The 143,753-nt window shown below is 45.8% G+C and overlaps 5 protein-coding genes and 1 long non-coding RNA gene across 7 annotated transcripts; 3 read left to right on the top strand and 3 right to left on the bottom strand.

Annotated features, from left to right (window-relative positions):
- The first annotated feature begins 28,003 nt into the window (after positions 1 to 28,003).
- Positions 28,004 to 39,637, top strand: CFAP144 (cilia and flagella associated protein 144). Its single transcript, XM_081223898.1, has 4 exons — positions 28,004 to 28,175; positions 31,130 to 31,189; positions 33,185 to 33,288; positions 35,902 to 39,637. Exons 1-4 carry the CDS (start codon positions 28,043 to 28,045, stop codon positions 36,001 to 36,003), a joined length of 399 nt encoding a protein of 132 aa, XP_081080024.1. The 5' UTR covers positions 28,004 to 28,042; the 3' UTR covers positions 36,004 to 39,637.
- EBNA1BP2 (EBNA1 binding protein 2) lies at positions 39,572 to 46,301 on the bottom strand. The gene is made up of 9 exons (XM_081223897.1): positions 46,109 to 46,301; positions 45,942 to 46,025; positions 45,569 to 45,738; positions 44,833 to 44,956; positions 43,667 to 43,756; positions 41,947 to 42,022; positions 41,635 to 41,728; positions 39,905 to 40,067; positions 39,572 to 39,758 (listed from the first exon to the last, which is right to left on the bottom strand). Exons 1-9 carry the CDS (start codon positions 46,172 to 46,174, stop codon positions 39,708 to 39,710), a joined length of 918 nt encoding a protein of 305 aa, XP_081080023.1. The 5' UTR covers positions 46,175 to 46,301; the 3' UTR covers positions 39,572 to 39,707.
- Positions 46,302 to 46,758: 457 nt separating this feature from the next.
- On the top strand, positions 46,759 to 123,649 carry CFAP57 (cilia and flagella associated protein 57; the record flags this gene model as incomplete). The annotated part of the gene is made up of 22 exons (XM_081225110.1): positions 46,759 to 46,915; positions 54,612 to 54,928; positions 56,318 to 56,604; positions 58,813 to 59,020; positions 62,029 to 62,181; positions 72,372 to 72,511; positions 73,300 to 73,465; positions 74,165 to 74,278; positions 81,477 to 81,689; positions 82,981 to 83,154; positions 85,648 to 85,809; positions 89,481 to 89,636; positions 91,128 to 91,221; positions 91,852 to 92,042; positions 95,657 to 95,830; positions 96,864 to 97,022; positions 100,606 to 100,749; positions 107,135 to 107,251; positions 108,766 to 108,900; positions 108,982 to 109,125; positions 116,713 to 116,845; positions 123,401 to 123,649. The coding sequence occupies 22 exons, from the start codon at positions 46,759 to 46,761 to the stop codon at positions 123,613 to 123,615; spliced, it is 3,753 nt and encodes a 1,250-aa protein (XP_081081236.1). The 3' UTR covers positions 123,616 to 123,649.
- LOC308612566 lies at positions 110,050 to 129,283 on the bottom strand. Its single transcript, XR_014015124.1, has 3 exons — positions 129,174 to 129,283; positions 115,206 to 115,332; positions 110,050 to 110,500 (listed from the first exon to the last, which is right to left on the bottom strand). It is a non-coding gene; the product is annotated as an uncharacterized lncRNA (long non-coding RNA).
- TMEM125 (transmembrane protein 125) lies at positions 128,826 to 132,091 on the top strand. Its single transcript, XM_081225111.1, has 3 exons — positions 128,826 to 128,942; positions 130,245 to 130,394; positions 130,636 to 132,091. The coding sequence occupies exon 3, from the start codon at positions 130,778 to 130,780 to the stop codon at positions 131,435 to 131,437; it is 660 nt and encodes a 219-aa protein (XP_081081237.1). The 5' UTR covers positions 128,826 to 128,942; positions 130,245 to 130,394; positions 130,636 to 130,777; the 3' UTR covers positions 131,438 to 132,091.
- A 7,548-nt stretch (positions 132,092 to 139,639) lies between these two features.
- LOC308606965 (type III endosome membrane protein TEMP) lies at positions 139,640 to 143,416 on the bottom strand. 2 transcript variants are annotated; one of them, XM_081218501.1, is made up of 4 exons: positions 143,009 to 143,416; positions 141,682 to 141,759; positions 140,654 to 140,770; positions 139,640 to 140,507 (listed from the first exon to the last, which is right to left on the bottom strand). In XM_081218501.1, the coding sequence occupies exons 3-4, from the start codon at positions 140,670 to 140,672 to the stop codon at positions 140,185 to 140,187; spliced, it is 342 nt and encodes a 113-aa protein (XP_081074627.1). In that variant the 5' UTR covers positions 140,673 to 140,770; positions 141,682 to 141,759; positions 143,009 to 143,416; the 3' UTR covers positions 139,640 to 140,184. The 2 variants fall into 2 exon arrangements, with proteins under 2 accessions (XP_081074627.1, XP_081074626.1); XM_081218500.1 differs by lacking the exon at positions 143,009 to 143,416 and adding an exon at positions 142,916 to 142,969.
- Positions 143,417 to 143,753: the final 337 nt, after the last annotated feature.

Here is a 143,753-nt window from a genome sequence, read left to right as displayed (position 1 = left end):
TATTTAGATATTCTTTAGCTATTTCAAAAATGTTTTGTAGTTTTCAGAGTATGATTTTTGTCCTTTTGTTTTTAAAGAATATTTTTCTTAATGAGGTGAAGTTCATATAACATAAAATTAACTATTTTAAAGTGTGCAGTTCAGTGGCACATTCACTATATATTCATAGTACATTCACAATGTTATGCAACCACCACTTTTATCAAGTTCCAAACATTTTAATCCCCACAAAAGAAAACCTTGTACCCAGTAAGCTGTCACTCTCCATCCCTCCCTCCCCGCATTTCCTGGCCACTATCAATCTTCTTTCTTTGTCTATGGATTTATCTGGATATTTCATATGAATGGAGTCATGCAATCTGTGATTTTCTGTGTTTGTCTTCTTCCACTTATCATAATGTTTTGGAGGTGCATCCACTTTGTAACATGTATTAGTATTTCATTCCTTTTAGTAGCTGAATAATATTCCATTGAATGTATATACCATATTTTGTTTATCCGTTCATCTATTGATGGACATTTAGGTTGTTTCCACCATTTGACTATTGTGAGTAGTGCTGCTACGCACATTTGTTTACAAGTATTTGAGTACTTGTTTTCAATTATTTTGGGTGTTCTGTTAGTTTCCTAGGGCTGTCATAACAAATTAGCACAACAATTGAAACTTATTCTCTCACAGTTATAGAAATTAGAAGGCCTAAATCACAGTGTTACCAGGGCCATGCTCTTTGCAAAGCCTCTAGGGGAGAATTCTTTCTTGCCTCTTCCAGGTTTTGGTGGCTCCAGGTGTTCCTATGTTTGGGGATACCTGATTCCAATCTTTACTTCTGTCTTTACATGGTCTTCCTCTTTTCTGTCTGAGTGTCTCAAATCTCCCTGTCTTCTCTTATAAGGACACCATTATATTTAAGTGCCACCCTAAAACAGGATGATCACATCTCAAGATATTTAATTTAATTGCATCTGAGCAGCCCATTTTCCCAAATAAGGTCACATTCACAAGTACCAAAGATTAAGACTTAAACATATCTTTGGAGGGGACCACTATTTAATCCACTGTAATCCACCCTCTGTCCCCCCCAAATTCATGTCTGTCTCATGTGCAAAACATATTAACCCCCAAGTTCCCCGAAGTCTTAACCCATTACAATGTCAGCTTAATCCAAGATCTCACCTAAGTATTATCAGCTCAAAAGTTTCAAATTTCTATCTAAATATCATCTAAATCAGGTATGGGGAAGACTCTGGGTATGATCCATCCTAGGGCAAAATTCTTCTACATCTGTGGACCTTTGAACCTAGAAAACAAGTTATATGCTTCCAAAATATAAAGGTGGGACAGGCATAGGATAGACATTTTCATTCAAAAATGGAGAAATTGGAAGAAATAAAAGGTTTCATAGGTTCCAAGCAAGTTTGAAATCCAGCAGGGCAAATTTCATTAGTTTTCAAGGCTTGAGAATAAAGCCCTATAGCTTGCTGCCCTGCCCTCTTGACTCACAGCTCTACCTTTTGGGTCCATGGCTCTGCCTTCTGGACCTGTGTCTCTAACCTCTGGGCCTGCAGCTCTGCCCTCTACTTCTGCTTCATCCTCTGCCTCTGCCCTTGGAGTCATTCTTTTCTTTTCCTGATGGGTAGCACATGTTTGAAACTAGGTTGCATTATCAGCCCATTTCCAATTTTAGAATTTGGAAGTCCAACAGCCTTCTCTCATTTTTTTCTGTCTCTGTTTCTTTCAGTCCATGCTGGCAGTGTTTCTGCTGATATAACCTTCTCCAAAACCTTGTAGATCTTGTGTATGTCTTTGTAGTGGGGGTGCAGTCCATGCCATATATACAAGGTCTCTCTGCAGAGCTTTCCTAGATAATCCCATATCTATTCCTGGTTCCTGTTGAGATGGTTGATGGATCCATGAGTTACATACCTACTCTTTTTAGCAAAATGTTGTCCAGCCATGTCCTTGGTCTTCTCTCCAGAGCATGCTTTCCCCAAAATGAGTTTCCTAATTTTAGTATCCTTTGCAATCAGGATTGCCTGAGAACATCCCAAATCATCAAGTACTGATTCCTTTTAGCTTAGCACTTGCTTCCTCAGTTTATCTCTTTCCTCTCACATTTTACTATAAGCAGCAGGAAATACCAGGCTGCGCTTTTGACACTTTGCTTGGAAATCTCCTCAGCTAAATATTAAGTTCATCACTCACAAGTTCTTCATCTAACAGGAGAACACAAGAAAAATGTAATGCCAATTTGTAACAAGGATTACCTTTCCTCCAGTTTCTAATAACATGCTCCTCATTTCTTTCTGAGACCTTTCAAGAACAAGCTTAACACCTGGATTTCTATCAAACATCTCTTCAAGGGAATCAAAGCATTTTCTATGAAGCACCTCAAAATTCTTCCAGCATCTACCCATTAGCCAATTCCAAGGCCACTTCCACTTTTTTAGGTGTTTGTTACAGGAGCACCATTTTCCTGTACTAAAATCTTTATTAGTTTCTTTGGGCTGTCAAAACAAATTGCCACAAACTGGGTGGCTTAAAAAAACATAAAAATTTCTCTCACAATTGTGGAGGTCAGAAGGCTAAAATCAAGGTGTCAGTTGGTATACACTCCCTCCAAAGGCTCTAAAATATTTTTTTGATTTCATCAGTGATCTCTTGGTTATTTAGCAGCGTATTGTTTAGCCTCCATATGTCTGTATTTTTTACAGTTCTTTTCCAGTAATTGATATCCAGTCTCATAGCATTGTGGTTGGAAAAGATACTTGATATGATTTCAATCTTCTTAAATTTACCAAGCCTTGATTTGTGACCCAAGATGTGATCTATCTTGGAGAATGTTCCATGAGCACTTGAGAAGAAAGTGTATTCTGTTGTTTTTGGATGGAATGTCCTATAAATATCAAGTCCACCTTGTCTAATGTGTCATTTAAAGCTTGTGTTTGCTATTTATTTTCATTTTGAATGATCTGTCCATTGGTGAAAGTGGGGTGTTAAAGTCCCCTACTATGATTTTTTTACTGTCAATTTCCCCTTTTATGGCTGTTAGCATTGGCCTTAGGTATTGAGGTGCTCCTATATTGGGTGCATAAATTTTTATAATGATTATGTCTTCTTATGGATTGATCCCTTGATCATTATGTGGTGACCTTCTTTGTCTCTTGGAATAGTTTTTATTTTAAAGTCTACTTTGTGTGATATGAGAATTGCTACTCCAGCTTTCTTTTGCTTTCCTTTTGCATGGAATATCTTTTTCCATCCCTTCACTTTCAGTCTGTATGTGTCTCTAGGTCTGAAGTGGGTCTCTTGTAGACAGCATATATATGGATCTTGTTCTTGTATCCATTCAGCCGGTCTATCTGTTTTGGTTGGAGCATTTAATCCATTTACTTAAGGTACTTATTGATATGTATGTTCCTATTACCATTTTCTTAATTGCTTTGGGTTTGTTTTTGTAGGTCTTTCCCTTCTCTTGTGTTTCCTGCCTAGAGAAGTTCCTTTAGCATTTTTTGTTAAACTGGTTTGGTGGTGCTGAATTCTCTTAAATTTTGCTTGTCTGTAAAGGCTTTAATCTCTCCATCGAATCTGAATAAGATCCTTGCTGGGTAGAGTAATCTTGGTTGTAGGTTTTTCCTTTTTATCACTTTAAAAATGTCTGGCCACTGCCTTGTGGCTTGCAGAGTTTTTGTTGAAAGATCAGCTGTTAACCTTATGGGGATTCCCTTGTATGTTAGTTGTTGCTTTTCCCATGTTGCTTTTAATATTTTTTCTTTGTATTTAATTTTTGATAGTTTGATTAATATGTGTCTTGTCATGTTTCTCCTTGGATTTATCCTGTATGGGACTCTCTGTGCTTCCTGGACTTGATTGACTACATCCTTTCCCATGTTAAGGAAATTTTCAACTATGATCTCTTCAAATATTTTCTCAGACTCTTTCTTTTTCTCTTCTTCCTCTGGGACCCTTGTCATTTGAATGTTGATGCATTTAATGTTGTCCCTGAGGTCTCCGTGACTGTTCTCAATTCTTTTCATTCTTTTTTCTTTTTTCTGCTCTGTTGCTGTTATTTCCACTGTTTTATCTTTCAGGACACTTATTCATTCTTCTGCCTCAGTTATTCTGCTATTGATTCCTTCTAGAGAATTGTAAATTTCATTTATTTTGTTGTTCATCATTGTTTGCTTGCTGTTTAGTACTTCTAGGTCGTTGTTAAACATTTCTTGTATTTTCTCCATTCTATTTCAAAGATTTTAGATTATCGTTACTATCTTTACTCTGAATTCTTTTTCAGGTAGACTGCCTATTTCCTCCTCATTTGTTCTGTCTGGTGGGTTTTTACCTTGGTCCTTCATCTGCTGTGTATTTCTCTGTCTTCTCACTTTGCTTAACTTACTGTTTTTGGGGTCTCCTTTTCACCAGCTGAAAGTTTGTAGTTCCTGTTGTTTTTGGTGCCTGCCCCCAGTGGGCAAGGGTGGTTCAGTGGCTTGTGCAGGCTGCCTGGTGGAGGGGACTGGTGCCTGTGTGCTGGTGGGTGGGGCTGGATCTTGTCTTTCTGTTGGGCAGGGCCCCATCCTGAGGTGTGTTTTGGGGTGTCCATGAACTTAGTTTGATTTTACACAGCCTCTCTGCTAGTGGGTGGGGTTGTGTTCCTGTCTTGCTCGTTGTTTGGCATGGGGCATCCAGCATTGGAGATTGCTGGCCGTTGGGTGGAACTGGGTCTTAATGCTGAGACGGAGATATCTGGGAGAGCTCTTGCCAGTTGATATTACGTGGGGCCAGGATATCTCTGGCAGTCCAATGTCCTGACCTCGACTCTCCCTCCTCAGATGCTCAGACCTGACACCAGGGTAGAGCACCAAGACCATGTTAGCCACACAGCTCAGAAGAAAAGGGAGAAAAAAAGAAAGCGAAAAAAGAATTTTTTTAACAATAAAATAAAATAATTCAAAGAAAAAAATTTTTTAATTATTAAAATAAAAAGTAATATAACAACAAAAAGAAGAGAGCAACCAGACCAATGAATGAATCCACCAATGGTAACAAGCACTAAAAACTACTAAGATAAACAAAAACCAGAAAGAACTCAGTCACGGACAGCAAACCCCAAATCTACAGTTGCTCCCAAAGTCCACCACCTCAATTTTGGATTGATTCATTGTCTATTCAGGTATTCCATAGGTGCAGGGTACCTCAAGTTGATTGTGGGGATTTAATCCACTGCTCTTGAGGCTGCATGGAGAAATTTCCCTTTCTCTTCTTTCTTCGCACATTTCCTCAGGTTCAGCTTTGGTTTTGGCCCCGCATCTGCGTGTAGGTCACCCTCAGGCATCTGTTCCACACCCAAATCAGAGGGGTTAAAGCAGCGGCTGATTAGGGAGCTCTGGCTCACTCAGGCCTGGGGGAGGGAGGGGTACGGTAGTCAAAATTGGAAAGTGGGGCGAGGCTGTGGTGGCAGAGGCTGGCATGACATTGCAACAGCCTGAGGTGCACTGTGTGTTCTCCCGGGTAAGTTGTCCCTGGATCACAGGACCCTGGCAGTGGTGGGATGCACAGGCTCCCAGGGGAGAGGCTGTGAATAGTGACCTGTGCTTGCACACAGGATTCTTCGTGGCAGTGGCAGCAGCCTTAGCCTTTCATGCCCGTCTCTGGGGTCTGCGCTGATAGACGTGACTCACGCCGGTCTCTGGAGCTCGTTTAGGCTGTGCTCTGCCTAATGTGGGCACATAGGAAAGGAATCCCCTCTCCTCGCACACCCCAAAACAATGGTCTCTTGCCTCTTCGGCAGTTCCAGACTTTTTCCAGGACTCCCTCCTGGCTAGCTGTGGTGCACTAGCCCCCTCCGGCTGTCTTCATGCAGCCAACCCCAGTCCTCTGCCTGGGATCTGACCTCTGAAGTCCAAGCCTCAGCTCTCAGCCCCCACCCACCCTGGCAGATGAGCAGACAAGCCTCTCAGGGTTGTGAGTGCTGGTTGACACTGATCCTCTGTGCAGGAGTCTCTCCGCTTTGCCATCTGCACCCCTGTTGCTGCCCTCTCCTCCATGGGTCTGAAGCTTCCTCCCTCACCCACCCCCCATCTCTGCCAGAGAAGGGGCTCCTTAGTGTGTGGAAATTTTTCCTCCTTCACACTTCCCTCCCTGGGGTGCAGGTCCCATCCCTATTCTTTTGTCTCTGTTTTTGCTTTTTTCTTTTGCCCTACCCAGGTACGTGGGGATTTTCTTGCCTTTTGGGAAGTCTGAGGTCTTCTGCCAGCATTCAGTAGGTGTTCTGTAGGAGTTGTTCCACATATAGACGTATTTTGATGTATTTGTGGGGAGGAAGTTGAGCTCCACGTCTTACTCCTCTGCCATCTTGAAGGTCCCCCCCTTAGTTGTATTCCTTTTGCTGCTACCAAGATTTTGTACTTGTACTTGATAGTTTTATTAGGATGTGTCTGTTTTTGGATCATTTTGTGTTATCCTGCTTGGAATTTGTTGTGCTTCCTAGATATATAGATTAGTGTTTTCATTAAGTTTGGGAAATTATCAGCCATTATTTCTTCAAATATATATTTTTTCTGCTTCTTTCTCCCTCTCCTCTCCTTATGGCATTTCTGTTATGTGTTTGCGGGTGTGCTTAATGGTGTCCCATTTTCTGTGAGACTGTTCATTATTCTTCATTTGTTTTTCTCTCTATTCTTTGGATTAAGTAATCTCTATCAGTCTATCTTCATGTTTGCTAACTCTCTTCTACTTGATAAATTCTGCTGTTGAAAACTTTTAGCGAAATTTTCATTTCAGTGATTGCATTTTTTACCTCCATTTCCATTTGGTTATTTTATTATAATTTCTATCTCTACAAAAAGATATTGATATTGTCTATAAATATATTTATAATGGCCACATTCAAGTAATTTTCTGTTAAATCTGACACCTGGTCACCCTCACAGGCAGTTTTTGTCTGTTTTGTACTATTTGAGTGTATGGTTCATACTTTCCTGTTTCCCTGCATGTTTCATATTTTCTTCTTGAAAACTGGACATTTTAGATAATATATTGTTGCAACTCTGGGTTCTCATCTCTACACTCCATGGCTTGTTATTGTCACTTACTTTTTTGTTTAGTAACTAGCTGGATTATTTTAGTGATTATTTTAATGAAGTCTCTCTGCCCCACCCCACCCCCCAGCAATTTAAACCTGTGATGTTAGTCCACAGAGAGGGACAGCTTTGGGTTTGCCCACAGTCAGTTTGAAATGACAGCGGTTTTGGCAGGGCTCTTTTCACCCCTTTCTCTGACCACATTCAGCTGTTAAACTCCACTTCTATTTTTTAAAATTAATTAATTTTATTATTTATTTTTGGCTGCATTGGGTCTTCGTTGCTGCATGTGGACTTTCTCTAGTTGTGGCAAGCAGGGGTTACTCTTTGTTGCAGTGCATGGGCTTCTCACTGCGGTGGCTTCTCTTGTTGCAGAGCACAGGCTCTAGGCACGTGGGCTTCAGTAGATGTGGCATGCGGGCTCAGTAGTTGTGGCTTGCGGCCTCTAGAGCACAGGCTCAGTGGTTGTGGCACATGGGCTTAATTTCTTCGTGGCATGTGGGATCTTCCTGAACCAGGGCTTGAACCTGTGTCTTCTGCATTGGCAGGCAGATTCTTAACCACTGTGCCACCAGGGAAGCCCTAAACTCCACTTCTTGCCAGCTAATTATTCTATTGTTTTAAGCAATACCCTGTGCATAAATGGCTCTATGGTCTAATTCAATCAAATCAGGGCTTCTTTGAAAGAAGTCTTTAACTTCTCCATACTCTGTTGCAAATGAAGTCAATTCCTTTGGGAAGACATTAGTAGCTATTAGCTTGCTTCCCTCTGCTCCCAGGCAAAATCTCTCAGTCAGTGCTCTGGAACTTGGAATGTCTCTGAATGACAGCTCCAATTTAGGAGCTGTGCATTCAGTGGAGGGAGGGGGCAATAGCTTGAGGTTCTCTCAGCTTGCCTCCTTGGTATGAAGCCACCATGTTATGAGCCAGGACAAGGGTGATTTGGGCCCTGGTTTTCTCAGTGGTACTGCACCCATGGTAGATTCTCATTTGCATGAATCAGGGCTGAATGGAAAAAGGGAGTCCCCACGTCTTGACTGCATTCACCCAGAACATAGCCTCAGCAGCAGATAGTTGGTAATATCCTGCCTCAGGATGAGAAGTGCTGACATCCTACCCCTCTCAGGACAAAAGCCCTCTGACTAGGAGCTGGGGGAAGGGGAAGCCTGTGTTCTTGGCTACACCAGACTAGAATGAAGTTTCTGTTTTGCTGCGCTATTAGAGGGAAGAGTGGGAATAGTCTTGGTTCAAATACCACAGACTTGCTTTTCTTACTGAGTTTTTGTAGATTTTCTTGAATAGGTGCTTCTTCATTTGCTGTATGCCTTTAGGACCATTTCAGAGGTTTTAAATGGTTGTTTTAAAAGTAATTTTTGTGGGGAGACCTTCAAGATGGCAGAGGAGTAAGATGTAGAGGTCACCTTCCTCCCAACAAATACATCAAAAATACATCTACATGTGGAACAACTCCTACAGAAAACATACTGAACAGTGGCAGAAGACCTCAGACTTCCCAAAAGGCAAGAAAATCCCCACGTACCTGGGTAGGGCAAAAGAATAAACAGAGACAAAGGAATAGGGATGGAACTTCACCTCAGGGAGGGAATTATGAAGGAGGAAAATTTTCCATGCACTTGGGAGCCCCTTGACTGGCAGCGATGGGGGGTGGGCAGGTGGGAAGCATCAGAGCCATGAAGGAAAGCACAGTAACAGGAGTACAGGGGGCAAAGTGGAGAGATTCCCCCACAGAGGATTGGTGCCGACCAGAAGTCACCAGCCTGAGAGGCTTGTCTGCTCACCCACCAGGGTGGATAGGGGCTGGGAGCTGAGACTCGGGCTTCAGAGGTGAGATTCCAGGGAGAGGACTGGGGTTGGCTGCATGAAGACAGCCTGAGGGGTCTAGTGCACCACAGCTAACCGGGAGGATGTCTGGGGAAATGTCTGGACCTGCCAACGAGGCAAGAGACCATTTTCTCAGGGTATGCGAGGAGAAGGGATTCCTTTCCCATGTGCCCACAGTAGGCAGAGCACCACCTAAGTGAGCTCCAGAGATGGGCGTGAGCCACAGCTGTCAGCTCAGACCCCAGAGATGGGCATGAAATGCTAAGGCTGCTGCCGCTGCCACCAAGAATCCTGTGTGCAAGCACAGGTCACTATCCACACTGCCCACCCTGGGGAGCCTGTACCCACACCCCCCGGGAACCTGTGCAGCCCGCCACTGCCAGGGTCCTGTGATCCAGAGACAACTTCCCTGGGAGAACACACAGCACACCTCAGACTGTTGCAATGTCATGCTGGCCTCTGCTGCCACAGGCTTGCCCCGCATTTCCATTATGACTACTGTACCCCTCCCTCCCCCAGGTCTGAGTGAGCCAGAGCCCCCTAATCAGCTGCTGCTTTAACACCCTCCTGTCTGGCATGGAACAGATGCCTGAGGGTAACCTACATGCAGAGCTGGGGTCAAAACCAAAGCTGAACCCGAGGAACTGTGCAAACAAAGAAGAGAAAGGGAAATTTCTCCATGCAACCTCAGGAGCAGCTGATTAAATCCCCACAATCAACTTGATGTATCCTGCATCTGTGGAATACCTGAACAGACAATGAATCGTCCCAAAATTCAGGCAGTGGACCTTGGGAGCAACTGTAGACTTGGGGTTTGCTGTCTGTGACTGATTAGTTTCTGATTTTTATGTTTACCTTAGTTTAGTTTTTACTGCTTGTTATCATTGGTGGATTTGTTTACTGGTTTTGTTGCTCTCTTTTTAAAATTATTATTTTTTTATTTTAATAATTTAAAAGCATTCTTTATTATTATTTTATTTTTTTCCCTTTCTTTTTTTCTCCCTTTGTTTCTGAGCCATGTGGCTGACATGGTCTTGGTGCTCTGGCCGGGTGTCAGGCCTGAGCCTCTGAGGTGGAAGGGCCGAGTTCAGGACACTGGACGACCAGAGACCTCCCGGCACCACATAATATCACTCTGCGAGAGCTCTCCCAGAGATCTCTGTCTCAATGCTAAGAGCCAGCTCCACCCAATGGCCAGGAATCTCCAGTGCTGGACGCCCCATGCCAAAAAACTAGGAAGACAGGAACACAAACCCATCCATTAGTAGAGAGGCTGCATAAAATCATACTAAATTCATGGACACCCCAAAAAACACCACAAGGTGGGGTCCTGCCCAACAGAAAGACAAGATCCAGCCCCACCCACCAGAACACAGACACCAGTCCCCTCCACCAGGAAGCCTGCACAAGTCACTGAACCAACCTCGCCCACTGTGGGTAGGCACCAAAAATAACAGGAACTACGAACATGCAGCCTGCAAAAAGGAGACCCCCAAAACAGTAAGTTAAGCAAAATGAGAAGTCAGAGAAATATATAGCAGATGAAGTAGCAAGGTAAAAACCCACCAGACCAAACAAATGAGGAGGAAATAGGCAGTCTACCTGAAAAAGAATTCAGAGTAATGATACTAAAGATGATCCAAAATCTGTGAAATAGAATGGAGAAAATACAAGAAACTTTTAACAAGGACCTAGAAGAACTAAAGAGCAAACAAACCATGATAAATAGCACAATAAATGAAATTAAAAATTCTCTAGAAGGAATCAATAGCAAAATAACTGAGGCAGAAGAAAGGATAAGTGTCCTGGAAGATAAAATAGTGGAAATAACTGCCACAGAGCAGAATAAAGAAAAAAGAATGAAAAGAATTGAGGACAGTTTCAGAGACATCTGGAACAACATTAAACGGACCAACATTCAAATGATAAGGGTCCCAGAGGAAAAAGAGAAAAAGAAAGAGTCTGAGAAAATATTTGAAGAGATCATACTTGAAAACATACCTAACATGGGAAAGGAAATTCAATCAAGTCCAGGAAACACAGAGAGTCCTATACAGGCTAAATGCAAGGAGAAACATGCCAAGGTATATACTAATTAAACTATCAAAAATTAAATACAAAGAAAAAATATTAAAAGCAGCAAGGGAAAAGCAACAACTAACATACAAGGGAATCCCCATAAGGTTAACAGCTGGTCTTTCAGCAAAAATTCTGCAAGCCAGAAGGGAGTGGCAGGAACTTTTTAAAGTGATGAAAGGGAAAAACCTACAACCAAGATTACTCTACCCAGCAAGGATCTCATTCAGATTCGATGGAGAGATTAAAATCTTTACAGAGAAGCAAAAGTTAAGAGAATTCAGCACCACCAAACCAGCTTTACAACAAATGCTAAAGGAAATTCTCTAGGCAGGAAACATAAGAGAAGGAAAAGACCGCAAAAACAAACCCAAAACAATTAAGAAAATGGTAATAGGAACATACATATCAATAAGTACCTTAAGTAAATGGATTAAATGCTTCAAACAAAACACATAGACTGGCTGAATGTATACAAGAACAAGACCCGTATATATGCTGTCTGCAAGAGACCCATTTCAGACCTAGGGATACATACAGACTGAAAGTGAAGGGATGGAAAAAGATATTCCATGCAACTGGAAAGCAAAAGGAAAAAGATATTCCATGCAACTGGAAAGCAAAAGAAAGCTGGAGCAACAATTCTCATATCACACAAAATAGACTTTAAAATAAAAACTATTCCAAGAGACAAAGAAGGTCACCACATAATGATCAAAGGATCAATCCAAAAAGAAGATATAACCATTATAAAAATTTATGCACCCAATATAGGAGCACCTCAATACCTAAGGCAAATGTTAACAGCCATAAAAGGGGAAATCGACAGTAACACAATCATAGTAGGGGACTTTAACACCCCACTTTCACCAATGGACAGATCATTCAAAATGAAAATAAATAACAAACACAAGCTTTAAATGACACATTAGACAAGGTGGACTTAATTGATATTTATAGCACATTCCATCCAAAAGCAATAGAATACACTTTCTTCTCAAGTGCTCATGGAACATTCTCCAGGATAGATCACTTCTTGAGTCACAAATCAAACCTTGGTAAATTTAAGAATACTGAAATGGTATCAAGTGTCTTTTCCAACCAGAACACTATGAGGCTAGATATCAATTACAGGAAAAAAAAACTGTACAAAATACAACGCATGGAAGCTAAACAATACGCTGCTAAATAACCAAGAATTCAAAGAGGAAATCAAAAAATACCTAGAAACAAATGACAATGAAAACACGACGACCCAAACTTTATGGGATGCAACAAAAACAATTCTAAGAGGGAAGTTTATAGCAATGCAATCCTACCTCAACAAGCAAGAAAAATCTCAAACAACCTAACCTTACACTTAAAGGAATTAGAGAAAGAAGAACAATAAAAAAAACCCAAAGTTAGTAGAAGGAAATAAATCATAAAGATCTGATCAGAAATAAATGAAAAAGAAATGAAGGAAACAATAGCAAAGGTCAATAAAACTAAAAGCTTGTTCTTTGAGAAGATAAACAAAATTGATAAATCATTAACCAGAGTCATCAAGAAAAAGGAGTAGACTCAAGTCAACAGAATTAGAAATGAAAAATGAGAAGTAACAACTGACCCTCCAGAAATACAAGGGATCATGAATGACTATAAGCAACTATATGCCAATAAAATGGACAACCTGGAAGAAATGTAGAAATTCTTAGAAAGCACAGCTTCCGAGATTAAACCAGGAAGAAATCGAAAATCTAAACAGACTAATCACAAGCACAGAAATTGAAGCTGTGATTTAAATTCTTCCAACAAATAAGCCCAGGACCAGATGGCTTCACAGGTGAATTCTATCAAACATTTACAGAAGAGCTAACACCTATCATTCTCAAACTCTTCCAAAATATACCAGAGGGAGGAACACTCCCAAACTCATTCTACGAGGCCACCATCACCCTGATACCAAAACCAGACAAAGATGTCACCAAAAAAGAAAACTACAGCCAATATCACTGATAATCATAGATGCAAAAATCCTGAACAAAATACTAGCAAACAGAATCCATGAGCACATTAAAAGGGTCATACAATATGATTGAGTGGGGTTTATCTCAGGAATGCAAGGATTTTTCAATATACACAAATCAATCAACATGATAAACCATATTAACAAACTGAAGGATAAAAACCATATGATAATCTCAATAGATGCAGGAGAAGCTTTTGACAAAATTCAACACCCATTTATAATAAAAACTCTCCAAAAAGTAGGCATAGAGGGAACCTACTTCAACATCATAAAAGCCATATATGACAAACTCACAGCCAACATCGTTCTCAATGGTGAAAACTGAAACCATTTCCTCTGCAATCAGTAACAGGACAAGGTTGCCCACTCTCACCACTATTATTCAACATAGTTTTCGAAGTTTTAGCTATGGCAATCAGAGAAGAAAAAGAAATAAAAGGAATCCAAATTGGAAAAGAAGAAGTAAAACTGTCACTGTTTGCAGGTGAAATGATACTATACATAGGGAATCCTAAAAATGCTACCAGAAAACTTCTAGAGCTAATCAGTGAATTTGGTAAAGTAGCAGGATAAAAAATTAATGCACAGAAATCTCGTGCATTCCTATATACTAATGATGAAAAATCTGAAAGATAAATTAAGCAAACACTCCCATTTACCATTGCAACAAAAACAATAAAATACCTAGGAATAAACCTACCTAAGGAGACAAAAGACCTGTATGCAGAAAACTATAAGACACTGATGAAAGAAATTAAAGACAATACAAACAGTTGGAGAGATATACCATGTTCTTGGATTGGAAGAATCAGCATTGTGAAAATGACTATACTACCCAAAGCAATCTACGGATTCAATGCAATCCCTATCAAATTACCAATGGCATTTTTCACAGAACTAGAACAAAAAATTTCACAATTTGTAAGGAAACTCAAAAGGCCCCGAATAGCCAAAGCAATCTTGAAAAAGAAAAACGGAGCTGGAAGAAACAGGCTCCCTGACTTCAGACTATACTACAAAGCTACAGTAATCAAGACAACATACTGCAAAAAAAAAAAAAAAAAAAAAAAGAAGACAACATGGTACTGGCAGAAAAACAGTAATATAGATCAATGGAACAGGATAGAAAGCCCAGAGATAAACACACACACCTATGGTCAACTAATCTATGACAAAGGAAGCAAGGATATACAATGGAGAAAAGACAGTCTCTTCAATAAGTGGTGCTGGGAAAACTGGACAGCTACATGTAAAAGAATGAAATTAGAACACTCCCTAACACCATACACAAAAGTAAACTCAAGATGGATTAAAGACCTAAATGTAAGACCAGACACTATAAAACTCTTAGAGGAAAACATAGGAAGAACACACTTTGACATAAGTCACAGCAAGATCTTTTTTGACCCAGCTCCTAAAGAAATGGAAATAAAAACAAAAATAAACAAATGGGACCTAATGAAACTTAAAAGCTTTTGCACAGCAAAGGAAAACATAAACAAGACTAAAAGACAGCTCTCAGAATGGGAGAAAATATTTGCAAATGAATCAACAGAGAAAGGATTAATCTCCAAAATATATAAACAGCTGATGCAACTCAATATTAAAAAAACAAACAACCGAATCAAAATATGGTCAGAAGACCTAAGTAGACATTTCTCCAAAGAAGACATACAGATGGCCAAGAAGCACTTGAAAAGCTGCTCAACATCCATCACTAATTCTTAGAGAAATGCAAGTCAGAACTACAATGAGGTATCACCTCATGCCAGTCAGAATGGCCATCATCAAAAAATCTACAAACAATAAATGCTGGAGAGGGTGTGGAGAAAAGGGAACCCTCTTGCACTGTTGGTGGGAATGTAAATTGATACAGCCACTGTGGAGAACAGTATGGAGGTTCCTTAAAAATCTAAAAATAGAATTACCATATGACCTAGCAGTCCCACTACTGGGCATATACCCAGAGAAAACCATAATTCGAAAAGACACATGCTCCCCAATGTTCATTGCAGCACTGTTTACAATAGCCAGGTCATGGAAGCAACCTAAATGCCCATCGACAGATGAATAAGTAAAGAAGATGTGGTACATATATACAATGTAATATTACTCAGCCATAAAAAGATACAAAATTGGGTCATTTGTAAATTCGTGAATGGACCTAGAGACTGTCATACAGAGTTAAGTAAGTCAGAAAAAGAAAAATATCATATATTAATGCATATATGTGGAATCTAGAAAAATGGTACAGATGAACCGGTTTGCAAGGCAGAAATAGAGACACAGATGTTGAGAACAGACATATGGACACCAAGCGGGGAAGTGGGGGGTGTGGTGGTCGGATGAATTGTGAGATTTGGATTGACATATATACACTAATATGTATAAAGTAGATAACTAATAAAAACATGAAAAAAAGAAACACATCCCATTTACAATAGCATCGCATAGAATAAATACATAAAAATACATAGGAAAAAACTTAACCAAGGAAATGAAAGATCTGTGGACTGAAAAGTATAACATTGATGAAGACCCAAATAAATGGAAAGATATCCCATGTTCATTGATTGGAAAAATTAATATTTTAAAATGTTCATACTACCTAAAGTGATCTACAGACTCAATGCAATCTTTTATCAGAATTCCAAGGGCGTTTTTCACAGAAAATAGAAAAAACAATCCATAAATTGTTGGAACCATAAAAGTCCTCAAATAACTAAAGCAATCTTAAGCAATAACAACAAAACTGGAGACGTCACACTTCCTGGTTTCAAACTATATTTTAAAGCTCTAGTAGTCAAAACAGTATGGTATTGGCATTAGAAAAAGAGATGCACAAGCCAATGACTAGTACAGGGAACCCATAAATAAACCTGCATGCATATGATCAACTAATCTTCCACAAAGTCACCATGGATACACAACAGGGAAAGTGTAGTCTCTTCAATAAATGGTGTTGGGAAAACCAGATATTCACATAAAAAAGAATGAAATTGGACCATTATCTTATACACCATACACAAAAATCAACTCAAAATGGATTAAAGACTTAAATATAAAACATAGAATTCTAAAACTTCTAGGAAAAAAAGCATAGGGGAAAAGCTCTTTGACATTGGTTTTGGCAATGATTTTTTGGATATGACATGAAAAGCAAAGGCAACGAAAGCAAAAATCAACAAGTAAGATGACATCAAACTAAAAGCAAAGAAAACAACAAAATGAAAGGACAACCTACAGATTGGAGAAATATTGAAAAGCCCGTAATTGACAAGGCGTTAATATGCAGAGTATATAAAAAACTCAGACAACTCAATAGAAATAATAAATAACCCAATCAAAAAATGTTTAACAACTCTGAATAAACATTTTTGCAAAGAAGATATACAAGTAGCCAAGAGGTATACAGAAAGTTGCTTAACATCACTAATCATCAGGGAAATTCAAATCAAAACCATGAGATATCACCTGATACCTCTTATGATGGCTATAATCAAGAAGTCAAAAGATAACAAGTGTTGATGGGGATGTGGAGAAAAAGGAACCCTTATACACTGTTGGTAGGAATGTAAATTGATACAACAATTATGGGAAAACATATGGAGGTTCCTCAAGAATTAAAAATAGAACTATTATCTGATTCAGCAATTCTACTTTTGGAGATAGATAGATAGATAGATAGTTATCTATCTATCTATATATCTCCAAAGGATATAAAATCATTATCTCAAGGAGATATCTGCACTCTAATGTTCATTGCAGCATTATTCACAATAGCTAAGATAATGGAAACAAACTAGGTGTTCAACAACAGATGAATGGATAAAGAAGATGTGAGATATATATAATATAAATATTATGTATACATATAATGGAATATTGTTTAGCCTTAAAAAAAAGAAAATCCTTCCATTTGCAACAATATGGATAAACCTGGAGGATATTATGCTAAGTGAAAAAGGCCAGACACAGTAAGACAAACACTGCATGATCTCACTTATATGCGGAATCTAAGAAAGTTGAACTCAAAAAGAGTAGAATTGTGGTTACCTGGGGCTGGGAATGAGAGAGGTGCGGAATGGGGTAAATATTGGTCAAACGGCACAAACTTTCAGTTATAAGATGAATAAGTTCTGAAGATCTAATGTACAGCATGGTGATCATGATTAGTAATTCTGTATTGTATGCTTAAATTTTGCTAAAAGAGTAAATTTCAAGTGTTCTCACCACACACAGAAAAAGGTAGCTATGTGAGATGATGGATATGTTAATTAGCTTGATTGTGATAATCATTTCACAATGCACGCATGTATCAAAATATCACATCGTATACTTTAAATATATACAATTTTTATTTGTCAATCATACTTCATAAGGCTGAGAGAAAAAAGTATTAACTTTCAGTAAATTATTTTTCTGCAACTACTCAGGTGGTCATACTTGTTTTCTTCTTCATTTTCTTTAATCTGTTTTTCAATTGATTTATTTAATTTACCTAAATTTTTGAAATTCTTAGAATAAAATTATTAACAATATATCTTGATTGTGTATTGTGATGTCTGCAGATTTGAGGTATATCCTCTTTTCTAGTCCTGATATTAATAATTTGTATTTTTTCCTCTTTTTCTTTGTCATTCTTACTAAGGGTTTAATAGTAATTTCAATGAAAAAGAAAAAAAATCAATCAAATGAATACTGACAAAGTGAAATAATTTTTAAATGTATAAATTAATAAAATAGAAAAAAACTATTAATAAACACTTTTTTGGAAATGATGACTATATACAAATATATAAACAATAGGCAACTTATAATACAAAAGACAGATAGTAAGGGTATTTTTTTAATTTTGAGAAAGTATTATATAAAATTTCATATCAGTAAATTGAAAATATAGATTCAATGAGTAGTTTTTTAGAACAATTTAACTGACCAGATCATCTCAAGAAGAAGTAAAATCTCTGAGTAGACCAAGAAAACAAGTTATTATGTTAGTCAAGTATCTATCCTTTTTTAAAAAGTCTTGGGGCCCAGATGTTCATTGTGAATGAATCTTACTAACCCTTTTACAGAATAGATTCTTCCCATGTTACACAAACTGTCCCAGAGTATAAGGAAAGGTGGCTGCTTCCTAGGTTACAGGACTGGTACTATAATTGGGCAAAGATAGAAAGATAATACAAAATGTGAAAGTTAAATGCCAATCCTTCCCTTGCAAATAATAGATATAAATATCCTTAATAATATAGTAAGTGAAATGTAGCAGTATATTAAAATAATAATACATCATAACCAACTAGGGTTTACCCATTAAATGCAAAAAGGATTCCAAATTAGAAAATATATTAAGGCAATGTCCTATGTTAATAGATTTAAGAAATAAAACTACATACAAAATGAACAAAGAAAACAAAGATAAAACACCTTCCAATTATTATCAACATAATGGAAAAAAGAATAACATTTGTAATTGCTACAAAATTATAATTTTTTTAAAAAAATCAGCTTATTAATAAACATTTAGGATCTATATGAAGAATGCTATAAAATTTTACTAATAAATACAGAATATATATGAATGGGAAACCTCAATATTGTAAATATGTCACTTCTGCAATTTATTAACTCAAAATCCAATCCAAGTCCCAAAAAATGTATTTAGGAAACTTGATTAGCTGATTCTAAAGTTCATTTTGAAGAGAAAATGCATAAAAATAGCCTAAAGAAAAAAAGATTAAAGAAAACTTGTCATGCCAGAGAGAAAAACATACTGATAGACAGATCAAGAAAAGAGTAGAATTCAAAATAGAGTCATAATTACCTGGAGCATTAGAATATAGTAATGATGGAGTTTTAAGTCAGTTGGGTAAAGAATATACTATTCAATAAATATTATTAGTACAACTGGCTCTCAATCTGGAAAAAATATTAGATCTCTATCTCACCCCATAACAAAAATAAATTCTTGATAAATTAAAGAGCTAAAAGAATACCTGAAAAATGTAAAATATTTTTTATAGTTTTAAGTGTAGATTACATTCCTAAGTATAGATAAGATCACGTACAAACAGTACACACAGCCATAAGGAAAATGACATTGATTTGATAACAACAACAAAATAAATACCAAAAAACTCAAAAGAAAAATGATAAAATGGGAGAAAATACTTGCAATATATATGATACAGAAAGGAGATATATATGAATAATATATAAAAGTATGTACAGTATACATAACATAAAAAGAATATATATTCAGAATATATACATTTAAAAACAAAACCAATGGAAAAAATGGATCAATTATATGATAGGTAATTCATAAAAAATAAAAATTAATATGGTCAATAATCAGTTTTAAATGTCCATCTCATTAGTATTATAATAGTGAGTGACATTCAGATTAAACAAGGTGTCAATTCACCACCCACCAAGTTGGTAAAAAAAATTTTTCAGTAATCGTTAAGGAAGACAAGGGTGCCCCTCTTACCACTCCTATTGAACACAGTACTGGAAGTCCTAGCCAGAGCAATCAGGCAAGAAAAAAGAAATAAAAGACATTGGAATTGAAAAGAAAGAAGTAAAACTGTATATATTTGTAGATGACATAATTTTATACATAGAAAATCCTAAAAATTCCATTAAAAAAACTGTTAGATCTAATCAGGGAATTCAGTAAAGCTGCAGGATACAAATTAACATACAAAGATCAGTAACATTTCTTTACACTAACAACTAATATTCTGGAAAAGAAATTATTCCATTTACAACAGCATCAAAAAGAATAAAATACTTAGGAGTAAATTTAATGAAGGAGATGAAAGATCTCTACTCTGAAAACCACAAGACATTGATGAAAGAAGTTGAAGAAGACACAAATAAATGAAAAATATCCTGAATTCATGGATTGGAAAAATTAATATTCTTAAAATGTCAATACTACCAAAAGGTACCTATATATATATATATATATATATATATATATATATTTTTTTTTTTTTTTTGCGGTATGCGGGCCTCTCACTGTTGTGGCCTCTCCTGCTGCAGAGCACAGGCTCTGGATGCACAGGTTCAGCGGCCATGGCTCACGGGCCCAGCTGCTCCGTGGCACGTGGGGTCCTCCTGGACCGGGGCACGAACCCACATCCCCTCCATTGGCAGGCAGACTCTCAACCACTGCGCCACCAGGGAAGCCCACCTATAGATATAATGCAATCTCTATCAAGATTCCAATGGCATTTTTTTACAGAAGTAGGAAAAAATCCTAAAATTTATGTGGAACCACAAAAGATCCAAATACCCAAAGCAATCCTGAGGACAAAGAATGGAGCATCACACTTCCTGATTTTAAGTTATATTAAAAAGCTATAGTAATCAAAACAGCATGTTACTGGCATAAAAGCAGACTCATAGACCAATGGAATGGCATTGAGAACCCAGAAATAAACTCATGCATATACAGTCATCTAATACTTGACAAGGGAGCCAAAAATACTCAATGGAGAAAAGACAATCTCTTTAATAAAAAGTGCCTGTAGAAGAATGAAATTAGACTCCTATTTTACATAACCCACAAAAATTAACTCAAAATGGATTAAAGACTTAAGTGTAAGACCTGAAACCATAAAATCCTAGAAGAAAATATAGAAAAAAAATCTCCTTGACATGGGTCTTGGCATGGATTTTTTGGATATGACCTAAAGCACAAGCAAAAATATCAAAAGTAAAAAGTGGGACTACATCAAAATAAAAATCTTCTCCAACAAAGGAAACCATCCACAAAACGTAAAGGTAACCTACAGAATGAGAGAAAATATTTGCAAATCACATATCTGATTAGGGGGTAATATTCAAAATATATAAAGAACTCATACAACTCAATAGCAAAAAAAGAAAAAAAAACAATCTGATTTAAAAATGGGCAGAGGAACCAAATAGACATTTTTCTAAAGAAAACATACAAATGGCCAACAGGTACATATATAGGAACTCAACATTACTAATCACCAGGAAAACACAAATCAAAACCACAGTGAGATATCACCTCACAACTGTTAGAATGGTTTTTCTTCAAAAAGACAAGCAATAGGGACTTCCCTGGTGGTCCAGTGGTTAAGACTCAGTGCTGCCAATGCAGGGAACCTGGGTTTGATCCCTGGTCAGGGAACTAGATCTCACGTGCACACTGCAACTAAGAGTTCACATGCCACAATTAAGAGTCCAAATGCCGCAACAAAGATCCCGCCAGTGGCAATGAAGATCCCACGTGCTGCAACTAAGACCCGGCACAGCCGAATAAATAAATAAATATTAAAAAAACAAACAAATAAACAAACACAAGCAATAACAAGTGTTGATAAGGATGTGGATAAAAGGGATCCCTGGTGCACTGTTGGTGGGAATGTAAATTGGTGCAGCCACTATGGAGAACAGTACCGAGGGTTCTCAAAAAATTTAAAAATAGAACTACCATATGATCCAGGAATCTCATTTCTGTGTATATATCCAAAGGAATTAAAAACAAGATATCAAAAGATATCTGTACTGCCATATTCACTGCAGCATTATTCACAATAGCCAAGATATAGAAACAACATAAATGTCCATCGACACTTGAATGGATAAAGAGGGTGTGTTATACATACATACATACATATATAATATATATAATTATATATAAATTATATATATTATATATATATATATATAATTCAGCCATGAAGAAAAAGGAAACCTTGCCATTTGCAACAATATAGATGGACCTTGAGGGCATCATGTTAAGTGAAATAAGACAAATACTGCATAGTATCACATATATGTTTCATTTAAAAAAAATCAAACTCATAGAAACAAGAGCAGAAAAGTTGTTGCCAGAAGCTGGGGGTGGGGGGAAATAGGGAGAGGTTGGTAAAAGGGTACTACAAACTTTCAGCTATAAGATGAATAAAGTCTGAGGATCTAATATAAATCATGATGACTATAGTTCTTTTTTCATGATGACTATAGTTGATAGCACAGTATATTATATAACTGAAATTTGCTAAGGGAGTAGAACTTAAATGTTTTCACACACACACAAAATAGATAAATACGTGAGGTAACAGATGGAGGAATCCCTTCACAATGTGTAAGTATATCCAATCACCATGATATACACTTTAAATATCTTACAATTTTACATGTCAATTAAACCTCAATAAAGCTGAAATAAATTAAGTATATGTATACTTTTTGACCTAGCAGTAAAAATAGTGTCATTTATATCATTATTATGTTATCAGTATGTCTCTCCACCTTAAAAAAAAGAACAAAATTATATTTCTATATGTTCATGTATGTGTAATGTTAAAGCATATTTTTTTAAAACCTGGACGCAGACTTAACCTCTGATGTGAAGACTAGTAAAGATCAAAGGGGACTCTTACTCACCTGTATTGTTTGAATGTTTACAATGAGTGTATTAATGTTTACTTGTATAATTAGAGACAAATTAAAAGAAATTACAAATAACAGCAATGAAAACACTGCAGTGGTGTCTGATGTAACCAGGCTATCACTGTCACCTTTAAAGGCTCCTAATAGCTCTGATCTTCAGTACCTGACTTGCATGGCAAGGTTATCTCAAGGTGGAGAAAACTTCTCAGGAAGCATATGATACCTGAATTTAGGGGCCTGCCTTAGATTTGTGATATGGCTTCCCAAGCAAAATCAAAGGCCTCAGACTTTGAGAATTCCCCACAAGCTCTGCATTAGCTTGACACTTCCCAGGAGGATGCAAGTTTTGTCAGTTACACAGAAAGCTACACTCTTCTAATCCCAATTAAGCTAGAAGTAATGTCTTGATCACTCTTTCTCTTTCCCCCTCCTGCTATGAGTCTCTAAGTAGTCTATTCCCCAGTTACTGCGAGCCACTCCTGGGTCCCTCTGCCCCAGAAGTGCTCCTTCCTGGCTGTGGCTTAATTAAGCCACAGCTGAGTTGCTCTGAAGTGACAAGTCCTGGGAGGCTTGTTAAATTCAGTGCTTAAGAATATGGGAGAAACATCATTAAGAACTTCAGCTTATTATACACCTGGGCCAACAGCAGCAGCTAAGCAGGAAAAGCAGAAATGATTGTGTCCCTCAGAGGCATCTCAAGAAACTTCTTTTAACTTTTACCTAAATTTATCCCAAGTGTGTACCCTAGCTACTAAGCACATACCCAAGGCACCTTAACTTTCACCACTACCATCACCCTGTTACTTTCATCACACATTACATCATCATTATAACCTCATCACCCCATTAGAATTCTCATCATCATTTTCACCTATCACTCCAAAACATCATTCTTTACTTATTGCATTATCATTCTCAATATTATTACTAACTCATCATCTCACCATCTTAATCATCATCAGTATTACATCATTCCCACTGCCACTCAAACACCATCATTCAGCTTCACTATTTCATCACCATCACTGTAATATATATCTGCAAATCATGAGAAGAGAGCAGTATCCTCAAAATTCAGAGAAAAAGTCTTTATTTGAAAAACAGATAAGAAAAATATTTTTAAATAGCTGTCTTGTGATTTCAACCAGGTACAAAAGAACAAAGCAGGCCATGATGAGAAGTAATAAACTGAGATAAGAGGAACGCATTAAGTACAGTAAGACATAATTTGACACAGAAGACAAAAGACAAACCTGAACTGAAGATAATAAATGGGACCATTGATCTTGCATAAAATTTTAAATATTCCCAGAATGCAGGGGAAAAGAAAGACAATTATGACAATTACAGAATAAAGGGTGAGTTGTGTCAGGGAGGCAGAAATTCTCTTCTACTCTTCTAGTCTCTTTTGGTCTAAGAATTAAATTGACATGAGACAGATTAACAGGAGAAAATCACACAAAAGTTTAATAACATGTATGCATAGGAGAGACCCTATGTATACATAGGAGAGACCCTATACATAGGAGAGAGACCCTATACATAGGAGACCCTATACATAGGAGAGACCCAGGAAAACTGAGTAACTCATCAAAATTCCTGAAACCCTCACCTTAAATACCTCACCTTAAATACCATCTTCAGCTCAGGACAAAAGAGGATACTGGGGCTAGTGGTTTGGGCCTTCAAAAGGGAGGAAGGCAATTCACAGGGAGATGAAAAAGCAAATGTTTAGTGAACAAATGTTCACTGGGCCATTTAAAAAAAATCACAGACACAGAGTGAGCTCTGATCTCTCAGAGTTTCCCCTACCACACCTAGTCCATATTCATTGCAGATGTCTCTGGTGATAGCTTTATTCCAGTAATAGGCCCTCTGCCTAATTTCTTCAGGCAGTTATGGGGAAGCTCTAAGTTTCTTCCTGGGCCTTTTGGGCCTTGATTGTTTTCAGCTTGAAATAATCCATGTGCCATAGAGGCATTTGGGGGTGGCAAATTTTGTTCCCCTACAGTTCCATAGATCCAACTTACAAGTATTAAAGAATTTCTAAAGAAGACAACAGTAAATGGATCAGAAGCATTATCCAAAGGTATACTATAAGAAAACTTTCTGAGTCTCAAAAGAAATACTATGAAGATCAAAATATTCCACTGTATTCCAGGGAAAATTAATGAAAGAAAGACTTCTTTAATTTAATATATACTAAAACTGAACCATAGGCAGTCCCTACAATCCAGTAATTCCACTTCTAAGTATATATCCAACAAAATGTTTATATGTGTGCACCAAGAGACATCTACTAAAATGTTCATACAGCATTATTTGTTATAGTTTGTATTGAAAAATCCAATGTTCAGCAGTATTAAAATGAATAAATAAATTGCAGTATAATCACAAAAGGGAGCACCACACAGAAATAAAAAGTAATGAAACCATAGCTATCTACATGCAACAGCAATGATGAATTTCACAAACATAATGTTGACCAAAAGAAGCCAGACACAAAGCATGCATACCATATGATTCCATTTATAGAAAGTGAAAAAACAGCCAAAGTAATCTATAGTGTTAGAAGTCAGGACAGTAGTTACCTTTGAGGAGAAAGAAGACAGTGTTTGGAAAGGGGCATGAGAGAGGCTTCTGGGGTGCTGTCAATATCTGTTTTTTGGCTTGTGTGATGGTGACAAATGATTTATCACTTTGTGATAAATCAGTGTGAGCTATACATTTTGGAGAAGAACACTTTTCTACATCTATGTGTGATATTTCACAAGAAAAAGGTTTTGGTTTATATTGTTTTTTAAATGTGAGTGCTTATCAAGAATTCCTAGCTTGGAAATCTGAGTTCTGACAATTTATGGTGCCAGGAGGGAAATGCAAGGATCTCTCATAACCCAGAAGCTCTCCACTTTTACTTTCCTCCCCATCTGCCAGCTGTATAGAGGGGATCATATGGCTTTTCTCTTTTATGTGTTAATATGGAGATGTTCAAAATATGGTGAGTATTTCCAAATATTGAACCAACTTTGCATCTCTGAAAAATCTCATTTGGTCATGATGTATTATTCTTTTTATGTGTTACTGGATATTATTTTCTAATACTTGGTTAAGAATTTTTGCATCTATATTCATAAGGTATATTTATCCTTAGCTGTCCTTTTTGTAATAACTTGTCTGGTTTTAGTATCAATGTAATGCTCACCTCATAAAATGAGTTGGGAATTGTTCCCTCAACCTGTTTTCTGAGAGAGTGTGTGTAGTATTGGTATTTTCTTCAATTTGTGTTTGACAGATTAATCAGAAAAACCATCTGGCCCTGGAAGGTATATTGCAGGAAGTTTTCAACTACAAATTCAATTTTTAAAATACATATAAAGTTATGCATATTCTCTCTCTCTCTTTCTCTCTCTCTTTTCTGTTCTGGAAATTTATATCTTCGCAAAAGTTATCCATTTCATGTAAGTTGTCAAATTTATTGGCAAAATTCTTTATGATATTTTCTTTCTCTCAATTAATGTCTGTAGGATGTGTAGTGATGTCCCACTTTTATTCATTATATAGATCATTTGTGTCTTCTTTTTTTCTCTTGATTAGTTTATCTGTATTGTTGAATTTTCTACAAACTAGCTTTTGATTTTATTGGTTTTATCTATTGAGTACTTGTTTTCCATATTATTCAATTCCACTCTTTATTATTTCTTTAATTCTACTTATTTTTTTATTAAAATTTGCTCTTCTTTTACCACCTTCCAACGTATAAGCCTAATCCATCAATATTGTACTTTGGTTCTTTCTTGGTACCAGCAATTAAAGCTATAAATTCCCATCTAAGCACTGGTTTATATATATTCTAAAAGTCTTAATAGTTGTGTGTTCATTGTTTATCAGTTCAAAATATTTTCTAATTTATCATGATTTTCTTTGATTCAAGACATTTAGGAATGTGTTGTGTAATTTACAAGTAATTTGAATTTTCTAACTGTCTTTTGGTAATTGACCTCTAAATTAAATTTGTTGTGGTCAGAGTATATATTTGTATGATTCATTCCTTTTAAATTTACTGAAACTTGTTTTCTGGCATAACATATGGTCTATATTGGTTAGTAGTCTACATGCAATTTAAAAGAATGCATAGCCTGATATCGATGGGTCAATGTGCTCTAATTGTCAATTAGTTCAAATGATTGGTAGTGTTTTCAAGTCTTCAATATACTCACAGATTTTCTATTTACTTGCTTTATCAATTACTAAGATAGAAACGTTGGCAGTTCTGCAGTTTTTGCTTTATGTGTTTGTTTGTTTTTGCTGCCTTGGGTCTTCGTTGCCGCATGCGGGCTTTCTCTAGTTGAGGCGAGCAGGGGCTATTCTTCATTGCAGTGCACAGACTTCTCATTGCGGTGGCTTCTCTTGTTGTGGAGCATGGGCTCTAGGCGCGTGGGCTTCAGTAGTTGTGGCACGTGGGCTCAGTAGTTGTGGCTTGCAAGCTCTAGAGCGCAGGCTCAGTAGTGATGGCTGCCAAGGGCTAGGGATAGGAGGCAATGGGGAGCTGTTTAATGCATATAAAAACTTTCTGGAGATCGGTTTCACACAATGTGACTATACACTACTGAACTACAATACTTAAAAATGGTTCAGGGCTTCCCTGGTGGCGCAGTGGTTGAGAGTCCGCCTGCCGATGCAGGGGACACGGGTTCGTGCCCCAGCCCGGGAAGATCCCACATGCCGCGGAGCGGCTGGGCCCGTGAGCCATGGCCGCTGAGCCTGTGCATCCAGAGCCTGTGCTCTGCAACGGGAGAGGCCACAACAGTGAGAGGCCTACGTACCGCAAAAAAGAAAAAGAAAAAAAATGGTTCAGATGGTAAATTTTATGTGTGTTTACCATAATTTAAAAAATTTAAATAAATAAACTGTAAAGCCCCTAAGGTACTTTTAGGGTTAGGAAAGGGTTATTCTGTCTATATTATCACATGGCTGATATGGGCCAGAATGTCTTCTCAGATAGGAAAGCTCCACTGTTTGTGAGACAGTCATAGAGGGTCTCAGTTCTGGGCACCTGCTTTAAAGTGGGAGAGGATGGGACTTCCCTGGCGGTCCAGTGGTTAAGACTCCAGCTTCCAATGCAGGGGGCACAGGTTCAATCCCTGGTTGGGCAACTAAGATCCCACATGCCACAGCACAGTCAAAACAAAAAAACAAAAACAGAAAACAAAAAAACACAAGTGGGAGAGGTTTCTGACTACTTCCAAAATCTTTTTTAGGAAATGACTGGCCAATCCTAAGCTCGTTACCTCTCGGGTCTATTGCTTCACGGCCAGTTGTTTTCTGGCGGTGTCCAGCTGCGATTCTGTAACCAGACTAGGTCCTGAGAAGCTGGGAAGGTGAGTTGAACGGCCAAAGGGACGGGCCATGCGTTATAAGATTTGGGGAGGAGGGGGGTGGACGGGCAGGAGTGAGATCCAAGGGAGGAGGGTGAGCTAGCATGTGTTGCCTGGAGACGGCTTGGGACTCTGTTGCCTGGAGACCTGGCAGCCGGTGAGCGTCCAAAGGGTGGTGAGAGGGGGGTAGGTACTGACCAGACACAGCAGAGCCAAGGCCATGGCTGGACACCAGAAGGAGAAGGCGATCGCAGATGAGGTCCACCAGAACCAGATCCTGCGAGAATTGTACCTCAAAGAGTTACGAACCCAGAAACTCCACACGCAGTATCATGTGAATCCACTCCGCAAGGGTGAGGGGAGCTGCGGGATGGAGGAAGGGAAAGGGGGCGCCCCCAGGAAGGAGCCGGCAAAGGTGCGGGCGGGGTGCTGGGTGGAGCACAGTAGGAGACGCCTCCTGTGACCTCTCATCCCTTCATAGCCTTCAGGAACTATGATTTTGGGGTTGGAGAGGGGTCTCACCCCCCATCACATCGAACGTATTAGATACATTAAAATGCACCCACGTCCTGATCAAATAGCATTTTATTGTAAAAAATTTGAAAGGCTTTTTATAAATTTGCTTTTGAAATATTTTGCAGGTTTTATGTTTTCTTTTGCATGTGTTTTGGTTTGTTGCTATCAAAGGATTTCTTTCCGTCTTCTAACATTCTCTTAAGACCTTCAGAAAGTTCAAGGGGAGCAGACTCAGGGTCCAACGTGCCCCCTGATAAAATGGCCGCACCCCCACTCCTCACTTTGCACATTCCTGGGCCGGTTTCATCTGGTCCTGTAACATCAGCTCCCCCTAAATGCCACCGAGTCTCAAATGGAGCCCCAGACCCACGTCCCCAGCCACCTCCCGGCTCCCTTCCCCGGGACATCCCTTAGGCACCTCAGACGCACCGGTTCAGAAAACCGGGCTCGTCCCGCACCCCTCCCCCACCTGCAGCGACTCCAGAATATTTGGTTTTAGCCAAGGACACCACAGCCCTTCTCTCTCCCAAGTTAGAAGCTTGGAAGTCATCCTCAGTCTCTCTCTCCCTCCCTCCACACAGCTGAGTAGGCACTGTCCTGTTTGTTCCTTATCCTTTCTCTCACATGATGGTTCCCATGTTCCCGCCTCAGTGGGAAACACCATCATGCGTGGCGAGGCCTCTCTGCCTCACCTCACTTATCTCCGCTCTCTCTCCATCCTCAGTCCCAGGCCCTCGTCAATCCTGCCTGCAGTGGTCTGATGGGCTCTTTTTCTTTTTTTTTTAACATCTTTATTGGAGTATAATTGCTTTACAATGGTGTGTTAGTTTCTGCTTTATAACAAAGTGAATCAGTTCTACATATACATATGTTCCCATATCTCTTCCCTCTTGCGTCTCCCTCCCTCCCTCCCACCCTCCCTATCCCACCCCTCTAGGTGGTCACAAAGCACTGAGCTGACCTCCCTGTGCTATGATGGGCTCTTAACTCTCTCTTTCCCTCCAGGCCCAGCTCTCCAACCCTCCCCTACACCACTGCTGGCGAAAGCTGTGCTAAAGGGGATTTGATCTTCCAGTCCCTCTGTAAAATCCTCAGTGGTCCCACAGACTCTGAGCTAAGGTTTAACCTGATCAGGACCTAAGGCCCCCATGGATCTAGCTCTGCTGCCCACCCAGCTTCATCCTGACTCCCCTCCCAACCCACACACTGTTCCTTTAATAAAAATTTTAGTGCCTGGTCTGCGCCAGCCACAGCTCTTTTCTATCCCACCATATTTAGATGCATGGATTTCCTAAATCATCTTCAGTTTCATAAATATTGTTCCTTCTTTCCGAACTTCTCCCCCAGTCCTGGGCCTGATTAACTGTAGTCCACTGCAGCCCAGCTTTGTAAAGAAAATGTAATGTCATTTTTAAAAATAGAATTTGCTTATAGTTAAGGTGTACCACGTGATGTTTAGATATACATATACACAGTGAAGTGATGACGACAGTCAGCTAAGGAGCATATCCACCTTCTCACATACTTACCTTTGCGGGGGGCAGGGTGAGAGTACAGAAAATGTACGTCTTCATTTAACCTATAACTAACCTGGTTTTCCTCTGGAGCCACCAACTACTAATTCCAAGAAAACCACTTAACGTCCAATTCTATTTAAACTTGGTCTATTTCAACAATTTACATGATCCCTTCAAGCGGCATCCAGGCTTCCTAGGAAAAGCGCTTGGGCTCCCAGCTCATGGTCCTTGGGCACATGATTAATATGATCCACTGGGATTAAGCGAGGAAATATTAGAATTTGTATCTATGTTTACACTTATGTATAAAGAAAGAAATGATGCTTTGTTAATATATGACAATAGTGCATAGAGACTATATAAATATTCATATGCGGAAGTTTTTTTACTGGTAGGAGTTTGAGATAGAACACTTGGAGATCACTGGTTCCTTCTGGCCTCTGCTCACTTACTACTACTCTCCTCCTAGCTCCTTCCACTAGAGTTACTCTGCCTCTCGATGTTTCTCTAACTCACCAACCTCACTCTTGGATCCTTCCCACATATCCTCCCACAGCAAATTTATTCAGCACTCTGCTCTAATGTATATCCTTAGAGACATATCACCCACACTACACCCCACCATCAACATGGATTTACCCATGTAACCTGCTTTATGTGGTTGTGCATCCCATTTATATTTGCTTGATATTATATATCTGTTTATTGAGCATCACCACAAATAGAGTGGAAGCCCAGGGAGTACGGGGACCTTCTCTTTCTTGTTTGCAGCCCTATCTCCAGTGCACCAGTAATTACGGGCTGAACAGATGTCCGTGGATCCTACACCTATGTTATCACATGGCCTGCTGGGTATATATCACTTTCTCTGGCTGCCTGGTATGTCTGCATCCCCATAGACCAGTCTGTCCCAGGGAACATTCTGTGATGATGAGAACATTCTCTATCTGTGCTGCCCTAAATGGCAGCCAGTAGCCACATGTGGCTGTTGATCATTTGAAATACAGCTGATGGGACTGAGGAATGAATTTTCAAGTGTATTAAATTTAAATTATTCAAATTCAAGTCACCGCATGTGGCTGGTGGCCACCATACAGGACAGTGCCTCTCAGATTGTGAGGTCCCCGAAGGTCTTATGCCCTAGTGCCCAGCACAATACCTGACACATGACAGACACTCAGAAAATGCTGACTGGGTGTCTGGCCTAGGGTGGGTCTTAGAGAGGCCAGGAAGATCGTTTTTTAACTTGAATCTGTGATGCTGTTTTTCTCTAGTTCACACAATCGCCAGAAAGCCCATGTCTTGGCATGATAACCTGGAGGAACCTGCAGATGGTAAGTCTGGGGTCCGAGAATACTGTTGAGATAGAGCATGGAGAGGCAGCCAGCTGGGAGTCTCTCAAGGCAGTTGTTCTTTGGGGCAGGCCTCAGTCCTCTGTTTGATCATCTGAAAACGGGGCTCATACTGACAAAGCTCACAAGAGACTGAGACATTCAAATAAACAGCCAGTTTATTAACTGTCAAGCCAAAAAGCATGTTCCTAATGGCCCTGACATTACGGTCATTCATCCATCCAACACTTAGCTGTTACAAGCACAGGTTCTGGAGTCCTACTAACTGAGTTTAAATCCTGGTTCTGCCACTCGTTAACTGTGTGACTTTGAGCAAGTTTTTTAACTCCTCTGAGCCTATCTGTTAGGGGCATTGTGAAGACTAAACAAAATAACCCAAGTGCTTAGAACAGTATCTGGTACACTGGCGATCAGGACATGTTATTATTTTCATTATTACCATGTGATAGTCACTAGGATGGGGCTGGGGATCTCATACCATAGTCAAGGAGACAGACTAGTAAATACACAGGTAAACAGAGAACAAGATTGGGATGGCAACAGCATAGAAAACAGGTGTCCACCTGAGGCAGTGGGGTTCTGGGAAGTCTTCTTGGAGGAGGGGAGAAGGGGGTGAGGTGGAGTATGTCAGGGTGAGAAGAGTGTGGAAGGACATTCCAGGTATGTGGAAAAGCACAGAAATGAGACAACAGCAGGGCCCACGGACTGTGAGTAGTTTGGCATGGCTGGGATGTACGGGTGAACGGGGGCCACGTTTGGGAATGCGGGAAGAGAGATACTTGATGGGAAGCCTAATCCTTCTGGCAAGCTCTCCTCCCTCCCCTCTACCTTCTTAGAGTGGAGTTTGATAGAGGAAAGATGTGCGATTTTTGTAGAAGGACAGGGTGGGAAGTGAGGGGTGGGAAGGAGGAGTGAGGATCTCATAGCATCACAGAGACAGACAAGTAAATGGACTAATAGCGAACAATCCAAGAAAGTAAGGTTGTTATCTGCAGTGGAGACATCAGCCTGGCTAGAATGAAGGATAGGAGCTGGGGACTTGCAGCAGTAAGGAAAATAACAGGTGGTGAGGGGCTCAAACACCGGACAGGAGTTCATTACTAGCTGCCTTGTATTCAGGATAAGCTCAGCCCGAGACCAGGTCCTGTATTCACAGTCCTTCATTTACTTCTCAGACATCTTGCTGAGGTAGATATTTTCCTCCCGTTTTGCAGATGAACAAAGTGAGGCCCAGAGAATTTAACCACCTGTCAAGCTAGTAGTGGAAGGGCCACCAATGCCCTACTACAAAGCTAGCTTCTTCCCCTTGTCAGACTGCCTCTCTCAAATTGAGACTGGATAGGGCAGATTGCAAATGAAATGTGTCTAAGTCCTTAAGCCGCGGAGTTACAGATATACCTGGTGTTGACAGCCATGCTGATTTCAATCCAGGAGGACCTGACCTCACCTGGTACAGCCCAGCTCCTCACTCTCTCTGCTGCAGCTACATCGCCCAAACTTGCTCATGCCCCAGGACATTTGTTCTTGCTGCCTGTGGCGTGCTTTTCCTCTGCCTCTCTCAGGGCTGGCTCCTGCGAGCCTTCCTACTGAGTAGCCAGCCCTGCCCCAACATGCCCCTTTGCCAACTCCCTTCTTCAGAGTTTGCATCACTGTCTGCCACCATTGGGTTTGTTTTTATAGGTGTATATTGTGTCCCCTGTCCCCTCACCTAGACTACATCTCCAGGAGACCAGGGACCATGTCTATCTCACTCTGCTCTACCTCCAGGGCTCAAACAGTGCCTGGCCCAGAGTTTGTGCTCAACAAATGTTTGTTGAGAGATGAGTGGAGGAACCAGATACCTGTGTCGCGAGGACTAGGCAAGCCTCTGAGGCTGATGCTCTGCCTCTAAGAAAGGATGTGCCAGAGTCAAGGGCACAGGATCTCTCATTTGGTCCCAAAGCCTGACACCTTCATAACTCATGCCTTGTCTCCCAGCCAGGTTTCTAAATCTTATCCACCATGCTGCCCAGGGACCAAGGATGAAATACCCCGAGACACAGACTGAAAGTCAAGAGATTGGATGGGACTCAGAGCCCTTGGTAAGTGTGTCTCCTTCACTTGGAAGGTCAGAGGTAATCCAGTGGTGGCTCAGAGAACAGAGTATGGAGCTGACTGCCTGGGCTTGACCTCTGGCTACCATGTACTAGCTGTGTGACCCTGGTAAGCGACTAAGCTCTTTTGTGACTAAGTTTCCTCCTAGTACAGTGGAGATATTACAGCACTTATCTCATAAGATTGTTCCGAGGCTTAAATGGGGTAGTGTTTGTAAGGTGCTTAGAACAGTGCATGCCATGTAGTGAATGCTGGTAAGTGTGGATTAAGCAAAGCTTGCTGATGACAGACGGCCTGAGTTTGCTCTCCCAGGTGTTAGTAGAGTGGTCTTGGGCATATCACCTACATCTCTAAATTCTGTCCCCTTCTCTGGAAAATGCAAATGCCCGTAACATATTTGCCTCATTGATTGGAGCAATCAACCCTAGGTGCAAGGAGCCTGGCAAACGCAGTCTTTAGCACATGATCTCCCTAAATGATATAGGGCTTCTGTTCCTGAGGAAGAAATGCAGGATTTTGAATAGACAACTTGAAGAGCTTCCTGCTACACTTGTCTTTCAACTCTGATTATGTCTTTCCTCATATAGAAGGTTTTAATTTTTAAGTAGTCAGATGTGCCAATTGTTTCCATTTTGACTTCTGGGTTTTGTACCTTACTTAGGAAAACCTTCAAAAACCAGAGTTACAAAACACCTAACTTTGCTCTGTATCTCCCCCTAAGTTGTTATTACTGTTGTAGTTGTTAAGATTTGGCTATGAGCCCATCTGTTTCTTTTGTGGAAGATGTGAGGCTGGAGACACTGTTCCTCAGCTGTGTCAGAATTTCCTTCATTACCTCAAAGGCACCAAGACCTGCACACCCTGTCTTTATATTTGCTGCCCTGCCGATACCTCCTGGCCCCCAGCCCTCACTCCTTGAGAAGTCCCACTCACCCTACATGAAATCCAGGAGTCACCTCTTCCCTAAAGCCCATTAAGACACTTCTGTCCCCCACTCCCCCTGGGCTTCTTGAGCACCATGTGCTCCTGCTGAGCTGCAGCTCAATATCAGTGCATCAATGTAACCTGGTGACCCTGGAGCCAGACAGCCTGCGTTCAAATCCCAGCTCCAATGTTCTCTAGCTTTGTGAACTTAACCTCTCTTAACTTCCATGCATCTGCCTTAACATGGGGATAATAGTATCAACACTGGAAGGTTTGTTGTGTGGATGAACTGAGACATATATAAACTGCTTAAAATGGTACCTAGAACACAGCATGTGCTCAGTAAATGTGGGCTACTGTGATGTTGAGGGGGAAGAATAGACAAGACGGCACGGGGCCCAACTGAGGACCAGCTTGGTGCTTCTCCTGGCCTGTGGGCTTAATCCCTGTTGTCTTTACCCGGTGAGTAATTTTCTAGTGTGCTCCCTTCCCAAGAACTCCCCACACCCTGGAGTCCTCATATTTCTACAGGCGCCTGTCTTTCTCACCCATTTATGTATTTTTTATTTTTTTAATTTTTTTGTGGTACGCGGGCCTCTCTCTCACTGTTGTGGCCTCTCCCGTTGCGGAGCACAGGCTCCGGACGCGCAGGCTCAGCGGCCATGGCTCATGGGCCCAGCCGCTCCGCAGCACGTGGGATCCTCCCAGACCGGGCACGAACCCGCTACCACTGCACCACCAGGGAAGCCCAGAAGTGTTGCATCTTTGACCAGCACATCTCAGGGCAGGCCCACCAGCCATGATAGGAAGGAGAAGTGAGACTGGCTTGGCCAGCCCTGCCCTGCGTGGGCCCCCAGATCACTAGTCACTGTGGGGTTTCAGAGGGTCTGGAAATACACCACACCTGTTCATTTTAAACCTGGGGACAATGCCATCAGATGGCACTGGCGGCAAAGTAAGAAAACGTACCCAGAAAAGTTAGATCCAGGGGTCGTGCAACCATGAAAGGTAATTAAGCTTTCAGAATGATGTGTTTGGGGGCAGAAGAGGTTTGATCAGCCCCAACTTAACACAGGGCTCCTGCCCCCAGCAGCACCTCGCCCCGCACAGGCAGAGAACTCCAACCCCAATACTGGGACTCTGGGGAAGCCACATTCAGTGAGTATCGCTCAGCCTCTGGTCTCCTGGTAACATTTGCTGAAAGTATAACCTTTTAGTTAATGGCACAGTGTAGCTTCTGTGAGATTTGTGTGTCCCGGGGCTCACTCTTACTCAGTTCTCTGTGTAACTACTCCAACAACATCCAATCTTTCATTCAGCAAATATGTCTTGAGTCCCCTGTGTGTGCTGGATACTGTTCCAGGTGCTGGGATACAGATGCAGCACCTCCCCTCATGGAGCTTCCATGCCAGTGGGGGGAAAGAGTCCACAGGCCTCCATTGTAAGCAGCGGGAAAGGGCAGTGCAGCAACTCTGCATAGTTGAGATTCTCATGCAACCCTGCAAGTCTTTTGGTGGAAATGTTGTCTTTATTTCACAAACAAGGTTTACCAAGGAAAAGCACCAGAGGCTCGCACATCAGGAGACTGAGGCCTGATTCAAGTCCAGGTCCCTACAAGCCCAGGTCTTCCTCCTTCCCCACTGGCTTCTTTCTGATGTCTGCATTCCCCTCTCTAGGTCAACCCACAACGTGACGACCACAGGCTGAACCACTTCAGGGTCTACAATGACATCACTCTATACAAGGCTAAAATGTGGAGCTTGAGAGATGATCACTAGTATTCCCGCAGTACTGTCAACCGCTGTCGTTAATGCCCAAAGTGTGTGCTTCCCAGGTGAAAAAAAAGACACTTTACAGCCTAGGTCTGACTTTTATTGTCCTCAGTCTCACATTTCCCCCTGGTTCCTATCCTTAATTTAATAAACTAGGGGGAGAATTCCAGTTAAAGATGGCAAACTAAAGGCCTACAGTATCTCCTCTGCCTTCCAGACCCCAGTAAAGGATAATAAATGGATTTTTTTAAAGGTACGAACCCACAACAGAGAAAATGAGAGAGAAACATTAGCAGCCAAGAAGACTGAAGCCATGTTTGAAAGATGGAAAGCTGATGGAAGAGGGTGGAGGAAACCACAAAATGCGAGCGGGACACCTCTGAGCCCAGAGCTCCGCCCCCCAGAACTCTGGAGGGAGGTCAGGACTCTGGACAGAGTGGGGTGTGTTGGAGGGAACTGAAATGGCCACTGGGAGGGGGTCTGCAGGGAGTCTCCTCCACACACCCCAGCACCAGGCGTGTAACAGCTCCCACGCTGGGGGTTTACTCTTGGAGAAATGGGTAAAGCCCAGGGCTCAGGGACACTAAGTAAGACGTGGGGTAGGAGTGAGGTGTAAGGCTGAAGACAATGACCATCTGTGAAAAGAAGGTTGAACCTCCCACTCGCACATGCTGCATTTTTACCCTGGGTTTGAAGCTAGAGGGCTCCTTTCTGAAAAAATGAAACAGCTCTAAAGAAAAGACCCCCCCCCCCCCCGCCATACGATACCATTTGAAGGTCCTGGGAAACAAGAACCGGGGAACGTCCAGGCAGGTGAACACACGGAGGTGCTGGGAGAGTCACTAGCCCAGGGAGGGCATGGACGCTCTGTGCACTGCCCCCCACCCTGCCCCCAAATCGTTTGCTCTCTGTATCTCTTCCACCTGGCTCTTCCTGACTTACGCCTTGAAGGGTGAAGTCATATATTGCTGTGGTCACTCCTGCTTTTGTATCCTGCCAAGATTGAATGGAAGCTCCAACGCTGAGTCGCCTCACCCTGACAGCCATTTTCATACAAGGCTGGACTAGACCAATTATTAATGACAACATGGGAATCTAGAAGGGGGCCAGTATCTCATAACTGTTACAAACTTTTTGCTCTAAGGAATCCATGGTCAATGACCAAAGGGTGATCTGTGATATCATAGAAAGAGATTTGGTCTTTTCCTGGTTCCTGACGCAGAGCTCCTAAATCCTTCGTAATTTCCTGAAGGATAGGGGTGGTAGGAGGGTCTTTTGTTCTAATGAGGTGACTCTTAGCAGCCTCTAGACAGCTTCAGCATGGGGGCTGCTCCCCAGGAAGACCAAGCCTTGGTGAGAAACTTGCAACTTTCAGCCCCACCACCCAACCTCTGGGGAGGGAGGAGGAGCTCAAGATTGAATTAATCACCAATGGCCCATGATTTCATCAGTGATGCCCACATAGTGAAACCTCCAAAGACCCCTAGACTGCAGGGTTTGGAGAGCTTCCAGGTGGGTGAACACATCAAGGTGCTGGGAGGGTGGAAGTGTTTTAACTATCAGGATCTGTGGCTTGAGTGTGCCTGGCATTTGGATGCACCTGGTCTTCCTTTAAGGTAGTGTAGATTATTGCTAGATTACGGGATTTTCTTGAGTGGTCATTAGCTTACAGCAGTCTCCTGAATGCCTTTAAAATTCTCTGTCTTCAATCCCCTAGTGGGATTTCTAAACGAATTATCCTACTCTATCCCTATCAGATTCACCTCCAACATTTGATCATTTGTACTTTCAATGCCACAAAATATCTCCAAGAGTCCCTTTAATGTGAAGTTTTCTGCCAGTGTCACTTCCTCTGGGACATCATCATCCTTTCCATCATTTTCCTCATTCTGTTAAGTTCACATTCACTGTTTCTCTGGCTGCATCTCTATGTAGTCTCTACAACAGCAGCCTTGTCTCCATTCCCTCATCGCCTATCTCTCCTATTAACTCCATTTGCATTCTATTCAATTTTACCTCCAACCTTACCACTTTTCATTTCTGTGCTGCACTTTCATCTGTTGGTCAATTCCCTCTTTCAATTACCTACTTTTGTAAAATGCCACGTGGGTTTATTGCTGGAGATGAGGAGACAACACAACTGCACTCTTGGCCACCTGTGCATGAACTAAATAACAGGTGTGCAGTGACCAATCACCCACATACTTCAAAAGAAGTGGTATTTGGCCACTATTCATTATGTATCTTTTATGCAGTGGTTTATGGACTGAAGAGTCAGCAGCAAAGTTTCTACTTTCTGCAATTACTTGGTTAACAATACTTTGGTAACTGAAACATGAACCGTCTTGTCGAGGAACACTGCTGCTACAACTGCACCTTGATAGCTGAAGTCCACGTATATTGGAACAAAGCAAAGCAAGAACAGCCTGGACTCGGTAATGGGAACTGCTAGCTCCTACTTACCTTTCAATGCACGGAATTGCATTTTAAAGCAGTATGAGGGCTAATGCTGAGTTCTATAAAGTATACCTCTGAAATTAAGGAAAGTGATTCCATTTGCTATAAAGAAAAAAAAAAAAAAAACAAAGGAAAGAAGGTACATTGTTTTCAAAACCTTGAGAAGTACTCAAATCAGTAATTTACTTTTGTCCCTACCAGTGTGAACTCTGGCAATCTGTGTTCACCTTTCTTAAAACTCTCAATATGGTCCACATATAATTCAAAGTCTCTGAGCTGAGGCTCCTTATTGGAATGACTATACATTACCCCATTCACTGCTATTGTACAGACTGTCAAAATAGGTCAGGGTTAAACATTGTGGTCTTCTGAGAACATGACTTGTTTGCTTAAAATTTTGTTCACTGAAATTAGTTTACAAAAACTAAATTCATTCTTTTTGTTCTAGAAACTCAGTATCATAGGAAACCAGAGAGATCCTTTTTTAAGTCCCAATGAGGCTACAAGGAAACAATGTGAAAATCAGTTGGTTTTTCTGCCTAAGCATATAGAGTTCTCAGATATCTGTAGCCTCCTTAAAGTATGGCTTCTAAACTGGAAGAGAGAGAGGAGGGCAGGGAAGCTGTCTTCCTTTCCCACCTTTCAAGATACAGGAAAGCCCAACACGTAACATGGCCTGCCCACCAAATCCAACCTGTGCACAGCTCCCAGCCAGCAGTGGAGAAGCTTCAAACATGCACCACCATGGCTCAGCAGACATTAGGGAGAGCCACCCCGCCCAGCAAAATAACCCTACGCAGGTATACACTCTCATACGGCAGGCAGTGTCCTAAGCATTTTACACATATTAACTCAATGCTGAAAGGAAACCTCTTTGGTAGATACTATTATCATGTCTACATGGAGATGACAAAGCACAGAAAAATTAACTTGCCCAAGGTCAAGCAGCAAGTATGCAGCAGAGCCAGGTATCAAACCGAGCAGTCTGGCCCCAGAATCCACGCTTTTAACTTCCACCGGGCTCATTTATTTATTATCAATAAATGGCAGTATTATTTAATATGTAAAAAGTAACTTCTAAATCTTTTAGTCCTGAGTTTTTAACCAAGAATATATATTTCTCTGAAAATTTTTCTTTAGTGTATTGAAAGAATTTTTACAAAAGGAAACCAACAGAAGGGATCCAACTGCATTGTGAAATCCCAAGTCTCCATCCCTTTTTCTTGGTCTTTGTATACAAAGATGCTGCTTATTTAGCGTGTTCTGCTCTTCATTTTCTCTCTTGTCCGTTTTCCGGGTCTCTTCTGTAGAAAAGGAAACACCACATGCATTCACACAGCAGTTGGCCTTCTGCCCCAGGGTCAGGATACAGGGAAAAAAAGGGAAGGGGAGGGGCGGGGTGGGAGAGGAAGCTGCTCTGGCCCCTCACCTGCGCCCCCGGCTCACTTACATTTGATCCCTTCTTTCCAGGCCTCTTGAGGCCTTTGCCATGAGCTGTCTTGGCCCGGAAGCTGGATACATCATCATAGCTCTCACGAGTGTTCCACTTGGAGCCTTTCTTCTTCCCACCATAACCAAACTTCTGGTTTTTATAGCGTCGCTTGGCACTGGGCCTGGAAAAAAGCGGTCTTACACGTTACCCTCAGCACTGCAAATCGTGATGAATGTAATGACCCAACAATACCCTCGGTTTCCTATCTGTACAGATACTACTGTACCTAGAATCTCATCCTTGGCCCCACATTTCTACTCTACAAACTACCCAGGCAAGCTCATCTATTTACAGTCTTAACCACCAAAGCAGGAAAACAAGGCAAGAATCAGGAAAAGACCCAGATATATCATGTGGCTTACCACTTATCTTCAGAAACCTTTCTTAAACTAAATCTTGCTAAGTCATCCTCAGTTGTTTCAATTCCTCTCAAGGATATTAAATGCAGTTAACATTCAGGTGTAATACATTTTAAAACTGGTCAGCCCACAGGAATCTCAATTCACCATATCCAAAGTCACACGTCACCTCTCTTCTAGACTGGTTTCGGCTCCTGTATCTATGTCCTAACTTGAGGCTGGTGGTCCTACCATCCACTCAGCCACCCACACTATGAACCTGGAGTGGGCCTTGATTCTTCCTTCTTTCGTTCTCTACACCCAGCTCAGTTACTGAGACCTGCTAATTTAACCTCTTGAATATTTCTTCAACCCATTTTCTCTTCTCTACCCCCGTTAACACTTCTATGTCATTATCCTTGTTCTCTGGACTTCTGTAACAGTCCCCGCCTCCCTCACTTACACAAGCAACATTGAAATATTTAAGACATGAACATGACCTGCTCGCTATTTTGAATAAAGCCCATCAGCGACTCCCCATTGACTGCTGGATACAGCCCAGGCTCCTCACAAGGACAACAAACACTGCCCTGTAGTCGGCCCAGGTCCCCCCAGCTACACCGCGCCACTCCTTGCCCACACTGTATCCCTGTGATACCAAGTGCTGGCTGCTCTCATCTCTATGCTTTTGCTCATTAGTGTTCTTCTTTCTTCCCGAAACCCCGTGTCTCTCCCGTTCTCCTGGTTAATTCCTTCCTACTCATGCTTCAGACTAAGCTCAGGTGGACCCTCCTCCAGGAAGTCATCACCTGACCCTGACCCCTGGACCATGTCACATATTTCTAAAATGTGCTTCCAGACTACTCTATCTAATGCCTCTGTCACAGCATGTACTATATTATACAGAAATGACCATTTCCCCCCGGACAGGTGTCCAGAAATGCATAAAGGTAAACGAAAAGAACCAATAATAATATCCAACATTATCCCTTTCAATCTTCCTAATATTAAGAGGCACTTACAATTTTCTCATTTTCATAGATAAGGAAATTAACATTTAGAAAGGTGAAGTAACCTGCTCAAAGCTACCCTCCTAATGAGTGGCAGAGTCCAGATGGGAACCTTAGGTCTGCATACTTAACCATCACACATGAGGAATCAACTTCTCCTGAGCGTTCACTCAAAATGTGCCAAATCCTGACATCGCCTCATTTTAAACTTCAAAGATTGATGTGGCTGAACGGGCCCATCACACGGCCTGTAGCTGTGGCCACACTCTCTGCACTGAGGTCACACTGTGAACTGTGGCCCTGCATGCACCACCACCAAAACAGAACCCGGCACCCATACCCCTTCTTCATCTGCTGGCCTTTGGCTCCTTCTTTCTTGCTCCGTGCGACAGGCTTCTGATCTCCCTCAAGGAAGTCCAGTTTATCAGAGAAGCCTGGGAGTGAAGAAGTACTTTGATCAGCGCCATCACATTTTAAGAAAAGATTAAGCTTCAAAAGAAGGATGTTACTTATGGAATTGGTATTAAGAGGCCCATCTTGCTCCCCACACCATTCCCAAACCTTAGGTCCAACAGTTCCAAATCAATCAAGCCTTTGTTAGAATTAGCAGGTACCCCTGCTCCCCTGCAGCCTTAGGAGAGAATATACTCACCTTTCTGATATTTCTTAATGGCACTCATCATGTGTGCTTTCTCCCGCTGCCGCTTCTGAAGAACTTCTGTTTGCACCTGGACGTGGACACAGGACTGTTAAACCCACTCCAAGCCGGCACTGCAAGTGTCTACATTCTCTCAGTAACCACGCTGTGACATTACCACCACCGCTGAACACTGACTACGTGCCACAATTACACTAAGGCTCTAAGTATATTCTCCATCTCTCGTTTCAACCACTCAGTGAAGTAGAAATTCTTATGACCCCGAAACTGAAGCACAGAGAGGTTACACAACTTGACTGAGTCACACACGAGAAAGTGCGGAGCTGAGATTCACACCCAGGCAGTCTGCACCCTTACCCCATGACACAACCTGCCTACAAAACTGCACAAATCATGTTTATGTCTACATCCAATTCTCCCACTAATTATATTTGGGCAGATTAAATATCTAACCTACTGTTGCTAGGCATGAAAGTACCAACAGAGAAAACAATCTCTCCGAAAAACAAAGAAAAAAAAGCTTTAAGGACAAAAAGAGATGATTAAACTCTATGGCAGCACTCCTCCATCTCAACACTATGAACAGCTGGGGCAGGATCACTGTGTGTGTGGGAGCACGGCCTGTCCTGGGCACCGTAGGGTGTTCAGCAGCCTCCCTGCCCTCTACCCACTAGCTGCCAACAGGACGCTCCCCACCAGGACGCAACGACCAAAAACATCTCCAGCATTGCTAAATGTTCCCTGGTGAGCAGAATTGTCCCCCACTGAGAAACACAGCCCTGAGGTTTCCTCACATTAGAAACAAGGGGCTAATGGACCAGACTAAGTTATTCTTTCCTTTGATAATTTAAGTTATGTTAAACCAATTGCCCAAGTCTTTGAGTTGATCTCAACCACCAACCACATCCATCCAATAGATCCACAGCTGCCCTTGTGCAGAGCCCAGGATGCTAATCTGCTCATACCCTGCTGAGGATCCATCAGTGAAATAACTGCAACTGTGGACAGCAGCTCAGCACCCAGATCACAAGTGTTTACGTCCAAAATGTTAAAGTCTTAACACCCATGCTGATCCTCTTCACAGTCATTTCTTCCCACAACCCTAAGTTTAGTTCCTGTCATCTTCCTTCTTAGGTAACCATGAAATAAATAAGGAAATCAAGAAAAGTTTCATGGTATGCCTTCTGGCTTGACATTAGAACTCAGTCACAGTTCAAACATACTGGTGCCATTTTTTCTGATTGGATAACAATCAATAATATGATTGATTCCTTCAAGGACTTTATAATCATCTAGGCCAGTGATTCTCAAACCAGGATGTGTATTGGAAACATCTGAGAAGCTTTAGGGGCAAGGGATGAAAACATACAGATTCCCAGAGTTCCCGAAGCCTAGAAATCTGTTTTGAAGTTTCCCCAGTTGACTGTGCTGTGAGGTCAGGTTTGGAAACCATTGATCTGGACCCAATTCTCTGCTGTACAGGTGTGCAAACTGCAGCCCAGAGAGGCGCATGACTTGCCGGTAGAGACCACACTACCTCTGGCTACACACAGGTGTCCAGGAGGGATTGTGCTCATGGACACTAGCACCCATGCCACTGTGAAACAGTAAACACACGATGGAACACACACGGGGCACGGAACCAACTCAGACCAAGCAATCTACTGACAAACACACTCGGCCCCATCCCATCCCTGCTCATTTTCCTTCCCACCTTCTTTCCGTATTTCCTAAGTGCTCGCAGCTGCTTAGCCTTTTCCGACTTCTCCATGGCGACCTGTTTAGCCTGCAGCTTCTGTCGAATCTAAAACACAAAATGTTATCAGCTTCTGTTATTTGAAAATGGGATGACTGCTGCTTAGGATGCACTGCAGCAGAGAGCCGTTATTTCCAGCTCTGCAAACTATGGGGCTCAAAGGAACCTTGTGAATCATCTACTTCAAGCCCTGCGTTCTACACACAAGGACAATAAGGCCCAAAGGCTGACCACTTTGTCCAAGACACCAAAAGTCTCAGCCTTGCAGCCAGAATATCAAAGCGACCTTCCTCCTCCCAGTGTGCTGTTTGATCCATTTTGCAAAATGGTACTGTACCAGGAGAGAAGACTAACTTCTCCATCCCTACTGTCGGCAGACTGTGTCTGCAGCTTCAGCCCCCTTCTCCAATACACCACATACACAATAAAAGCTCAAACAGATATCAGGTACCTAGCAGCTTGCATTAAACATACACATCTCAGTTAAAGGATGAGCAGTTGTTAGTTTGAATGTGCAGAGATGGGTCTGGGCTCGTCTCTAGATTAGCTTCCCTGAGTTCACTGAGACAAGAAAATCCAGCTTGAGACCCAAGGGAATTATTTAGGTACATCTTTGATTAGATGTTGGTAATTCTCTGCCTCCCAAAGTTGAATGAGGGCAAATTCTACCTAACTCTCAATTATATCAAGTCTGAGCCATATATTAATCCTTCATTTTACAGAAGAGGAAAACCGAGGCCCAGGGAAAGGTAACTGTCTACAAGTTACAGTGCTGTCCCCAGGCATTGGCAGAAAGGAACTATTGTCTTTTCCACACATCATGCCATGACCAAGCCAGTTAGGAAATGCATAAAAAATGCATCTTTACTTCAGGGACCACACTTCTTACAGTACTTTCCTCCCCTTAACTGTTTAAATTAGGAAAAAGTCATCCTTACATTTATCCAACTGGTGGTGATTGGCATGAATCTGATGTAGATAGCTGAGATAATAATTGTCCACTGACAACCCATTCCCTATCAGTGGCCTTATGCCTATGTTTAAATGTTAAAGGAGATAAGCCAGCTGAATACACTTAAGTACAACGCCTCAGCTATCCAGAGAAAACCATTTCTGTTTCTCACCTTCTGCATCTGCTGATCAGACTTGGCCATCTCTGCAAAATAATCCGTGGGCCGCTTGGTAGGGACTTTGAGCTGACGGAGGCGGGGCAATACTGCAAGCACTGCTGCCTGGGCCTGACAGTAGCTGAGGATGTAGGACAAAAGTGTAAAATAAGCTAAGGGAGAGAGGCCTTACATCCTTTTCACTGCTCTCATTAGGCACCCAAGGTCAGAAGGACTCTCAACATCTGACCTCCACCAGCAAGAACACACACACAAACAAAAACACTAATAAAACCTCATTAACTTAATGGGAGAAATTGAGATGTACACTCTTTTTAAAAGGAGTGGGGAGTATTGCTAAAAATAAATTAGTAGTTTAAGAGAATGACCACTTTAGAAGTGCCCATTAACTTACAAACAAATGCCAATTACACATTCTTATTTGGTCACTAAGAAAAGCCCATATAAGGACCTTCCATAAGCAAATTTTTGTTCTAATAATTAACTGCACACACACACACACACACAAACTTTAAAACTGAGTATTTGAAAATAAACTGGACTTTAAATTGTGATTGCTGGATAAAGGGGCTCTTCTCTCAACCAGGGAGAATCTCCTAGCTCTTCATTCCAAAGAAGCCTTCCTCCCTACGCCCCGGCTTACGACACCTCTGAGGAGTACAGGCCCACGGCTTCCCCCTCTCCAGCACAAGAACCCACAACCTCTGCTACATCTGGAAACAAACATACATACAAGCTCATCTCACGCTGAAAGTCATCTTCTGGATCAACAGCTTTCTGCTCCTTGTTCTGAGATGTTGCCTGAGGTCCACGGATTTCCGGTACCGGACCCAGGGTCACATCAAGCCTTTCAACCCATTCCAGATCCCGCTTGAATTCAGCCAAACACTGCTTCAGGCCATTCTAGGAAGTTCAGACACTAAGCTTACAAGACAGTAAGAGGCCAGTGGACGAAGACCTAACCCCCAAGACCCCGACAGGTAGTTGACCCTCTTGGCAATACGCAGGTTGTGTCTTTCCTGGGACTAGAACACAGCCTCTCGAGCACAACGGTGCCTCGCGCGCATCCCAAGTCCAGCACCCTCCAACCGGGAGCCCGAGCTCACCACGTCGTTCACGGCCTTCTTCGGCCCCTCTAGCACCACGTTGAGGCCTGGCTTCAGAAGCCCTCGGGAAAACGCCTCCTGCAACTACAGGGCACGATCGGCGGTCAGTACCGGGGAGTGAGGACCCCTCTCCTGCGCGCAGCCCCACGAGCTCGGCTGACACCTACCTCTCTGTCTGTGACAAGGGGGTCGTCAGAATCCGAGTCCGAACCTGAGAGCGGGGGAGTGTCCATCTCGCAGCACGCACGTCCACACCCGCCGGAGGAAGCGAAGGAGCCCAAGGCCCCCGCGCCTGTAAAAGGGCTCCCCTCGTCGCCGCCGCCGCCCGCTTTCAGCCCCCTGCCCTCCCGCCCGCAGCTCCACGTGGACTCGAACAGCACCAGCTCCCGACAGCCCCCAGATGCAGCTGAACTTTCTGATCGGAGTTCCGCTTCCGGCTGCTGACACACTTCCGGTTACCTGTTGCTATAGGAACCGCTCCGGCGTCTGTGAGTGCTGCGTTGCTTGGGATTCGTAGGCGTAGTACCCTGTATACACGTGTGCTCTGGTGATCCAGAGAGCAGAAGCGACAGGTGGGAAGGGTCCCTCGGGGTCGTCCGGAGGAGCAGGAAGCCACGAAGGCCAAAGGAAAGAGGAGACGCAGGAGCGGGGTCGGGGGCGCGCGAGAAGGTCGCAAGGGGTAGGGGGTGGAGGAGGAGTCCAGGGGAGGATCTAGGGGCGTGTCGAGGGGGGCGGGGACGGTAATGTGGGCGGGGTGACGCGCTTCTCCATGCTCACCAGCTGCTCTGCATCTTTAGCGAAACTCCTTACTGGGACCATGTCCACCGTGGTAGCTCAGTCGCTGCATGTTTTTGGTCTTCGATCCCACGTGTCCAACAATGTGTTCTTCTTCGATGAACAGATCATTATATTTCCTTCAGGAAATCACTGTGTGAAGTACAATGTGGATCAGAAGTGGCAAAAATTCATTCCAGGTAAAACCCTTCCCAACATGACACATACATAACCGTGTATGCCAAATATAACCCCATAATACCGACACGACGATTGAACGGAAACTTTTTTGGCCAACTTGAATATATATATAGTTCTATAAATGTAGAAGAAATGCATGTCTACTTGCCTTATTTAATGTATAGATTAATGAATCACACATACATAGTTAAAATCACATGTAAAATCATGTTATTTAAAAGTATTTTTTTTCACTGTGATTTAATGAAAAAAATTCTTTTAAAGAGTTTCATGCATCTTCAATATCATTGTTTTGTCGTCACCAGGGCCACTTTTTGAGTTTTCTAACAGTTTTCCAGAGTACACCACTTTCATGACAGCACATTTTGAACCCATGTATGGTGAAAGCACTGGAGATTTCAGCCCAAGTCACACATAACCGTCTGTATACTGTAACATTTGGTTTCGTTCGCATTGGTGCTGCTAATAATATACACGATTTCCACAGCTTAACCACCTACTCTCTTTTTCCACTCAACATGTTTCATTGTGACTTGCATACAAAAGACTGTACACTACATATGTGTAATATTTAAAGAACTATAATAAAATGAAGATCTGTGAACCCAGCAACAGGAGAGTAAATAGAACATTACCAGTTCCAGTGTTTCTCCCTGACTTCATTCTTCTCACACATGCAGACTCTCACTCCATCCTGGACTTTGTAATTATTCCCTTATTTCTCTACATAATTTTACCACATCTCTATCTGTGTGACCTTATGTAAGATATCCTTTTTGTTTGTGCTCTTCACCAGCTTTATATAAATGTAACCATAGTGTATGTATTCTGTGACTTGCTTCTTTTTTGCAACGACATACTTTTGAGATTCATGCATCTTGATACATATTAACTGAGTTCATTTTATTACTCATAGGACTCTAATTCTCAAGTATATTTATCCATTCTAGTGTTGATGGGCATTTGGGAATGAACTTTTTTTGCTATTTCAAATGATGCCACTATAAACATTCTTGCATGTGTGTACTCATCCACTTGTGCAGAGATTCTCCAGGACACACACCAGGACTAAAACTACTGGGTAATGTGGCAGTACCAATTCACACTGCCATTCCTCCACAACCTCACCCCCCTTTGCTATCTTTCTAGTTTCTACCTCCTAATTTTTACTCATCTGATGCTTGAGAAAGGGTATCTTATTGTGGTTTTAATGTGCATTTATCTAGTACAAATGAGGATGAATAACTTTTCACACGGTTAAGGGGCTACTCATTCTGTGAAATGTCTTAAGTCTTTTATCCATATTCTGTGTTTTTTGGGGGTAATTTTCTTACTGATTTATGGGCACACTTTATATTTTCTGTATGCTAATCCTTTGTCAGATTATATATATATATATATATATATATATATATATATATATATATATATATATATATATATCAAATAATTCTCCCAGTTTGGGGCTTGTGTCTTCTTCCTCCTTATGGTATCCTGATGGACAGAAATTCTTAGTTTTAATGAAGTCAAATGTGTCAACCTTTTCCTTTTTGTGTCTTGTTGAGGAATCATCCCTTACCCCAAGCTTATTCTCCTGTATTATCTCTTCGGGGCTCTACACATTTGCCTCTCACCTTTTAGGCTCTGGGTTAGAGGGTGCTGAGTGTGTTAGGGGAATAGCAAGGAGGCCAGTGTGGCTGGAGTGGAGTAAATGGAGGAGGGGTGAGAGGTGAGGCAGAGTAATGGGAGCAATGTCACATGGGCTTTGAGGTCAAGGGCTCCTACTCTGAGTGAAGTGAGAAGCCAGCGGGGGAGGGGGGCGGGGGGGAGAGGGATTCTGAGCAGAGTGACATGATCTGACTTATGTTCCAACAGGTTCCTTCTGGCTACTGTACAGAGAATAGATTTAAGGAGGGGCAAGGGAGGAAGCAGGAGACCAGCTGAGAGACTATTGCTATTAATGTAATCCAGCTGAGAGAACATGGTGGCTCACAGCAGGTGGCAGGCAATAGGGTGGTGAAAAGAGATCAAAGCCTGGCTGTATTTTGAAGGTGAAGGTGACAGATTTCCTCATAGACCTGATGTAGGTGGAAGAGAAAAGGAAAAAGCAAGGGTTTTGGCCTGAGCAACCAGAAGGATGGAGTTGCTGCTAACTGAAGCAGGAAGGACTTCAGAATGAGCAGGCTTTGTGGAGCGTATCAGGAGGTTAGTTTTTGACATGGGAAGACTGAGATGCCTGCTAAATATGCAAATGGGATCCTAAGCAAGCACTTTGATGTCAGGTCTGGGTGCAAGAGAGAGAGAGAGGTCCAGGCTGGTGATAGAAATTTGAGGGTCATCAGCATGGAGGTGAAATATTAGGTCCTTAGAATGGATTTGATCCCCCAGGGAGTGAATATGTTTATGAAAGAGAAGGTGAAAGATTGGACCCTGGGGCCCTCCTACGTATAGTGCCAGGGAAATGAGGAACAACCTGCAAAAGAGTCTTTGGAGGAGTAGCCAGAAAGATAAGAGGAAATCCATGCAAGAGGTGAACGTATTTCAAGGAGGAATCAGCCACTGACTGGGTTAAAACAATGCGAAAGCATTTACAGACTCTGCAGTCAGTCAGCGTATATTGGTGGCAGGCGCTGGTGATTGAAAGAATGAATAAGCAAGAAAACCAGACCAGGAGCTCTCAGTATTGTAGTGGGGACAGGTATGTATTCAAATGAGCGGGACTATGTAAATGAGCAGCACACCTGCTAGGCCAGGTACAGCCCTGGTACAAAAGCGCAGAGGAGGGAGTGAACTGTTGCCCTTTCCATCCTCCAGGCAATCTCATCTATGTGCACACTTTAAACTCCACACGGTGACTTTTTATTTTTTTTTCTAAAGGCCAAAAGTAAATATTTCTTTTATTGTTTTATACAGTGTTTGTTTGTATACCAAGTTTTTGTTAACTGTTCCTTCTTGTTTCTCCACCTTCCTTTCTCTTTTTCTTTTTTAAAATTTTTACTGGGGTATAATTGATTTACAATGTTGTGTTAGTTTCAGGTGTACAGCAAAGTGAATCTGTTGTACAAATACATATATACACTCTTGTTTAGATTCTTTTCCCATATAGGCCATTACAGAGTACTGAATGGAGTTCCCTGTGCTATACAGTAGTAGGTCCTTATTAGTTATCTATTTTATATATAGTGGTATGTATGTATCAGTCCCAGTCTTCCAAATGATCCCTCCCCCCGCCTTATCCCTCAGTAACCATAAGTTTATTTCCTATACCTGTAACTCTATTTCAGTTTTATAGATAAGTTCATTTGTAGCCTTTTTTTAGATTCCACATATAAGCGATACTATATGGTATTTATCTTGCTCTGTCTGACTTATTTCATTCAGTATGAGAATCTCTAGGTCCATCCATGTTGCAGCAAATGGCATGATTTTGTTCTTTTTTTATGGCTGAGTAATATTCCTTTGTATATATGTACCACATCTTCTTTATCCATTCCTCTATCTATGGACATTTAGGTTACTTCCATGTCTTGGCTATTGTGATAGTGCTACAGTGAACATTGAGGTGCATATATCTTTTCCAGTTATGGGTTTCTCCAGATATATGCCCAGGGTGGGATTGCTGGATCATATGGTAACTCTATTTTCATTTTTTTAAGGAAACTCCATACTGTTCTCCATACTGGCTGTACCAGTTTGCATTCCCACCAACAGTGTAGGAGGGTTCCCTTCTCTCCACACCCTCTCCAGCATGTATTGTTTGCAGATTTTTTTAAACATCTTTATTGGGGTATAATTGCTTTACAATGTTGTGTTAGTTTCTGCTGTATAACAAAGTGAATCAGCTATACGTATGCATATATCCCCATATCTCCTGCCTCTTGCAGTCTCCCTCCCACCCTCCCTATCCCACCCCTCTAGGTGGTCACAAAGCACCGAGCTGATCTCCCTGTGCTATGTGGCTGCTTCCCACTAGCTATCTATTTTACATTTGGTAGTGTATATATGTTCATGCCACTCTCTCACTTCGTCCCAGCTTACCCTTCCACCTCCCTGTGTCCTCAAGTCCTTTCTCTACATCTGCGTCTTTATTCTTGTCCTGCCCTTCCTCGGTTCTTCAGAACCATTTTTTCTTTTTCTAGATTCCATATATATGTGTTAGCATACGGTATTTGTTTTTCTCTTTCTGACTTACTTCACTTTGTATGACAGACTCTAGGTCCATCCACCTCACTACAAATAACTCAATTTCGTTTCTTTTTATGGCTGAGTAATATTCCATTGTATATATGCACCACATCTTCTTTATCCATTCATCTGTCGATGGACACTTAGGTTGCTTCCATGTCCTGGCTACTGTAAATAAAGCTGCAATGAACATTGTGGTACTTGACTCTTTTTGAATTATGGTTTTCTCAGGGTATATGCCCAGTAATGGGATTGCTGGGTCATATGGTAGTTCTATTTTTAGTTTTTTAAGGAACCTCCATACTGTTCTCCATAGTGGCTGTATCAATTTACATTCCCACCAACAGTGCAAGAGGGTTCCTTTTTCTCTACACCCTCTCCAGCATTTATTGTTTGCAGATTTTTTGATGATGGCCATTCTGACTGGTGTGAGGTGATACCTCACTGTAGTTTTGATTTGCATTCCTCTAATAATTAGTGATGTTGAGCAGCTTTTCATGTGCCTCTTGGCCATCTGTATGTCTTTGGAGAAATGTCTATTTAGATCTTCCACCCATTTTTTGATTGGGTTGTTTGTTTTTTTGATGTTGAGCTGCATGAGCTGTTTATATATTTTGGAGATTAATCCCTTGTTGGTTGTTTCATTTGCAAATATTTTCTCCCATTCTGAGGGTTTTCTTTTCTTTTTGTTTATGGTTTCCTTTGCTGTGCAAAAGCTTTTAAGTTTAATTAGGTCCCATTTGTTTATTTTTGGTTTTATTTTCATTACTCTAGGAGGTGGATTGAAAAAGATTTTGTTACAATTTATGTCAGAAGTTTTCTCCCTATGTTTTCCTCTAAAAGTTTTTTAGTATCCGGCCTAACATTTAGGTCTTTAATCAATTTTGAGTTTATCTTTGTGTATAGTGTTAGGGTGTGTTCTAATTTCATTCTTTTACATGTAACTGTCCCGTTTTCCCAGCACCACTTATTGAAGAGCCTGTCTTTTCTCCGTTGTATATTCTTGCCTCCATTGTCATAGATTAGGTGATCATAGTGCATGGGTTTATCTCTGGACTTTCTATCCTGTTCCACTGATCTATATTTCTGTTTTTGTGCCAGTACCATACTGTTTTGATGACTGTAGCTTTGTAGTATAGTCTGAAGTCAGGGAGCCTGATTCCTCCAGCTCTGTTTTTCTTTCTCAAGATTGCTTTGGCTATTTGTGTTCTTTTGTGTTTCCATACAAATTGTAAAAATTTTTGGTTCTAATTCTGTGAAAAATGCCATTGGTAATTTGATAGGCATTGCATTGAATCTGTAGATTCCTTTGGGTAGTATAGTCATTTTCACAATATCGATTCTTCCAGTCCAAGAACATAGTATGTCTCTCCATCTGTTTGTGTCATCTTTTATTTCTTTCATCGATACCTTATAGCCCCATGACTTTTATCTCAAATCTGTATTTCAGTCCAAACATCTCCCACAGCTTTCATCATATCCAGCTTCCTGCTAGACCTCTTTACCTGAAAGTTCTGCAGTATGTACCTCACACACAATATATCCAGAATGGAATTTATCATTTCCTTTTTTCTCCCTCTTTCCTTAAGAGCTACTTTGCCAGCTATCCAAACACATGATAAGGGTATGATTACAAAAATAAGCTAGTCCTAGTATAAATATCCCAGAACCCAGTAATACACACATAAATGAATACAATGGATAAATCAATTTAATACAACATAAAGGTGGCATTAGTAATTAGTGCTGGGATAACCAGTTAGGTATTGATGTTTGGAAAAGGGGAATCATCATGAACCTGAGATGGATTAAAGACTTCAGTGCAAAAAAAAAAAATGAAATCATAAAAAAATGGAAGCAACTAAGCATGATTAAATCAGAAATACTTGCATGGACTATTTTCAGTGAAAAACAGTGGACGTGACCCTCACCATGGCCCCTAGCTCCCTAAGCCTGTGTTCCATTCCAGTTGTCACCACCACTCCCATCACCAACCAGAAACCTAAATGTCATTCATTGCTCCTCTCTCTCCATCAGCCCCTCACCCCACCTTCACTGAGTCCTCCTGGTTTTACCCCTTAGCATTTCTCTAACCTCCTGTTCCCATCGCCCCTACTGCCTTCCTGTTGCTCATTGCTGCCATGTGTCCTGGTTTTTGAAATAACCTGCTGAAGTTTCCTTCCCTCCAGGATTGTCTTCCATACAGTTGCCAGAGGGATCTTTCTACAACACACATCAGACCTTCCTAAAATTTCCCAGGGCCTTCCCATTGGCCTCCCTGGTAAAGTCCAAACTCTCATGCAAGGCTCTCAGTGACCCAAACCCTGGGTTCTTCTCAGAGGTGCAGGTACTCTCTGCAGCCCTTCCAGAGAAGCCCGCGGGCTGGTCCAACTTGCTGCGGCTTGTGTGATGCAGTAGCATGGAGTCCATCGTGTCACTTTCTAGCACAGTTTCCCCTGCCTCTCTCACCCACCCCGCCCAGGGCTTGTATCAGGCCAAGTTACTGTGAGGCACAGCCTAGGGCCTGTGATGCTTTTAGGGACCCAAGAAAATATTTTAATTTTAATTTATTTTAAAGTCAGGAAAAAATGAATATAATACTAGTGAATCTAGCATGGATTATATTCTTCTTGAAACCAATGAGTCATAAAGTATAATTTTTACCATATTTTAATGGAGGAAGGGGCCCATGAAAGCAGAAGTGCCCAGGGCCCATGAAAATTATAATGCAGACCTGACTACATTACCCAAATAAAGCATTTGCAGTTTAATCTTTACATCAGGCTCTGCTCTCTAGAGGCCCATGGCCTTCATTCTCACGCTTGTTACCTCATGGACAAGAAGAGTGCTCGACCACCAGATATCGCCTCTTTATTCCTGAAAAATGGATAGAGTGCATCCCTCCTGGTTTCGAAGGAAGCACGGGCTTTACCATAAAGCCCATTCAGCAGACCTCTGTATCTGTCTCTCAGCCAGAATGTCACATAAATCACTTAACTGCAAGGGAGGCTGAGGAATCTAGTGGTTAGCATCCCAGCCTGGAAAGTGGAGGAAGAGTATTGAGTGCTGACTGCTCAGGGCATAAAGGCCTCTGATCTGACCCTACTGCACGCTCCAGACCCATCTTTGGTCACCCCTGGCTCACAGGGGATGCTCAGCCATCTCCCACCATGTGCAGTTCCCCCTCCATCTATACCCTTTCTCACATCCGCACCTTTGCCCTTCCTGACGTGCCCAACCCCGCCCCGCCCCCCCCCACCACCACACTTCATCTTCCTTCAGGAATCCTTCCCTGACTTCTCCTCCCACCACGGCCTCAGTGAGGTGCCCATCCTAGTTATTTTCATAGTAGCACAGACACAGTTGCCCCGAGGGACACAGGGATTGACAATTACCCGTTTCTGCACTTTTCTCCTGTTGCCTCGGCAGTGCCCACCACGGTGCCTGGTTCATGCTGAATCTTGGTGAATGCATGATCTCCCCTCACCAGCTCCTCTCCTTTGTTTGCAGGCTCAGACAAGAGTCAGGGCATGTTGGCCTTGTCCATCAGTCCCAATCGGCGATACCTCGCTATCTCCGAGACTGTGCAAGAAAAACCCGTCATCACCATTTATGAACTGTCAGCCGTTCCTTGCCGAAAGTGCAAAGTCCTTAATAATTTTGACTTCCCAGTTCAGAAGTTCATTTGCATGGCTTTTTCTCCAGACTCCGAATACCTCTTGACCCAGACCTCACCTCCAGAGTCAAACCTTGTCTATTGGCTGTGGAAAAAACAAAAAGTAATGGCCATCGTTAGAACTGATACTCAGAAAAATGCTGTCTACCAGGTACCACCCAGCATGACAAGTATGGTGCAAATTATTAAAACATAGTACAAGCTGTCCCTCATTGAATGCTTTCTGTGTGTCAGGAATAGTACTAATTTCTTAAAATGCATTTTAAAATTTGCCTCACAACACCATATAAGGTATGCATAATTATTGTCTCTGTTTTAAAGATGAAGGAACTGAGGCTCCAAGAACTTAGCAGGGCCAGGACTCCCTGACTCCAGGGGCTGTGTTCTTCACTTTGGCCCAGAACTGCTTTCTGGTCCCAGGTCAAGCCCAGAGGCAGGTTGATCAAATTTGCTGTCTCTCCCTGGTCCTGGCCTCTTCCGGGCAGCATTGCAGGACAGTGGGAAGACTTCAGGAAGGTGGTGTGAAGTGGTAGGTCTTTAGGAAGCTGTCCATGAAATCTCACTTATGTGGGGAGCAGAAGTTTCTATCGTGGTTTGAGGGCAAAATGAAGAGGATGTGTCGGGGGGCTGGTTGGGGCCTAAGGAGGCTTTTCTTGGAGCAGTCAACCTGGTCTAGGATCTAGTGCTCAGTTTTCCAAGTGCAAGCACTCAGTTCTGTTCACGTTCAGAGATATTGGCTAGTCAGCATCTCGGGCACAGACTCTGTTATTCTCACAAGAGTCTGGCTTGTGAACCAGCATGTCACAACCAGAAAACACAGCATTTATCCAGTGTATTTCCTCCCTGGTAACAGAGTCCTTGGGAGATGAAATTAGTAGTCAGAAGTTTGCTTGCTGATCATGGAATCAGAGCAAAGGCAGGTAGAGCCTGAAGATTATTTCACCCAGGTCACAGTAAGGCATGATATGGCATCCTAATCAGAGCAGGGAGCACCTCCTCTGAAACTGATCCAGGAAACATTCATTGGATGCCTGCTCTGAACCCGGCACTGGGGATACAGAGATGAAAAAGCCACAGCCCCACCAGGTGCTCACCATCCAGTGGAGGTGACAGGTTGACTGCCCATGACTGCGCATTGGGATGAGGGTAGAGATAAAGGAAGTTTAGTCCCTGACATGTGGTTCCTTCGCCCTGAACAAGGCACATAAACCTGCCAAACCCTCATTTTCTGCTTCCAGGTGAGGCTTCATTCCATTTTGCTGGCACAGAGTTTGGTGATTGTCAAGACCTGCTCATCTTGCTTTTTGGCCTTTGTCAGATGACTTTTGAAGGTTTCCTAGGTTAAAGACTCATGGGCTGTACAAATATAATGGATATAGATCTGTCCTCTTGTCAAATATGGTCTTAAAATTATATGATTTAGTGATGTTTAAAAGATCCTATGAGCTACCTGGGCTAACTCGTAATTAGTAAAATGGGAAATAATGCCATCAAGTTTAGTTTTATATATCTTTTTCTTTAATTCCTTCCCATTTTACAGGTGAGCTTCAATCCCCAGGATAACGCTCAGATTTGTGTCACTGGAAATGGGATGTTTAAGCTTCTCCGTTTTGCTCAGGGAACCCTGAAGCAAACTAATTTTCAGAGGGGAGAACCCCAAAACTATCTCGCCCACACCTGGGTGTCTGATGACAAGATTGTTGTTGGCACTGATACAGGCCGGCTCTTCCTCTTTGAGTCTGGAGATCAACGCTGGGAGACAAGTATCATGGTCAGGGAGCCCACCAGCGAGATGAAGAACCTGGGGGTGATCCAGGAATCCGAGAGGTAACGGCGCCCTCTGGGCAGGAGCTCTTGGAGAAATATACTCATCATGGTAATAGCATTACACCGAAAACAGCATTCTTTAAAAATCACTCCTATCCCCTCTACCTTAAAAATCAATGCTTTTCATTTTCCCTCTGCCTTTCAAGTGTTCTTCCATATTCAAGCACAAATTAGAAAGTTATGACCGTAACCTAGATACAATCCTTTTTACTTTTATAACTAACCTCATTTTAAAAACGTTTTAGTATGACTAGTCTTCAAAACAACAGATTTTCAAAAATATGTTTTCTATTGGCTGCCTAATTTACTGAATCAATTCAATAAATGTCCACCAAGCCCTTGCAGTGTGCAAGGCATCTTGCTAGGTGCTGGGGACACAGGTCCATAGGACCTTACAATTCAGTGGGAGGCACCAGACCAACAAGGAAGTGCAAGGAAATGTTGTCGGTCAATCTGACAAAGCATATGGGCTAAAGTAGGGGGTCAGGGTAGAGCTGTCTATTTTACCTCTACTGCAACCAATAACAGTCGTATCTCACCCATATTGGAAAGTACCATTGTGTGTTCTAGATACTGCCTTAAGCACTTTTTATATATCCTCATTTGAGTCTTACCCTAAAAAAGTATATATTATTATCATGCCCATTTTATAGATGAGGAAACTGAGGCTCAAAGAGGTTAAGTGCCTCACCCAGTATCACAGCACTGTTAAATGACAGGTCAGGATTCAAACCCAGACCTGTCTGACCCCAGAGCCTGAGCCCTCAACCACAATGGCACACTGTAGATGCCTCTTCCTCAGTGACTTTGGTTTCACCCATTTTCACCACCCTCCATGCCAATGACGTCTCCTTTTTTTTTTTTTTTTTTTTTCTGGTATGCGGGCCTTTCACTGATGTGGCCTCTCCCACTGTGGAGCACAGGCTCTGGACGCACAAGCTCAGCGGCCATGGCTCACGGGCCCAGCCTCTCCACGGCATGTGGGATCTTCCCGGACCGGGGCACAAACCTGTGTCCCCTGCACCAGCAGGCGGACTCTCAACCACTGCGCCACCAGGGAAGCCCGACGTCTCCTTTTTTATTGTGATTATGTTGAGAACTTCCTAATAAGACCATATGCCCTCCAGTTTTCTGGGTTCACCATTCTTCAGTGGGTCCAGGGCTCCAAGAATAAAGCTCAGACTCCTGAGCCTGGCCCACATGTCCCTGCTGCTCGGACCCTTCTTTACATCTGCAGCATCAGCTCTTGCCTCTGTCTACCGCACATGCCTCGTGTACTCTCCTGCTTCTGGGCTTGGTCTGCCCCCACCCCGACCCCACTCCCCTGGATATAGACACATGCCTGACACAGTCCTCTTTGTCCTTCACATCTCAGCTAGGAGCTCTCAGCCTCTGCTCATCTCAGATAGGTGGTCCTCCTCTGTAACTGTCCTCAGAAAACCCTTGTTAGCTGCTGACTGGATGCTCCTATCCTACTCAGCCGCCCTTAACAGTCCTTGTCACATGCCCCCTAGACCATCAGCTTCTCAGGGCAGGAACTGTGTCAACTTATTTACCATTGTTTCACAGAGCTGTTAACACAGCGTAACTCCAGTAAATGTTATATGAATGAATGAATGAATGAATGAAAACGTGTGAATGAATGAAAGAGAAACAATGGAAGGAAGGGAGGAAGGAGAAGGGAGGCAGGGAGGAAATGAAAACCTGGATTCAAATCTCAGCTCTTGGGACTTCCCTGGTGGTCTAGTGGTTAGGACTCGACGCTTCCACTGCAGGGAGCACAGGTTCAATCCCTGGTCGGGGAACTAAGATCCCACATGCCTTGCAACATGGCCAAAACAAAAAACAAAACAAAACAAAACAAACAACAAAGAAAAACAAGTCTCAGCTCTTCCCCTTACTAATTTTGTGATCTTGGAAACAACCCCTCTGAGCCACTTTTTTCCTTCCAAACAACAAAATGAATATGATAATAACAACGAAAACAGTGACCACACAGGTTTGTGAGACTTCCACATAAATGCATAACTTTCCATCTTCCATGGAGCTCGGGTAGCATTCCCAGCCAAAGGGGAGCATTTGGGCCGTGGGAAAGGGGCTCACGCTAGTTTCGCCCACACCCAAGGACAGCCCTTCTTTCTCATCCCTAGCAGGATTCATCTCCTTGGAATCGTCTCTGTTATCTTTACATGCTGTCTTCTTTTCCAGCCTGATCGAATTTCCAACAATCACCTCCCCAGTCCCTTCCTGCAAGCAGGTCGTGATGGCCAGCAGCCACCACCAGCTGTCCCTGCCCCAGGTGTCTGCCATTGCAGCCTATTCCAAGGGATTTGCCTGCTCTGCTGGGCCAGGGAGAGTTCTACTGTTTGAGAAGATGGGAGACAAGGAGTTTTACCGTGAGAGCAGGGAAATCCGGGTAAGGAGGGGAGGGAGAAGCAATACTGGGGTCCAACTGGCATTTGTTCTCTGGCAGCAGAGCACTGACAGGGCGTCTGGTGTGGGGAGAGGGGCTGAGGGCTAAACCATTTGTCCTGAGGGGAGTTTTAGGATGGGTTGCACAGAATTGGGGTATAGAATTAGGGAGATCCGGATCTGACTCCTGGGAGAGAGCTTTGGCAAATTCTCTTTTCTCTTTGAAGTTCAGTGTTCCCATAATGTATATTGATATTTAATGTCAAGAAAACTACCTGGTACACAGCAAGCATTCAGTAAATATTTGGGGAATAAGTGATACAAACGGTTGTGGAGAGAGAGCTTATCTGGTTGGGGAAGAACCAGGAAGGCTTCAAGGTGTTTGAGGATAATCTTTGAGGAAGGGTCGTAGAGGATGGATAACATTTGACAGGAAGAAACAGATCAGGAATTCCAGGTGAAAGGAACAAAATTAAGCAAAGGCATCACTGACAGGGAGCAGGTGGTGTGTTTGTGAGACATCTGTTGCCCAGTGGAGGGACCTGAAGTCACTTGAAGGGAAAAAGAGGAGCTAAGGCTGGTGAAAGATGGCAAAGCCAGCCTGAGGAGTGTGTATGTAAATCGGCAGGCATCCTGTTTTCAGTGAAGAAGCATTATGCTTCAGAAAAGTAACCTGCCTGTGATGCATGGTGCGGGTGATTTGGGGGCATTGGATGTGAAGTGGTTAAATACACAATGAATGAGTTAGACTTGACTCTGAGGTTTACTGGCTGAGTGACTTCACATGAGTTGCTGAATCTAGCAAACCTGTGTCTCTTCGGTAAGGAAATAGCCTATCCCTTGTGGTTATCAAAAGAATTAAACCACATCTCTGTAACCACTGATGCAGTGCCTGTGCTTAATAAATGATACTAGTTATTATTGCCACCGTTAGGAATCAGTTCTGAGGCTTTTTTGTTACTGAAGCGAAAAGGCAGTGGGGTCTAGGATCACAGCAGTGGGAAGCAGAAAGAGCCTTTGTGAAGGTTAAGTCTGTAGGACGTTCCCTGAGCAGATGCGGGAGGCCAGAGATAAGGAGCTCTCAGGGAAGATGCCCAGGCTCTGTGCTGGATGCTGGGAAAGGATGCCACGGCCCGAAAACTGGAGGTGAGAGCAAGGTGGGTGGGGACTCGGGGGGATCACTGTGAGTTTACTTTGCCTGTAAAGCAGGTCATTCTTTTGTGTGTTTATTCATTTAACAAATATTTATTGAGTGTTTACTATGTGCCAGGCTCTATGCTCGGGGCTGGGATACAGATGAGAAGTAACCACACTAAGACTTGCCCTTAGAGCTCAGTCAACAAGTAAACAAACAAATATGAACAGATTGTTGGATGAGATCAATTCTGTGAAGAAAATAAAGCCAGGAAAGGACAGGGTGCGAGAGGGGCTTCTGTTCTAGAGAGAGTGACCTGGGGAGGCCTCGCTGAGGGATGTTGACATTTGACCAGAGACAAGGATAAAGTGAAGCAGTTGGATATGTGGTTTAGACCTTGGGAGTGAAATCGATATATCCACCACACACACACACACCCACCCATAGTGCTTGGCTTGTATCTGGCACATAGTCAATGCTTTATTTTCACTATTTTAAGTATTTATTATTGTAATTACTTTACTACTATTGTTTTCACTGAACCCTTATATTAGGTAAAATCACTGAGAGAGAAAATATAAAGCCAAAAAGAGAACTGAGGACAAAACTTAGCATTTCCTAATTTCAAGACTGAGACAGGATGAGAATCCAGCAGGGCACTGAGAAGGTGTGGTCCTTCACTCATTCAGTCAACAAACGTCCGTCGTGCAGCTATCACGGGCCAGGCTCTGTGGTGTGGCCTGCGGTGGGTGAATCAGACATGGGCGCTTCCCTCGTGGACCTCACTGTCTGGAGGAGGACCGTGAGGCCACACCGCGCAGTCACTGAGCGCCTGCTATGTGTCACGCACTGCTCCACACACCAGGAGACAGGCGTGGGGACAGATGCGGTCCTCGGTCTGCGGGCTCCCACTCTACTTTACACAGTGTGATGCGTGTGACAGCAGAGGGAACCCTGGATGCTGTGGGCACATGGAGGGAACATCAGGGCCCACTCAGCCCAGGGTGGTCAGGGAGGGCTTCCCAGAGCCCTTGCTGTTCTGGCGAGGCAGGGAGTGTAGACTTCATGAGGACGGGTTAGGGGGTACATAGGAAGACAGGACTCCAGGCAGGGGCAGGGCAGCACAGGAGGCCAGGGCCTTCTAGGGAGAAGGTGCCAAGGTCACTGCTGCAGGCTCTAGAAAAGCCTAGAAGATGAGGGCTGAGCAGGGGCATCAGGCTTTGGTGATATTTATGAGAACAGTTTCAGTAAATGATGCGGTGGAAGCCACATTAGAAGGAATTAAGAACGGAGTGGGTGGTAGGGAAGTGGAGATGGTATGTGTAGACCAGCCTTTCAATAAGTTTGGTTGTTAGTGGAAGGAGCGAAATATCAGGGAAAAGGAAATCTAGTTTCATAATGTCCACGAGGAACTCCCGGCCCCCTGAGACCGCTGCAGAAGCTGTGTGACCCCTTCTCTTCTTTCTGCCCTGTCACCCACTCCACGTGGTAGAAGGGCTGCCACCTTCCCCTCTACTGCCCTGGAGCACACACTGTGTACCTGGTGCAGGTGGGCGCCCACACTGGGCTCCCAACAGCTGGGCGGGAGTCGGGGTTAGACTAACGCTGGTTGTGCGGGGGAGATCTCAAACTGAGATGTACAGATGGATCAGTTTCACCTGTGCTGCTGCCTTATTATTCAGCCACTAATCACTTAAAGGTGAGTAGGAAATCCACAGAAACGGAGGCCCCTCAAGCCCTCCCTTCTCCACATCTGAGGAGGATCCAGGAAGCATGGTCAGGAGTCTATGAGCTACAGTATCTGAGGCAATCTGAAAGCCCGAGGACACCCTGACAATGTGAGGGCATTGCTGACCGCTGTTCTGTGTCTTGGGCAGATTCCTGTGGACCCACAGAGCAATGACCCGAGTCAGTCAGACAAACAGGACGTGCTCTGCATGTGCTTCAGCCCCTCCCAGGAAACGCTGATCGCCAGCACCAGCAAGAACCAGCTCTACAGCTTCACCATGTCCCTGATGGAGATCAGCAAGGTGAGTCTCCCAGCAGCGCTTCCTTCCAACCCGGGGACTGGTCACCATGTGGGAAATTTTTAATCCAATTCCTGAGTTGCAGGCTCACTCACCACTTCATAACAGAGCAAAAGAAACTCAGATTTCAAGTTGTCCATGTAAGGAGCGCTCCGATACCCTGGGCGGCGGGGGGAGGGGTGCCCGGGAATGTGATTGCTGCAGCCTCTTTGGAGAACACCCTGGAGACGTCTCTCAGATTTAAATTGTACCTGTCTTTAACCCAGCAAGCAAGTGTACTTCAGGTATTTAATGTACGGCTAGACCTGCTTCTGTGCACAGAGATGTATATATGTAAAGGTTTATCATTGCTTTTTGTTTTTAAATAACAAAGGAAGCCAGTATGAATACACTGCAGACATTGCAACAAAACGGTATTAAAGATAAAAAGAATCACTTTGTACTTATAAAAGTTTCACTTCATCAAGCAGACATTAGTTTTAAATTTGTATGCACCTAATAGCATGGACTCAAAATATATCCAGCAAACTTTGGCAGAACAACAAGGAAAATAAACCACCTACAATCATAAGAGATTTTAATATATCTTTCTCAGTAGTGGTGGTTTTCTAAATAACAGCTGTATTGAGTTATAATTCATTATACAATTCACTTATTTAAAGTGTAAATACAATGGTTTTTAGTATATTCACAGAGTTGTGCAGCCATTACCTCCATCAATTTTAGAACACTTTCATCACTTAAAAAAAAAATGCCCTTTACCTATTATGCTCCCACCATCCCATCTGCCTCCCTCCCAGCTGTAGCCAACCACTACTGTCTTGTGTGTGTATAGATTTGCCTTTTCTGAACATTGCATACCAATATGTGGACTCTTGGGACTGGCTTCTTTCACTTAGCACAATGTTTTTAAGTTTCATCCATGTGGTAGCATGTATCAGTACTCCACTCCTTTTTTATTTTTGGCTGCGTTGGGTCATTGAGGCATGCAGGATCTTTCGTTGCGGTGCTTGGCATGCAGAATCTTTTGTTGCGGCGCTCGGGCTTTTCTCTAGTTGTGGCATGTGGGTTTTCCCTCTCTAATTCTGTCGTGCAGGCTCCAGGGCACGTGGGCGCTGAAGTTTGCGGCATGTAGACGCTCTCCTTGAGGTGCGTGAGCTCAGTAGTTGGGCTTAGTTGCCTCACAGCATGTGGGATCTTAGGTCCCCAATCAGGGGTTGAACCTGTGTCCCCTGCATTGGAAGGCAGATTCTTTACCACTGGACCACCAGGAAGTCCCTTGCACTCCATTCCTTTTCATGGCCAAATAATATTCCATTGCTTGGCTGTACCACTTTTGTTGGTCTAATCATCAGTTGATGAACATTTGGGCTGTTTCTACCTTTTAGATATTATAAATACTGCTGCTATAAACATCTATGTACAAGTTTTTCTGTAGACATATGTTTTTATCCTTCTGGGTGTATACCTAGGAGTGGAATTCCTGGGTCATGTAGTAACTCAATATTTAAGGAACTGCCAGATAGTTTTCCAAGGTGCTGCACCATTTATATTACTATCAGCTGTGTACGAGTGTTCTCATTTGCCTCTATTTTTGCCAACATTTGTTCTTATCTGATTTTTAAATTACACTCACTCCCTCCTGCAAGAGCACCGGAATCACAACTAACTGCTGAACAATCATCAACAGGAAGACACTGGAACTCACCAAAAAAGATACCCCACATCCAAAGACAAAGGAGAAGCCACAGTGAGATGGTAGGAGGGGTGCAATCACAATAAAATCAAATCCCATAACTGCTGGGTGGGTGACTCACAAACTAGAGAACACTTATACCACAGAAGTCCACCTATTGGAGTGAAGGTTCTGAGCCACACGTCAGGCTTCCCAACCTGAGGGTCCGACAATGGGAGGAGGAATTCGTAGAGAATCGGACTTCGAAGCCTAGCAGGATTTGATTGCAGGACTTCAACAGGACTGGGGGAAACAGAGACTCCACTCTTGGAGGGCACACACAAAGTAGTGTGTGCATCGGAACCCACGGGAAGGAGCAGTGACCCCACAGGAGACTGAATCAGACCTACCAGCTAGTGTTGGAGGGTCTCCTGCAGAAGTGGGGGGTGGCTCTGTCTCACCGTGAGGACAAGGACACTGGCAGCAGAAGTTCTGGGAAGTACTCCTTGGTGTGAGCCCTCCCAGAGTCCGCAATTAGCCCCACCAAAGAGCCTGGGTAGGCTCCAGTGTTGGGTCGCCTCAGGCTAAACAACCAACAGGGAGGGAACCCAGCCCCACCCATTAGCAGACAAGTGGATTAAAGTTTTACTGAGCTCTGCCCACCAGAGCAACAGCCAGCTCTACCCACCACCACTCCCTTCCAAGAGGAAACTTGCACAATCCTCTTAGATAGCCTCATCCACCAGAAGACAAATAGCAGAAGTAAGAAGAGCTACAATCCTGCAGCCTGTGGAACAAAAACCACATTCACAGAAAGATAGACAAGATGAAATGGCAGAGAGCTATGTACCAGATGAAGGAACAAGATAAAACCCCAGAAAAACAACTAAATGAAGTGGAGGTAGGCAACCTTCCAGAAAAAGAATTCAGAATAATGATAGTGAAGATGATCCAGGACCTCAGAAAAAGAATGGAGGCAAAGACCAAGAAGATGCAAGAAATGTTTAATAAAGACTTAGAAGAATTAAAGAACAAACAAACAGAGATGAACAATACAATAACTGAAATGAAAACTACACTAGAAGGAATCAATAGCAGAATAACTGAGGCAGAAGAACAGATAAGTGACCAGGAAGACAGAATGGTGGAATTCACTTCTGTGGAACAGACTAAAGAAAAAAGAATGAAAAGAAATGAAGACAGCCTAAGAGACCTCTGGGACATTAAAGGCAACACGTTCACATTATAGAGGTCCCAGAAGGAGAAGAGAGAGAGAAAGGACCCGAGAAAATACTTGAAGAGATTATAGTCGAAAACTTCCCTAACATGGGAAAGGAAATAGCCACCCAAGTCCAGGAAGTGCAGAGAGCCCCATACAGGATAAACCCAAGGAGAAACATGCCGAGACACATAGTAATCAAACTGGCAAAAATTAAAGAGAGAAGAATTATTGAAAGCAGCAAGGGAAAAATGACAAATAACATACAAGGGAACTCCCATAAGGTTAACAGCTGATTTCTCAGCAGAAACTCTACAAGCCAGAAGGGAGTGGCATGACATATTTAAAGTGATGAAAGGGAAGAACCTACAACCAAGACTACTCTACCAGGCAAGGATCTCATTCAGATTCGAGGGAGAAATCAAAAGCTTTACAGACAAGCAAAAGCTAAGAGGATTCAGCACCACCAAACCAGCTCTACAACAAATGCTAAAGGAACTTCTCCAAGTGGGAAACACAAGAGAAGAAAAGGACCTACAAAAACAAACCCAAAACAATTAACAAAATGGTCATAGGAACATACATATCGATAATTACCTTAAACGTGTATGGATTAAATGCTCCAACCAGAAGACACAGCCTCACTGAATGGATACAAAAACAAGACCCATATATATGCTGTTTACAAGAGATGCACTTCAGACCTAGGGACATATACAGACTGAAAGTGAGGGGACGGAAAAAGATATTCCATGCAAATGGAAATCAAAAGAAAGCTGGAGTAGCAATACTCATATAAGACAAAATGGACTTTCAAATAAAGAATGTTACAAGAGACAAGGAAGGACACTAGATAATGATCAAGGGATCAATCCAAGAAGAAGATATAACAATTATAAATATATATGCACCCAACGTAGGAGCACCTTAATACATAAGGCAACTGCTAACAACTATAAAAGAAGAAATTGACAGTAACACAATAATAGTGGGGGACTTTTAACACCTCACTTACCCCAATGGACAGATCATCCAAACAGAAAATTAATAAGGAAACCCAAGCTTTAAATGACACAACAGACCAGAGAGATTTAATTGATATTTATAGGACATTCCTTCCAAAAACAGCAGATTACACTTTCTTCTCAAGTGCAAATGGAACATTCTCCAGGGTAGATCATATCTTGGGTCATGAATCAAGCCTCAGTAAATTTAAGAAAATTGAAATCATATCAAGCATCTTTTCTGACCACAACGCTATGAGATTAGAAATCAATTACAGGGGAAAAAAACACAAACACATGGAGGTTAAACAGTATGTTAGTAAATAACCAAGAGATCACTGAAGAAATCAGAGGAAGTCAAAAAACACCTAGAGACAAATGACAATGAAAACACGACAATCCAAAACGTATGGGATGCAGCAAAAGCAGTTCTAAGAGGGAGGTTTATAGCAATACAGTCCTACCTCAGGATACAACAAACGTCTCAAATAAACAATCTAACATTACAGCTAAAGGAACTAGAGAAAAAAGAACAAACAAAACCCAAAGTTAGTAGAAGGAAAGAAATCATAAAGATCAGAGCACAAATAAATGAAAGAGAAACAAAGAAAACAATAGCAAAGATCAATAAAACTAAAAGTTGGTTTTCTGAGAAGATAAACAAAATTGATAAACCATTAGCCAGACTCATCCAAAAAAGAGGGAGAGGACTCAAATCAATAAAATTAGAAATGAAAAAGGAGAAGTTACAACAGACACTGCAGAAATACAAAGCATCCTAAGAGACTACTACAAGCAACTCTATGCCAATAAAATGGACAACCTGGAAGAAATGGACAAATTCTTAGAAAGGTATAACCTTCAAAGACTGAACCAGGAAGAAGTAGAAAATATGAACAGACCAATCACAAGTAATGAAATTGAAACTGTGATTAAAAATCTTCCAACAGGGCTTCCCTGGTGGCGCAGTGGTTGAGAGTCTGCCTGCCGATGCAGCGGACACGGGTTCGTGTCCCGGTCTGGGAAGATCCCACATGCCATGGAGCAGCTGGGCCTGTGAGCCATGACCGCTGAGCCTGCGTGACTGGAGCCTGTGCTCTGCAACAGGAGAGACCACAACAGTGAGAGGCCCACATACCGCAAAAAAAAACAAAAAATCTTCCAACAAACAAAATTTCAGGACCAGATGGCTTCACAGGTGAATTCTATCAAACATTTAGAGAAGAGCTAACACCCATCCTTCTCAAACTCTTCCAAAAGATTTCAGAGGAAGGAATACTCCCAAACTCAATCTATGAGGCCACAATCACCCTGATACCAAACCCAGACAAAGATACTACAAAAAATGAAAATTACAGACCAATATCACTGATAATATAGATGCAAAAATCCTCAACAAAATACTAGCAAACGGAATCCAACAACACATTAAAAGGATCACACACCATGATCAAGTGGGATTTATCCCAGGGATGCAAGGATTCTTCAATATATGCAAATCAATCAATGTGATACACCATATTAACAAACTGAAGAATAAAAACCGTATGATCATCTCAATAGATGCAGAAAAAGCTTTAGACAAAATTCAACACCCAGTTATAATAAAAACTCTCCAGAAAGTGGGCATAGAGGGAACCTACCTCAACATAATAAAGGCCATATACGACAAACCCACAGCAAACATCATTCTCAATGGCGAAAAACTGAAAGCATTTCCTCTAAGGTCAGGAACAAGACAAGTATGTCCACTCTCACCACTATTATTCAACATAGTTTTAGTAGTACTAGCCATGGCAATCAGAGAAGAAAAAGGAGTGAAAGGAATACAAATTGGAAAAGAAGTAAAACTGTCACTGTTTGCAGATGACATGATACTATACATAGATAATCCTAAAGATGCCACCAGAAAACTACTAGAGCTAATCAATGAATTTGGTAAAGTTGCAGGATACAAAATGAATGCACAGAAGTCTCTTGCATTCCTATACACTAATGATGAAAAATCTGAAAGAGAAATTAAGGAAACACTCCCATTTACCACTGCAACAAAAAGAATAAAATACCTAGGAATAAACCTACCTAGGGAGACAAAAGACCTGTATGCAGAAAACTATAAGACACTGATGAAAGAAATTAAAGATGATACCAACAGGTGGAGAGATATACCATGTTCTTGGATTGGAAGAATCAATATTGTGAAAATGACTATACTACCCAAAGCAATCTACAGATTCAATGCAATCCCTAACCAATTACCCATGGCATTTTTTCCAGAACTAGAACAAAAAATCTTAAAATATGTATGGAGACAAAAATGACCCCGAATAGCCAAAGCAGTCTTGAGGGAAAAAAAGCAGAGCTGGAGGAATCAGACTCCCTGACTTCAGACTATATTACAAAGCTACAGTAATCAAGACAATATGGTACTGGCACAAAAACAGAAATATAGATCAATGGAACAGGATAGAAAGCCCAGAGATAAACCCACACACCTATGGTCAACTAATCTATGACAAAGGAGGAGAGGATATACAATGGAGAAAAGACAGTGTGTTCAATAAATGGTGCTGGGAAAACTGGACAGCTACATGTAAAAGAATGAAATTAGAACACTCCCTAACACCATACACAAAAATAAACTCAAAATGGATTAGAGACCTAAATGTAAGACCGGACATATAAAACTTTTCAAAGGGGCTTCCCTGGTGGTGCAGTGGTTGAGAGTCTGCCTGCCAATACAGGGGACACGGGTTTGTGCCCCGGTCCGGGAAGATCCCACATGCCGCGGAGTGGCTGGGCCCGTGAGCCATGGCCGCTGAGCCTGCGCGTCCAGAGCCTGTGCTCCGCAACGGGAGAGGCCACAACAGTGAGAGGCCCACGTACCGCAAAAAAAAAAAAAAAAAAAACTTTTCGAGGAAAACATAGGAAGAACACTCTTTGACATAAATCACAGCAAGATCTTTTTTGATCCACCTCCTCAAGTAATGGAAGTAAAAACAAAAATAAACAAATGGGACCTAATGAAACTTAAAAGTTTTTGCACAGCAAAGGAAACTACAAAGAAGACGAAAAGACAGCCCTCAGAATGGGAGAAAATATTTGCCAACGAATCAATGGACAAAGGATTAATGTCCAAAATATATGAACAGCTCATGCAGCTCAATATTAAGAAAACAAACAACCCAATACAAAAATGGGCAGAAGACCTAAATAGACGTTTCTCCAAAGAAGACATACAGATGACCGAGAAGCTCATGAAAAGATGCTCAACATCACTAATTATTAGAGAAATGCAAATCAAAACTACAGTGGGGTATCACCTCACATCAGTTGGAATGGCCATCATCAGAAAATCTACCAACAACAAATGTTGGAGAGGATGTGGAGAACAGGGAACCCTCTTGCATTGTTGGTGGGAATGTAAATTGATACAGCCACTATGGAGAACAGTATGGAGGTTCCTTAAAAAACTAAAAATAGAATTACCATATGACCCAGCAATCCCACTACTAGGCATATACCCAGAGAAAACCATAATTCAGAAAGACACATGCACCCCAATGTTCACTGCAGCACTATTTACAATAGCCAGGACATGGAAGCAGCCTAAATGCCCATCGACAGACGAATGGATAAAGAAGATGTGGTACATATATACAATGCAATATTACTCAGTCATAAAAAGGAATGAAATTGGGTCATTTGTACAGACGTGGATGGATCTAGAGACTGTCATACAGAGTGAAGTAAATCAGAAAGAGAAAAACAAATATCGTATATTAACACATATATGTGGAACCTAGAAAAATGGTACAGATGAACTGGTTTGCAGGGCAGAAATTGAGACACAGATGTAGAGAACAAACATATGGACACCAAAGGAGGGAAAGTGGCAGGGGGTGGGGGGTGCTGGTGGGATGAATTGGGAGATTGGGATTGACATGTATACACCAATATGTATAAAATGGATAACTAATAAGAACCTGCTGTATAAAAAAATAAATTAAATTAAATTTAAAAAATTACATTCATAATGGATGTTGCTCTGTAGTTTTCTTGTGATGCCTTTATCTGCTTCTGGTATCCAGGTAATGCTGGCCTCATAGAATGAGGTGCAGAGACATGGCAGAAAAGAGAGAATTGCTTTTGTTTTAACATAACAGGGATTTGAGTGTACTTAAAAGCTTGTCGGCTAATATATAAGTCATTATGTTGTATACCCCAAACTAAGACATTTTTATCATTTCACCTGGGGAGACTTCATTCACAAGGACTTAGAAAGGACTAATTTGATGGCTGGATCTCCAGTCTGTCTACTTTCTCTGTGTGGAGGGGTGAGCTCATTGCATAGAGCTTTTCTCCCTCCTGGTGGGCAGGGCCTCTCAGAAGGAAGGCTGCATGGGGAGGAGAGAACTAGACCAGAGAGTGGGGCCTTCTGTGGAGGGGAGTGTTTCCACTCTCTCTCCCAGGCTGGAAAAGTTTCCTGCCTGTCTCTGCATGTACACTCTGCCCTCCAGCCCCTGAATTATATTCTGTTTGGCTGCCAGAGTGATCTTTTCAAATCCCAGACATGGTTATCACAAAATACACATCCTCCACCACCTCCACCGTCATCACAGCTGCAATCCTTCATTGGCTTCCTGGTGCTCTGAGAAGAACTGAACTCGGTGCATAGGGCTGGGCAATGTCTGGCCCAGGCTGCCCTCTGCAGCCCCATCCCATCATTCCACCTGATAGGACTGGCCTTTCTGATCACCATGAGTCTGCATGTTCCCTCTGCCAAAAGGCTTCAGTATGCGCCTACCTCTGCCTGGGGCACTCTTATACTGTCCCCTTCCCCACACTAGTTCTTGCTCATCCTTCAGGGGAAAAAAAAAAAAGCTAGTAGAAATGTACTAGTAGAGACAGCGAGATTGAAGATGTTGGAGAAAGAAGGGGAAGCAGATGGAGAAGAATGGGAATAATCTGTGCCTACCCCCACCCCAGCCCAGCACCTCTTTCTGACAGTAGAGAAGGGAAGCATCTGAATTTGAGGGGATTTCCAGCTCAGCCTTTGCCTTGGCTTGTGAACAAAGTATGTACACCTCATTAAACTCCCCAGTCATCACCCCTCATTCAGGTGTCCCACGTGTAATGTCTCTGATGACAGACACCTGGAATCTACACAAGTAGTGCAATAGGATAAATTTTAACTTAAAATCATTCACCCAACTCTCCTTGCTGCTGCTTGTGGAGTAACATAGTCTCTCTGCAGAGAAATTTGGGAGTTCTCATTAAGATCTTGAAAATCATTCACACCATTTTGCCCTGTATTCCACTTCTAGAAATACATCTGTTGTGTGGGTCCCAACCTATTGATGGTGATGCCATCAGCTAGGAATGCCGGAGGCACTCCCCGGGGGCTGTATTACTCCTAGCAAAGGCCCTACATACACTCCCCCAACCAGGGCCAATGCTGTGGCCTGACTGGCCCTTTGGTTCTTATTGTGATTGTAGGATGTACTTAATCAAAAACCATCAGGGAACTTTGAGGAACAAGATTTCTTACTCACAGGTCCTGGAGGGTACAGAGCAAGCCCAAGGGCCACACAGTGAGGCCATGGGTGAAGAGAGAGGTGGACCTGGGGCTCTGCACTTATTAAGGTTTGAAGGTGGGGTGTCTAGGGTTTTGCGAGTTCACTATTTATTTAATGGTCATTTAGCCATGAGAGTGAGAATTAGGGCACAGAAAGAGAAAAGTGGGGTCACTCAAGAAGTCAGTTATTTAAGTTATCCAGGACTTCCTGCAAAAGGGGTCTTCAAGGGTGAGGATGGCTTAATTCCTTGGCAGATTATTTGGCTGGTAGCTGTGTCATACAACTGGCAATATGTTTATTCAAGATGGATGTCCTTTGAAATAGATGCCTTGAGACTCAAAAGCTTAACGTCAGGCACTTACCCTACAGTATCTAAGGAAGTAATCAAAGAGGAACACAGACTTACATGTAAGAATATTTAGTCTAGTGTTACCCCTAACTAACAAAAATCAGAGACCACTTAAATATTCCTGTAGTAGAAGGATAGATAAATTAAATTCTGGTATATTCACAGAATAAAATACTTTATTGCCATTAAAATGATGTTTTAAAATAATAATGGTATAGGAAAATACGCATAATGTTAAAGCAGTTTGCCCACAGCCTGATTTCTATGCATCTGGGCTAATTAACATCCATAAGTAGTAACGAGAGCTGGAGTGCATTACCAGCCTTTTGCTTCCTCTGCCCGATCTCATTCTGTATGATTTCTCCAGGGGGAGCCTGCCCACTTTGAGTATCTGATGTACCCGTTACACTCAGCATCCATCACCGGTCTAGCTACTTGCATCCGCAAACCCCTCATTGCCACCTGCTCTGTGGATCGGTCTGTTCGCATCTGGAATTACGAATCAAAGTAAGGAATGAAAGGCTTTGCTACTGTGATATGCACGATTTCAGTTGTTAAATTTTCCATGCGAATTATTTTAATTAGAGGTTTGAAATTTTAATTACTTAGAAGCTTTCAGTTGGAAAAGTTTTTTTTTTAATCAAGTCAGTCAAACTACCTTATTCTCTTTACTTTTCACTCTTGCATGAGCTAGAAAATCACTTTATACTTTATTCAGTGCTTGCTACGTGCCAGACACCATGCTTGGCACATGGGACATAAAGAAACATCCCAATACCTCCCGTCCTTACACACCCTCCTGTGTCCTTCTAGCTTTCCTATCCCCTCACCCCCACTAGACCTGCTTTTTGTCCCACAGAGCTCCCCAGACCATTGATTCGCCCTTTGAATCCAGATCACTGCCCCAACCACCTTCAGCTCCCAGTGATTTTATCCTCCTGGCATAGCTTCCTTGAGAATCTCCAGCCTAGATTGGCCCCATAACGTAACTTCTTTGCTCTTGTATATAGCTGCTGGGGCTGCTGGAAAAAAAATTGTGCAATAATTCTGATTTGGAAATCTAAATGGAGCTGTGCCTTCAACATCTCTAGACAACCCCATATTCAGTCCCCCTACTTGCCATACTCATTGCTGGACACTATCCTCAAGTAACCAAAATCTAGAAAAAGAGGCACCAATAATTGCAAGTACTAAAGTATCTCAAATGCTAGGATAAAAATATGTACCAGATACAGTGGAGGACTTGAGGAACTCAGTGGGCTAGACTTATATTCAATAATTTATCTTTTTCACAGCACCCTGGAACTATTTAAGGAATACCAAGAAGAAGCTTATACAATCAGCCTTCACCCGTCTGGACACTACATTGTAGTAGGGTTTGCTGACAAACTACGCCTTATGAATCTACTCATTGATGATATACGTTCTTTCAAAGAATACTCTGTCAGAGGGTGCAAAGAGGTAAGAACTCCTGGAGATAAAGGCCCAGTTTCTTGGAAAGCCAGAGTTGAAATATCAAGAACTAGCACAACTGGGGAGGTAGGACCAGACTGTCTTAGAGAATTCTGGTGGCTTAAAAAGAAATCCAATTCTCCCACCAAACTTATTGAGTATGTTGGTTCTATCCTCTTTCTTTTATGCCCACCAAAATATATCACTGAAACAAACCATGTGAGATCTCACCTGTGATCAGTCCTCTCTGTGACTGTGGAGTAATTTTTTTTTAAAGCATTAAAAAGAAAGTTATCACAGAATCGGAGTCACAGCTAGGAATGTGAGTTTGGCGATTGGGAGGGGCCAGGGAAAATGAGCAACAGGGAGAGACAATAGCCCATCAGATTTCCCCCTGAGATGACTTGTGGAATCAAAACAGTGATTTGAGGAATTGCTCCCCTGTTCTGAAACTTCTTCTGCAGACAAAATGAGTGTTCTATTCTCTGATCCAAGCACCTTCATGATTCGTGCACATGGTAGTGTCAGCATCTTGGCCAATATGAGCTACAGGAATAGTGAAAGTGAAGATGTCAGCCACTTCTCAGTCCTATTTGCACCTTTCCCTGATTCCCAGTCCTACGCAGGGTTTCACCCTGAACTCAACTGTAACCTCCAGATAGACTACTCTGTCTTTCATTCTTGCTCTCTTCCTGTATTTCCTGGTAGTGTTGCTTTAGCAATGGAGGTCACCTGTTTGCTGCAGTCAATGGGAATGTGATTCACATTTTTTCCACCACCAGCCTGGAGAATGTCTCGAATCTGAAAGGACACACAGGGAAGGTAAGTGAGTGCACAGTGTCCAAGGAAACAAGGACACAGAGCCAAGCATCATGCTAGCCAATGGGGTATAAGTGAACAAAAGAGAAGTGATTCCTTTCCCTTGAAGGTCCCTGTCTAGTTGGGGGAAATGACAATAAAACAAATGCACAGACAGATTTAAGTACTAACTGTAGTAAACTCAGTGAAAGAAAAATATGGGTTGTTATGGGAGGAAGTGATGAGGAGTGGGCATGATGAGGGAAACTGGGACGTTCACAAAGGCTTGGTCCTAAGGAGTGGGTCGGAATTAATCAGACAGAGCTGGTGGGGAAAATCATTGCAGATAGAGATCCAAAGACCCTGGGCTTCCCTGGTGGCACAGTGGTTAAGAATCCGCCTGCCAATGCAGGGGACAAGGGTTCAAGCCCTGGTCCAGGAAGATCCCACATGCCGCAGAGCAACCAAGCCCGTGTGCCACAGCTACTGAGCCTGTGCTCTAGAGGCCGTGAGCCACAACTACTGAGCCCATGAGCCACAACTACTGAAGCCTGCACACCACAACTACTGAAGCCTGCACACCACAACTACTGAACCTGCGTGCCTAGAGCCCATGCTCCGCAGCAAGAGAAGCCACCACAATGAGAGCCCACGCACCGCAACCAAGAGTAGCCTCCTCTCACCGCAACCAGAGAAAAGCCAATGTGCAGCAACAAAGACTCAAAGCAGCCAAAATAAATAAATAAATAAACAAAGACCCTGAGATGGGAGATTTCTAAGGGTATAGGAGGAACCATCTGTGAGGCTGAAGCATAGGTATCAGGAATGAAAATGAGATTGGTGAGGTTAGCAGCAACCCAAGTTCATGGAACCTTGTTCATGGAACCTTGTAGGCCTTTTAAGGATTTTATACTTTATCCCTCCTGTTCCATGAAATCATTGAAGACTTTTAGGACAAGAAATGATGTGACCATATTTGCATTTTAAAAGAGTACTTTGGCTGCAGAATAAAGATTGTATTGAAAAGGACGAGGATGGAAATGGTAAGGAGATTGTCATCTACATGATAAATGATTAGTATTTTAGACCAGTATGGAGGTGGTACCAATAAGAAGAAGTGGATGGATTCAAAAGATATTTAGGAAGTAAAACCAGTAGTTCCTGAAGATAAAGTAGATATGAAGCATGCAGAAAAGGGAGAGACTAAAGATTGAAAGGGTAAGAAGTCAGCAGATGAATTTGGAGAGAACAAACAATGGGAAAAGAAAAGCATTCTAAGCAGCAGGGTGTGTTGTAGATGAAGGAATGGGAGTATAGAATAAGATGGTGGTTTGTGGTTTATAGGGCACATTTAAGGAGTGATAGAAGGAGGAGCTGGAGAAGTTTGCTGCACCATGGAGTGTGTATGCCATGCCAAGGAATTGAACATTAGTCTGTAGGTGATGAGAAACAATTGGAAGGATTTAAGAAAGGAAGTAATGGTATCAGAAAGATAATTCTCCAAACAGTATTGAGGATGGATTAGAGGGGAGGGAAGTTGGAGTGAAGGAGATCAGCTAGGAAATGAGGGTGAAAGAGGAGCTAGGAACTAAACCATGGCTTTAGTAGTAGGGACAGAGAGAAAAAAGATATTAAGCTCCATTTTGGACACGTTATGTTTGATGTGTCCTGGAGTGTGATATATGAGTGCAGAGGTCAGAAAGAAGTCAAGGCTAAAAATTCCAATTCAGGGGATTAGGTGGTAGTCAGTAGACGTCAGAGGCATAGATTAGATCACCAGGGGCTCATGCGGAATCTGAGATCTTGGGCAGGAGATGAGTGACCAACATTTAAGGGACTGGTAAAGAAGAGAGAGACTGCAGATGAAGTACAAAGAGAACCTGGAATCGAGGAATTGTTTCAAAGAAGCCAGGGAACTGGTTTCCAAAGGGATAAAGTAGTCAGTGGTATTAAATGTCAGAGAGTGGGATGTGAATACTAAAAAGTGACCACTGAGTTTAGCAATTAACAGGTCATAAGCAAAAGTGCTGTTAAACACAAGCAGTACTGAGAGTTGCTGTGTTTCCTCAGCTCCAACAGTGTGACTGTGGAGATGCAGAGGAAAGCACACCAGGTGAATGTGATGCTCTTTCCAGGACCATGCACACCCCCATAGGAGGCCCTACCTCACCAACCCAGGAGAGCAGCCATGTTTCATCACTTTACAAGAATTTATAACACTTGTCTCCAACCAGGGATATATGTTAGGCTTACATGTGTAATACTGCAAGAAAAAACAAAAGAAAATATAGATGGAGCATGCAGCTAAAGCCATGCATACAGAGAAATTTATAACATTAAATACATGTATTGGAAAAGTGAAAAAGATGAAAGTCAGTGATATAACCATCCAGCTCAATAAATTAGAAATAGAACAGCAAATTAATTCAAAGAAAACAAAAGAAAGGACATCATCAGGATAAGAGCAGGAGTTAATGAAACAGAGAACATTCATACAATAGAAGATCATCAAAGCCAAAACTTGATTTTTAAAAAATTTTTATCTTTTTAACATGTTTATTGGAGTATAATTGCTTTACAGTGGTGTGTTAGTTTCTGCTGTATAACAAAGTGAATCAGCTATACATATACATACATCCCCATATCCCCTCCCTCTTGCGTCTCCCCTCCCACCCTCCCTATCCCACCCCTTTAGGTGGTCAGAGAGCACTGAGCTGATCTCCCTGAGCACTGAGCTGCTTCCCACTAGCTATCTGTTTTACATTTGGTAGTGTATATATGTCCATGCCACTCTCACTTCTTCCCAGCTTACCCTTCCCCCTCCCCATGTCCTCAAGTCCATTCTCTATGTCTGAGTCTTTATTCCTGTACTGCCCCTATGTTCTTCAGAACCTTTTTTTTTAGATTCCATATATATGTGTTAGCATACGGTATTTGTTTTTCTCTTTCTGACTTACTTCACTCTGTATGACAGACTCTAGGTCCATCTACCTCACTACAAATAACTCAATTTTGTTTCTTTTTATGGCTGAGTAATATTCCATAGTATATATGTGCCACATCTTCTTTATGCATTCATCTGTCGAGTGACACTTAGGTTGCTTCCATGTCCTGACTATTGTAAATAGAGCTGCAATGAACATTGTGGTATATGACAAAACTTGATTTTTTGAAAACACAAAATGCACAAACCCTTAGCACAGCTGATTAAGGGGAAAAAAAGATAGAGAGAAGATATAAGTAACCAATGTGAGGAATGAAAAGGGGATATCAGTACAGGTCCTATAGACATTAAAAAAGATCATAAGAAGATATTATGAACAACTTATGCAAATAAATGTGAATACATAGACGAACTGACAAATTCCTAGAAAAATTGAATCTATAATTTAAAACCTTCTGACAAAGAAAACTATCACTGGAGAAGTATATCAAATTTAAGAAAAACATGACACTAATCTTGAAAAAACTCTTCTAGAGAATTAAAAAAAAAAAAAAGAACAAATACTTCCAACTTTGTTCTAGGAGGTCAGCATAATTGTGATACCTGTCAAAGACATCACAAGAAAGGAAAATGATAAGCCAGTCTTTTGTATGAACATAAAAAGTCCTACATAAATTATTATCAAACCAATCAAGCAATATATTAAAAGGATAATACAGCATGACCATGTTGATTTATTCCAGGAATGCAAGGTTATTTTAGATTTTGAAATCAATTAGTGAATACCACATTAACATAGTAAGGATAAAAAAGCATATGCTTATCTCTATAAATCCAGATATAATAAAAATCTATACCATTAACATGCATCATGATTTTAAAAAACAAACTAAAAATAATGGGGAACTTATTTTATTATAAAAAAATTTTAGGTACTTTAAAAAAATATTTTATTTGACTGCACCGGGTCTTTAGCTGTGGCACACAGGATCTTCGTTGCAGCCTGCAGGCTCTTTGTTGTGGCATGTGGGCTCCACAGTTCACGGGCTCAGTAGCGGCACACGGGCTCTAGAGAGCACAGGCTTTTTGCCCTGAGGCATGTGGGATATTAGTTCCCTGACCAGGGCTCGAGCCATGTCCCCTGCATTGAAAGGCGGATTCTCAACCACTGGACCACCAGGGAAGTCCCTAAAAATCTTATATAAGACATTTACAGGGACTTCCCTTGTGGCGCAGTGGGTAATACTCTGCGCTTCCAATGCAGGGGGCCTGGGTTCGATCCCTGTTCAGGGAACTAGATCCCACATGCATGCTACAACTAAGAGTTCACATGCCACAACTAAGTAGCCGGCAAGCCACAACTAAGGAGCCTGCCTGCTGCAACCAAAGAGCCCACGTGCTGCAACTAAGGAGCCCGCCTGCCACAACTAAGACCCAGTGCAACCAAATAAATAAATAAATAGTAAAAAAAAAAAAAAGTCTAGCCTGGAGAGAAAAAAAGACACAGAAAACCTACAACAAACAGCACGCTTGATTATGAAATTATGAAAACACTCCCTCTGAGATAGAGGACAAAACATGATGCCTTCTGTTAGCCTTGTACTGAGTCCTATCCAGTGCAATAAGGCAAGGAAATGAACTATGCATTAGTCCATGGGGCTGCCATAACAAAACAGCACAGACTGGATAGCTTACAAACAACAGAAATTTTTCCTCACAGTTTGGAGTGTGGGAAGTCCAAGATCAAGGTGCCAGCATGGTCAGGAGAGGGCCCTCTTTCCTGGCTGCAGACTTCTTGTATCCTCACATGGTGGAAGGGGCGAGCTAGCTCTCTGGAGCCTCTTTTATAAGGGCTCATGAGGGAAGCACTCAGGACCTAATCACCTCCCGAAGGCCCCAGCTCCTAATACCATCATCTTTGAGGGTCAGGATTTCAAAATATGAATTTTGGGGTGAGGAGGTAGCGAGAGACACAGACATTCAGGCCATAGCAAAATAAAAGGCATGAAGGTTGGAGGGGACGAAATAAAACTATCACCACAGGCATAATCGGGTATGTTGAAAATTCAGAGAATTTGCAGATAAACTATTAAAATGAGTGAATCTAAGAATATTGTTGGAGATAAGATAACTATATTTAAGTGCATTTTTACATGATAGTGGAAAACTATTAGAAAATGCAATTTAAGAGGTAGAGCTAGGACTGAGAAGTGGCTGACAGGACTGTAGTCACGGGAACACCCAAAGAGGTAACCAGTGGGTCGGCAGGTTTGTTACTTATAAGGAGATTGAGGAAATCCATTAACGTATCGGAGTTCATGGGAGCCAGTCTCTCTCTATTGGAGAACGGAGTTACAAATACGAAAAGGGGAAAAGGCTAGAAAGTTTTTATTTGGTTGTTTTGTTTAGTAACTTGGCTGAACTAATTCTGAGAAATCTTTTTTTTCTCCTACAGTGGGCAGCCTCGGATGTCTCTGCTCAGATGTTTTTCTATTTTGATCTTTTAGCCTGGCTACCTAGGGCTTGCCCCTGGGTTGACCTAAGCCACTCATTAGTCATAGATGGTGCTTAAGGCCCCTCAGCCAGTTAGATTTTCACCCTTTACTGTTGGATTTGTGTTTGGCTTAGAGGCCTGCTGTCACAGTTCATGGAGTTTATGCTTTTGCTCCATGTCTAGCCAGAGACTAGCAGTTTGGAGGTTCCCTCTCTGATTGTACCTGAGAGGGTGCAGCCTTAGCCATGCACACAGCCTTCCAGGCTGCCAGACATAAGCATGGTTTTATTTCTAAGCCTGACTTCCTGGGAAATGCCCCTGGGTCAGGAGCTTAGTATTCAGTTAGTGTTTGGTCAGATGTGTTTAAACCCCTTGTGCCTGTGATGCTTCCGCCCTGTGTTAATGAGTCATTGTGCAGCTTAGGAGATGCTTTCAAGTGTTCCCCATATCCTGCTCTGATTGCTCTTGAGTGGGTGCAGCCTTGCACGTACATACAGCCTTCCCAATCCCCAGAGCTGTCTATGATCCCAGAAGGGCTCTCTTGACTGTCTCTTTCCCTTGTCCTCTCTATTACAATTCTGTTGTTCTGCCATCTTGCTTATATCAAGGAGTTACCAGCCTTCTCTTAATTGCCCTCCACCTAGATCTCCATTGATTTAGATGATGCCCGTGGATGGAATTCTCCATGCTCTGTTCCAAATAAGTCAGTCTCCTCAGGCAGAGCTGTAGGGCTCTTTGTCTTATGGCTGACTTCCCTCTGGGAAGAACCCCTGCTCCACTGCACCAGAGCCGGGGGTAGGGACCTTCTTTTCCAAGAGTGACATCCCTACTCCATGAGTGGCATGTGCAGGTAGAAAGGGGGTGGAATCCCTCATCTCTTTAGCTCCCCCCTCATGGTGAGGAACCCTCACCCTATGAGTTAGCTGGGGCGGGACAGTCGGGGCACCGGTATTCTCGTGCTTCTGCACTTGGAGTAGAGCTTCCACCAACAGGTGGGGATTGGCTGGGGGAAAGGAAATGAGGTCTTCTTGGCCACGCCTGCCTGGAATAGAGCTTCTAGGTGGGGATAAGAAACACCAGCAGGTTTCCCAGGGTGAAACCATAGCCAAAGACTGAGATCCAGGGAGAAAGGGAGCCCCATCTTTTGGCCACACCTGCCCAGAGTACACAGGAATAAAGTGTTTGAAGCTGAAGAGGGTAAAGGAGCCGATTATGGCTCATATGCCACAGTCTCTGTTCCTACTGAGATTGAGTAGATTTTCCTGAACGAATGTCTCTACATTTGCTGCATGCCCTTAGGACAATTTCCAAAGACTTTAAATAACAGTTTTTATTGTTTTTATCAGTTCCCTTATTGTGTGGGGGGTAGGTCAGCTGAGGTACTTACTCTGCCATCTGAAAAAACCCTCTTTCTGTGCAATTTGTGCAACTCCCTGTGAATAGATAATTATTTCAAAATAAAAAGTTTTTGTAAAACATAGCAATGATGGATTGTAGCATTATAGGAGCTATTATGATTCTGTCTTTACACTCATAAAGTGAAATGGAAATGGGAATGTTTCATCTTCAGTATTTTGCAAGCATCTGAGAAAATAGAATGTTAACTTTCCCACAAAGCTATGATTAGTGTTTACTGAAGGGCATGTACCAGGAAAGGACATTCTGCCTCAGTCTAGTAGAACACATAAGAAGTTATCCTCCTTTCCATGAGAGGCGTGTGTGTGTGTGTGTGTGTGTGTGTGTGTGTGTACACTCCTAACTGGGTATGTCTTCATCCCCCATAGATTCGTTCAGTTGCATGGAATACAGATGACAGCAAACTGATTTCTTGTGGCACAGATGGTGCTGTATATGAATGGAATCTGTCCACAGGAAAGAGAGAGACAGAATGTGTGCTCAAGTCCTGCAGCTACAACTGTGTTACCATCTCCCCTGATGGCAAAATCATCTTTGCTGTTGGATCAGACCAGACCCTCAAGGAGATAGCAGATTCTTCAGTAAGTCTTCCCCTGTCCCTCCTCTGAGCTGCTGCCCTGATTTGCAGAAGACAGCCTCCTCTGTTTACAGCAGAAAGGGATGGAAAGGGGGCCTGTGAGAACAGCGTCCCTTCTTCATGGGATAACACCTGGCTCCTCATTCCTATAGGGTCAGCTCAGTAATTGTTACTCCTGGAATTTCCTGACCAGCGTCCAACTGACTGGGTTAAATTGTGGGGCCCTTTTCCATTTCTACTTTGCTTGCTGTCTGTAACTTCTCTCCTACCCTCCAGGGATGGAGGTCAGCAGCATCTCTAAACTGTGCTCTAACCCTTGATCTGCACATGCTTTCGTGGGGTAAAAACAGAACTCTAGTTATTGCTATCACCTAAGCTTGCTACCATATTTGTTTGGAAATCCCCAAACTACTATGAAATTTTAGAATTAGCACGTTAGCTCCAAATAGTAGAGGGAGGAGAGAAGAGCTCAGCAAAGACACTTCCTGCAAATGGAAGTGTGGCTGTGTCCTTCTCCACAAGCCCAGCTAAGAGTAGGGTGTCTCTCCAGTGTGCCCCCAAGCAGCTTGGTCCTGACTTTGTGGTGGCTTCCACAGTGCTGCACCAGAACAAAGCTCCTTTAGGGCAGGGCCATGGTTCACACCTCTTGGTATCCCTACTAGCTAGCACAATGCATGGCCCACGGCACACATTCAGTAAATATTTGGTGGCTAGATGGGTGGGTGGGTTGATGAGTGAATTAAAGAACAAAGTAATGAATGAATTCCCTGATAGAATAGTCTTTTGGTTATATAATGGACATTAATAAATGTTTGCTAAATAAATTTATGATCCACATCCCATTCTTAGTTTGAGATACATAGTTAGAATAGCAGTCAAGAGCATAGTCTTGGGAGCCTGGCTGCTACCTAGGAGGTGGTTGAGTTGAGGCAACTTACCTAGTATCTCTGTGACTGTTACACCATCTTTAAAGGGGTTTTGTGAGGATTGGATGAGTTACAACCTGTAAAAGCCATAGGACACTGCTTGGCACATGCTTTATGAAGGTTTCCCTTTTTTAGTATTATTCCTAACTCCTAGAGCTGCTTACTCATCGGTCAAGCAGCCAAGAGATATTTAGTTTGTGCCCCTTATGTGCTGGATGGTATGCCAGATGCTAAAACAAATGGAAAAGACACACTTTTAAATCCAGAATTTGCCCTAATGTTGCTATTAGAAGCAAGGAGGAGAATGACATGGGGACAGTGGGTACACGGCTCAGCCCCTCACCCTGAACAGAGCTGGCTGTGTTCCAGGTCCTTCGAGAGATGTCAGCATTTGACGTCACCTACACGGCCATCATCATCTCCCACTCCGGGAGCATGATGTTTGTGGGCACCTCGGTGGGAACCATTCGTGCGATGAAGTACCCGCTGCCTCTGCAGAAAGAATTCAACGAGTACCAGGCCCATTGCGGTCCTATCACCAAGGTGAGGGCAACCATCTCCCCTAGGGCCCAGTCCCAGATTCAGCTCTCAATAGATCCACTTGGTCCTGCCCTCCACATACCACCTTCATCCCTTCAGTCTCCCAGCATCTTTTCTCTCCCTTTATTTATTCATCCAGCCAAATGTTCAATAAACATTTATGGGCTCTTAATACTCTTCGTTTAAACTACTCCCAGGAATTTGTTCTAGGAGGTAATCAGAGATGCACCTAAAGATGGAGGTACAAGATTGTTCATCATAATATTTCACATAATTATGGGCCATTCAACAGATGTTGTAGGCCCCCTGACCACAGCCAGTGCCCTCATGTCCCAGCTGCTGAGTGTTGGCTACTAAAGGCTCACAGCTCTCCTCGCCCTCCAGAGAGTCACTCTGGATTAAAAGGAGTCATGGCCCAGAAGATGAGCCCCCGCCCGTCCCTGGGCGTCATAGCATGAGCACACATTTGTAAATTGGCCTTCCATTCCCCCTTGTAAAAAAGCAGTGTCTACGTATACATGGGCTCCTGAAGAACAGGCACTGGGAAAATGTGCTCTCTCTCCCTCCTCGCCTCTCTTATCCCCAACTGAACAATACCAACACCTGAGGTTTTTAATTATGTCCCAAACTCTATACTGGCTTGCCTGCAGACACCATCTTTACTAGGAAAGGCTTTTTCATTATAAACTGGAACATTTCTATACCGAGCCTGAGTCTTGGGTCCAAAGTAAATTACTATCACATATTCCCCCCTTTTGCTTCAGAGCTACTAAGTTTTGTGGATAAGATGTTTACTTTTCTGATTATAAAAGCAATACATGTTTATTTTAGGAATAAAAATCCTCATAATAGCATTATCATTAGTATAGTGATGCATTTTCTTCTACTTTTTTGTGCATATGCTTTAAATAAATTAAGACCATACTGTATGTATGCTCTTGTAGGCTGCTTTTTTTAAATTTATGCTCTTGTAAGCATTTTTTGTATGATTAAATATTCCTCAAAAGCATGATTTTAGTAGCTATTAAATATCCTATCACAATGATGGAACATAACTTACTTAACTCTTCTCTTACAACTGGGCATTTAAATTATCATGAACTCATGAATATCCTAGCCTATAGATTTCTCTGAGCATCTCTGATTATTTTTTCTAAGGCTAAATGCCTAGGCAGAGAGCGAATCCTGAGGGAAAGAGCATTGCCATTTTTAAGGTTCTTGACACATACTGGTGATTGTGAGAGGACAGTTTCCATAGTTGATTCTTTACTTTTCACTTTTTATTTTGAAGTAATTATAGATTCGTAGGAAATCTGAAAGATAACGTCAAGGTCCTGTGTGCCCTTCACCCAGTTTCCCCCAATAGTTACATCTAATGTAACTACTGTACAAGGTCAAACCAGAAAACTGACACTGGTACATTATGTGTGGGGTTCTGTATCATTTTTTCACATAGATGCATAAATGTGTGTAACCACCACTGCACGCAAGACACAGAACTATTCCTGCACCACAGCAGCTCCCTCATGCTACCCTTCATGGTCACCCAACACCATACCTAGTCCTCAGCAACCACTAATTTGCTTTCCATTTCTATAATTTTAACATCTTGAGAATTAATAAATAATCATACAGTATGTGACCATTTGAGAGGAGCTTTTTTCGCTCAGCGTAATACCCTTGAGCTCCGTGCAAGTTATTTCATGTATCAATACTTTATTCCATTTTTGCTGAGTAAAATTCCATGGTAAGGATGTACCGTGATTTGTTTAACCATCTACCTCTTGTGGGATATTTGATTTTTTTTCCCCCAGTTTTGGGCTATTACAAATAAAACTGCTATGAACAGTTATGTACTGGCTTTTATGTTGACATGTTTTCATTTCTCTGGGGTGAATGCCCAGGAATACTATTGCTGGATCATATATTACAAGTGTGTTTATTTAGTTTTTTAAGAAACTACCAAGCTGTTTTCCATTCCTACCAGCAATGCATGAGAGATCCAGTTTCTCTGCATCATTGCCAGCATTTGGTATTATCACTATTTTTTATTTTAGCTGTTCTAATAGGTGTATAGTGACATCTCATCATAGTCTTAATTCATATTTCCCTAATGGCTAAGAATGTTGAACATCTTTTCATGTGCTTATTTGCCATTTGTATAACTTCTCCAGTGAAATGTCTTTGTGTCTTTTGCCCACTTTCTAGTAGGATTATCGGGTTTTTTTACTGCTGAGTTTTGAGGGTTCTTATATAGTGGGCATAATAATTGACTCTAAAGATTCCAAATCCACAGAGAACATATACATAGTCTTATTCTTTTATTCATTCCCAGAAGTCCATGAGGGTTCTTGTCTCATTTCTTTTCTAAGATAGAGTCTTCCTCCCCAGGAGGCTGTACCCAGGCTGGCATGGAGGGAGGGCTTGCACAACAGTTGGCTCAGTCCTGCTCTCCACGGCCTGCGAAAGCCTCCTGTCCATGCTCCGTCTCCTCAGATGTCACTCACCTTTGATGACCAGTTCCTGCTGAGCGTTGCCGAGGATGGCTGCCTGTTCACCTGGAAGGTCTTTGATAAGGATGGTCGGGGAAGCAAGCGAGAGAGGGAGGTGGGCTTTGCTGAAGAGGTGCTGGTTACCAAGACGGACATGGAAGAGAAGGTAAGAATTGGATCTAGTGAAGAGGGACATGGAAATTCCGTACCAGGCTGCATCCAAAGTCCTGGGACTGGCATAGAGCCCTTTTCTAGCCCAGCTTCCCCTGTGCCCAGCACAGACCCCCACAGCTCCCTGTACATGCTCGCCCACGCCACCGCCGCTGCATTCTGTGTCCTCCCCACCCCACCTGTCCTTCTGCCACATGATCGTCTTGACTTACATTGAGCTCTACTTCTAGCCTGTGACCTATCTTTCCTCTCCTACTCTTTGAGGGCAGGAACCACGACATATAATTCGCTTGTATGACCAACAGTTTCCAGCTCGTGCTAGGCGTAAATAAATATTTACATAAATATTTCCGATAAATATTTACAAAATTAAAGTGACAAACTTGTATATTCCAGTTGTATCTGTTAAACTTAATAACTGCTGGTGTCTGGAACCTTCTTTAAAAAAAAAACAAAGATATTTATAAAACAGTCCTGGGGCTTGCCTGGTGGCGCAGTGGTTGAGAGTCTGCCTGCCGATGCAGGGGACACGGGTTCATGCCCCGGTCCGGGAAGATCCCACGTGCCGCGGAGCGGCTTGGCCTGTGAGCCATGGCCGCTGAGCCTGCGCGTCCGGAGCCTGTGCTCCACAACGGGAGAGGCCACAACAGTGAGAGGCCCGTGTACCGCAAAAAACAAACAAACAAAAACAGTCCTGAAACCCACTCCTCTCAATAATAAAACAATAACAGTAATAATAACCAATCACCAACTTTATTTTAGGTTAGCCACGAAGCAGACACTGTGCTAATTACTTTATAAGTATTTTTTCATTTCAATCTCCCAATATCTCGATGGAGAAGATACTGTTGTTTTCCCCACATTTCAAAAAATGCTTTTGGAGAGGTTGGGTGACATGTCCAAAGTCACTGAGCTAATTAGGAGTAGGCCCAGAGTTCCAGTCCAGATGTCATCTGGAGCCCACTCTCCTTATCGGGACCTCAGAGCGCCTTCCCTCCTGTTGATGCAGCTAACAGTCCGTTAAGATGTGTTTTGAGCACTCTGAGTGCTGCACTCCCCAAGGGAGAAACCGAATGGGTGGTAACCTCACGGGGCTTACAGAGGGTGCACAGCTGCAAGCTCACTGCTGTTCATCCAGAGTTTAAAGTGCATTCATTGAGTACCAACTGTTTGCTGGTCACTGTGGATGCATGTGGGAGAAGACAGGATGGGCCCTGTGATCAGGAAAATCACAATCAAGTGAGGGACAGAGGGGCTTCCCTGGTGGCGCAGTGGTTGAGAGCCCACCTGCCGATGCAGGGGACGCGGGTTCGTGCCCCGGTCCGGGAGAATCCCACATGCCGCGGAGCGGCTGGGCCCGTGAGCCATGGCCGCTGAGCCTACACGTCCGGAGCCTGTGCTCCGCAACGGGAGAGGCCACAACAGTGAGAGGCCTGCGTACCGCAAAAAAAAAAAAAAACTCCAAGTGAGGGACAGAGACAAGCAAAACCAACAGGACCACAATGGCCCCAGAGCAGGATGATAGGCCCCTGGTGATTGCTGGAGAGCCCTCCTAGAGCTCCCTGGAACTTTCTGCAGGAAAGGGAAGTGGGAGGAAAGGCTGAGGGAGAGGCTGTGAGAGTTAGGAGTCTGACCTCCTACAGGCAGGCAAATGTGTCTCCTCCTCTTCCATCTTCTCTATTTCCTCTCTTCTTCCCCGAGGGGAGGGGAAGACACCAAGTAGGAGACACCAGGCTGCACCAAAAGCCTGAGGTGTCTGGGCTGACTCCTGACCTCAGCCCCCAGCCCCCAGCTAGGCCTGACAGCACGACTGCCAAGCTGGAAGTGACTAGTGTATGTTTTGCTCACTTCTTGAAATTCCCTTCTCTCTCGGGCTCCAGGAGACCACACCACATCATTGCCTGTGTGCCTCTCAGACTGTTCCTCCCCAGCTCCCTTCCTGGCTCTTCCTTCAACTGGCCTTAAAAGCCACATTGCCCAGAATTCCCAGCTCTCTCTTTTTCTTTACATTCTATGACATTCTATGTAACTACCATGATTTACCCACTCATTCAGTCATTCATTTATTCATGCACCTAACTAGTATTTGCAGAGAGATGTGCTATGTACCAGACATTGTGCTAGGTCTGGGATTACAGAAATGAAGGACATAGATGGTCCTGGAGCTTATATCATGGGAAGAGGTATAGGTAAAATTTTAAAAGGGAACCAAGTGTGTAATGAGTGTTATGAAGGAACTGTGCTATGAGAACACAGGGAAGGGACCCTGACCCAGGCCAGCTGGTGCCAGGGGAAGTGAGCCTTGAATGGAGCCTCCAGAACAAGTTGCAAAGGGCCTTCCACCCTGAGGAATGAGTGTGTGCAAACGGACGAGGGGGGATGCTCCGGGGAGGATGCTCCTAGCTGGTGGGGCTGGAGAGTAGAGGGGGTGCCGGAGAGAAGCGTTGGAGGTGAAACAGAGAGATAGTGAGGGGCCTTTTACACCATGTTTTAGACTTTGGAAATGCTTCCTAAGGCCCCACTGATGATCTAAGTTAGGGGATGACTCAGTAGATTTGTGTCTGAAGAGACTGCTCTGTAGCAGCAATGTGGAGAAGGATGGAGAAGGGCAATGAGCAGGTGCCTCCAATGCAACCTGTCAGAACCAGGTCATTCCCACCAAAATGTGTCCCACTCGTCCGCGGTGGGCCCTCAGGGCCATGTATTCATCTGATACATATTTGTTTAGTGCCAGTCCTGTGCTGGGCTCCCAGGATAAAGCAGTGAAGCAAGACAGGCCAATGCAACCCTCAGGGAATGGTCTGGGCCAGGGAGACGGTCTCCATCCACAGTCCTCTCACTTCACCCCACAACCCAACAGGCACCACGTTCCCTAAAATCTCTTTCTCTGGAATCTTTCCCTTCTGCTTTGCTCCCCACCTCTGGTCAGGCCCTTACCATCCCCCACCTGAACTATGCAGACCCCCCCAACCAATGCATCCGCCTTCAGTCCTTCTCTACCCTAGCCTGCGTGCACACTCCCTGGCTTTGGGCACTTACCACAATTGGTAATGTTATGTCTCCTTGGCTGTCTCAGTAGACTGTAAGTTCCATGGGGTCAGGAATCATGATTCAACAAGTATTTTTCGAGTGCCTACTCTGTATCCGGCACTGTTCTAGGTACTTGGGGTACCTCAGCATACAAAACCAACAAAGATCTCAGCCTTCTTGGAGATTAAATTCTAGTGGGGGATGAAAACAAAAGACCATAAAATAATAAGTAACATTTAAAAGTGCCGAGATTTAAGGGAATAATAAAAAAGTAGAGCAGAGTAAGGGGGTGGGGGGAGTCAGAGGTGCCGGGAATGGGAAGGGGAAGGAAGCAGGATTAAATCATGTGGTCTGTGTAGAACTCACTGAGGTGACATCTAAGCATAGTTGAAGGAGATGTGAGTTATTAGCATACTGCCTGTTGCACAGTGGAGCTCACTGATTACGCGTTTTGAGGGTAGAGGAAGAAGCTCATATTTCTCCTAGTGTCTGGTCTGTGTGTCTTGTGCCGAAAGATGACACATGCGTTGGAGGCTGAGCAGAGCTGTAAGTCTCAGAGAGCTCAAGGCCACGGGTTTAAATAGTCTTATTCACCCGCACTGTGATTGTTGTTGATTCTGTGTCCTTCTCCCAAAGGTTCAGGTTACGTTGGAGCTGAAGACTCGGGTGGAAGAATTAAAAATGGAGAATGAGTATCAACTTCGACTAAAGGATATGAACTATTCTGAGAAGGTTAAGGAACTAACAGACAAATTCCTCCAGGAAATGGAGTCCTTGGAAATGAAAAACCAGGTCTGTTGAACCAACAACGGCGAATAACAAGAAATTTCCTGCTCACTCAAGACAACTGGCACACGCTCAAACAATAAGACATATGATAGTGTGCAATTTTAAAGCATAGTTGATAACATCAGAAATGCTTACAACAAAGTGCTAAGTGGGAAAAAAAAGCAGAATATAGAACTCTCTATAGTGAATGCTATTAATGATGTAAAATAAATACACATAGAACTCTTTTTAAGAAAGTAGCTAACAGTGTGATTATCTCTGGAAGTTGGGATTGTGGATAGTTTAAATTTGGTTCTTTATGCTTTTCTGTAATTTCCAAATTCTCCACCATGAGAATATATTACCGTTGTGGTCAAGAGAAACTTATTTAAAAGCAAAATGAAAAGTAACAAGGAAAACAAAGTATGGAAAGAGAAGAGCTAGCAGGATATTGACCTCAAAATTGTCAGTAGGTTAAATAAAAATTAGTCTAAATTGGCTTCCCTGGTGGTGCAGTGGTTGAGAATCCACCTGCCAATGCAGGGGACACGGGTTTGATCCCTTCCCTGGGATCCAGGAAGATCCCACATGCCTCGGAGCAACTAAGCCTGTGCACCACAACTACTGGGCCCGCACTCTAGAGCCCGTGAGCCACAGCTACGGAGCCCGCATGCCACAGCTACTGAAACCTGTGTGCATAGAGCCCGTGCTCTGCAACAAAAAGAAGCCACTACAATGAGAAGCCCGTGCACCGCAAAGAGTAACCCCCACTCGTCACAACTAGAGAAAGCCCGCATGTAGCAACGAAGACCCAACGCAGCCAAAAACCAAAATAATTAATTATTAATTTAAAAAAATTGTCTAAATGGCTTTACTGTAGTTAAAGATGGTCCAGGACTCTCCCAGGATGATTTCTCTGTTCTGTACAAATCTGCCTGGCCCTTCACCAGAACAGCCAGTTTTTTGCTCAAGTGATATTTGTTCTTTTATGTTATCTCCATGGGTCTAAAAACACCCTGGCTGTTAATTTTATTATTTCATTCATTTAATCAACAAACATTGGTGCCTTCTGTAATCTGAGCACAAAGTTAGATACCTTCCCTTCCTGCAAGGAGCTTTCCTGCTCCATTAAAGAAAACACTTTCTTAGAAGCTGATACATTAACATAGCCAAGGATTTCCTTGAGAGCAATGGGCTGACAACAGAGAATTCAAATCAATCCTTACCTTTTCCACCCAAAAATCCATTTGGTGCATGTCCAAAACTGAACTCATCATTGACAAGATTCATTTCGTAGAAGGATCTAAATAGAGATAGTATAGAACTTTCAGAGCAGAATATAATGCAAATAAAAGTGATAGCTTGCATGTTGCTTGTAGAACAGTGCTTGGTGCAAAGTAAGGGCTTGGGAAATGTTTGTGAGTGAAGGAGGCTCTCATTTGTATAACTGGTGCTTCTTATGGTGGTGCTTTCAGCAGATGTGTAGAAATGAGAACATTTTACTCTGTGTCTTAGGTTTTAAGAACAGAAAAAGAAAAGCAGGATGCACTCCATCGTGAACGCATGGATGACCTCCTGGAAAAACAGAGCCGGGAACTGCAGGACTTGGGTGAGGCCATCAGTGGAGGCCACTGGGCAGAGGGCAGTTGACTGGGAGCAAGGTCTGAGAGTCCTCCAGATTCAGCAGAAGCCCCAGTCTATAAACAGCCTACATTTAACCCCTGGAACTCACCGTGGTTTTTGCTCCTGTGCATTTACTCATTGACTAAACACAAATAAAACACCTACTGCATGCCAGTAGGAGATAGGAAAAGTGTGGGTTTGGAGCCTGATAGGCTGCCTTGGGTCCCATATTCACCTGGACTTGCTGGGTGCTCTAGGGAATCACCTAAGCTCACCAAGCCTCAGTTTACTCTTCCATAAAATGGGGGTACTAGTACCCGTTTTGCACACTCAGGGCATTCTTCTTGGCCCTGAACCCCCAAATACCCCTCTGCACTTTCCTGGAAACCTTTCTGCCTAGACGGTGAAGGGAGGAAATCGGGCTGCCAGACAAGACGATGGTGTGGGGGGCCCGTGAGGAAGACAGGTGTGCATTTGTATCTCGCCTGTGGAGGCAGAAGCTCTAGCTGGTGCTGGAAGGGGGCCCAAGGCTGGAAAAGCACCCAAGGCTCCCCTGGGTGTCCCTGAGGCTGATGCTACTGTCCCTCCTGAAATAACCTTCCTTGCTTCTCTCCAGAATGTTGCAACAACCAAAAGTTGCTTCTAGAATATGAGAAGTACCAGGAGTTGCAGCTCAAGTCCCAGAGGATGCAGGAAGAGTATGAGAAACAGCTTCGGGATAACGATGAGACCAAGAGCCAGGCCCTGGAGGAGCTGACTGAGTTTTACGAGGCTAAACTGCAGGAGAAAACCGCCCTCCTGGAAGAGGTACTCGCAGGAAGCCGAGCTGTGCCTCCCTGTCACGGTGCCGTCCTGCAGACCTGGCCTGGGAACAGCCCAGAGAGCTGTGGGAAGCCTCGCTTGACTTCCATTTCCTTCCCCACCTTCCTTTCCGAGTGTATTTCGTTTGGCCTTGTTTTGTACTGTTTATATATTTGTTTCCCTGGCGGCCAAGGGACTCCCTGAGCTGGGAGGTGCTCAGCTTTTGAAACTAAACTTCCTTGGATAGACTAAGTTCATAACTATTGTTCTCTCCTAACTGTACCTTCGAGCCTTAAGCACTGGGGAGAGATTTCTAGAAGAAGCCTATAGAACTGGAGAGGAACAGGGACCTGAACCATGGGAAAGGTGGTCGCCTGAAACCCCTTCGTAACTTCTTATGTCTTGCAAGACATTGTAAGCCAGTGAAATCATTCCTGCACGGACTCAACAAACACAGACTGTGTCTTATTGGTTTACCAGTCTGAGTGCTGGGTGGTGAAGTGAAGTGAAACATGGGGCCAGGTTCTCAGTGGGTGAGAAAGGTGGTCACATAGGCTGATATTCATCATGGTGTAGACGGGACAGTGGGGAATGCAGACACAGAGCACCCACCCTGGCCTGCAAGGTCTGGAAGGGGTGGCAGGAGCTACCGAGATCCAGGAGGCATGGAAGTTGGAATTAATCAGGAGACTGGGAAATGCAGGAGGTTAAGAACATACAGGCAGAGCAAAGTCATAGAATATTCAAGCAGCTGGGTTGCCAAAATATCTCATTTCCCAAGATGAAGGGAAAAATGAGAGAGGCCAGATAGTGTCCTTTTTGGCACGAAATTCTGGCAGACGTTTTTGCTGACAGTGAGAGGGCAGGAGAGTCACGAAAGTATGGAGTGATTTTTGAAGGGAATGAGGAAGGGAGTGACCAAGAAGAGGACGGGCAGGTCTGTAGCTGAAGGCCCAGCTGAGGTCTGAGAGGCGAATTCTGGCGGCGTCCACACACCAGGCTGTGGGCTTTTCCACAGCAGGGCTCAGCAAATAGGTGTGTGAGAGAGGAAGGCCTGGAGCAGCCCTGCGCCAGAGCTGGGGCTTCTCTGAGTGGTGAAAATAAAGGTCGGCTGGTGACCTGCCTCGGGGTCCAGGCCAGAGAGAGTCAGTAAGGCACCAAGTGTCAGTGGAGGAATCAAGACCAGGCGAGGGGACGTGATGAGGTTGAGAGCTGGGATGGCATACCTGGGATCCAACAGAGAAGTCACCTGGGATCCAACAGAGAAGTCACCCGTGCTCAAAGAGCAGGGCCTGTATCTTAAGACTTCAGAGGCGGCACCATTCCAGGGGGTGGACCTGAGAGTGGGTGCAGGAAGATAAGGGTCAAAGCACCAGGAGACGTTCTAGGATCCTCTGTAACCACCTGGTGATGGCAGGGAAGATGGTGAGTCGGCATCCAGAAGTCTTCGATGAACAGGGAGGGTGACCAGGCAGTGGGGGATATATAGGTGGTGAGAAGTAGAGGGTGGAGGTCCCGCAGACCTGGCAGAGGCTGAGCTCTGATAGCAGAGGGGGAGCTAAGAGATTCCACCCCCACCTGAGCCCGGCCTGCTTCCAGTTCCACGGCGTGAGGAATGTTCCTTCACTGCCCTGCCCACCTCCACAGCCCCACTCTCAGCTGCCCTTGTCCAGTGATGTGGAGCCTCTGGGAGTTTCCTGCACAACCTCTGAGCCCCTGCTCAGGATGATGCCTCTTCATCTAGGCACTTGTTTGCCCCCTCAGGGACTCAGGACAAGAGCTAACTCCTTGACGATTCTTCCCTAACCCTCCCCTCCCACAGGGCTAAGCATCCCTCCTCTGTGTTCTCAGGGCCCCCGGGCCCCTTTCACCCATGTGGCTTACACAGCAACATCATGGTTTCCTAGGCTATGCTTTTAGGGTGAATGGATCGATCCTCCCAGAGGGGAGAGAGGCCAGCCTTCCTCCCAGGACCTCTCACAGTGATGACAAGGCTTTTCTTCTTCTGAGTCAGTAAGATTTCAGCTCAGAACCTTCCTAGGGAGATTCCTCCCAAGTGCCATCTTACTACGGGCTGGGCTGCTTCTACTTTTTAGCAACATCTCCCAGACCAAGAGCAGGGGCTTGCGGGCCCCTCTAGGCTGCAGTCGGAGCCGACCTGGCCAGGCTTCTGTCCAGCAAGGGTCTGGTGATGTCATGGGCAAAGAGAAGCCTTTCTCAGGAGGCCATTGAGCCCAGTCTTAAAACCACCTTGTCTCACTCAACCTCCAAAACACTCAGTCCAGGGATGGTACATGCAGCCTGGGAGAATACCAGGGTCAGTGTGAGAAGAAAGCCATTGACTCTACTGTGATCTAAATGTCCACCCCTGAACAGCAGGAGGAGCCCTGCCCCAGTCACTCCCCAAACTCCACCAGGCAGAGCTCGTTTTCCCAGCATCTGGGCTCTAGGCTTTTCCTCATTCAGCACCGACATGTACCAGATACTGTGCTGGGTGTTCACTGCGGTGGGTGGAGATGTGGCCCTGCCGTCAAGGAGCCTCCGTGTCAAACAGGCATTTACAATATAATGTAAAGTGATGGGGGATGTACAGTGTTCACACGGGAAATGATAGCTGAACCAAGAGCCGGAGAAAGAATAGGAGAGAGCCACGGGAAGACGCTGGAGTCAGAGGGACAGTGGGTATCAAGGCTCAGCAGCTGAGGACCATGCACACTGGGGGAACTGAAGTTAGTTCACACTGGAGAGAGCTTGGGGTGGGAGTGATGGCTGAGGCCAGGGAGATGCACCAGAACTGCCTCCTGAGAGCCTGTGGACCCGTGTCAAGAGTCTGGACTCTACCATGAGGATAAGGGTGAGCCAGAGAAGGCTTCCAAGTGGGGGTTGGCATGACCAGGTTGTGGTTTAGAAAGCTCCCCTCGACTAGAGAATGAGATCCGACTGGAGGGAAGCATGACCAGAGGCAGGAGGCTGGCTAGGAGGCTGACAACAGTCCAGGCAAGAGATGACAGGGGCCTGGGCAGTGGCAGAGGCATAAAGTGGATGGATTCAAGAGGTGCAAAGGACGGGACTGGTTGGATTAAGGAGGGAGAGGGTGGAATTAAAGATTCACTCATTCATTCAGATATTTATTGAGTACCTACTGTGTGTCAGTGTGCATTGTACACTGGGAACTCCAGTTCCCAATGATAGACTGGGCATGATAGACTGGGTTTTTACCCTCAAGGAGCTTACGTCTAATGGGAGAGACAATCAAGTGATTCCACAAATAAATATAAAGTTACAAGCATCACAAGTTTAGTGAGGGAAAGATAGAAGGGGGCTGGTGTCAGTGTGAAGAAGACCAGAGGTGGAACAGGGTCGAGGGGTGTTGGTGGGACAGTGGTTGAAGTGATAGAGCCCAAGGCCTGATCTGGTAGGAACGGGGGACAAACAGAAGGACAGAAAGAAAGTGGAAGGGTCAAGGGACCCATGGCCTTGGTTTCCACTTCTGTACTCACACTCGGTCTCCCATCCCCATGATAGGCCTTGTATGTTCACCTCGTCCCAGGCCCTCTGAGCACAAGCGTGCCATGTGTCCCCTCTCCCCTGGGCACACACTCTCCCTCTCTCCGAGCCAGGCACAGGAAGATGTCAGGCAGCAGCTGCGTGAGTTTGAAGAGACCAAGAAGCAGATTGAAGAAGATGAAGACCGTGAGATCCAAGATATCAAAACCAAGTATGAGAAGAAGCTTCGGGATGAAAAGGAATTAAACCTGTGGCTCACAGGAGAAACGGGCATCATGAAGAAGAAGGTACCGGGCTGTTCCCGAGAGGCCTGGGGGCAGACCAGGGCCTCACTACAGAGAAAGCATGGGGTGGGCAGACGGACACAGAGCCAGCTGATGGCGGCTCTGCCCCGGGATGACCTGACAAGATCCCACCTGAATGTCCTCATCTCCAGCAAGCAGGTTAGGAAAGCAGCACTGGCCAGTGTGAGGGTTCCCCCTGCCCAGACAGGCAGACAGATCCTTACCACATCGTCTGACGGGGTAACCATCGGGGCTCCCCCTCCTCTTTCCTGTTTACAGGGACAGTGAGTTTCGCCATGACACTGGTGGACACCCTGGGCTTTCATTTATTGGCAAGTGGGATTTAGAGTTTTCAGAGCTAAACATTTAAAGTGGAAATGAGGTCTTTGGAGGTGAGATAGATAAAGTCTTCGCCTGGAGGTGTCCTCAGGCTCTCAGTGCAGGGATTCAGGGGTGCTCCTGTTCAGACTCTGTGGGCGGGAGAAAGATTGGGAGTATAGGATGCTTAGGTTATAAGGCAGGGGAGATATTTGTAGTCACTGATGGCTGAGTGAGGAGGCATTCAATTCATAGATCCTTATAAAATTGCCAGTTGCCCTGAAACGTTTAGCCTTAGAGAAGCCAAGTTCAAAGCAAGCTCATGTTCTTTCCTATTATAAATCACACTACTAGTCAATCCAGGGGGCAATCACATCTTCCCTTCTTGGACATGACTAAGATGGCTCATCAGTTAGGGCCCAATCTCTGCAACCTTGATGGGGCATGGATCCCAGCCTTTCAAGGTCAGTGTGGTCATGGAAAAGTCTGGATCTGCTGGGGGAACTGGTCTCTCTGGAGCCTCTTAAGGCAGACAGCCCTTCTTCACATAAGGGGATGGGACTGGATCTCGTCGGACAGAATTGTCCCATTTGGCCTGGGAAATTCCTGACTGTCCCAAATTCTGATGGGGAGCTCTTAAAATCTACAGGCAGTCAGGAGGAATGGAGATGAGTTCACAGGCTCTAGTGGTCTCTGTTGTTGCTGTTTGTTCCTCTAGTTCAGCAGCCTGCAGAAAGAGATTGAAGAGCGAACCAACAACACTGAGATTCTGAAGGGAGAGCAGGGGAAGCTGCAAGGAGTCATCAAGTCCCTGGAGAAGGACATCCTGGGTCTCAAGCAAGAGATCCAGGAAAGAGACGAGACGATTCAAGATAAGGTAAAGGCGCATCCTGTGTCCCGCCTCAACTCCAGCCTAGATGGACCCAGGCATTGAGGACAAAGCTCAAGAGACAGGGTCCCTGCCTTCCTGGAGCCCATTTATTGAACTTGATGCGGGGGTGAAGGGCCTACTGTGTTCTTGGCACTGGGCTAACTGCTGTAAACACATACCATTCAATTCCCCCAACAACCCCAGGGACCATGGGCAACCCAGTTGAATAGCTCAGGAAACTGGTTCCGAGGGGTAAGTATCTTGCCCAGGCTCGTGCAGTTTATAGATGACAGACTTGGGGTAACAACCTGAGTGCTGACTGCCAGGCCCCTGCTCGCCACTGCGCCAGGCATCCCAGGGTGACCATCCCATGGACTGGGGGCAGCTCACTCACCCCATCGCCCATGTGGTCCCCCTGGTCAGAGAGGAACTCCCCCGTGGTTGGCCCTGTAACCACTGGATACCCCAGAAAGTGGTATCATTTTTCTGGATGGCTTTCTCACAAAACACTAAAACAAACACATCACATTTTGTGAGGCACACCACCTCCGTATCCAAAATCTCATATCCTCCTCCTGAGCAAATCCAGGCTCCGTGCCCTCCTCTGCAGCCCCTCTGTCATTGCCGCCTTAGTTGGACACAACTCCTGGGTGGCTGAGAACGCAGGTTTCAGCCTAGTGAGCTAGGTTCCAGGGCAGCCTCTGCAATTGGCCACAGGACCTCAGGCAACTAATCCAAGCCTTGTTTCCCCACCTGGGGATGCGGCCCTCAGGGGCTCTGATAAGGATGAAATGAGACAGTGCACACATACCATTTCTGCAAGTGAGCGTTTTCATTTGTATCTGGGCATTTTTTTAGGGAGGAATCAAAGCTCTCTGCAGATTCTCAAAGGTTTTTTTTATTTAATTTTTTTTAAGATGTCGGGGATAGGAGTTTATTAATTAATTTATTTTTATTTTTGCTGTGTTGGGTCTTCGTTGCTGTGCGAGGGCTTTCTCTAGTTGTGGCAAGCGGGGGCCACTCTTCATCGCGGTGCGTGGGCCTCTCACTATCGCGGCCTCTCTTGTTGTGGAGCACAGGCTCCAGACGCACAGGCTCAGTAGTTGTGGCTCATGGGCCTAGTTGCTCCGCGGCATGTGGGATCCTCCCCGACCAGGGCTCGAACCCGTGTCCCCTGCATTAGCAGGCAGATTCTCAACCACTGCGCCACCAGGGAAGCCCTAATTTAATTTTTTTTTCCTGGTACGCGGGCCTCTCACTGTTGTGGCCTCTCCCATTGCAGAGCACAGGCTCCGGACGCGCAGGCTCAGCGGCCATGGCTCTCGGGCCCAGCCGCTCCATGGCATGTGGGATCTTCCCGGACCGGGGCACGAACCCGTGTCCCCTGCATTGGCAGGCGGACTCTCAACCACTGCGCCACCAGGGAAGCCCCCTAATTTAATTTTTATTGGAGTAGAGTTGATTTACAAAGTTGTGTTAGTTTCAGGTGTACAGCAAAGTGAATCAGTTATACATATACATATATCCACTCTTTTTTAGATTCTTTTCCCATATAGGTCACTACAGAGTATTGAGTGGAGTTCCCTGTGTTATACAGTAGGTCCTTATTAGTTATCTATTTTATATATAGTAGTGTGTCTATGTCGACCCCAATCTCCCAATTTACCACTCCCCCCAACTCAAAGGGGGTTTTTGACAAGAAAGAGGTTAAGACCTCTAGAAAATTACACCAGCCTCCTAACAGGTCTAACGGCCTTCCTTCCCACTTCCCATCCAGGCTCCCTGCCACCACACTCTGTAATTATTGTCACTCTTCCACTTAAAATTTTTTCACACGTCCCAACTGCCTGTGGCAAGGGGCAGCAAAAATTTATTTTCTAAAAAGGGCAAGGTAGTAAATATTTTCATCTTTGCAAGCAGTGTGGTCTCTGCCACAGTTGCTCAGTTCTGCCACAGTAGCATAAAATCAGCCATAGACAAGACATCAATGAATGGGCTTGGCTACGTTCCAATAAAACTTTATGAAAACATGGGCTTCCCTAGTGGCGCAGTGGTTAAGAATCTGCCTGCCAATGCAGGGCACACGGGTTCAAGGCCTGGGTCGGGAAGATCCCACATGCCGTGGAGCAACTAAGCCCGTGCGCCACAACTACTGAGCCCGCGTGCCACAACTACTGAAACCCGCGCACCTAGGGCCCGTGCTCCACAACAAGAGAAGCCACCACAACGAGAAACCCGCCCACCACAACGAAGAGTAACCCCTGCTCTCTGCAACTAGAGAACAGCCTGAGTGCAGCAACAAAGACCCAACGCAGTGAAAATAAATAAATAAATAAATGAAAAATTTTTTTTTAAGTATTAAAAAAAAAACTTTATGAGAACAGGCGGCAGGTCAGATTTGGCCCGAGTGCTATAGCTTACCAACTCCTGGCCCCTGGGATAAATTCTCAACTCTTTAACCCAACATGGAAGACCCTTGCCTCTCTCCCCTCCTCCCCTCCAGACTCACCTCTCACTGTCCCCATGAACCACCACCCTGACTCACACAAGTTGTTCTCAGCACCCTCAATACACACCACACCTTCCATGTACCTCCCTCTTCCACAATACCTGTCACAGTGTAGGTTTACATTTGTTGACACATCTGCTTTCCCAGCTAGTGTGTTTCTCTGTAAGGGTAGGGACTGTGGCATATTTCTATTTGGAATCTCCGACCTTGGCAAAAGATCTTTGTGCAGTAAATGTGTGGTAATGGATAGACCTACATTCCAACTACAATTGCCTTGCAACAAATTACCCCAAAACGTAGTGGTGAAAAACAACTGTTTTATTATGCTTGCAGATTTTGTGGGTCTGGAATTTGGGCAGGGTACAACGGGATGGCTTGTCTTTGTCCCCGATGCCTGGGTTCTAGTGGGGCCTCAGTTGGGTGACTCCCGCAGCAGGGGGCTGGAAGACCAGCATCCAAGGTGGCTTCTTCATCCCCATGTCCAGCCCCTTGACCAGCATGGCTGGGAGGCTGAGCTTAGCTGGGACTGTTGACAGAGCACCAAACATGCTCTCCAGCCTGGAGGTCTCAGGGTAGGAGGACTTTTCACATAGCAGATGGCCTCCCAGAGCATGTGTTCCAAGAGAACCAGGTGGAATCTGCTCGGCCTTTTCCAGGCTAGGCTGGGAAGCTATGCAGCATCACTTGAGTTTCATTCGTTGGATACAAGCAAACCATAAGTCCAGCCAGATGCAAGGGGAGGGAATTAGACACCACCTCCTGATGGAGAAGCATAAGAAGCACGCTCTTCTCTTGTAGAAGAGCATGTAGCACAGGAGATGCTGCCCAGATGAGCTTTGGAAAACACAGTTGACCAAAACCTATGTCTGAATGGGTGAGTGAATGAATGAAGTCCTGGCACAGAAGCCAAGAAGTCAATGGTTCCCTCTGGTGGGGGATCCGGCCTTTGTGTCCCCAGCAAGGGGAGCAGTCTGTGGCCTCCTCAATCAGGAGGTCACAGGACTTGTGCACTTTGCCTAAAGGGATTCCGTACCAAGGCGTCCTGGTAGCTCTCTCAACTCTCTCTCCTCTCACGCACAGGAGAAGCGAATCTATGATCTGAAAAAGAAAAATCAAGAACTAGAGAAATTCAAGTTTGTGCTTGACTGCAAAATAAAGGAGCTGAAGAAGCAAATAGAACCTCGAGAGAATGAGATCAAGGTGATGAAGGAACAGATTCAAGAGGTGAGAAGCCATCTGGACCCCCGGCCTCCTTCCCAACCATTCCTGGCTGGCCAGGAGGGAATGAAAGAAAGCTCTCCTGGGACTTCCCTGGCGGTCCAGTGGTTAAGACTCCCATGCTTCCACTGCAGGGGGCGTGGGTTTGGTCCTTGGTCAGGGAACTGAGATCCCGTATGCCGTTCAGCGCAGCAAAAAAAATTTTTTTAAAGAAAGGAAGCTCTCCTCACAGCCCCTCCCTGCTCCCAAGGTGTGGGCAGCATCCACTCTGCAGAAGAAGCCACAGGGAAGGCCAAACGGGGGTTTGGTGGTGCAAAAGCACAGTGCTTTGGGATTTGGCTTCCCCCCGGGGCCTGGGGGTGGGCTTTGGACCTAGTTGGACCACGGTTGCTGGACCTTCAGCCACCAGGGGGCGATGTGTACTCAGCCACCAGCCTGTCCACCAGAAAGTACACCCCTCCGGATTCAACACTTTTTTCTCAGACTAAACATGTTGGTGGGGGCCCTATGCAAGGCCATGGTGTTTGGACTTCCTCTGATAAGGAGTAGGAAGTCATCAAAGGCTCTTGAGCAGGAGAGTGGCAAAATTAAGAGTATGTTCTGGGAAGCAAACAGGATGAAGGCAGAGAGGAGAGAGCTCAGAAGCAAGGGACGAGGGCTTCTGAGAGCCCAGTGGGATACAAGTGTTCCCCTTCGGCCCCTCTGCCCAGTACACAGGGCATTTCCTTATGACGTGTTTACCTGTCGGCCTCCCCACACTGGGCGGTGAGCAACTGACAGTGGGGTCCATGGTTCATCTAAACGAGGGTGGTCCTGACGTCCCCCTCGTCCAGTGTCCCCATTTCTCAGTCAGTGGCACCACGACCCACCCAGGTGCTTAACATAGAAGCGTGGAAGCCTTCTCGGTTCTTCCCTTCCCTTAACTCCTCTATCCAAGTCACCGATGCCTATCTGATCCATTTCCAAACGATATCTCAGATCCAACCCTCCTTGCCCTCTGCTGCCATCACTCCAGTCCAAGCCTCCATCATCTCTCTTCTGGACCTGACTCCAGCCTCCAGTCTGGTCTCCACATAGAGACCACAGCAAACCCCCAGTGGTATCTCCTCCCAGCTAGAATGAAGCCCAGACTCCTTACAGAGGCCCCTGAGGCCCTGCGTGATCCCACCTCAACCACCCTCTCTAGCCATATCTCCAGGCTCCTTCCCCGGCTCCAGCCTGCAGGCTTTCTGACAGTTCCAAGGACAAGCACCTTTGCAGTGCTGCTCCCCCTGCCCAGAAGGCTCTCAGATCTTCACATGACTGGCTTCTTTGCGTCTTTCACGTCTCAGCTCGTGTGTCACCTCTCCAAGGAGGTCTTCCCTGCCACCCCATCCAAAATAGCCTCCTACTCCCCCTCCATCTTCTCTAACTGTGCTGAGCAAAGCTAAAAGGGTAGCAGAGTGTACTGATGGCCCAACTAGAATTGGCTCCACAAGGGCTATCGTGGAGAAAAGCAAAGCCTTTTCTCCAGGAGGCCCAGAAAAGAGGCCACATTGTGGGATCAGTCCAGGGCTGGGGCATCCAGAGAGGATATGTCCTGTGACGATAACTTTCTCCCTGACCTCTGGGATAAGGAAGGATGTTCCCAGCTGACCACAGAGCTGCCTCCTCTGGCCCTCCTGCCATTCTTGAGTGACCTCAGGGCCCAAGAATGGCAGCCTGAGAAGATGAGAAAGAGCAGGTGCCCTACCTGCCTGGAAAGCAGATGTGCCGCAGGCCCCTGGCAGTCACAGCCCCACTTCTCCCACCTCCTCTGACATATTTGTCAACTGCACTTAAGGTTGGGTTGGTTGCCTTCCACTGCAACACGCCTGAGAGATTATTCACGTTCCCTTCAGTAACTGGACCAGCCACGGCTTTGATCCTCAACAGGGGAATATGCCACCCCCTTGGGAACGAGTAAAACAAGACCCCTCCTGCCCCACCCCAGGTGCCAGTCGCTGCCAGGGCTGATGTCTGGGCCCAGTTCCTTCCCCAGTAGCCTGTGACCTGGGGGCTTCCCTCTGTGGGTCAGACACATGTGGCCCACCTGCTGTGGACCTCCTGTGAAGTTCCTTTCCCTGCAAGAAGGAAGCTGCAAGCCCTTGGCTCCTTTGTAGAACTGAGACATCCGTGCCTGAAAACAGAAAACTTCCCTGACTCAAGTGTCTCCCCTCACAGATACTCTTCCAGCTTCTCTTTCATGAAACGTGACTATATCCTTCCTAGGGCAGGAGTTTCCAGAACCTCATCATTTTACTTCACACTCTTTTATTTCTTCATCTAGTGCAGGTTTTCTCTGCCTCGGCACTACTGGCACTTTGGAGTGGATAATTCCTTGTTGTTAGGGGGCAGTGCTGTACATTGTGGGATATTTAGCAGCATCCCTGGTCTCTACCCACTAGAGGTAGAGGCAATCCTCCCCCAGGGGTTTGTCCTCCCCCTCCCCCAAATATGACAACCAAAAATGTCTCTAGATGTTGCCACATGTCCCCTGGTGGGGCGGGGGTCAAGATGCCTCTCCCCAGCGCCCCCCCCCACTAAGAATCTCTGAATGTGATGAGTACCACCTGGACGAGTAGATGGAATTTCCACTCCAGGAAAAGGATGCTTGTTCTTATTCATTGGCTAGTCTCCTGGCTGACCAGCCAGCTACTCAAATTTGACATATTTCTATGTCAATCTTTCTGTGAAATAGATTCTTTTTACTCTCAGCATGGTTTGGGGCTTTGCTCATATCACTTCCTTTCTAACCTAATCTGGTCATTGCTGACTTTAAGATTGTAGAGAAAGAGGCACAGCCAGCTGCAAGCACTCAGACCTTGGAGAAGCCCCTTTCTCTCTTTCAGCGGCCGTTTCCTTGGTCTGGGGCACCAGCATCTCACCTGGGCCACAGTGGCAGCCTCCTGACCAGGCTACCTGGCTCCAGTCTTGCCCTCTCCGGTAGAGCCTCTGCATCAGGCCTTCTAAGGTGCAAATCAGATCATGCCACTCCTTGGGTAAGACCTGTCAGTGGCTCCCTGAACTTTCAGGATAAGGCCCAAACTTCTGACCTATTTAAACTTCTGGGCAGGGTAAAGGCTGAGCTTCACACCATTCGAGCCTCAGCCCCAGGGTCCTGCATGACCCAGCTCAGCTGACCTCTCTAGCTCCTCTCCCACTTCCTCACATGCACCCCTCCAAGGTCCAGGGGTGGCTGGACCACTTGCAGCCTGCAGAGATGTGCCAGGCTGCCCATGCCTCTGGTCCTTTCTGTGCATGGCTGTTCTCTCTGCCTGAGATTCTCGTTCCCAACTTGTCCTTAAACCCTATTCCTGAGGCTTCCCTGGTGGCACAGTGGTTGAGAGTCTGCCTGCTGATGCAGGGGACGCGGGTTCGTGCCCCGGTCTGGGAGGATCCCACATGCTGCGGAGCGGCTGGGCCCGTGAGCCATGGCCGCAGAGCCTGTGCTCTGCAACGGGAGAGGCCACAGCAGTGAGAGGCCCGCGTATCGCAAAAAAAACCCCAACAACAACAACCCTATTCCTCCTACAAAACCCGGCTGAGCGTCCCTTCCCTAGGTGCCACCCCTCAGCTCCACTGCGCACACAAAGGGCCCTTTCCGCCCTGACTGCTGATGGTGTTGATCGCTCTGCACGTGAACTTCTCATTTACTTCCCTCTAATCCCTCTAGACCCGGGGCTTCTTGAAGATGGAAACTGCCTCTCAGTCAGGTCTGTATCCCTATGCCTGTGACAGCCTGCCAATCCTTTCTAAGGGATACATTCTTTCCTTAGCTTTGTAAATATCCACACTTGCTCTGTGTCCTCTACCAGGTGGCTCCACGTAGCTCTGCCAACATTGCATGTTTATCTTCTCATTCTTCCAGAGGCAGGTTGTTTCAGGCTCTCCTCCCTTCCCTCACTCTTGCTTCCCTTGGCCTTCTATACCTGCGATGCATTCATTTATTCATATGAATATTTATTGAGAGCCGCCTTTACGCCAGGCATTGGGTCAAAGGGCTACTCTGTTCGTACAAAATGCTTCCAGTAATTAGGCTAACATTCTTCCAAACGCTGCCCCTTCCTGTCCAGGATGCGGCTCCCTAGGGCCTCCTGGTACCGGAGAAGCTGGCCCGGAGCCTTGAAATCTGGCCAAAGGGCCTGTGTTCAGCTAGAGGGGGTACTCCATCCAGCCATGAAAAAACCCAGTGAACTCCCCATCCCCCTCAAAATAGTCAGCAAACCTCCCTAATAACAGGAACACTAGCATCCACCAGATCTGGCGTGTCAGTCAGACTGCACTCCTTTGCTTTTGGCAGGAATTAAATCAAAGGAGAGCTCACCTACAGCTGATCTCATTCTAATCAGAAGCTCTGATTGTTACTCACATGTCCTTGGTTGATACCAATGTAACAATGAATAAAGAGTCAGAAGCTCATGGGTAGCTTCTTTTCTTTTTCTTTTGAAGACGAGGCCCTCTGAAGTTGTACTTTTTAGATCTTTTCAACAGAATGATGAGGCAAAGATTCCTTCTCAGCCTCCTCTTTTCTGTTTTATGCCTTAGACTGGGGACACCTACATGCTGATCCCTCAAAACTTTCTGCTTGAGGGTCGGCCCTGATGCTTTGTGGCCCCAGAGGGTCAAGATTCACTCACACAACTTCACAAAGTAGAACGAGAGAGCTGCTTTTCTGCAGAACCTTGCCTCAGGTTACGGGTTCCAGTCAACTTACAAGGAATTCAAGAAAAGAAGGAAGGAACAGGGAAACTAAGGGCAAAAAATTCATAGCCGGGCTATAGAATCACATGGGTTAACATATCAGCCAAGGGGTGGGGAGCTTTGGGGACGGTGAGGCATAAGAAGAAAGGTTCCTTCCAGTGTGGTAACTAGAAGGGAAGCGCCCTGGTAGCAGGGGAAACATTCCCACTGAAAAACTTCAGTTCTCAAATATAATTTTCATTCTCTGACTTTCTTCATTGAGGTACCATTGGTTTATAATGGTATGTAAGTTTCATGTGTACAGCATTATATTTCTACTTCCATATGTACTACAGCATGTACAGTTTCCATCCGTCACCGTACAGTTGCTCCCCTTTACCCATGTTGCCCTTGCCCCACCCTTTTCCCTCTGGTAGCCACTACTCTGTTCTCTGTATCTATGTGCTTGGTTTGTTTGATTTGTTCATTTATTTTGTTTGTTTTTTGTTGTTTTTTTAATTGAAGTACAGTTAATTTACAATGTTGTGTTAGTTTCAAGTGTACAGCAAAGTGATTCAGTTATACATATAACTTTCAGGTTATTTTCCATTATAGGTTATTATAAGATATTGAATATAGTTCCCTGTACTATACGGTAGATCCTCGTTTACCTATTTTATATATAGTAGTGTGTAGATGTTAATCCCAAACTCCTAATTTATCCCCCCCCTCCACCCCCTCTATCCCCTTTGGTAACCATAAGTTTGTTTTCTATGTCTCTGAGTCTATTTCTGTTTTGTAAATAAGTTCATTTGTATCATTTTTTTTAGATTCCACATATAAGCAATATCATGATATTTGTCTTTATCTGACTTACTTCACTTAGTATGATAATCTCTAGGTCCATCCATGTTGCTGCAAATGGCATTATTTCATTCTTTTTTATGGCTGAGTAATATTCCATTGTATATATGTACCACATCTTCTTTATCCATCATCTGTCAATGGACATTTAAGTTCCTTCCATGTCTTTTATATCCCGAATGTGAATGAAATCATACAGTATTTGTCTTTCTCTGTTGGGCTTATTTCACTTAGCATAATACCCTAAAGGGACCCATCCATATTATTGCAAATGGCAAGATTCCATTCTTTTTTATGGCTGAATAGTATTCATTTGTGTGTGTGTGTGTGTGTGTGTGTGTGTGAACCAAAGTTTCTTTATACATTCCTCCACTGATGGGCACTTAGGTTGCTTCCATATCTTGGCTATTGTAAATAATGCTGTGATAAACATAGGGGTGCATATATCTTTTCAAATTAGTGTTTTTGCATTCTTTGGATAAATACCCAGAAGTGGGATAGCTGGATCCTCTGTTATACATCTATTCTTAATTTTTTGAGGAATCTCCGTACTGTTCTCCATAGTGGCTGCACCAATTTACATTCCAACCAATAGTGCACAAGAATTTCCTTTTCTCCACATCTTCTCTAACCCTTATTATTTCTTGCCTTTTTGATAATAGCCATTCTAACAGGCAGGAGGTGATATCTCATTGTGGTTTTGATTTCCATTTCCCTAATAATTAGTGATGTTGAACATCTTTTCATGTTCCCCATGACATGCCATCTGCATGTCTTCTTTGGCTTACTTTCTTATTCTTGACTCTTTTCCCCCTGTTGTCTATAGATGGAAACTGAACTGGAGCATTTCCATAAGCAGAACACAAAGCTGGAGCTGAACATCACAGAATTGTGGCAGAAATTAAGAGCTACTGTTCAGGAGATGCACAGAGAGAGACAAAAGGTGTGAGGATTTTCAGAGTCTGGCAGCTCTTGGATTCAGGAGCTGGCACCTGTCTGCAACGGGCAGCTGGCTTTCAAGAGACAGAGCCAGCCCATATCTAAGATACACCCATTTTAACTCGTATTCTTTACTTGCTCACAGCCCTGCCCTATTCCAGGCTCATGTAAATTTACGTAACTAAATCCATCTGAGACTATAAAATGACTTTGAGTATAGTGATCAAGGAGGTGGGAAGCCAGTGTTATAGGAATGCTCACAACATTGGCTTGTGTGGCCTGGGAAGGAACATGCTCAGAGAGATCATCTGTAGTCAGTGGTTAAAGGCTTGACTCCCAAAACAATGTTGACCTAAGAGGACCTCAGAAATCACCTATTCTGGTCTCTCTATGTAATAAACAAGGAAAGCAAGGTCAGAGAGATTAGGAAGGTAGAAACTTCACCCAGCACCCACAGCTAGTGAGCACATACAGAGCCAGGGCTGGGAACCCAGTCTTCTGGTCCTGGGCCAGGACTTGGCTGCACCCTCACCCCCTGGCACAGAGTACCTCATAATGTTGGTAGAATCAGATTGAATTTTTCCACCCCTCACATTAAGGATTGACTCTGTACTAAGTAATACTAGAAGCTGCAGAGCTATCAACGTGAACTGATACAGATCCTGCCCTTCACAAACTGAAGAGGTTGACAGGTGATTTGTGGCATGTGCATAGTAATTATCAGCCAGCCAAGGCTGAAAATTATGGAACATGAATAAAGAGCTGTGGGAGTGAAGAAAAAGGAGAGGCTCTCTAGGTCAGGGGTAAGGGAAGGTGGGTATCTGAGAAAGCGTGATGGAAGAGGGAGGATGTAGGGCTTCCCTGGTGGCGCAGTGGTTGGGAGTCCGCCTGCCGATGCAGGGGACGTGGGTTCGTGCCCCGGTCCGGGAGGATCCCACATGCCGTGGAGCGGCTGGGCCCGTGAGCCATGGCCGCTAAGCCTGTGCGTCTGGAGCCTGTGCTCCGCAACAGGAGGGGCCGCAGCGGTGAGGGGCCTGCATACCGCAAAAAAAAAAAAGAGTAGCCCAAGTTTGCAGATGAACCAGTCTGCTCAATTTTGTCATCATCTTCCCTACCCACTCACAGCAGCCCTCAGGAAGGAGAAACACTGGATGAGCTAACAAAGGGGCAGGGAAGCCCTGGCGCAGGGATCTGCAAGAGAGAATCGATGCTCTCCATCTTGGCTCCAAAAGGAGTAGGTGACCGCTTGCGCCTCTTTTAGTCTTTTAAGGCCTGTGGTCCTGGAAGGAATCCAGAGCCAATAACGGAATCAGTGTGTGCTGCCTCCTAAAAATGCAACTGTTCAGGCCAGGGACACAGGAGTTTTAGGGCCTCTCCCTCTGGGCCCTGTGTGGCCCCTGGTGGTCAACGGTTAAGTCCTAGATGAGGTGTCTCTTGTGCCTTTAAGTAGCCACAAGGCTGCAGCCCCTGCCCCTGGAGAGTCCCTATGGGGCTAGAAATAAATGTCTCTGCTTGCAGGAGCGGAACTTGGAGGCGCTGGTCAAACGGTTTAAGACGGACCTTCACAACTGTGTGGCGTACATCCAAGAACCCCGGCAGCTGAAGGAGAAGGTCCGTGCTCTCTTTGAGAAGTACGTGCAGCGGGCAGACATGGTGAGCTCTGCCCCCCTTTCTGCCCTCCCCTGCCCTCCAGGCTCTCCCCTCCCTCACGGTGAGCCCCTCCTGCCCCATCAGGTGGAGATCACAGGGCTGAACTTGGACCTGCAGCAGGAGTACACCCGTCAGCGGGAGCACCTGGAGAGGAGCCTGGCCACCCTCAAGAAGAAGGTGGTCAAGGAGAGTGAGCTGCACCTCGCGGATTATGTCCGCATCATGCAGGTACCCGCACGCGCCCCTCAGCTCCCTCGAGGCTGGGCCATCAGAGACAAGAGAGCTTGTCAAGGGCCCCTCCAAGACCACTGTCCTCAGGGTTCCCCAAATGTCCAAGGGACCCACTAGCTTTTTCCAAGGCTCCTTCTTTGACCTGTCTCCTCTGACCCCCCAGAGCTTGTCCTGGCAGTGACCATGGCCCAGAGCCCCGCCAAGGAGGTTTTCCAGGCATTTCCACGCCCACTCCTGCCCCTCCAAGGTTCGTTCATTTCTACCCCATCTCACTTCACCAGCCACCCATTTCTTTTTTCTACTCCCATCTTTATCCAAAGCACTCCTGCATCCTGCCTCACTCCTCTCCTTGACCCCTGTCCCCTCTGGACTTTGGCCATGTGACTTTAGCTCTCCAAGTTACTCTCTTCCTTCTCCTCTTTTCTGTTTCCAGCTCTTGTTTCACCTTACTTTGTTTTGCTGCTTTTTATTCTGTTACCTGTATCACATGGTCCCTGCTGGCCAAGTTCTCTCCTGGGAACATGCCCATCTCCTCCCACCTCCTCCAGCTTTTCTGGTGCCTCACGTCCCTACTCTTATCTCTCGGGTCCAGAGCCAACCACACCCACCCTAACTGTTGGCCTCCCCTCACTTTAATGAGCTCTCCACGCCCACCTCCCTGGACTCTTCCTAGGGCCGTTCAGAGAGCCTAACCCCGTTACTGGCACCTCCACTTACACACACTATCGGACTGCCAGGCAGGATTCTGCCGCCAATTTCTCTTTGGGTATCAGTCTCACCTGAGGCAGTTAATGTGAATTAATATCAAAAGAGAACATCAGACTCACATTTATAAGGCATGTACCTTTTTAGGTTTCTATTTCTTTAATGCTGTAATTAAAATGCTGGAATGGGGATGGGCTGCAGTTGGATTGAAACAAATCAGTTCCGAACACTCAGCTGTGCTGGGCAGAGCACACTGCAATTCAGGCCAGCCCCAGGCACGGCAGGTCTCATGCCACCTTACAACCAGCCCCTGCTTAAAAGCAGCCCACACCATCAAGCAGCCCACTGCCCAGCTCCTGAGCCATGAAAGCAGTCAGAGGCCCAGAGATAGGAGTAGATTCGATCGGTGGGACCCTTAGGCACCAGCAGCCAATACACAGAGCCATTGCTAAGGGTCTCGAGTGCTCCCAAGCATGGAGAGTCCCCCGGGGCACTGCAGTGCAGCCTGCGGGGCAGGGGGACCAGGGAGACTGCAGGAGTGGTTGTCAACTGGTGACATTGCTGAGCTCTCATCTGTGACTTGCCACCAGAGCACAGGCCTGAGGGGTCCTCCAAGGGCTGGGTCCCTCTCTCCATGCCAACCAGACACCCAAAGCAAACGTCAATCCTCGGAGAAGAAGGAAAAGGAAAGAGAGTAAAGACCACAGCCTAGGTGAGGGTGTAAGCATCAGCATGAGGCTGCTCAGGACAGGCAGAAGGGCCTCTTTTGCTCCCCCATTCCCCAGGGGCCACATGCCCACTACTGCCGGGCCAGGGTGAGAGTTGGGGTAGCGGGAGCAGAGGCGACCCAAGCAGGGCTTCTGCCCAATACTACCACTCCCTGGTGGCTGGCAGAGGGAGCCATCAACAGGGAGAACCCCGGAGTGTTTGCTCAAGCAGCATTGTAAACCTGTGTGCTGCGGAGCCCTGTGGATGCACAGAAGTGCCACAGACAACTGCAGGAGGCCAGAGGGGGGTCAGGATGCGGGGCTCTGGGTTCCCAGCACCTGCTCAACCAGGGAGACTCCTTGCTTATTGCAGTGGGCTCTGTGTAAGATTCTGTTTGGAAGACTTAAAAAAAGAAAAACTTTCAAAACTACTGTTCTGGATGATAAAAATTGTTTCCTTCTTTGGTCTTAAGGGCCAAGCAAGGTGGCGGGCCTGGAGAAAAGAGCACAGCCCTGTCTTTGTACAGATCCAGTTTACCCTCCTGCTGGCCACTCTTGCTGGGGGAGCGGGGTGGGTCCTGAACTTCTCCAGGAGCCACCTTCCTATCTGTAAGAGAGGAAGGAAACACCAACCTCAACCAGTTACTGCAAGGATTGAGTGAGCTAACTAATGTCAAGCATTGGCCACTGGCCCTGTACAGAACAGGTGCTCCAAAAATGCTATTTCCCTTCCCTTCCTCCGAGCAAAAGACTTACTCAAGAACCAAGGCAAAATCTAGTAGGAGAGCCTGGAAGGCCATCACAGCACAGACTGGGAGTGCCCATGGGCTTGAGGCATGGAAGACGGGACAGTACAGCTGATCCCAGGCCCCCCCCCAGCTGGTGGCCCGGGGTGCCCATTGCTTTGGTATGCATTTGTAAGGAGCTGCATCTGCAGGTACCAAGGCCCTGACACTTAAGTCTCAAAAGGCTGAGGAAGGCTGGGGCAGATATGGCATCTGAGAGAAACTTGTTAGAAAACACAGAAAATGAGGTCACTGTCTCATTTATATGTTCAGATAGGAGCACGGGGCCTCCTCATTCATTCTCCAGCATGATTGCCGATACTAAAATAAGAGTTGCAATGGAATACAAACATCTAGGACACGTACTTTATTCATTCAGGACACGTATTTTGTGGGCTTCTTACACGCCAAGCTGTGAGCTTGCTGTGGAGGATTCCCAGATTAATGTGATGGCTTGCCTACTCTCAGGGAGCTCATCTAGGGAACTTGAGCCAGACACAGATAAGCACTGCTCCATGCAGCGCATCCAGGGTGGTAAGCTCACCAGAGAGGGGGGCTTCAGCTAGGGGCATGGCATTTGAGCTGGGTCTTGAAGGGTGAGTAGAGGGGGTCAGGGAGCAATGGGGGAAGAGCCTTCCAGGCTGAGGACACAACCTGAGAACAGAGAAGAGAGAGGCCTGTGGGGTGTTTGGGGATCCAGAAATCCCCCGACGTAACTTTATTGCAGAGCATGGGGGCAGGGAGGAAGGGCCCTTTGGAACGGTAGGTAGCTTAGGGTCACGTTGAAAGGGCTTTCCGTGTCACACAAGAAGCATGAAGTTTATTTTATAAGCTGGTGCCCCCTAAGGTTTCTTAAGTAGGTAGGGGTGTTATCTGTTCTGGAAAGATTACTTCAGTGGGAAGGGGGGAAAGACCAGTGGGGAAAGACAAGTGGCAGGAAAACCCTTTCGAAGATGACTCCCATGTTAAAGGGAGATGACAGGCCTTGGGAGGGGAAGTTGTGATGTCAGAAGATGTTTCAGAGTAGAGGTGATGAATAGAAGTGGGTGGTTAGATGTGAGAGGAAGGCTGAAAGAGGAGTGGAGAAATGGTTCATTTGTGCAGTTAGGCAGGTGGCGATCCCACTAACTGTGGGCTCCGGAAAGACGCCGCTGAGTGGGGCTCCCAAGTTATCGGAATAAATCCGTTGCCTGCTTTTTCCACACTAACCAGACCCTGCTGTATTCTTAAAGGGGTCAACTCAAGGGAGGCCAGCAGGGGGTGCTCTAGGCATTTCCTTTCTGCGCCCTTCTCCCTCGGAGTCTGAAGTTCTGTCAGTCGGTTCCCTTGTGAGGCTCTCTGGCCTTGCCCTCAACCAAAGACAGTCCTGGACAGCTTGGCGTAGCCTCTTTGTTCAGAAGCCTTTCTATATAAACAGACCTTAGTATCCCCGAGCCAGCCTCTCTCACATGCCCCAAGTCCTGGCACTCGATGGACCCAGGTCAGATCTTCCCTGCAGAGGAGCTGGCTGGGGGTCTGGAGGATCAGAGGGGCCTTTGTAGGCCGTCCTGACCAAGGGGGGATCAAGAACACAAAGCTCAGAAAACCTGCTGCATTCACGTTTTTGTTTTGTTTTGTTGTTGTTGTTGTTGTTGTTGTTGTGGTATGCGGGCCTCTCGCTGTTACGGCCTCTCCCATTGCGGAGCACAGGCTCCGGACGCGCAGGCTCAGCGGCCATGGCTCGTGGGCCCAGCCGCTCTGCGGCATGTGGGATCTTCCCGGACCGGGGCACGAACCCGTGTCCCCTGAACCGGCAGGCAGACTCTCAACCACTGCGCCACCAGGGAAGCCCCTGCATTCCCGTTTTGACTTCACAAAACTACCCAAGGCACTTACACTTGACCTCAGTGTGGCCTCTGGACTCCTCAGAACACGGACCACCCAGAAAGCCCTCTTAAGGCAGCCCCCCTTGTACTCTTCAGGGGCTCCCTCGGCCTCCATACGATGTGAGGTGTTGACGGAGGTGACGTACAGCAGAGGTGAGAGTGGAGTCTGGGAGGCAGCAGTCAGAGGCATCAAGGCACCCGGGGGCCGACGCCGCCAGATTCGAATCCCAGCTCTGCCACCCCTGCACGGCCTCCTTCCTCATATGCAGCTGTATCCCATAAGACCTTCCTCCTGAGGTGGTTGTAGGGATTAAACAAGGTGGTGTATGCAAAGGGTCTGACACAGTGCAGGAATCCAGTCCTCGCTTGGAGTTGTTATCTTGTTATTATCATCATCGTCAAGCATTTGGCGGCTCAGACCCTGCTTGCTCCCTCTGGCTCGGGGCCTGAAACACTCTTCCTTGCACCGCCCCTCCCCCAGGCTCCACAGGGAGGCTTCCTCACACCCCTGACCCGCCCTGCGGGGCATCTCTCTGCACTGGATCCAAGCTGGGCCTCCCACGTCTGGCACAATAAGCACCTAATAGGCTTTCTGTTTTTATGAATGGACCAACGGAGCAGAGGAATCGGGCTGCATTGAGTCCTGGGCCTCAATCAACTCTAGTGAGGCCTGAGTCGTGTTCTGGAGACCTGTCTTAGGTGACCAGCCTCATGGAGGTGTCCAGGGATGGCAGTGGCGTCAGAAACATGCATATCAAAAGGTACCAGGAGGGCTTCCCTGGTGGCGCAGTGGTTGAGAGTCTGCCTGCCGGTGCAGGGGACACGGGTTCGTGCCCCGGTCCGGGAAGATCCCACATGACGTGGAGCGGCTGGGCCCGTGAGCCATGGCCGCTGAGCCTGCGCGTCCAGAGCCTGTGTTCCACAACGGGAGAGGCCACAACAGTGAGAGGCCCGCATACCGCAAAAAAAAAAAAGGTACCAGGAACCTGAAGTCCCAATCATGGCGACAGGGTTGTCAGGGTGGAGAAAATGGCAGGGGCTCCAAGTGGGGCCATTACAGTAGTAGAGGTGAAAGATGCTGAGAGCTGGTTATGAATGAACATGAGATTCAGTTCAGACACAAAGTCGACAGGATTGAGTGACAAAATGAATGGAGGTTGACCAGGAAGAAGTACCTAAAAATGTTTCTGGAGAGAACTGGGGAAATGGCACTTTCAGTCTCTAATCTTTATTCTGATTACTATTATTTTATTGAATGAAGCAGGGGAAGTGAAGCTAAGTGATGCCAGCTAAGAGGAGGAGTGGAGAGAGCCCCTGAGTGGGCTGGTGTGCCCGGAAGTTCCCTGTGGCTCTCCTAAGACTCCCTTCTGTCTGGTCTCGCCTGCTCAACATTTACCCCCTGGTTTGTAATTTGCTGGTTTACAAGATTCATCTTATTCAACTTGGTATCCACTGTGCTAGTTATTCATTTGCTTATCCCTTCCACAAATATTTATTGAGCACCTCTTACAGGCCAGGCAGAGTCCAAGGTCTTAGAATCCAATAAATACGTACTTAAGTGATTATGTCATGATATAAAGTCAGCATGGAGAAATTCCAGGGGGAGGAAACAGAGCATCTGGAAAGAAAATATGGGCTATGCATCACCAAGGCCTGTGCTGGTTAAAAGGGTAAAAAATCAGAAGGAGAAAACCTGCTGACTTTATAGAAAAACAGGCACAAAGCCGAGCCTGAGAATGAGGGACTGGTAATAATTGGGCATTTCATCCAATGTGGGACTGGTAATAATTGGGCATTTCATCCGGAGAACATTTTTTTTTAATGAGGAAGAGTGAAATTAAGTGAAATACCAAAAATCTGAAGGTAGATCTGATCTGCCTAATTAAAAAGGCTCCGGAGGGAAGGACTATCGGGGTGTCTGCAGTTCACATCCCCATAACAGAGAAGGCTTGTCCTGCTCGCTGACAGCAGTGCTTGGGATCACGCTGTCCTCTGCGCTCAGACTCCATACTCACCACTCCAGAGACAGTGTCCCAAGGGGAAGCACAGTTTGTTTCTGGCACATGTTCGCCTTATGTAGATTTGGTCAGTGTTTGCCTTTGTTGGTACTCAGACCCTCGAGGGCCTCGCATCTCCTGGGACCTGGTTAGAAATGCAGAATCTCAGGAGCAGCTCCAGGCCTGCTGAGTCAGAAGCCACATTTAACAGGATCCTCAGGCGATTCGTGCATAGTCCTATGAGAGGTGCTGTGGAGGACGTGCTGAGTACTGAGGCCATGGGCTCCAAGAGAAGAGTGGTCCATGGTGAGAGGGACGCCTCCATGGAGCCTCCCTTGGGGCTCCTGTGCTGAGTGTGAAAAGGAAGGCAAGGCAAGAGAGAAGAGACTGCTTGGTCCCAGAGCGCAGAGCCCCTCCACCTGGCCTGCAGCGGGCTCTGGCCTGCACGCCTCTCTACTCCTCTCACCTCGTATTCCCGTGACACAGAACTGCTGCAGGTCACCCCACACACCTGCTGTGTCATTCTGTGCCTTTCTCCTGCCATTCCAGTTACCTGGGACCCCCTTTACCCTCTCCTTGGTAACTCTGTCAAGCCTCAGCCCAGGGGTCAGTTCCTAGGAATCCACCCTGGTCATTCAGGCAGAGCCAAGTGCCTTTCCTCTGTGTCCCACTCCTCCATCCCAGCCAGGTGGCCACCTCACTAAAGTGTGCCCAGACCCCTCACTAAACCCTAAACTCCTCAAGAACAGAGGCCAAGTCTTACTTTCTCTGTATATACACCTCAGGATCAGCACAGTGCCTGGCACATAATAAGTGCTCAATAAATATTGGATGGATGGATATTTATCAAACACTAATGAGAGAAGTGAACTTCCAGTGGATGTAGCAAACGTTAATTATCCATTTACTTTTACTTTTCTTTATTCCTCAGTAAAGTATGCTGCTGAGAGCAGAAACCATGTCTTATTTCTGTCTGCATCCAGGGGATGCAGCAGATACCACATAAATGTAGGTTCAACAAATGAATGGAAAAAAACAAAGTGTAGCACAGTACTTAAGAGCTCAGAGCTCTGGAGCCAGACTGGGTCAGAATCCTGGCTCTGCCACTTGCTATCTATGTAATTTGGGTAAGTTACATCACCTCTCTGTGCTACTTTAAAACTGTGGTTGTAATAGAATCTATGCATAAGGTTATTATGAAACTTCAGTGCATTAACTTCACGAAAAGTGCTTAGAAAAGCATTGTTGCTACGGATGGGAAGAGCCTGGATGGATGGGAATGGTGCACACTGCCTGTAGCTAACTTTGCCAGAGTCCACCTGAAGGTAAGTCAGCTGGTACCTCAAGAGGCTGATCCATGAGCCAGGATAAAGACTCATGCCACAGTAGAGGCACCAGAGACATAATCTGGGTCCAGGACCAACCCTGACTCTTCCCCACACCCTTAGCGCCAGGCCAGAGCAGGTCCTGTGCCCACTGACCACTTATCCATCTACACTCACTCTCTCCTCCTTCTTCTCTATAGGAAAATGTGTCCCTGATCAAGGAGATTAATGAGCTCCGCAGAGAGCTGAAGTTCACCCGCTCCCAAGTCTATGACCTTGAAGCAGCCCTGAAACTGACCAAGAAAATTCAACCCCAAGACGTTCCAGAGACAGGTAATGTCACCAGTGGTCAAGAAAGGTAGGCACTGGGATCCAGGGACCAATTGCAGCCACGAGCAGGTCTCCTTTTGGCTTTCAAAGCTGCCTTTCCTGAGTTTCTTCCTGTATCAGCTCACATCCACCCCATGGCCTCCTGGGCACCTCTGCATGCCACGCGCCTGCTCTTCAAAGGATTTGTGAGGACCCTACCACATTCAAACACTCGCAAATCCAGAATTCTTGCAGTTAGCAAAGGTTTCAGAATTCAGAATCTTTCAGATCTTAGGAAGAACATACTATATATACTGTCTGGGGCAGTGCCCTGAAATCAAACACATTAGTATTTCTGTAGTGAAACATATGAATATTCACACTAAACTTCATGAATTTAAAAATGCTTTCCATTTTTAAAGCTTTTTGCATTTTACAATTGTGGATCAAGGATTGTGGACCTGTACGATGAAAATAAAGGCAAAAATAAGGACCAGAAACAATTTAAAGGGAGAGGGGAAAGAATTACATTAAAAATATTAAATGAGTTAGTTATTGCAGTTATAAAATTCCTCTGAACTTCTGATAGCCAAGACAAAAAGGGAAAAAATATGATGGTTTACATAGCTCTCATAGGGGGAAAGGAAGTTTTTTTCTGGAGGAACAAACATTTCCCTGGTACTAAGTTCTGTGAGAAACTAAATACATTGAGCCTTACAAAAGGGATATTGGGGGCTTCCCTGGTGGCTCAGTGGTTGGGAGTCCGCCTGCCGGTGCAGGGGATGCGGGTTCGTGCCCTGGTCCGGGAGGATCCCACATGCCGTGGAGCGGCTGGGCCCGTGAGCCATGGCTGCTGGGCCTGCGCGTCCGGAGCCTGTGCTCCGCAATGGGAGAGGCCACAGCAGTGAGAGGCCCACGTACCGCAAAAACTAAAAACAAAAAGGGATATTGAACAACGTAATTGACAGTCTTTAATGGTAGGTTTTCAGACAATAAAAAAACATTCTTCAGGTGTCTATTTCTTATCTGGACAGTCAATAAAAAACAAGAGTATAAGGTATTACTGTGGAAAATTAAGCCAACATAGTTCAAGTATATTGTTTTCTGGTGGTTTACCTTCAGGAATAAAGCTTAGAAACCCTAATGAACTGAAACATTCCACAGCTGTGGACTGGGTCGTTCAAATATTAGCCACCTCAGGTACTCTGGTTATGCAAGGTATTATCATTGGCGGAGGGTAGTTGAAGGATACACAGGAACTCTCTGCACTATTTTCAAAACTGTTTGTGAGTCTTGAACTGTTACAAATTATATATATATATATATATATATATATATATATATATATAATTGTTGTCTCATACGCCATTGTCATTAGAGTTGAAGTTAAGAGGGTAAACTCTGTGAGTAGTACCCGAAGAACAATATTACCTCTGAAGAACTGACATAAAAGCACAGCATGTGTTAAAAAGACTGAGAACTTGGGAATTCCCTGGCGGCCCAGTGGTTAGGACTCTGCGCTTTCACTGCCGAGGGCCAGGGTTCAATCCCTGGTCGGGGAACTAAGATCCCACAAGACACGTGGCACAGCCAAATAAATTAATTAATTTAATTTAATTAATCAATCTGTTAAAAAAAAGACAGAACTTGACTTCTTGGAGGTGAAACCATCTTCAGTTGGAGGTGAAGCATAGATGTGTCTGTGAACAATCACAAAACTTCTTTTTTAAAAAAATATTTCAAATATGCCCCAGCAGCCTAGCAAATAACCAGTTGAGACCTCCTCAGGATGCTGTATGATATAGCCAGGTTCTTCTTATTACTATGATGGAAACTATCAGACATAGACAAAAATTGAGAGAAATTCTAATGAATCCCCATGAATTCATTCCCTGACTTGAACAACTGTCGCTCTTGCTTCATCACTATCACCACGCCCCACCCCCCCGCCCCAGTTATTCCCTCCCACGCCCATAGTAGGTTATTCTAAAGCAAACCAAACATCATGCCACTTGTGTCATAGAGCTTTACTCAAGGGAGGTTTCATCGGTAATGGCTGAAGACAGGTATTACCAATTGTCTGTCTTGATCATGAAGAACCTAAGTCTGGCTTCTGGTTCTGAACATGGGGCCTCCAAAACAAGTTAGCTCAAAATATACATTCCTATGTTGTTTAAAATTGACCAATTCAGTTAGTTTTGAAGAATTCTTTATCTGAACAGGAGAGGTTATCATCCCCAACCACAATTTTAGTTTTAGCAACATTTATATTGTCGTTCACACAACAATTAACCAACAGGCCTAATAGACACACCTGCTTGGTTTTCAGTTATTAAAACCATATTATTAGAACGTCTAATTAAAGGTGGCTAATTGAAAACCTACTAAAATGGCATAAATAAACCAAAGGAAACAAGAGACGTACAATTTTGAAAGCTGGAAAATGGATAGGTGAGTGGTTACTGACTTCATAGACCTGAGAAACCTGAATCCTAAGCCAGGAGTGGGGAACCTAGAAGAAACCTGATGAACCCCTGAAAGGCTCAGGAATTAGCAGAAGCAGCTATCTCTGGAAGTGGGGGTGAAGGTGTGGCTGAAAGCAAGAGGGAAAGTCTTTAAGAAGCTGTTAGATCTACCTAGTACCCAATATAGTGGTTAAAAATAGAACCATCAGGTCCATCATCATAAGATTCTAGAATATCAGAGTGCAAAGAAAAAACTCCTAATTGTGGGATATAAAGTCAGCACACAAAAATCAGTTGCATTTTTATACACTAACAATGAATAATTTGAAAAGGAAATTAAGAAAACAATTTAACTTACAATAGCATCAAAGAGAATAAAATAGGGCTTCCCTGTGGCGCAGTGGTTGGGAGTCCGCCTGCCGATGCAGGGGACACGGGTTCGTGCCCCAGTCCAGGAGGATCCCACGTGCCATGGAGCGGCTGGGCCTGTGGGCCATGGCCGCTGAGCCTGCGCATCCGGGGCCTGTGCTCTGCAGCAGTAGAGGCCACAACATTGAGAGGCCCACATACCGCAAAAAAAAAAAAAGAGAATAAAATACTTAGGAATAAACTTACCAAGGAGGTGAAGGACTACCTGTACACTGAAAACTACAAAAAAAACACTGAAAGAAATTGAAGAATACACCAGCAAATGGAAAGACATCTTTTGTTCATGGACTGGAAGATTTATTAAAATGTCAATACTATCCAAAGTGATCGACACATTCCAATGTAATCCCTATCCAAATCCCAATGACATTTTTTTGCAGAAATAGAACATCCATTCTAAAATTCATTGGGAGTTTCAAGGTACCCCAAATAGCCAAAACTCTTGAAAAAGAACAAAGTTGGAAGCCTCACACTTCCTATTTCAAAATTTACAGCAAAGCTATAGTAATCAAAACAGTATGGTACTGGCATAAATATAGACATATAGACCAATGGAATAGAATACAGAGCCCAGAAATAAACACTCATATATATGGTCAAATGATTTTCAATGTGGGTGTCAAGACTATTCAATGAGGAAAGGACAATCTTTTCAACAAATGGTGCTGGGAAAACTGGATATCCACATGCAAAGGAATGAAGTTGGACCCTTACCTTACATCATATACAAAATTTAACTCAAAATGGACTAGACTTAAACGTAAGAGCTAAAACTATAAAACTCATAGAAGAAAATATAGGGGGAAACTTCATTATATTAGATTTCGCAATGATTTCTTAGATATGACATCAAAAGTACAGACAACAAAAAGAAAGTAGATAAATTGGACTACATCCAAATTTAAAGCTTTTGTGCATCAAAGAACACTATCAACAAGCATGAAAAGGCAACCCATGGTATGGGAGAAGATATTTGAAAATCACATATCTGTTAAAGGGTTGACATCCAGAATATATAAGGAACTCCTACAACTTAACTACAACAACAACAAAAAAAATTTTTTTAGTAAGCAAAGGACTTGAATAGACATTTCTCCAAAGAAAATATACAGATGCCTATAATAAGTATATGAAAAAAGCAGGTGGGGAGGTAAACAGAAACTAGGCAGAGGCGAGTGATGCAGGCCCAAGAAGGTGGATGGGCTGGTAGGCTTTTGTGTGCTATACCTTCCCAGGGGTGCTACTTTTCCCAGGGCTCCATGGCTAGGCCACAGCTTGACTGAGGAGATGGTTACCAGGGACAACCAGTAGCAGAAGGAGGATGAAGGGTCAAGACCTAGAAAAGAGAAGAAATCAAGAGCCTAGAAAGATCAAGAGTCTAGAAATTGCAGTAAAGGAGAAGAGGCAAGGAGCAAAGGCAGACAGAGAAGGATCCAGACTTCTCCTGGGAAGGATGGGATAAGTCAAGTATACTCTGAATGCTGGCCCCATCAGGTCAATTAGAGGCCAAGGCAAGGATGGCCACTGGCCACTGCTGACCACTTCCTCTTTAAAATACTCTCTTCCTTGGCCACCATCATCTGTTCTTTTCTAGTTTTTCCTCCAGGGAAGGGGTTGGCAGCAGATAGGAAAGAGACCCCTCTTCCACTGAGAGAAGCTTGACTGTGGTGAGGGAGTTGGAGACACAGTTCCTCAGTGAAGAGGGTGGCAATGTCATCCATTAAGAGCAGAGGAGAGGATGGATTTGGCAATAATTTCTTGGATATGATATCAAAAGCACAGGCAACAAAAGAAAATATATAATAAATTAGACTGTCAAATTTTAAAACTTCTGTGCATCAAAGAACACAATCAACAGAGTGAAAAGGCAACCTATGGAATGAGAGGAATCATACAGCTAATAAGGGGTCAATGTCCAGAATATATAAAGAACTCCTACAACTCAAAAACAAACAAACAAACAAACCCGATTTAAAAATGGGCAAAAGGGCTTCCCTGGTGGCGCAGTGGTTGAGAGTCTGCCTGCCGATGCAGGGGACACGGGTTCGTGCCCCGGTCCGGGAAGATCCCACATGCCGCGGAGCGGCTGGGCCTGTGAGCCATGGTCGCTGAGCCTGCGCATCCGGAGCCTGTGCTCCACAACGGGAGAGGCCACAACAGTGAGAGACCCGCGTACCGCAAAAAATAAATAAATAATAAAAATAAAAATGGGCAAAGGACTATAGACACTTCTCCAAGAAGATACACAGATGGCCAACAAGCACATGAAAAATGCTCAGTATTACTAACAATTAGGGAAATGAAATCAAAGCCACAATGAGATACTGCGTCACACTCATTAGGATGGCTACTATCAAAATAAATGAAACCAAAAAGAAAAAACAAAAACAAACAAAAAACCCAGAAAGTAACAAGTGTTGGCAAGACTCTGGAGAAATTGGAACCCTGGTGCACTGCTGATTGGAATGTAAAACAGTACAGCCACTATGGAAAACAGTAAGGTGTTTCCTCAAAAAATTAATAACAGAGTTACCATATGAACCAGAAATTGCACTTCTGGGTTTATACCCAAAAGAAGTGAAAGCAGGGTCTCAAAGAGGGTATTTGTACACTCACGTTCATAGCAGCATTATTCACAGTAGCCAAAAGGTGGAAGCAACCCAAACTTCCAACAATAGGTGAATGGATAAACAAAATGTGGTCTATATATGCAATGAAATATTATTCAACCTTAAAAAGGAAGGAAATTCTGACATATGATACAACATAGATGAGCCTTAAGGACATTATGCTAAGCCAGACACAAAAGGACAAATACCGTATGATTCCACTTATCTGAGATACCTAGAGTCATCAAATTCATAAAGGCAGAACGCAGAATGGTGGCTACCAGGGGCTGGGGGTGGGGGGACTGGGGAGCTGTTTAATGGGGATGGGGTTTGACTTTTTCGAGATGAGAAGAGTTCTGGAGATTAGTTGCACAACAATGTGAATGTACTTAACGCTACTAAAGCATACACTTAAAAATGGTTAAGGGACTTCCCTGGTGGTCCGGTCGCTAAGACTCTGCGCTCCCAATGCAGGGGGCCCAGGTTCGATCCCTGGTCAGGGAACTAGATCCCACATGCCGCAACTAAGAGTTCTCATGCCACAACTAAAGATCCCACATGCCACGACTAAGAGTTCTCGTGCCACAACTAAAAGATCCCACACGCAGCAACGAAGATCCTGAGTGCCGCAACTAAGACCCGTGCGGCCAAATAAATAAATAAGTAAATAAAATTTTTTTTAATGGTTAAGTTAGTAAATGTTATATAGATTTTACCACAATTTTTTTTTCTAAGTAGGGCAGAGGAGTTGGAGCAAAGATTGAAGTTCCTAAGTGCTGCTGTGGGGAATGAGAGTTTGCTGACTATGGACATAAAGTCCGTCTGGGGAGAGGGGCCGGGCTGAGGTCAGGTTTAGCATTTGCCTTATCAGTCCAAAGCGTGTCTCTTCGTTTCTCCTTCTCTGCTAGACAGTGAAATGGCTCATCTCCATCTCCCTAGCATCTGGGTTGGAGTGTCCACCCCATAGCAGGTGCTCCATAAATGTGTGCGGGTGTGGAGGTTAGAGGGGGAAGGGAGGATAAGTTTTGCAGCAGCCCAGTAACAGGTCCACACTAGTCCTGCTCTGTCCCCTACAGTGTCCGGCAAAGACTTGCCAGGCATGCCTCCCACCATGAGACTGAATGAGCAAGAAGAAACTGGGAGAATCATTGAGATGCAGCGCCTGGAGATCCAGCGCCTCAGAGACCAGATCCAAGAGCAAGAGCAGGTCCCAGGCTTCCACCCCTTCGCCGGGAGGCGGCTGCCTTCCCTCCTGGGGGCAGAAGCAGACTTAAAGCTGCAGACCAAGTGACCCACTCTGGTGAGCCGTCTCCAGCCACGCCGGAAGAAGCACGGTGCTCCTGTCCCCAGCCTGACTCTGGGCTGCAGCCCCTGCAGCCCGGACCACACCAGCCTCTCCCTCCTGCCCTGGGGAACCTGGGACATGAGCAGAATAAAGGTGTTCTCCCACAATCACGTCCAACTCTCTGCTTAGCCAAGGAGCTGGGGAGGGAGGAAGGGAAAGAGGGACCCTGAGGCCCGGGGGGCTCCTGCTCATCCAAAGCCACCACTGCTAGTCCCTGTCCAGGCACAGGGCTGCCTGTCACTGCAGAGATCCCACGCCCCTCCCCGCTCTTTTCTGGACCTCAAGGGCAGGGCTGTCTGTCGCTTCTGACCTGCCTTCTCCTCTGCCGGCCACGTCAGGACCAGAAAAAGCCTCCTACGTTTTCTTCTTACTTATGAAACATAATGAGGTTTTCTGAGAATTTTCACAGCTGTGTGAAGGTGAGGGTAAAATCATGAACATGGCAAAGTTGGTAGAGTTCCCCCACATCTTCCATTGTCTGCAGACTCTGGTGTCAGCACTATAAGCAGAACTCTGCCCTTCTTTCTCTTACCTCCAAGCCTCTCCAGACTTGTCATCCTCGGTCTGCAGGGCCCTGCCCTGCTCCTCCATTTCTGGGGGCCACCTCTTCCTCTAGACCCCATACTGGGTGGCCCAGCCACACATACCAGGAGAGGTGGTTTTTTATGCACTAAGAACCCAGATGTCCCTGTCTTCTCCCACCTGCAGAAGCCAGACACCCTTCTAATACCCAAATAACAAATATTAAGCCCCCGATCTCTCCTGGTGCGTCATGGAATCTCAGGGCTGAGATACAACCAGACCTCGAGAAGGACTTGAACTAAGACCTGGGACATGGCTGGAACCCCCTCTCCCTCTCTTATTCTTGCCTCTCTATAGACCAGCCTCCCATTGCCAGTACAGTTGGCAGAAGGGGACCCTTAGCATCCCATGAGTAGATGCCCTGAGGCTGACATGGAGTCTCTAGTCTAACTTTAAATTGCCTAAGGAGAATATTTGGGGCCTAGCTTGAATCTGGAGCTCACCGCTATCCAATCAACTGTACCCATAGGGGTGGGTCACAGGATAGAATCCTGGTTACTGGGGTTCATCCCTGTAGTGAAGTTGGTCATTGTGAGTGGAACAGATATTCCAAAAGATGTCTGTCTGGGGCAACTGTCAGTCATGAAACATGGGGTGGGGGCAGGGGACCTGGAGCCATTGAAGACCTGGTGTTGCACCTGTGCTTTAAGCCCTTTATTCTCCAACTGCCTTTCAGGGTGGCAAGGATGGGACCTCTTTTGCTCACAACCATCTCCAGCACCTGCACAATCCCTGGTCCAGAGAAGGGAAACAGTAAATGTTTGCTGGATGAATTATATTATTTATCGCCCCCCCAACTATTTAGACTAAGTATTATTGTCTCCATTTTACAGATGAATAGACTGGGACACACAGAGTTTAAGCCATTTTTCTAAGGTTGCAGAGCTAGAGCTGGGACTGGGACCTTCAAGGTCAATCTAGTTCCAAAACCAATATTCTCTCCACTGTTCATGCTTTCATTCACAAGCATTCCTTGAACACCTATTATATGCCAGGCCTGTTCTAGGAGCTAGGATGCATAAATCACTCCGTTCGTGAAACTTATCTTCCAGGGCGGTAGACAGACAATATTCCAGGCAGATAAGAATATATAGCATATTTGACAGCGACAAGTGCTAAGGAGAAACATGAGAGAATAAAGGAAATCAAAGAACGAAAGGCAGAGAGGTAGAAAGTAGGGGGAAGGCTGTGATTTTAGACACAGGAAGGAAGCCTCACTGAGGCAGTGACATTTGAGCACCTTCCTGAAGAGAAGGGAGGGAGGGAGCCACATGGGAGGAAAGGGCTCCAGGCAGAGGGAACAGCCAGTGCAAAGGCTCTGAGCTAGCACAAGCAGAAGAGGGACAGTGGGGGGTGAAGTCAGAGAAGGCCTTAGAGATTGTGGGAGGACTCTGGCTGTTTCTCTGGGTAAGACAGGCCATTGGAGGAATTTAAGCACAGCAGTGACTTTACCTGCTCTACCTTCTAACAGGATCACTCTAGCTACTGGGTGGAGAATAGCCTGAGGTGGGAACTTGGCCGAAGCAGGGAGGCTGGGCTACAGGGCCTCTCCCTTCTCCTGGGTCCTCCCACCGTCTAACACAGGGGTCCCCAACCCCCCGGCCACATCCAAGGCCTGTTAGGAACTGGCCGCACAGCAGGGGGTGAGCAGTGGGAGAGCGAGGGAAGCCTCATCTGCTGCTCCCCACCGTTCCCCACCGCTCCCCACCGCTCCCCACCACTCCCCATCGCTCCCCATCGCTCCCCACCGCTCCCCACCGCTCCCCATCGCTCCCCACCGCTCCCCATCGGCCCCACCGCTCCCCATCGCTCCCCACCGCTCCCCACTGCTCCCCACCACTCCCCACCACTACCCATCACTCCCCATGGCTTGCATTACCGCCGGAACCATCCCCCCGCCCCAGACCCCAATCCGTGGAAAAATTGTCTTCCACGAAAGCAGTCCCTGGTGCCACAAAGGTTGGGGACCGCAGGTCTAAGGGATCAGTTAGAATCCACACCTCACGCTCTCTGCCCACTGCCACCTCCTCCCCCTGCCTTCAGTACCACCCATCTGAGCTGCCTCAACAGCCTCTGCTTTGGGGACAGAGTTCAACAGCCCTGTGAGGAGACTGCCTGTCCACTTTAACTCCAAGTTATTCGATAAGACCCAGAATGAGAACAAAGTCTCACCCAATCAATGTTTAAACTGGAAGCTTTTAGGCTTTGTTCCCTCCACCAAAAAAATTCCCTTCAAACCCCCAGGGGAAGCCGGTGGAGGGCAGGGGGGCGTGGATCTCATGACTTCCCCTGCCTAGCTCTATTCAGGACACCTGGACCATGGATGGGTCTGGCTGGGACCGGCCCCTCCTTGGGACCAGGAGGAAAATAAATGTCAGAGGGGCAAAAAGAATACACAGCCACTGAGCCCTGCCAGGCCCCTTCTTCCCCGCTCACCCCAGGGCAGGGAACTCCTTTATAATGCTTTGCAAAGTGGCAAACCCACATGTTTGTCCCCAAGATCCAGCCTGCCCTAACCTTTCCTTGAGGGGAAGAACCATCTAGCAAGGGATCTGCAAGCCACACATGGCGAGCTTTAGACATGTGGCTAGTCTGAGCTGAGATGCACTGTAAGCATAAAATACACAGCGAATTCTCAAGACGAAATAAAAGACTGAAAGAGCTCAATCACTTGTGTATTAAAATGAAAATATTTGGGGCTTAAATTAAAATTTCACTGTATTAATTTCACCTGTTTCTCTTTACTTTTTTCACATGATTACTAGATGGTTTTACATTTTAAATTACGTATGTGGCTCATATTATATTTCTACTGGACGGTGCTGCTCTAGAGTTATGACCAGGCCCCCAATCATCTCCACCGAGCAAAGCAAAGAGAAGCATGGATAGGTCCAGCATAATTATTTTGTGAGCTGATAATGGAAAGATAACTTTGATTTTGTTTTTCTTGTCTATTCATACACACCAAAAGGAGAGACAGCAGGAGGCATTACAAGGGGTTCAATCCAGCTGACAACCACCTCCAACTAGCCCCACCCCCCGCCCATCGTGTAGTGTGTGGTGCCAGATTCACCTGTTACAAGCAGAGCCCTGGCCATGTCCTCATTATACTTTGGAACCCTCCATGAGTACCTCAGATGAGTCCAAATGCCTCACCAAGGCATTCAAGGCCCTGTGCCACCTGAGCCAAACTTGCCTTTCCAGCTACCTCTCACAAGCTCCCTGCGTAGCCCCACATCTGGCAGTTCACACATTCATTCATTCAACACATGTTTACTGAATACTTCCCATGTGCCAGGCACAGTGCTGGCTGCTGAGGTCACAAGGGTTAGCAAAACAGGCACTAAACCTGCACCCACTGGGAACCACACATCTAGTGGGGGATGACAGGTGAATAAATAGGGCGATCACAGCACATGCAGTAAGAGCAGTTGTGGGGGAAGCATGGGGGCCATAGGTGCCCCAAAGAGGCACCTGAACCAGCCTAGAGGTCAAGGAGGGCTTCAGGGAGGAGGTGACATCTCAGTTGAAGAATGTGAGTTAGCCAGACCAAGGCTGGGGGTGGGGCGTGGTAAATATCCCAGGGAGAGAGAACTCTGAGTTCAAAAACCAAGCGGAAGGGCAGAGCAATGTAGAGCATACATAACTGAAAGACAGGCATTCTGGCTGGAGGGCAGGGGCCAGGGGCAAATGACTGGCCTGCGGTGGATAGCAGGGGTTCTGTGAGCCTTGTAAAGGAATATGGCATTTATCCCGAAGTGTTTATTCTGCAAGTGTTTTAAGCAAGGGAGCTCCTGTTTCCCACCTGAAAAGCCTTTACCCCCTCCTCCCTGTGCACTCAAATCCTGCCTCCTCAGGGGGGCCAAAACGTGGGGCAAACCTACCTTGGTCATGCCCTTGAGGCTTTGAAGGAGAATGGGCAAGGGGCTTGTGGGGCTCCGGCCCAGGGGAAAGCGCCAAGGGATGGAGGTACTGGGGCTGGGTTTGGGGGCCAGCTGGTGTTGGAGTTTGGGGCTGAGGGAGGATTTGAGCTTGGAGTCGGGATTTGGGGGCTGTATTCAGGAACATGGGTCAAGGTTGGGGCCAAGGATGAGGCTGCCATCTAAGATCTAATTCCAGCATTTGGAGCTGAGGTTTCAAGCCAGATTTGGGGTTGGGATCTGGGGCTGGGACTGGAATTGGATTTAGAAATGGGGCTGGGGGGTCAGGGTTGGGATTTGAGATTCAGGGTTGGGGCTGAGATGTGGGGTAGGGGCCTCGGTTGGAGCTAGGAGTTCTAGTTAGGGTTTGAAACTGCAGCTAGGGCTGGGGTTGGGTTTAAGGCTGGAACTAAAGTTAAACTGGGTTGGAGCTGGGGGATGGGCTCGGGCCTGGGCTCTGGGGCAGATGGACAACATTCCTACTGTTGCCTGGGTCTGGAAATTGTGTTCCTGCCCTAACAGCAAGGGACAGAAGCCCCTCCCTTCCCAGGAATGCCTCAGCCCAGCAGAAGGAACAGCGCCACGTCAGCCAATCGGCTCACGCCCTGCCTTGGAAACACCTGTTGATCCTCCTCCCCCTGCCCCCGCCCCCCGCCTGAGCTCACCCAGGTGCAGGTCAGGCAGGTGAAGCGCCTCCCCGGAAACAGAACTGGAGCACCCCACCTGCCCTCCCTGCCGGCTCAGATCGGATCCAGCACCTCCAGGCTTCTTGTGAGTGCCCCGTGGTCCCCCCTACCCCCACCATTCACCGTCTCCCACTGACTCTTCCCCTGAGAGCCTCCACCCCACCCCCAGCCTGGCCCCATGGTCCCAGCACACCTGTGCAAGCACTTTCAGACCCTGTGAAGTCACAGCCCTGGGGAATGCTGGGACTGATTCCAGGGCCCCTCCCTCGGCCCCTCCCCCACCTCCCTTGGGGGCACCTGCAGCTGCCCCTCCTACCTCATGTGCTGGGCAACCCCTGCTGAGGGATTGTGGAGGACGGATGCCTCAGCAGAGGTGTAACCCATGTACAGCCATGAAGTCATAGTCCCGAATGATCCAGGACCTGCGTCCTATATATAAAGCAGGAGTCCCATCCTAAACGGGAGGAGAGAATGTTGTGTTCTTTTATTCAGAAAGCATGCTCTGGGCATCTATGCAGGCCCTAGAATTCCCACTGGAATTCTGACCTGGAGATTTTAATGCCCCCACCCCTCAAGATAAAAGTTATCATCCTCACTTTTCAGATAAGGGTCCTGAGCTCCAAGAGGTGAACTTACTAGGGGCTTCCCTGACCTCCCCCAAGCCCCTCTTCTGACTAACCCACAGCCAGCACTCATCACAGGAACACACCTTCTATAAACTGGGGCTCCCTGAGGGCAGGGGCTGGGCTGCTGTACTTTGCCCAGTGGGAGTCATGTTGACTGGCCTCTGGAGGACGTGTTCAATGAGGAACCACTGCGAGGTCCCTCGTCCACGTACCCACGGTGACAGCGACTGCAGCTGGGGGTCCAGTCCAAAGCCCTCCTTCCCTTTGTACCACTTTAGAGAAATCATGGAGGAGGATGGCATGGGAGTGCGGTGAGAGGGAGAAGAGTGGGGGAAGCAGGAAGACCGGTGAGGAAGTTGGGGGGAGGGAGGTTGAAGCACAGAAGCAGGAGGATGAGGGCAGGGAGTGGGACGGAGACATGTTTAGAGGTGACTTGCACAAGGGAGGGACACAAGAGGAGGAGTGGGTTTGCGGGAAGATGAGGAGCTTGGGTTGGAAGCTGTTGCATCAGAGGTGCCTGTGGGACATCAAGGTGACAATTGTCTATGGGTCTTGGAGCTTGGGAGGGAGATCTGGGTTTGAGAGAGAGAGGGATTTGGGAACCAGCAGCCATGCCTGTGAGGTGGGATGGGGTGCTGGGGGTCAGATCCTGACTCGCGGAGAAGGAGTCGCAGCCTAAAGAGAGAAGATTCAGGGTCAGGCAGCTGGTTGCAGAAGGGTTAAGTCATAAGCCCCCTCCCTCTCCACAACCCTCCCCCCAGGAGCCAGCGGTGACAGCTGAGGCCATGTGAGTCGGATCCTGAATGAGGCTTTATCTCTGGGTCTCCATGCAGTCCCATCGTCCACCGTGGCACCAGCTCCCTCGGCCAGCCGGGATGGGACAGGCAACTGAGACAGCCAGAGCCAGAGAGGTCAGGGAATGGGCAGGGGGTTCCCTGGATGGGTGAGGGTGCTTTGGGTGGAGGGCGCTCTCCTGAGATCTCTGGAGAGGCATTCCCGAGGGGGCAGTGCTAGGGAGGAGGTTTTCCTGGGGGGGGGGTTGGTTGCAGGGGACATGGGAGGATTCCCAGGGTCCATCCCCAAGGCTCCCAGGAGAGACCATAAGGGGCAGGTGGGCCGGGGAGATAGCAAGTGTGATTCTACCCCCTGCAGGTGATGGTGACCATCCCCTGGACCGTGCGAGGAACAGGACTCGGGGCCTCTGGCTGCCGCGCAGGTAGTGGGGGCTCCAGGCCATGATCCGTACCACTGCCCCCTGACGCAGCCCTCTGCCCTTACTCGTGCCGGATCAGCCATGTCTGAGGGAGAGGCTCGGGCCCCGCCGGGCCGGGGGCTGCCGCCGGATGTGCTGGCAGAGCAGGTGGAGCTGTGGTGGTCCCAGCAGCCGCGGCGCTCAGCTCTCTGCTTCGCCGTGGCTGTGGGCCTTGTGGCGGGCTGTGGGGCGGGTGGTGTGGCCCTGCTGTCCTCCACCAACAGCCGCTCGGGCGAGTGGCGTCTGGCGGTGGGCACAGTGCTCTGCCTGCTGGCCCTGCTGGTCCTGGTTAAGCAGCTGATGAGCTCGGCCGTGCAGGACATGAACTGCATCCGCCAGCCCCGCCACGTGGCCCTGCTCCGCAGCGGTGGTGGGGCTGACGCCCTGGTGGTGCTGCTCAGCGGCCTGGTGCTGCTGGTCACCGGCCTGACGCTGGCAGGGCTGGCCGCCGCCCCTGCCCCTGCCCGGCCGCTGGCCGCCATGCTGTCCGTGGGTATCACCCTGGCTGCCTCAGGTGCGCTCTTGCTTCTGGGCCTGCTGCTGTATCAGGTGGCCGTGAGCGGACACTGTCCCCCCACCCGTGCGGCCGCCCCCTCCGCCCACAGTGACCACAGTGGGAATGGCAGCGTCTTCAGCATCTCAGGACAGTTGTCCGCTGGCCAGCGTCACGAGACCACGTCCAGTGTCGCCAGCCTCATCTGACGGAGCCCGGGCCCTCGTTCCCGCGACCCGCCTCAGCCTCCACAGAGCCGTGCCCGGGCGCAAGTGAGGGTGTGTGCAAACACGTATGCGCACACGCACCAAGGGGAGAGTGACTGCATGGGTGTCCCCAGGACTGCTCAGCCCTCTGAAGGCCTGTGTGACTGTGATGAGGGGCTGACTTGCACCCACACACCCACGTCACAAGGAGAGAACTGCTTCTCCTTGGAGCTCGTGGAACCATCAGTCTGCCTGTCTGTGTCCAGGGGCTCTAGGCAGAGAAGGGTCTGGGATCCCTGAAGATCCCTGGCCCCTATCCCTAACACCCCTCAAAGGCAACTCTGCCCTGTGACACCTCTCAGGGATTTCCCCAGGAGAGGCTGCTGCCTGCCCCAGAGACTGCACAAATGAGCCTCTTTATCAAGGAGACTGAATGGTGACAGAGTGGACAGAACACAGGCTCCGACATGACAGGCCTGGGCTGCAGTCCCCGCCTCTACCACTCACCAGCTGGGGGCCTTGGGCAAGTGGCTTAACCGCTCTGAGCCCCGGTTTCTTGAGCGTCATGGTCACGGTCATCAACTGTTAGGATCAAATGACATTATGTATAGAAGGACCGGGTACACGGCAGATGTGCAATAAAAGTGGTGGCTGCTATTAGTGGTATTGTCTTTATCTCACCATCTCACCAAGAGACCTTCCCTCCCCTCCCCCTCCCCTCCTCCCCCCAGCCACCCCTCCCAAAGGGAACACGTCGTGCCTACCTCAGGCTGACCTAAGGTGCCTTGAAGGTATCCTCAGCCAGACCTGTGGTCTCTCCTCATAAGTACTAGGAAGACTGAGGGGAGACGGGATGAGGGGATGCTTAGCCTCAGGAAGGTAGTGCGTCTCTGGTCCCAGGGAGAAGGTGTTGTGGGCAGGGAGGATGGTGAGTCCTCATTTGCTTATGTGCTGGTTCCAGATGAAACCTGAAGTATTGGGGTTTTATTGCCTGGTTTCTCTGGAGGCTGCAGCTCCTAACCCCACCTCTGAAACCAGAACATCCTGTTCTGTGTAGTTGCAGCACCGGCTGACCTGCCTCTGGGTTTCCAGGCACAAGAGCGGTGTTGGACACCTGCTTGGGCATGAGAGTACCTGCCTGCTTGGGGTCAGCCCTGGAAGGGCTCTCCCTTTCTGGATGCAGGGGCACTTCCTGTGTGACAAGGACAGAGGTCCACTGGAGGAACGCCCAAGAGCGCCAGTTACTGTTTCATCACTTGCTGCTTCACAAAATGAAGATTATAGGAAGCCCCACGGGGGACACCAAGAGAGGCCGGGAAGCCAGACAGACATGTTGCCTAAGAGGTGTTAAATGTGGAGCTACAGAGGCTCTGACAGGAGAAAGTTGCTTTCAACTTGCCAAGATCGAGGCAGTTTCCTGGAGAAAACACTAAGCCAACGGATGAGGGAAAGGGTGTTGCCAGGCCTGGGAGGGAGAAACGTGAGCAGAGAGAATAGGGCAAGTCCAGGTGCACCGGGAACTCCGTGCACCTCAGACTCCACATATTCAAATGTGAGCCCCTCTCCTCTCTACCCTGAACTAGGTCCCTGTCTCACCCTCCACCCAGCATCCAGGTTAGAGACCTCAGGTGCCGAGGTTCCGCCTTGCTTTTGCAGGCTAGTGTGCAGACTCCCCAACACGACAGGCCTCCCTCCCTCCTCAACACACCCACGAGCCAGCCACGCTGCACCATTGTCGTGACTCCACCACGGGGGGTCCTGGCACGGGCCTGGGCACATAGTAGGGTGTGGATGGGCGGATGAAGGACTCGGCTTGGTGAGACCCACCTATGACTGGGAAGGGTAGGGAAGTCAGGCCATTGTCCGCTGTTGGCCCTGAATCTTTCCCTCCTGAGGCCCCGCACTGTCTTCCCCAGAAACTCTCATTCTTCCTGGGTTCCCAAGAGGAAGCTCTCACTATCAGTCACCCAATTCCTGGGCCATTAGAGGACCACAGAATGCCTCTTCCTCCTGTTAAACAGGGATAAATCCTGTTTCTTTTCAGCTAAGACAGGGTTAGACTCTTTCATGATATTTCTTTTAAGAAACTAAAGGAAAACGGAAACAGAAAATTGGGAGGGGGGAAGAGTTACACAGGAAAATGTCTAGATGAGCAGCTACTGTAGGCCAGGCCCGTGGCAGGCTCTCCTGGGAAGGATGCCAGATGAGGAGTGTGGTTAGTGCCCACAGAGGACACTGTGGACCTATTCCAAAGGGCAGTGGAAGTCGGCATGTACACACCCAACTACAACATGAGAAGGATGGTAGGAGCTGGGTGGAGGCCCAGGTGGGGCAGAAATGCTAATACTTCCTGATTCACTAAAGCCGACCCCCACAACCTCCCACCTCCAGCTTGTTTGCTCAAAGCTGTGCACTAAACCCCATCTTGGTTCCCATGGCAACCAGTCATCCACTGGCCTCTGCCTTCTCTCTGTCCCTCTAAAGCAGCCCATTCTGTTTTCATCTCCCATCTGGCTCAGATTCTGTGACCCATCATGTCACCCACTCCTTGACAGAGTCCTCAACAACTTAGCCCCCTGACCTTTGGTCCCACCCTCCCAGCAAAATCCCCTCCGTGGATAAACCCTCACACCGACCAGCTACGAGAGAGATCTGCACAGCCGGGCAGCCTGGTGTTACCGTGATTCCCCATCACCAACCTCAACCAGGTCTGAAACTCGGCTCACCAGTTACACTGTTTCCCTGGCCAGCTGCTGCTCCCACAGCGCCCTCAAGTTCTCTCCACTCCCTTCACACCACAACATCAGCCCCTCACAGCCCCCAACACTGCTCTCTGCAGACGACTTGGCCTCCCTCGCTCGCCATGAGAAAATAAGAGTCGTGGGGTGGGAAGCCTCCTGCGAAATCACGCCTCCTTTACTCCTGTCTGTCAAATGGTCTTGTCAGCCCAGCTGAGGGATTTGGACTTTGTCCTCGGGACACTGAGAAACATGGAAAGATTTTAATTAGGGGGTTACTCTGAGCAGAATAGGATTGGGGACTCGCTGGCTGCAGTGTGAAGCTGGGATTGGTCTTAGCAGAAAAAAAAAAAAAAAGACCAAACAGCCCCAGAAATGCCATCTCAGCTGGCCCCTGAGGGCTGAGAAGCAGCTGGTCAAGAAGGTTGGGAAGAGAATCCCAGAAAGAAGGAATAGCAGAAGGGCCCAGAGACAAAAGAATTGGTTCCTTCGAGGAACCACAGAAGGTTTGGGTGGTGGGAACATGGAGTATCAGCTGGCAAGAGGCAAGGGTGAAGCTGGGGGGATCCCTGGGCCCCTCCCGGGTTTCAGAGGCTCCCTAGCAGGTAGCACAGTTTCTTAAGGCCAAGAGGAATTCAGCGAAGGATTGTAAGCAGAGGGATGGCCTGGCCAGAACTGTATTTTAAAACAATTAGAATTAATTGGAAGGGGTAAAAATGGAGGCAGGGAAATCAGTTGGTGGATTGATGCCTCCTCCAGATGCGAGATGACGCGGCTCGGACAAGGGGGTGGCTGCTGGGACAGAGTCAGACAGGACAGGTTCAATGGATGCTCAGAAGGTGGGACTGACAGGTCTTTGTGACTAACTACCTGGAGGAGTTTTAGGATGGGACAGATGTGATGGGTCCATGATGATTGAAAGAGAAGTTGAAGACACAAAGCAGAGAAGAGGCCAGTCTTCAAGTCCCTGAGCGGGGGAGGCGGGGAGGGTGGATCCGAGCCCACAATGGAGGGAGTGGGCTCACAATGCTATTTTGATAGGAGAGAAGAAAGAATGTGGACAGGAAGGTTTGTGGGTTTTGTAGCAGGAAACTGACAACTACTCTCTCTGTGAGGCAGAGGCCATTTTAAGGAGCTTCTGCCGAGAATGACCAAGAAAACAGCGAGGTTGCTGAAGGCTTTGAGAGCCCGCGCGGGAGGCTGGAAAACAGGCAGGAACAGAAGCACGACCTGGGCGATGGGGGCGGTGAGGGGGGGCGGGTTCCTCCACGCGGAGGAACGGGATGCAAGCTTCAGGTTGGAGTGTCACCTGGAGTGTGTAATGGTGACATGACAGGGCAGGTAAGCTGAGGATACTAGCAAGAGGGAGGCTGACATAAAGGGCCCTGTAATCTAAACTGATGTTGGAGGGAAAGACAAGAGGAGCTGCTGGAGACGGCACAGAGAGGTCTGGATCTCCTAGAAGCTCCCACTGGGCGGCGGGCGAGGTGGAGGGAGAGAGACCTGCCACATGTTCCTCCTGGGCCACCTGGATGCTGGATCCTGGAAGAACATGTTCCTGAAATTTCCAAATGTGTTCCAGTCCAGGTGGTCCTTCCATCATATCCAGTCACACCCCACCTGAGACCTCAGGCCCCCCTCGAGGAGCTTCCTCCGGGCCTCGGGGGACCAACACAAGCTCAGTTCTTGCACACTCACTGGGTTGCCTTCTGGACTGCTCCCCGAGACATGTGAGACTGCCCTGGGCGTGGCAGAGACCGGCCCACTCTGGTCCCCTCCCCAGCCAGGGATGGGACATACCACTTCTACCCTCACAGCCTGCTCTCCCAAACCTGGAACTTCTTGGCCCCCATTCACATGGGGCAGAGGGGCGCCAGCCCAGGCAGGGTGGGAACAAGTCCAGCTACCAGGAGATTCCTTCGCTGGGTCTGTTTGATCATGACTTAGATGTGAGATAAGGGCGTTATTGCTGAGTGAAGCAGGCAAGTTGCAGTTAACTTGCTTGAGCCTCAACTTCTCAGTCTATAAAATGGGTGCCTGCCCAGCAGGGAGGATGCTAACACAGCCGTATTATTATCGTTATTGTTGTCATTATTTTTATATTCTACAGCATCAGAACTTCTAATTCAAGTCCTTTGCTGTTCTGAACTGGATCTTCTGACCTAAGTCCTGGGAAACAGAGAAGTTCAAATCCCAGCCCGGAGAGAATGAGGAGGAGGAGGCATGGGAAGCTCCTCCTTCAGGATTAAGACTGATCACCTGTCCTGGGGAGCAATTGCCCTGGCGTTGCCCATACAGATATGGCTAATACTTGCAGATGCTCGCTCGGTTCTACTTTACACGTCACTCATTCAATCCTTCTAAAACTGTGTGAGGCAAGTACTATTATGATCCTCATTTTACTGAGAAGAAATTGGAGCGCTAAGGGGGTAAGTAACTTGCCCAAGGTCACACAGCAGGTAGATGGCAGAACTGGGATTTGAATCCAGATAGTCTGTGCTCTCAACTCAGTTTACTGCTCTGCTGGGCTTCTTCAACTTCATGTCCGTGGCTTGTGTGACCCCTGTCTTTGGCCTCCACACAAGGACAATGGATGTGGCCTTACTCTGGGGGCAGCAGGATGAGGCAGCCGGGAAGCTAGGCTGTCCTCTGCAGTCAGGTCTGGGTTGGGGCTCCCTGGGAAGAGAAGGTGATGCCAGCTGCTGAGGGGTAAGGACAGGGTGCAGGGCTGGGGGCAGAGATGGGCTGGGATCAGGGTCTGAAGCCAGAGGAGGGCAGACCAGAGGGAGGCCTGGCTGAGTGCCAGGTCTCCCAGCAGTTCCAGCATCCCCGGGCCTTTGAACCTGTGGACCCAGGTGGTGCTCCCTCTTCGTGCCTGGGGCCAGGCATGCAGAGCTCAGTGGGAACCATCCCTCAGGGGAATCCAGCAGGGCTGCTCTCAGAGTCCAAGTTTCCTGCCACCCGCAGCAGGTTCTGAGAGGAAGCCTTCTCTGCCAACCCTTCTTGGTGCTGGGCTCAGAAAAGTGACTTCTAATCTGGGGTTGGGCCCTTACCTCCTCCTGGATCCCCCAGAGGTTCTGACTCAAGTCCCCAAGAAGATGTGAAAACGGGGATGGCCGAGCTCTTTCCTAGCCCCGAACTGCAGGCAGGGCAGCCCCTCCAGGTGGACCTTGGGAACGCATGAGGACAGGGGACAGACCCACCTGGGTTCCCAGCAGCTCCTCCCCCGGAGGCCAGGACACGCTCTGCTATTCAGCCTCCTCTCCGGGGTTTCGGGCTGGGGCCCACACAGGGCCTCCCCGGGCCTGCGAGGAGGTCAGCTGTCTCGGGACTGAGGAACAATGGCTGGGGTTGGGCTCCCCTCCTCCCTGGCAGCTTCTCGCCAAGCTCTCCTGCCACATCCTCCTCTGCAGACGAACCCTCCTCTGCCAGTGTTTCCCTGCTCAGTCCTCAGCGCCTCCGCTACCCCGCCCCCTCCCTGGTGATCTGACTCACTCCCGGGGAATCAGGGACCCTATTGTCAATGATTCCCAAGCCCACATCTACAGACTGGCCTTCGCCCTGTGAATCCAGCTGCCCCAGGCATCTCTCCCCTGGAAATCCCATGTCCGGCATTGAACCCTCCCTCCCCCAAAACCTGCTCTTCCTCAAGTGCCCAGCCAGTCAGTCAGAAACCAGGGTGGCTTCGTTGATTCCCTACTCCCCACATCCAGCAGCCGAAAGTTCTGTCAACCACCCCTGCCATCCGCCCCCATCCCTTCCACATGTGACCCTGCCTCTGTCACACCTCTGGAATCTCTCTGTTCCCTGTACCACACCTTAGTCATGTCTGGGTCTCTCCCCTGCAATCCATCCCCACAAACGGCATCCCCCTCTTCAGCTTCATCACTGGCACGGGCACCCCGGACCTTACACTGCAACCCTCCTGGACCTCCTGCCTTTTCCTCAAGCACCCCCCTATATTAGTCAGCCCTCACTTTCTTTCTCTGCTGGCTCTTTCCTCAAAGGCTAACACTGCATCCAGTGGACACATGTGAGTGGCTGCCTGGTTCCCGACAACTTCCCCTTTTCTGGCTGGGACTGACCTGGAACAAACAGGTGTGCTCCCCAAATCACAAGTGGACTACAGGAGCCTGCCCCCACTGGTCAGAACTGTTTGCACCAGTAGTAGATCCTTTTTTTTTTTTTTTTGGCTTTGTTGGGTCTTTGTTGCTGTGCGTGGGTTTGTCTCTGGTTGCGGTGCATGGGCTTCTCATTGCGGTGGTCTCTCTTGTGGAGCATGGGCTCCAGGCATGCAAGCTTCAGCAGCCGTGGCACGCAGGCTCAGTAGTTGTGGCGCAGGGACTTAGTTGTCCCGCAGCATGTGGGATCTTCCCGGACCAAGGCTCGAACCCATGTCCCCTGCATTGGCAAGTGGATTCTCAACCACTGCGTCACCAGGGAAGCCCTGCAGTAGTAGATACTTGACTCAAGCTGGGCCAATCAGATTCTAGCACCTGAATACTTGAGACCCAGAATCAAGAGTTTGGAAGTCCCAGGCATGGAGCCTCATAAGTGCCCATAAATGACAAAGCACTAGAGGTCCCACGCCTGACCTCAGGCGGCTGGGACCACCTGCTTCCTGCCCTCCTGAGTCAGCTGTCCCTTTAATTCACCCCCAAAACTCCTTTCCATTGCTCGCAACCAAAGAAGCTTAACTCAAGTCTCTGCCGTCTTGAAACTGCCTCCCTTGCCCCAAACTCCCCCCCAGCAACCATGACTCTGTCCTTCTCCTCTTTGCCAAGGTTCTTGATAAAGTCTTCCACAGTAGACTCCACACCCTCACCTTTCATCCACTCGCCCATCAGCCCACGGGAATTCAACAAAGTCAACAAATATTTATTTGCATCTGCCGTGTGAGAGACTCTGAGGACACAGAACAAGGCACAGACTGTGGCCTCAGAGAATTCACAGTCTAGCCCAGTAAGGGGTTAGTGCAAATTGTAATAAAGATTAAAATTAAACGTAGTGGGCTTCCCTGGTGGCGCAGTGGTTGAGAGTCCGCCTGCCGATGCAGGGGACACGGGTTCGTGCCCCGGTCCGGGAAGATCCCACATGCCGCGGAGTGGCTGGGCCTGTTAGCCAGGGCTGCTGAGCCTGCGCGTCCGGAGCCTGTGCTCCTCAACGGGAGAGGCCACAACAGTGAGAGGCCTGAGTACCGCAAAAAAAAAAAAAAAAAATTAAACGTGGTAAGAGACTGGTAGGGAAACTCACAGGTGTTATGGAAGGGAGGGGCTCCAGGAAGGTGTCCCAGGGAGGGGATGTCTGAGCACTGTCATGGCTTTGAGTGACAAGGGACATGTTTGTGCACAAGTTTCAGTTCAGGAAAATAAAAAATGAGTGACTTCTTCCTATTTTTATTTAAAATGAAAATAGATTTATTAGTATCTGTGAAAAACATAATATAACTATTTAGATTACCACTTGATTGATAGGAAAAAAATCTCCCTAAGAAACTTGGCTCAATGATTTTCACCTGTTAAGATATTATCACCTGGGCACATGTGAAATGCTGGCAGGTAGGCAGGCCACATGGGGTCTACTGGCCAGGGATTCTCATCACTGTCATAAAGGACTCGGGAGAAGAGAAGGGCAGGGAGACAAGAGAAGAGGGTGAGCAAAGGTCCATGGAGAAACAGCATGGTAGGTGGGGGAGAAATAACAAATAATTGGTTAAGTAGGGAGTAAAGTAGGGAAAGGCAGGAAAGGAAACCAAAGGCTGACAGAGGCCTGATTTCATAGCCAGGGCCTTGGTAGGCTTTATCCCAAGAACAAGAGGGAGCCATTGAGGGTTACTGAGCAAGAGAGGGTCATGGTCACTTTGGTGGCTAGTGTCAAGGAAGGGGGGATTGATCTACCCCTGGTCCGCCCTTAAGCCCTAGCCACCAAGTCCCTGAGGCTTGTGGTTCCCACAAAGTATCGGCTGTCCTTAAGCTGTCGGGCATAGGAGTGGGGGGGTCCGAAGATGACGGCTCAGAGGGAGAAGTGGTCCCTACTTCCCTCCGTCCCCAGCCCACCAACCCCAGGGTGAATGTAATTGTCCTCGATGAAGCCATCGTCATCCTCATCTTCACCCACCTCGGGGCGGATCCCTTTCCCTGTCCCAGACAGCGGGCGGTGCTGGTAGCTGGCACGGTATTTGCGGCAGAGGTGGCATTTGGCAGCAAGTGCGATGAGGAGAGAAAGGACCACAGCCCCCAGCACGACCCCTACCAGCACAGGCCATGCCCGGGCCCCGCTGCCCAGTCCAGGGGATACGGCCGATGCTGTGGGGAGCTCCAAGGGCTCCACAGTGGCTGCAGAGAAAGGGACAGTGTTAGGGATGGGGCCCCAGATTGGCTCCCTGGGGAAACTGAGAGGAGTGGTGCAAGTTCCTCCCCGCAACCTCAGCATCTAAGGGGTACCCAATCCCCTCCTCAGCCTCCCTCCCACTGTCACTCACTTCGGTTTGCCTCACTCATTGAGGGGCCAGAAGACACTGGTGGGCCTCAGCCTCTGCCAGAAGAGCCCTGGCTCTAAGGAGACTCCCAGACGCCAGGCAGCCCCAGGGCACAGAGTCCTGGAACATACACACACGTTTGGATGTCAGGGATGGCCACAGGGCGCATGTTCCAGGCCACACTCACAGCTGTGTGAGGGCGCTGCACAAACTCCGGAGACTGGACAATTGACCATAACCAGTTGCCCACAGGAGAAAAACAAGCCGAGCCACGGAAACTGGCTGTTTGTGAGGCAACACCCGGAAGCAGCTGGAAAAATAACTCAATGCCGGAATTTACTGAGCACAACTTATGATTCAGTCACCAGGCAACGTGCTTATAGAACCTTGTAATGAGGGTATAAACATTATCCCCACTCTCCAGGGGAGGACTCTGAGGCCCAGAAAGGTGAATTAACTCAGCCAAAGTCCCAGGACTTGAACCCAGATCTCTGATGCCAGGGCCCAGAGCCCAGGCTGCTCCCCTGCTTGGTAAGATGAGGATGGTAGGTGGGGCAGAGGTAGTCCTGGCTTCCAGAGGTTGGGCAACAGCAACTGCTGGGAGCTAATGGGCAAAGTGGAGACCAGCATGGAGGACGGTGCTGGGCTCCACCCAGGACAGGAAGCTCCAGACACAGCCTGGCCCCTCTGCCCCAGAGTCAGAAGCCCTGAGTCCACACCCACCACCGCTACCCTCAGCCCTTCAGGCACATTCCTTGTCCTTTCACCTCTGCCCCAGGGGGCGGCGAGCTGTATTCTAGGAGTAGCCAAATGTAAATCAACTGGATCAGGAAAATATCTGGCTGAGAATCACTAGGGGCTGGGAAGGATCTAGAGGAGGAAGAGCATCTGAATTAAGGGAATATCTGGAGGAAGATCTTATAGGCTCAGGATACCTGGAGGAAGAGCAACTGGGCCAGAGGAGTGTCTGGGGGAACAGCACCTGATTCTGGGAAGCACCTACAGGAAGAGCATCTGGGTTACAGAAGTACCTGGAGGAGGAACAGCTGGGGCTGGAGGTATCTGAAGCGGAGGAGGACCTGGGAGGAGTGTCCAGGCTAGGAAAGCACCTAAGAGAGAAGCACCTAGTTTAGAGGAGTACCCGGCCATACTCTGTAATATCAATACTGTAATGATGCCCTCCCTCCTCAACCCCACACTGCCACCAAGCCCCACGCGTTCTTCCTCTCAATACCCCTAGAATGCCTATGCCCCTCCTCTGCACCCCGCCGCCACTGCCCCAGTCCATGCCACCTTCGCCTTGTACCTCAACTCTTGCAGTAACCTCCTAACTGGTCTCTCCTCACCTCTCATCCATTCCTCAGAGTGATGGGCCTATGGCTCAAATCTGACCCCATTACTCCCCTGCTTAAAAATCCTGCACAAGCCCCCCAGGCCCGCGAGGCTGCGTGCAGATTCCTCAGCACATCCTTCAAGGCCTCGCAATCCAGCACGCAATCCAGCACACAGCCTCCAGTTCCCTCCCCGTGCTACACACACACACCTACACACACACACACACTCACTCACACACACACCCTGCCTTGCCCTCTTGTTTCCCAGCCACCCCCTCCTCAGTTTTTTGAGTCCCCCATCCCTCAAGGTCAAATCAGACCATACCTGCCTGTGAGGTTGTCCCAGGGCCCCCCTCATCACCCCCTTCACTGCCCTGCCCAGCCAGCCACCAGTCAGAACTGGCCAGTTACTAGATGGGCAGCTCCCTGGTCAGGGACTGGGCTGAATAACGTGCGCCCTGGCGCCGGCAGAGAGCTTAGTAGTCAGGTGCTCCGTACATGTTTGTGAGATGGGTGAACATGGGGGTAGGGTGGGGGGGCATTAGAAAGGAGGAGTAAATCATTCACTCATCCATTCATCAGCAAACATTCATCGGGTGCCTACCACAAGCCCGGCACTAGGCACTGGGTCCTCAAAAAAAAAAAAAAAAAGGATTTTGTTAAATTGAAATGAGTTGAATTCAACCTGACGTTTTAAAGATTTTACTCCTACTCCTTTCCTTCCTGCCCTGTCCCTGTGAATTCCTCCCAAGGACACACACACACACACACCCCCTCAGGCTGTCACCCCACCCCTTCTGGTCACATTTCTTCCACCGACAAACACACACCCCACCGTGATTTGTAGCTCCTTTCCTGCTCCCAGGAGCCCTCGGGGATCTGTGGGTTCCCCATCCCAGGCCCCCCCAGTGTCTTTCCCTCTGCTCCCCACCTGTAGGAACTGTGCACGGTCCGCGGAGGAGCTTCCAGTTACAGCCGGCAGGACCCGGCCAGGTGGGCGGGCCAGAACTGCAGCTTGACTCACCTGTGGACGCAGCAGCCAGGCGGGGCCGAAGCCGCAGATGAGGGCGGAGAGCAGAGCCTCCAATAGGGAGGACTTACGCTACACCTTCCCAAGAATTGCGGAGAACCTTCTGGCGCAGGCCTCACCCCCACCCCCAGTGCCGGGGGCGGGGGCGGTTGGGGGGTTAGTGCCGCTGGGATCCAGAGAGGGGGCAGTCTTCAGCAGGCAGCCGCTCAAGCTGGCGGCCCTGATAAACAAGTGAATTTCCGGTGACAGGTACGAAGTCCAGAGTTGAAGACGGACCTCCTGTGTAGGCGGCCGGCCGGAACCAGAGGGGAGGGGGGTAGGCATTCTCCAGGCAAAGCCAGAGGGACCAAGAAGACGCAAAACTGCCTGCAAAAGTGTATGTAAGCGTGTCTGTGTGTGTGTGTGTGTGTGTGTAGGTCAATGGAGAGTGTGAGTTCAGAGGCCTTTTGAGGAGTGCGTATGTGCCCTTGGGGGGTTATTGTGTGTATGTGTGTTTACCTGGACAGGGTACAAGCCTCCATCTGGATCTCAAGGATCCTGTGACCCCACAAAGCTAGGCTCTGAACCTCTACCTTTTGCCTTACTCCTCTTCCCCAGGCCGAGTGCCTCCTTGTCCTTTCAGACCCTCACGGGGTCATGTTCCCAGAGCCCTCCGTCTAGCCCAGTAAGCGCCGCCTCCACCTGGCAAGCCCCGCCTCCTCCATCCCCAGAGCACCGTCTGTCACAGCATTGCTTTCAC

This window comes from Mesoplodon bidens, assembly GCF_964165515.1.
Source record: "Mesoplodon bidens genome assembly, chromosome: 2".
Lineage (NCBI taxonomy): Eukaryota > Metazoa > Chordata > Mammalia > Artiodactyla > Ziphiidae > Mesoplodon > Mesoplodon bidens.
This window is presented reverse-complemented; position numbering and strand designations above follow the sequence as displayed.

Coding starts and splice junctions, on each gene's coding strand:
- CFAP144 (XM_081223898.1), top strand. CDS start 28,043: ATGGCTGGACACCAGAAGGAGAAGGCGATCGCAGATGAGGTCCACCAG. Junction 28,176..31,129: donor TGTGAATCCACTCCGCAAGG/GTGAGGGGAGCT, acceptor GTTTTTCTCTAG/TTCACACAATCGCCAGAAAG. Junction 31,190..33,184: donor CCTGGAGGAACCTGCAGATG/GTAAGTCTGGGG, acceptor CTTGTCTCCCAG/CCAGGTTTCTAAATCTTATC.
- EBNA1BP2 (XM_081223897.1), bottom strand. CDS start 46,174: ATGGACACTCCCCCGCTCTCAGGTTCGGACTCGGATTCTGACGACCCC. Junction 45,739..45,941: donor AGAAGGCCGTGAACGACGTG/GTGAGCTCGGGC, acceptor TGAACTTCCTAG/AATGGCCTGAAGCAGTGTTT. Junction 39,759..39,904: donor CTGGAAAGAAGGGATCAAAT/GTAAGTGAGCCG, acceptor CCTTTTCTACAG/AAGAGACCCGGAAAACGGAC.
- TMEM125 (XM_081225111.1), top strand. CDS start 130,778: ATGTCTGAGGGAGAGGCTCGGGCCCCGCCGGGCCGGGGGCTGCCGCCG.